Source organism: Lagopus muta, chromosome 2, assembly GCF_023343835.1.
Source record: "Lagopus muta isolate bLagMut1 chromosome 2, bLagMut1 primary, whole genome shotgun sequence".
Classification (NCBI taxonomy): Eukaryota; Metazoa; Chordata; class Aves; order Galliformes; family Phasianidae; genus Lagopus; species Lagopus muta.
The window spans coordinates 17,363,623-17,507,801 of record NC_064434.1 but is presented as its reverse complement, the minus strand read 5'-3'; the positions used below and the strand labels follow the sequence as shown (position 1 = coordinate 17,507,801).

The window sequence follows — 144,179 nt, the reverse complement described above, 5'->3', positions numbered from 1 at the left end:
CCTTTTAGGAGGGATGTGGTAGATCAACAGATGACAACATTAAAAGAAACAGACATCAGGTTTATTCATTAAAAGAGAAAAACACTCCAGAGATTAGGAGAGCTAAAATATGTTTTCCTCTGTATTATTCTTGCGTTTGATTATTAAAGGGCTTTTCTCCTAGTAACACAGTAACAGTCGCTGCCTCTTCCTCCTCCACAACTTCATGTGACACTTTTCTTACTGGAGCTCTTAGCAAGCTACTCTCAATGCCTTGCTGCTCTGAGAAAGTATTTTTAGACAAGTTGAGTGCTGTATACCTAAAAATTAGACTTGGAGAGGGGGAAAAAAATCCCTTTAATTCAACAGGTTGCATGAAACACCTCTATGCCAGAAGACACCAAAGCGATGGCTGGATTTCTGGGGAAAGGAGGGTGTTCATATACTGCATTTTTAAAGGTATAATATGTGCTAGACAGTGTACTCGTGGGGAGACAACTGATTTAAAAAACGCCACTCAGTTGCCACCTCCATCAGATCAGGTCAAGAATCCAGGAGATTTTATCTCAATAAGAGAGGAAAGAGGTCACTCCATGGGGGGAAGCAAGCCCTGGAGAAAGACTGTTACACAAGTGCTGCTGCTGCTGCTAGCAGTCAGGGCCATTAGCCAGGATGTGCCTGCATCTGTAAGGCTGAAAAACAAGGAGATAAAATTCCATCACTGACACAGCACCCTGATTTTACTTTCATGAGTTGCTCAATTTAAAAACAGCAAGTGTTTGGATTCTTACATCCTAAAATTAAAATTACATCAATTCAACTTTGAGGACTCAGAGCTGTCGCAGCCAAAGAAGAGAAAGGAGCCCCCAGGAGGACTCCCAATGGTTACTTGTTCATTCCAAATGCGAATGCTAAATCATATTGATCTTCTGATCACTACAAATTATTGGTAAGCTCTGCATTAAAACAGACTGCTGTAAATTGGAGTTGACAGTATTATCACTGAAAGAAATGCATGAGCTCTGTGTTTGCCAAAGTGTGACCTGCTGGTCTAATGGTGCAGCACAGTGGTACTGCAAGGATTGCTATTTCTCATCCAACTGCTCTTCTCAAGCAAATTATTTCATTCACATAGAATTAACTTTTCTTAAAAGTGTTTCTTCAAAGAAATACCACACATTACCACTTAATAAGAAAAAAGAACAAAACAAATGATATCAGAACACCACTCCCATTTTGCTTGCTTCCCATCTCCAGGTGCAATCACACAAGACTACTGCATCAGGACATTAACGCCTTTCCAGACAGCCTCATTGAGTTAAACCAATCTTAACATACATGTTGACTACTAGTCGACTACTAGTGCATGTGCAAGCAGGTTCCAGGAATCAAACTTAGGTGGTAGGACACTGGAAGAACCCTACCATGCTAACTTTGTTGACTGGAACAAAGGCCTTTTGTTGTTTTTCTCCTATTTATTTCCATGGAAACTATAACACATATAACACTTTGATTCAGCAAATTCTCAGCTACTAAACATTATTTTTCAACATAGTAACCACCATAAACTATGCATTTTTGACAGCCAGCCTGCCTGCCATAGTTGTAAAAATATGCTCCAGAGGAGGTGACCTACTGTTGACACTACTGAAATGCACTACTCACTGCCTCACAGTGCTCACATTCACTGTTTGGTCTCCACTAACATTCAGCAAACACTGATGAATGTCAACGGGTGCAACTTTTTCCACATGGAGGAATTCAATTCCACACCTTTGCTTAAGATGCATTTCCATGTCAGATATCATTGTCAGACAGCCCCTTTGCTGCCATCTGTCACACAGCAATGAAACATAACAGAATATTGACGGGAAGGTTCAGTCCCTACTGCAATACCACCAACATCCACCTCTGACACTGTGGGCCAACACCATAAAATAGGAGGCATTACTTTTGGAGATGCCAAGAAGTATATTAAAACAGCTTGCTTAAGGGAATTTCCTCTTGCTTTTCAAATTTAACAAACAACCTGAACAGAGATGTAGGGCTGAACTGGAAAATGTTTCCATTGGATTGCAATTAAGGGATAGATCTTCAGAGTCTAACAATCGGCAGTGCAACTCCTAGTTACTTTAGGTACCTGTGCTACAAAATGGAGATGATCTTGATCTGGGCACACTTCTCTTCTTCCTGAAGGACAACAAAAGCACAGCCTGTGGACAGATGTTGCAAAAGGCACTCAGTGGCAGCTCTACCACCAGGTATAAAAACTGCTTAACTCTATGGCTACAAACAGAGTGCAGAGCAAATGGAGCACAACTCTCAGATACAAAGCAAGAGCCTGTTGCTTTGGTTTAGATTAAAAGCACATCTGGTTTAATAATCTATTTCTTGTTAGGCCCAATAGGCTACAATTAAAGGAAAAGATGAGAAATGGGACAAGAATAAAAATTGCCTCTCCTGGATGTACACTGTTGGTTGCCCAAGTTAGGAGGAAAAGGGCTTTCTGATGGTTGTGAGTCCATTATTTTTGGGTCTCAGATCATTTTATGGCATCAAGTTCCACAATTTCATCAGTACATGGCAATATATATATATTTTCATTTGGTTGCCTCTCAGCTCTTCCGTGGTGAGTAGTGGTGAATAACCATTTTCTTCCAAGTTTTCATAGGACCCACTCAAGTACAGCAGCAGCTCCTTAACTTCTGATCACCTTTATTACTCTGCTCTCCTTTGAGTAACATCTTGTTTTGAAGCAGGGAGACAGAAACTGCATACAGCATTCCAGATACAATGTGCCACAGGTTTATACACTGGATTAATAAGGTTTTCATTTCTTAATACTTCATTTATCTTTTTAACCCATCCTGAGCAGCTATCTGAAGTTTTCAGAGGAAAAAAAAAGTAGATATAAAGCCTGAAATTCCCTTTTGTTTTACTGTTTTCTTTTCTACAGACACCTTTATTTCCAGAAAGCAGTGCTTAAAAAAACAAAACAAAACAAAAAAAAAACAATTATTCTCTTCATCCTGAAGTTCAGAAATTCATTATTTAAATAATTAGCCCCGTATGTTGGAATAATTATCAACAAACAAATACCAAATCATTCTGTTAATTTCATCAATGTAAGGAACAATTTATGGTGAAAAGACAACACATATTGATACAGCACTATTCAATAGTAAAGCAAGAATGCAACACTCAACTTCCTGAGGAAAAAACAAGGGGCAAGTAGCCCAGCCTGCCGTTCATGACAGAGAAAGACTCAGAGGCCAGCCACAGGTTATGCCTGGTTTCCAACGACACCAGACCAAAAAAACTTCAGGAGATATCACTTTGGATTCTTCCAAATAATTAAAAAAAAAGTCCTCCTTTTCAATTAAATCCAACACATCAACCTTGGGCTTTATTTGCAGAAAATTTGGCAGCTTTTCCAGTCTCTTTACAGCATTGCTGTGAAAAGGCAAGTCCTGGCGAGATTAGGCTGGCACCTGGAGCCACTTGGAGAATAACAACTTTATTGAGTCCGCACATTTGTGGACAATGCTACATATATATTCTCTCTTTACATGTCAGTAGATGGCACTCTATATTTACTATGTATATATTTGCCACATTTACCAGAAAAAAGTGCTTCTTTTTAGTAGTACATCCCATGTCCTTAAATAGCACCCCTTAGAGGGGAGCTATGTGTTTTGCCTACTGCTTAGTGCAGATTTGTTTCCCCTGGGCAAACAAGCTGACCAAATATGCTGTTCAGAGCAAATAAAACTATGGAAATATGAACCATACATACAGCCTGTACTTAATGCAATTGGTGGATAAACCATTCTCCTATTCACAGTATAAAATAAGCCTAACAATGTCCTTTTCTATAACGGGCTGTAAAGTTCTCAGCACTGACAAAATGTATGCATACCATATCAAAGAAAGTTCTACTCGCTTACCTGGTCAGTTCACTTACTATTCACTTACAATCATACCAGCTTAATTTAGTTGTCTGTCCTTTACCTTTCTATAGCCAACACAGTCATCAAAGGCAGAGTCAATTCCTTTTCTATAAATAAAATTCTCATTATATTTATCCACCCCTATCAAGTGTGTGAGAAGTGCTTGAAATACTTGTGGAAATATTGCAGTGAGACAGGTGTTTATTTTCTTATGGCTTAAGTTTGCCAACACTTGAATGTTTTCACCATATAGAGCCCTCTAACCTTATGCTTTGTGTGTATCTCATACACAAAGTTCCTTTATTATTAAAGTTTATTTGCAAGAAGAACAATAACTAACTTGAGGTAAAAACAAACAGCTCCACATGGCACACTGCTGTAAAATAGTTTAGAATATAAAATACATCTAGGGCTGTTTGCTGGGGAAGGCAGATGAACTGAAACTCTTAAGAATTCTTCCTAGACCACCATCCTGCTGCAAGGTGTGTTATTCCGATTACAAGTTTCACAGCTTTCAAAGAGTCTCACACAGGGGGACTTGGTAGCTGTCAGACCTTGTTTTATAAAGCAAGCTAAGAGTTACGCATGCCGAACAAGTCTGAATCCTTGTTTATCCTCGCAGATCAGATGAGATCGGAAATGGAAATGAGAAGGAAATAAATGTTTCTTCTTTATCCTATTCTAACTGCCACCCTGGTCAGCCCAATAGTATCATCACCTACCACTAGTATTATCCGTTACAGCTTCCTTTCTGAATACCTTTCTAAACTATAAAAATATATTTAATTTGATAAATACAATTACTACAAACATTTAATTGATTCTTGATTACAACCAATTATGTTTCTGAAACAATCAAGCATACCATAATTAAAAACAATTGATTCATTAGCATACCCCTACTAGACAATTACAAAAATGCATTATTTATGTAATTACACACATTTACAGTTCATTATTCCAATTTTTATTCTATTGTTGCAAAGCTGCAAAAGTACAGCCTTACTTTCTAATCTTCCTTTGCCTTCTATTGACATAAAGATCATATTTATTTTATTTTTCAAAATTAAAATTAGAAACCAAAGCCTGAAAAGAGACTCAATTCCTACAAAAACAGTAATTAAAGCTCTTTTATTTGTCGTATGGCTGAAAAGTAAGGGTGAGAGAAAATATTTTCCACAAGAAATCTGCTTATTGCCTTAAAAGAAAGCATGTGAAAGCAACAGATTTTTGGATGTTTCAAAAGCATAAATTAAAATATCCACATGTCAGGCTCTAGCTTAAACTGGAAATTAAAGAAGAGCATGAAAGAGAAGCCAGCTAAAAGTTACTGTGATCAGAACTACTTCCAAGGCCAAAAGTAACTAAAGCCGTGTATTTGTCATCCCATTGTGGCATCAGAAACAGCTTAGAAATCTTGACACAACTCTGACTCTTTAATAACGATCTGATATTTAAATTTCTTCCACATGTATTCCCTACCTCGCTTAGAGCTCTGACTGTTCAAATCTGCTACAAAAAACTAAAAACAATTCTGTTATCTAACTACTGAGTTGCAGTGCCCTATGTTAACCTAACTCTATTCTTAATACAACTGAGAAAGAATATTTTGAATTCCTGTTTAAGGATGCTCCTCAGCATTAGATCAGTAAGTTTCTTGTTGATGAATTTTCCATTAATACTTTCATCAGTTCCAGATGACATTGCAATAGCTTATAAATGACCGGGGCTAACAAGGATGTCTTGCGCTGCTCTGAATGATGCATCCCACCAGACAACTGAGAATATCTGGTGGTGAGCCTCTTGTCTTGCTGCTGCTACGCTACATGCGCTACTTACTCGCAGTCCAAACACCCACTTTTTTCTTTGCTCTGTTTCTCGTCCACTTCCTTCCATACTATTCAAAAGTGCTTTTTTATTATTTAAGAATAGCCAAATCAAGGACAGATGTGTAAGAATTGGAAGTGGCACCCCTGAGCTGAGATAGAGAATAGTAGACAGAGGCATGCTAAAAGATCACAGAACAAGGTATTAAAACTGCCTGCTAATTGATGAGTGCTGCAATTTAAGAGAGAAACAGATAAAAAGAAATGCAAAGGCATTTTTCCATTATCAAGCTCCCTTGTGATTTCTCAGATGTTATCATAAATGCTTCTTTCCAATCCTCAAAATGCTCTGCTGATGATGAATCTTCTCACTAAATCACTCCTGTAAACCTTGCCTGTACGTTAGGCATCCTTTGCATTTCTCATTTTCTGACATGAGCCAGTCAGCCACAGTCAGAAGCAGACACTCAATGAAGAAAGCAGCCAGAACACCAGGTGGGAAAGACTAAACTGTGATAATAATTGCTCTCATGGCTTCTCCAGCAGCCTTGATGCTGAAAGGATATGCCCCTATTCAATTTGACAACTGGAAATGAAAAGCATCACGCCAAAGAGAACCCCACCAGCTGCATTTTGCACAACAACACAAGATGTTCCCTCAGATCCTGAAAAATAAACATGTATCACAGCTATTTGAAAAGTATAAGGTACATACAGCTGAATCTGTCTGCATGTTAAATTCAGGCACTGCGATTCTAAAGTAGTAGAGTCTGGGTAGGTAATCAAGAAAATCATCAGGCAAAACAGAGGATTTCTTGGAGGTTCAACTAACTACATTATAAGTCAATCACTGACAAACAAAACAAAAAACAAATTAGAAATACCTAAAATGAAAATGCATTCAGCCCTCAGTTTTCTGGATTGAACTCAACAGAAACGGATAGAAGTTCTATTGGGTTCATGCTTTTGTGTTTCTAGCTTTTTGGATTGATTTCTTTCCTCAGTTTTCCCAAGTTGAAAGCTTCTCTACTTTTTTAGGCCTACGCTTATTAAAAGACCATAAAGCAAAGAATATCTAGCTGACTGTTCTTTAAATCTGCTTTATTTCTCACATTTAAACTGAATGGGAATTGTCAAGGTCAACTGAGGTTCAGACTTGCATAGTTCTGAAGAAAGTAAAATGCACTGGTCTATCATACAGCTCAGTGTTATTCCCCATTGCGTTTGTGAATCATTTAGAAAACACTTTTAACAATCTGCAAAAAGGCAAGGGTGCCTTCAAAGTAATTGCCTCTCAAAAATCAGAGAAAAGTTCTTCTAAGTGTGGATTCTTAATCCAAAATATTAGCACACTGACAGCTGTTGAGCTGCTTCATTTAGCTGTCACAACAGACCATAAAGCAACACAGTCAAATGGACACTTCTGTGTATGACATCTGTCACTCTTCTATTAACTGCTGCTCCACAGCAAACATTTTACTAAATAATTAATTTGGCTAGGTGTATGCAACAGAGTGCATATTTAATGCTTTAAAACATCTGGCTTTTTGCACTGCAAGGTCCTGCCTAGCATAATGAAGTCCAAATAGAAGATTTAAAACTACCATTTTTTTGGCTATGACATGAGAAGGATTCCCACAGAGAGATAACAGTATCATCTACTCAGAAAAGCATACTTTCTGTAACATAAGATGAAAAGTCTCACTAAAAATATTAACATTTAGTTTTAATAAAAACTCTTACAAAAGCTTCATCTCTACTCCTGAATCCAAACTATCTGCATCTCAGTGGGAACACTAGTTATATGAAAGAAATTTATAACGCACAGCAGTGCAGGCAGAATATGGTACTTTGAAATCAAGGAATAAAAAATCAGAGCAGACAACTTTGTAAATTTGATCCTGTGAAATGCAGAGCAAGACCCTCAGACAAGTCTATAAGAATGCATATGAAGAAGCAGTTCTCAAATACAGGTTGAATCCTCCTGAAAAAACAAAAACAAAAAAAGACAAAAAACCCCAAAATGTTGGGTTTGTCATTTGAGCTTTATTTGGTTCCAAAGTCTACATGAAGTGAATCAAATCGCTGAAATTACAAGCTAAATCATAAAACACCAACGCTGATGGTACTACCTGTGAACCTTAAGACTGCATTTGACCCACAAAGTCAGAGATGGATTTTGGTGGTACGGCAGTAGAAGCTGAACCTACCCACAATATTCCATCACATCCTGTTGCTGTGTGACAGATGACAGCAGTGGGGCACGCTGGCAAAATCGTGTTCGACATGGAACTGCCAGTGAAACAAATATGTGCCACTGAATCCCTGCAATGCATAAGAAAATTGCATCCATGGACATTCACTGACACTTGCTGAACGCTTATGGAAACCAGAGAGTGGATGTGAGCACAGTGAGGTGGTGGGTGGTGCATTTCAGCAGTGGCAACAGTGAGATACCCGTGCATTTGGATTGCTGACTTCAGTATAGCACACAGCAACTTTTCTGGGTTATTATGGCGTATTTGGAACTAACCTGGATCTAAGCAATTTCATATAACTTTGAAATCTCTTGTGCTCTGGGCAGGAGATCAGGCTGGATGATCTCTGACCTCCCTTCTGGAGAGCATATCAAAACATGTACCAAGTGTGGAGGTCTCCAAATAGGAGTTATTCTACCTACAATAAAAACTAAAAACTAATTGAAGAGCTGATTTAAATCTGGAACTGCACATCCTTTTGAATAAAGATAGAAGAAATATGTATAGAAATATCTCAATCAGTGCACTCCTGTACATTAACAGGCATGAGTAATTTCTGGATTCCTAACAGCTTCTCATTATAAGATTTTTTTCGTTCATTTTTACTAAAAAATTCTATTTCCAATAGATAGTTACATAAGTTTCCTATAGAATCACTGGAGAGAGAGACAAGCACTTTCACCAGACAATTAACATTCTGAGATAGATGTGATGGCATTTTCCAGCTGTTCCCGGCAATCTGATGTACAATTGGAAATTTATTAGAAATCTGGTTTTAAACAGACTAAATCTGATGACAAAAATTTCACTTATTGACCAGGAAGGAACCAATAGCTTCTCGCTGGAATTCGATTCTTTACCTAACCCATCTGTACAGCTCTGAAGCAGTGAAACATAAAACCCACCCAGGGCCACACATAGCTTCATTGTTGCTCAGAGTTAGAAGGAAGAATCACAGCTGTGGTAACTCCTAAAGCATTTAGAATGTGTACATTATAAGGTCAATTTTTTCGTAATTATAATATGTACATCTTCTTTGAATGCCCTGAAAATATTTTTCAGGGTTAAATTCAACAATGACACAAGTAGCAGCAACCCCAAGTACATGCTTAAAACCTCGTAAGACTACAAGTCTTCATTCTTCATTAAGTTTTCCTCAGTGGAACTGGAGCAGGGATATGTTTGGTGTGTTACGCTTATGAACTGCATAACTACTAAAATTTATTTTAATGATTTAATGGAAAACTGAATTACAGTGACTTAGAATGGACTTTGAAAATGCTCCTACAGCAATTTACAGGCTGAAGTTCCAATAAAAAAACACACCACTTTTTACTGCAACCTGTTCCTTAATATACTTTGGTGCTTTTGAAAAATGACAAAAGCAGTTTGGGCGTTGCACAAACATCTGCATCTTCCATTAGAAGTGAAAGAGCTGCTTATTTTGTTGTAGCTATAACCTCTGCTTAACTTCTGTTTTGCTGTACTAGTTACTGTCACTCAGGAACAGATACAGTCCCAACCTACAGGGAGCATGCCAGGCAGCCTGATGCTAATTGGACAGCTTAGCCTTCTTACTCATCCCCTATCCCATAAATCCACATCTGTTTTGATGAACAAAAACACTGCTTCATTCGCACTGATGAAAACTGTTCAACAATCACCACTGAAGTAATTCTAGATTTATATTGGCACACATTAGAGCAAAATCTGTTCTCCTATTTTTCAAAGAAGATCGACAGAGTGGAAGCTCTGCATTCATGCATTTTCAAGGCTCTTGCTTGAGTGGGAGTTTTCAGCAGCTGCACAGAACTGTAACTTGGTATAAACTCCTGCTACGCTGCCACAGGCTAAATTCAAAATCCTAGTTTAACATTGATGGCAAGCTACAATTAGTACAATTCCTACACTAAAGAAAATAATCCATGAAATCCATCATTTTCATAACCATGTGAAAATTTAATATGAAAATGTTCAGCTCTTTGGACTCATGCTCACTCCCGCTAATTTCTTTCTTCAGATTTTATATGAACAGCTATCTTTCATAAACGGCGAAAAAAAAGTCAGAAAACCAAAATTTGTGCAAAATTCTAGGCTGAGACAAAACATGTAATTTTCAATTCCTCGGTGCATTTGTGGAAATACCAAACATACATCAAATTATGCAAACTGCAATCCCAATGTCAACCAAGGTTCATCTAAGCATTCTGTCTTGAAGATCAGTTGGTATCAGATATTTTGAGAAGAAACCTACAGATGTACAGACACTTTGTCTTAAATTCAGTCAACTGTTGTGTCCTGATACAAGGAGTGCACGCAGTGTGAACACTCCCATTATTCCCAGTGTGATGCCCTCCTGATCTCTGCTTCTATGCCTTCCTGCAATGAGCTTCATCAGTATAATACACTATAAATATATTCCTTCAGAAGCAGTAGATATTCTATCTTATTTTTCAAAAGTTGCCTATTCAAATCCTTGGTAATGTATCAAACAGTCATGCACTTCATCACGCAGTGAACCAAACTGCTTTTAACACAAAAAGTTTGCATAGTAAAGAACTTTTGGTTGTTGAGTGTCTTGAAACAGATAGTTGAGCTAAAGTTCCAAATTAGATTATCAAATTCTGGATCTGAATATGTTCTTCTGTGCTTGGCAGCTCTCTTTCAAAATTATAGGTAGAGATTAAGAATTTAATTACAGATTTTACATAGGAGTCTTCTCTTCTACATCCTTTACCAATAAAGTTGGTCTTATCTACTAATCCAGATTCTTCCTTCTTGAGAATACAAACAGGTAGGAGCTGGTATGAAATAAAAACATGGTCAGACTAGTCAGAGGGAGAACATGGGAAATTCAAGAGCTTGCAATGCTGACATTACTAGTTTCCATATCCAGGTTCATTCGAGCAACAAATAAAAGAAAATCCCAAGCGGAAGAACAGTCAGTAAAGGTTACAATAACAGAAAACCAATGAAGACATTCAGTACAACCATAACCATCTGTTCTATGTCTTCCTGCAGCTGTGAGTCATGTCCAGTTTGGAATCTTAATACCTTGACCATAGCAATGAACTGTACTTGAAGAAGAAAGAGCTACATTTGTCTCCCAAGAGATGTCTGATTCAATAATGCCTGCTGGAATAGTCTTTTAGGAAGCCAGAAGGAGAGCTAAAGGATAAGATCAGAGATATATCTGTGATCATGGAGATTACCAAGGATACAAAGGCCACTATAACAAACAAACTGGTGAGCTACACAGACCAGCAGTAAAGAATCACCTGGCAATTGCACAGGATGGAAGCTGGTTTCTAGTATCATCTGAAGGGTAGATAAAATTACAACCAGAAGTCATGAGACCAAGAGCAAGGGCCACTGGAAGAAATCTGGACTGAACCCTATGGAAGGATCTAGCACTAATGCTGTTCCCAATGTACGAACAACGACAAGATAACATAGCAGGGAAGCAAGACTGAGGACAAACCCTACTGGTCTCAGTGTAAAAGGACAGAAATGTTCTGACAGGCTATCCTTGCTAAATAATGGAGTACTCATTTACCTCAAACACAGGACAGAAGCCTACCAACTAGGTCAGATCACTAAAGAACAGCATAAATGAATGGCACAAGCAGAAAGCAAAAAGAAACACAAAACAAGACCACAAAAAACAAAGGAATTCTACAACCACTGCTGAGCAAGAGATGAGGCCAGGCACATTTCTGAAGCAAAACTGCCCACAGCTTGCCTTTAAAACAAACACTTGAGAACACCAAGGTGTCTGTAATCTCTTAACATGAAATAAAGCTGTGTGACTTTTAAGCAGCAAAGTCTCAGGTTGGTCAAAAAAGAAAGAAGTAAAAAGCTTTTGAAATAAAGCTCCTTTCTTCCTACCATGTCAGTACAGAGTAGGTATTCCCTCTTCAGTCTTGTTCTAATCCAGCAGCCATTACAGCCTTTCTAGTGCATGAATAATGCAGCCACCTCCTGGCACTGGTACAATGTGAGGCCTTGCTGTCTTGTCTGTTCCCTTCCTGTCTTGTAACTCTCTCACAATCTCCTCGTTAGCTCTATTCTAAACCTTGCTGCCAACATCTACCTTCCAGAAATGTCTTGCTTACTATGCTCTTAGGAAAGGAGATGTGGTGAGTACCCACCCTATCCCCAGAGTCATTCACATCAGGCTGGACCAGGCTCGGAGCACCACATCTGGCTGTAGATGTTTCTGTTCATCCCAAGGGATTTGGTCTAGATGATCTTTAAAGGTCCTTTGCAATTCAAACAATACTATGATACGAAGAAGTGGCTACATTTCCATGCATGTGGATGCAAGATTTGATTGCACTGAAAACATGCTTGACTTACCTGAAACTTGCAGTTTCACTCCTCGCTGAGCAGATTTAGTAGCTTGTGGTACTAACAGGAATGGGAGGGTGGTTGGACTAGATGATCTTGCAGGTTGTTTCCAACCTCGCGATTCTATGATTCTGTGATTTGGCTCATATTTCTGAATAACGAAGAATTAACCTGTCTTATTTTCCAAAAACATCATGACACTTTTCTCAAAAGAAACTGGAGAGTGTTTTCAGTTTGCTAATCAGGCACAGAATGATTAGCTTGCTATTTTTACGTGTTCATGGACATCTAAGTGCATTTTCTAGATGTTAGTTATTTACACATTCATCATCCTCCTGAAACAGTCACTCCTTATCTGCATGATTGGTGAAACAAGCCAAGTAGTTTAAACCAACACCATATCAGAAGAACGCTGATACTCCTGTCTAAAATCTCACATTTAGAAATGTGATTAGATCTGACACTATGTTTATATTTATTATATTTATATATGTTATATTCATTTATTATAGTTATTATTTTTTTTAGAACTTAGATAAACTTTTTTCCCTTTGTAAGTTTAACATATTTGAATGAACTTACAAATATACTCTGCTGCTCAGTAGTCCTCGTTTTATTAGCTTAGAAAAAGATCAATCTCACTGATGCCTCAAAGTGAGTATAAGAGAGACCTAACTATAAAAATGTCCACCTTTACCATTTTGTTCATTTTCTGCTGGACAAAATTGGTCATATTCCAGTAAAGATCTGCTTGAGACGTTGAGAAATCTTTGACACATTTTTGCACTTTGCACAGTATCTTACGAATCTCTAAGAGGAGAAGCATCACTTACATGAAGATAAGTAGTAACTTAAATAGAAGTTAATTCTGAGCATAAGAACCTAAACTTTCCCGTTCTATAAAGAGGAATCTACTAAATTCTTTTTTGATAGCCAAAAGCATTTCCAGAGGCTGATATAACATTTCAGTTCCATTAAGCAGAAAACATAATTTGAGACATTTAACACTGCTACCCACCTTCAAAGTACACTCTTTTCATGTTGTTTCTTGAGCATGTTACAGATTTCTGTAAGGCATCAGCATTCATAGGATTGTCTTACAGCTAGAGTCAGGCAACCGAATTTGACCTGTGATTAATGCTATTGACCATTAGCTCAAAATGCTGAGCACAAAACTCTATTTTAACCCATCTCTCCTAGTTAGGAATTTAAGAAATAAAAACTTCTCTATTTAATGTTTTCCGATGAACACAGCAGGTATGCACTTTCCTATTAAAAACTGTAATATGTAACAGATATTAATCTAGATACATTAACAAAGAATTGCTTATACTAATCAGTACTCTCCCCATCTAAAACTGGTGGCTTTAATTCACTTCAGTATAAAGGCAGATCTTATGGTGATTTAAGAAATACTCTGATAACTACAAGACAATTGGCTGAGACACAACAAGCAGCTTTCACACACAACGGCTGCACTGCAAGTAATGCCTCATATTTTATTATGTTGATCCATAATGTCAGAGGCAGATATTGGTGGTAAGGGTTGAACCTTCCTGCCATCACATTCCATTACATCTTGTTGCCTATGACAGATGGCAGCAGAAGTGCACTGACACAGAAGTGCATATGAAGGTAAGGTATGAAACTGAATTCCTTCATGTAGGGAGAATTGCGTCCATTAATGCTTATTGAACATTTATGGAGACCAAATAGTTGATGTGAGCACAGTGAGGTGGTGGATGGTGCATTTCAGTAGTGGTGATAGCAGTGTGAAAGACAAGCCATGTTCTGGAATGTTGTGCAGCTTCCTATGTGTGACATGCAAACTCTTTTCACTGCTGGCAGAAATGCATAGCTAATTGCAGTAACTATACTGAAAAAGTGTTTTGTACCTGAGAATCTGCTGTATCAAACTAAGTTATTGTGCTCTTTGTATCTGCTGTAGCTACCATGCAAATAAACAGGAGGCATTACTTTTGGAGCAATCTAATACCACAGCAAGGTAGAAAAGCATTACACTATGGTGCTGTACAAATACACTATAAAGCAGAATCAAACGTATCAAACATACAATTGCTTTCACTGTAACTTCTGGGGGCCAAGGGAGTAGAGGTTAGAAAAAAAGGGGAAAAGTCTCAAAGAAAGAAATGTTTCCTCTGACTCACTTTGTCAAGTGCTGTACATCAATATACTATACTATACATTCATTAAAAAAATAAATGAAGCCAGAGTGATTGCTTAGATCACTCTAAATTCCTACACTTACAAATTTGGTGTCCATCTATTTACTGCAATGACACACAGTAAACATGTAAAGAACCAGAACTAAAGAGTGAATGATGCCTAACAGGCAGGGAGCTCTGTATCTCAGCACAGTATGCCCCAACTTTCAGTCTCAGGAAGTAGCTGCACTTCTATCACTGCAGGAACCACAGAGACAATACCACTCTGCAAATTTCTAAGAAAGCAGCAGCTCCCACTTCACACCTCCATATCACACAAACACATATATGGGAGTGGTGCAGGGCATCTAGGAGTTACCAAATACCTTGCTTTTATGTCAGAGAGAGCACCACCTATGTGACACATTTTTTCCTTTTCCACATTTCAGGTACTAGCTTTTACATTATAATGGCTTTTGCAGAAGCAAAACCAAGATACTGAACAGAATAGTTAAGTTCTTATTCTGATTTCAGTGAATTTTTGTTACAAACTATCTCACAAACTCCTATACCTCTGGAGCAGTAGCTATTCTCCAGATTCTTCTCAGAACTCCTTCTCTACTCCTTGCCATCTCCTCTCACAACTGGATTGTTCACAATCCAGTCAAGATCTTTGAAAGGTTCACACTGTGTGAAAGCAGATCAAAAACATGGCTCCAGATTCACAAAGGAAGCTGTAATAAAGGCATCTGTGTAACACCTAAGATTATTTGTCAACGATGAGAGAAGCTGAATGAAATACGATGCAAATCTTAAGTACTGACAGTTACCACCTTTACAGATGATTCCATACCTCAGTATACCATTAAAAATAGAAGCTCTTGCACTTAAGATGTAATAACAGCAGGAAAAACATTCATCTTGATGGAATCTAAAATATTCCTAAGAGATCTTACTTGTCCGCAATTGTATGTTAAATACTTTTTAGAACACGATGGTGTCACTTACTGGTGATAACAATTTAACTGGAGTTTAACTTCTAATATATGGCCAACTAAATCTAAATTCTAAAAGACAGTTTCAGCTGGTTTGTAGGTGTTAGAACCAAAGTTTACTGACATCACTGAAATTTCAGGCATGCTTTTTTTTTCTTTTTTCTTTTTTTCTTTTTTTCTTTTTTTTTTTCTTCCAAAATGGTGAGACGCCTGCTTGTTTCACGTTACCATGCCTAACTCAATGACCTTTACAGTCAGGTAGGGAAATGGTGTTCCGAGCTGTAGGTTGGCTCTGCATCTCACAGCAACATCCTCAGGGCTAGAGGAGGTTGGGCTAGGGTGCTATAGTTGTCCAATAAGTATAAGATTCTGACTGGGTAACAGTGAGACCAAGCTGATACTGCATATGCATATGCAGGGCAATAAGTACATGGTCAGAGTAAATTTGTCAAGCTCAGCAGAATAGAAAGAAGTGCATTTTATCCCCCAAGTCTAAGGTACTGGTTATCGACTATTGCTGCTCTGAAGAGGGAAGGGAAAAAAAAAGAGCTAATTAAAAAGAGGATGGAAAGCCCTAAAGAGCCGATCTTGTTACACTGGACGTGGGAAGGAAGAGAGGGGAGCAGGCAACCACCCCAGCTCTGGTACCATTTTCCTCTGTCCTCTTAGTGAAAATGGCCATGTCTCAACTCAGCTTTTCCTACCAAGGGGAGAAGTAGGAAGCCTGGCTGCCACGGTCCGGGGCTACACAACACTGCCAGCAGCCCCAGATTTCAGTAATCACAGGCTCTAATAGCAAATGAAACGTTTGCATCTGAGTACAGCCTACTACAGCCTCCACTAACTTTTAAGCCTGGAAGAGGGCATCCAATACAAACCTGTGCAAATCCTTCATCTCAGGGTATAATTATATCATTCATTTTGACAATGTGACACAGAGGGGGCAATAAAATATCCATTTCTCAGTGAGACTAGTATGACACGGCTACTATGGATGGTTAGACTACTTAATTAATGTTTCAGAACTCATTTGAATTCATTAAGCACTTCCTACTACATTCAGCCTTGCTATAGGTAGCTACCTACAAAGGTTATAAGAAATAAACACTTTAGGCATGGACAATTTAGTTTTGCCTTCAACTTGCCTACCTTTCGTGAAACTGTGTGCTCTACAGCAATGAATACAAAAACTAATTTCTAGAAAGCACGAAAGCTGAAGGCTTCAAACTGCTGTGGTATGGTAAAGTGTTGCAAATACTCTAGTAGAAAAATGAAAACAAACAAACAAACAGCAAATGTTTAAGACACTGAAGGTGTTCTTAACAGTGAAGATTAATGTTGTAAGCTGTTTATGGATTTTTGAAGAATGCTTTCAAGAAAGCCACTTACCACACACAGCGATTTTTGCATTTGAAAAATAATTAGTTCTGGGGTGGGATTTTTGAAAAAAGACAAGACAAGCATTACCTTCCTTCTTGGTAAGAATTCAGGAAAATACATAAAGACTTGTGGAATTAAATTGAATCCCTCACCTCTCAGTGCACTGTTTGCTGTCCTTTAAAAACAGGCTAACCCAGTGTGCAGTTCATTAGTATTCTAATTGTCAAGTAGTGCTCAGTGGTTGTCTCAGGCTGTCTGATTAAAAATTGAACAAAATTAAATTTTTTTCCATAGCCAGATGCACTGAAGTCTTTTTTTTTTTTTTTTAATTAAACTCCCTTCCTAACACTTAAGATCACATGTCATCACAGCAGAGCAGTAACTGACCATACACTGCAGGAATAGAGCATGTAAGACTATCAAATTCCAAACCACAGTGCAGAAGTTTTATTCTCATAATTCACAGTTCTTCCGTTCATTTCACCTGCTCTTTTAGTCCCTAAAGGTGAAAGAAAACCTGATGGGACTGTGACTAGAGCATGGAGGTCATCACCGCAACCTACAACAAGGTATGGAACACGAGCTAGTTTCAGTGCTTGCTTCCACTTCTGCTTTTTCCTGCACTGATCTCCATTACCTTGAACTGTGTGCACTGGGTGGGATCTTCTTGTGAATGTGACTTTGGTTGCCAAACTGCCTCAAGCACTTAAAAGCAACATCAAGGCATCAACCATTTAATTATCTTCTTCCAGTTACAAACATATCTAACATAGAACTACGTCAACAGGTGCCTCCTTGAATCAGGATGCTACTATTAAGTATCAATGGAATGTAACGCCTCTGTAAAGCTAAAAAAAGATGACCTAGCAACTGAGTTTCTGGACAGAATCCTCAGACACCAAGGGTAAATTTTCAGGCACATCACATCTAACATCTGATTTACCTGAGTAAATGATTTAAGCTACCTTGTTATTACAATTGGGATATTCATTTTTCTTTGTTATAGTTGGATACTACACAAATAAAATTAATCATATTATATGTACAGACACTGCAGCTTTAGAGGACAAAACAAATTCTATATGCAGAACACAAAGATTAGCAGGCCCCAGGGCATTCCCAAGTCAGAAGGAAAACAAAAACAAAAACAACCAGGTGTCATTTTAAGCTTCAGCCAACCACAATAACATGTCAATCACTTTGATCAAGGACAAGAGAAGAATCATGTTAGACTCAGGGTATGCTGAAGATCAGACCGTGCTCCCCTGTTCCATTCATGTTCAGTATGCACTCAGAGATGCTAACTATGGCATTTGTGAAATCTGTCTAAAAGAAAGCAGCAAAAGTAATGGATATGTTACAAAGCTATAGGGAACATGCTAGGATTATAATTTAAATGGGAAAAAAAAGAAAAAAACCTTCAGAAGAAATACTGAAGAATGCATGCCAGTCTCTACCAGTAACAGTTTTACGTAAAAAACTAAGTTCAGATTCTTTCTTCACCATCAGCTCCTCAAGTCAAAGGAACTGAATACTTGCAAAGATCATCCTTCAGTGCATAGGATGTTTAAAAATAATTTTATAAAGTTTGATAAGACAATGTTAGGAATTTTGTTATGGAACACAGAGAAGTCTCTTCTCCTTATTTTATTTGGTTAGGTATTCTTTTTCATTTAAACTGCTAATCAGAACAAGTACTCTCTAAAGATTAAACACAAGCCTATAGCTAATGTTTCATCACCCTCTGTGAGCTCTGAATCAAGCTCACCTTGATCGAGTTTTACTTGCATAGTGCTGGTAGCTTTCATGCATGCTCCAGATACAGCTATGGAGTTTGATGAACCACACACACACCTATTAAGTTGCTCAGAAACCGCTCAAAATGTTGAGAAGGGCATAGCTTTAAGTAAGGAGATGGCTATTCATGGAGGTCAGACTGCAATCTTAGGGAAGACAGAATCGCCCTAATAAATCATATTAAAAGTGTATCTAATCTGTACTTTAACTCCAAGATAGATCAGTAGAAATGCTTTAAGAGTATGCAAGACCACAAGCAGTTTAGTGGTGTGTGATTGTTCACTCACTTGCTGAATTCCCAGCAATCCAAACTAAAGACTTCCTGAGGCAAAAACACTCTCAGACATGTCTGATTTTTGGGTGGTGCTTTGTGGGGCCGGGAGTTGGACTCGATGACCCCTATGGGTCTTCTCTAACTCAGGATATTCTTTGATTCTATGATTTAATTTCCTTATTCCTTTAGTTTTCATTCCACCATGTGATGAGTTCTACCACAAAAATTATGTACTATAAGAAAAAGTATTTTTTGTTTGTTTTAAACTTGCTAACCTGTAGATTTTGTACTGTGAGAAATGGGGAAGGAATTCTTGCTGTTCATTCTATTCCTCAGTATTTATTTCTCTTAAAGTAATTCAGTTTTATGAGCTGAATCTTATAGTTGCAGAGGTAGGTAATATGCATCTAGGGATATTGCTAAGGTTGAGAACCAGTTTTCTATATGTGCGTAGAGAGAATTAAAGTTTGTTTTAGCTGTTCTTCAATTTATTCGACATTCTCCTAAACTTTTCAAATCAAATTCTTTGAAAACATTAAAGTACTTTGGAAGCAGGAATTTAAAAAGAAAACGAAACTGCAACAATTTTCAGCAATTAGAAAAATCTTGAGTGCTTTGCCTTGTGTTGAAATGTGGATGCCATAGGTGAAGACACTCCACACAGTAATAAAAGAGCAGCTTGTAGACTGTGGAGATGATTCAGTGACCATGGGCATTTGCGGATCAGATAATTATGAAGCCTCTATCTATCACTGTTGAAGACTGGCACTCGAGATCTTTTAGTAGTTACAGAGGCTGAGTTATATCAGGCTCACACTCAGTTCAGTACTGAAAGATAACAAAGATTTGATAATAGAACTATTAACAACAATTAACATGTGGCATTTTGTTATACTTTTTTTTTTTTTTTACTTGTACAAAAACTCCTTGGTTACGTATAGCTGTGCATGTGTCCTAGCAGTTCGCGTTAAACATTGGTTCTATGAGCTTTCCAGTCTAAATCTAAGCATCTTCAATGACCACAATATTGTAGATTTTAAAGGAAAAGCATTCTTTTTCTGCAATTAAATAGTATCACTGCCTTAAAAACTTACGCAATGTAACCTACTATATTTAAATACAGTGTAACCAACAACTGAGTAATGCAAAATACAGAATCCAAGCATGCTGAAACTTAAGCATCGTTCAACTATGACTTCATCTACCAGGCTGTGACTTTGCAAATCCTTTTTCTTAAGCTGAACTAAAGCAAGCAGCAGTGCTGGATTTGTAGTAAAGGGCACCTCTCCAGCATTACCATTTTTCACCAGAAACACCTACAGCTTCCCATTCCACTTCTAAAGGAAACTGCCTACAGTGCGGAGGAAGAACCAAGAAATATTGGCCTGCCCTGATGTTAAATCATTATGGCTATGACAGGCATTCCTACACATGATGCATGTGTAGCTGCGAATAAGGTCACTGCATCGTTCTCCTTGGCAGTTAACATTATGTGCTGAACTCCTCAGCTTCCATTTTAAATTTACACTGGCTTCACTCCCTCAAAAATCAGATGAAAAATCTGTTAAGTAATTATATTTCTATGTCTAATTAGCAAATATTTAATTCATTACTGGTATATTTCACCTTTCTGAGAGCTACTTCAGACATGAATTTAATGTATCCAGAGCTCCCCATACCACTGAGCTCCAAGCCAATTTACTATTTTGCATATTATTATGTGTTGCGGCAGTAAATAATACAATTATAATAGCTAAATTGAGAGGTATGTTAGATACAGGCTTCCCTTATATCACTTTTGGATAAAAATGAGTGCTGGTGGACTAACATCACAGTTATAATATATGCACAAACCAGGTCAGCACTCTGTATGCAGTCCATCCCACGTTTCTAGCAGCACACCACTTGCATCAGCAGCCTGGAACAGGTAACACCCTAGTGCTTCCCAGCCATTATAATTACTGTGAAAGCACAAAACACCTGGCATTATATACACACATTTCTGTCATCAGTTACAGTAAATTAGTATGGCAATAATAAAAGTAAACTGCAATGATTTTATTTAGAAGAACAGCAACCTGGTCTTAGAGAACCTACATTTGCTAATAACAAAAATTCATCTGAACAATGCAGCACTGCACTTCAAAAAATGCTGCTAGTACTAGCTTAGTATTAGCTTGCCGAAATTTGGAAAATTAGGACTCACTTACTGCAGTATTAGGAGAAAAAAAAGACAGGATTCAACAAAGAACTACTGTTGAAGACAGTTTAGTGACAATGTGCTTGGAAACAAAAAAAGATTTCTTAAAAATCTCATTACAACACAGCATCTCTCATCATGGATGCTGGCCAAGTGCTTCCAGTATTTTGTGAGTTAGCACAGCCAGAGGCAAAAACAAACCTAGTAGTCACCAAGAGGGTTTGTGGGGTTTCCCCTGGTAGCTTCCCATCGAAGTACTATGCATACTTTGCGAGATCTGATACTACATGTGGCAGAGCTGCTGCTAAGAGGATCACCACGGGATTATTTTAATGTTCACCGAAATTGAAGCAATTTATTACGTATCGCGGTAGCTGCACTTTCATTCAAATTATAAGAGGTTGCAAGTAGCCTTTTAAATCTGCTCTGCCTTTCCCTCTGGTATCAGCTTACCTTCAAGCTCTTGGAAAGATGATGCTGTGTGAAACAGGCGTCAGAGGTTAGACTAAGAACAGAGCATTCAGTAAGCACCCTGTTGACCTCCCAAAGCATGCATGGTTAGTAACATCCATCTGCATGCTTAAATTGGGTTTTCCCAATGGCCTAAGAATGGGATGCATCTGTGAAACAAGTTTTGCACTTACTTGAATATTATCATAAAACATTTACATGATTTAATTAGATTATGTAAATGCTTTACTCCAATTTGAAGCTTTGAAAATCATAATGTCATGCTCTAAATTATGCAAGTATTGAAAATGCTTTTCACAGCAGTAGAGCAAAAACACCAGTGAGACAGTCCTGCCACATTCCCTTCTGCTGTTCTCTGCACAAACAGAAAAGACCACACAGAATGCATTAATTTCGACTTTTTCTATTGAAATTTTCTGCATATAGCACAGTTATTTTGTGCTGTAATTTCATGCTAAGTCCCAAACCCAAATTTGATTTGGTTTATATCCATATCCCAACTAAGTAGCAAATTTTTCACTATGCCTTCCCCACCATTCTGAGGCAGTGTGTACTTCATGGTGAGTAGACCTCAGTAAGGAGATTCAAAAAAAGTTATTTATGGAAAAATCTTCCTACTTGCAGAGCAATTAAAAAGGGACATGATGTCTTAAAATATCTATTTTGAAGTTAGTACTCATATTTGAACTTATGTGGTACTACATTGTTGTGCTGCCATAATACTGAACACATCACTAAGAGGTCTTATGCTCCATAGTACAAAAAAGGGTTTTGTACAATATACAGTAATATGCTACAGCAAGTAGGGACCATAACAGTGCTTATTTTGTCTCTAAATAAGTGATGAAATGAACTGTTATGAGTTAATTCAAGGAATTAACACTGTACTTAAGGAAAAGTTACAGAAGGTGAGTAGATGAATTTTAGTTTTTTAACCTATGCAAACTTAGCGCACCAGCTTCTTCTTCAATATAGCTGCTCAATGTCTCCAAAAACCATACATTTTGATCTTCCTTACCATACAGATTGTCATAATGGGCTCTGAAAAACATGGTACCAGTTTACACTTGGTTCTCAAATCTTTACATGTAGTCAAACTACTTCATCCCCAAATCCTACCAGTTCCTTCAATTCTGAAGCCTCCACCCTCCTTCTATAAAACTGAATGAGTAGATGAAATTAAAATAAACATTAAGTATTGAAAAATGATCTAAAATATTGAATTTCAAGGCAAGCACACTGAGAGAATAAGAGCTTGGAGAAATACTTATTCCTCTTCAAGCACATGGCAATTCTTCACCACACGGTAAAAGGAGCTACCCCAAGCTCTCGAGCCATGGGTGACCAGATAATAAGGTCATATGCAGGCCAGGTTATGTTTCATGAGCATGAGTATATTCATACTTACATAAACCACCTAGGGAAAGGCATATCTCTAGCATCAGCCTACATCCCTGACTCATTACAGAATAAATTCATCCTTTTTTTTTTTTTTTTTTTTTTTTTTTTTTTTTTTTTCAAGTCTGGAACTCCTGAGAAATCTGCTCTCACTCTGCCACCCTGACATTTATGGCATGCTACACAGCTTTTGTTCTGAATTCCAAAAAAGGTGATGAGTTGAGGCAAAAGGATGTATGAAAGTCTGTAGAAAAGCCACGAAGATTAACAGAAGATTACAGACGGAAGGCTGTTGTGGTGGGAAACAGTTGTTCAAGCATTCAGTAGGAAAAAAAAAAAAAAAAAAGCAAAGATATATGAGGTATAAAACCCAAAAGGGAAAAACAGAGCTAGAATGTGGCAACTCTGACAGAGAATCAGGTAACAAAGTATAAGCCTTCCCCAATCTGCTGACACATTCCTAGCCAGTAAAATTCACTCCAAGAATCTTAGTGAAAATGGGGAATAAAATAGCGTTAGACCTGGTAGCTTATTAAACATGAGCCAACATCCTGCTTGCCAAATTTCTCTCCACATTCAAGATACCCAAAAAGAAGCCACTGCCTTCCCCCATAAACCTCCCCTGATAGCAGCTCTCTTTGATGACAATAAAAATACTGTTTATGATAAGAGGAAGATGTTTATCTGCAACACTTGCTTGGCTTTTCATTCCCTATTGACTTCCACTCAATCATCACACAAAGCTTTCTCCTGTTCTCTTTTACATTTGGTAGTAAATGCAAATGCATTTTATGTTCAGTACTTTTTCTAGAACAATCCACCCAGAATTTAATTTTTTGGGGGGTATGTGGGAAGACAAATGATAAACTCAGAGACACATTTATCAAAACTCTAATATCCTCAGGGATACAATGGAGCTCCCTTCACTGTAGAGAGAATTGTTACTGATCACTACTCCAGAAAAATTCACAAAATCCAAAAGTGAAATATTAATAAAACTTCTCACTAGGAAGTAATTTACAACAGACAGACAGAAACAATCTCCCTTGCCCCCAGTGAACAGTAAAATGGTTAGCAAACTCTAGGTAGTAAAACTCATTAGCTTTTCCAGCAGACACTATTCCACAATGCACAAATCAGAACTGCCTCAGACTCAGTCATGGACAATACTGGAAGAGCCCAGAATACTTACTCTCCAGTTCTGATGGGTCTTAAATCAGCTCATAAGGCTGCCAAACAGGCCTGATGGCAAAATTAAGTCGCTCTTTTCTAGGTTCCACAAGTCTTTCCTGTAATAGGAATCCTTGAGATGAAGCTCCCAATGCAGAACTGCACCCTCCTGCGGTTACTGAAGAAAATAAATTGAGCACAGATGACTGAAATTATTCTGATCCAATTATTTCACAAACACTTCAACTAACCATATTTATCAGCCTCCTAAACTCATAAATCACAGCAATCTCTGTTGGGAAATTCAAAATTGATGTGGCCCCACCTGAATCAGAGAAGGCAGTAGGCATCTGACAGCCTTGAGGAGCAGCCTTGTGTGAGCTGATTGGAATTTCTAGCAGTATTAATCTTAATAACCTCAGGTAGCTTCCTCCCTGCAGCCTATGTATTTTGCACAAGCAGTGAAGGAGGGAACAATCTAACAATTACTCCACTCATTCCTTCCTGCTGACTGTTTTCTGATGAATATGAACATGTCAGTCACACTCAAGCTTCATCCATAGTTCTTAGTTTTCAGCAATGACCAGTACAAAACCAGTAGAATTTAAATTGTAGCTTAAGCCCTGAGGTGCAGACAAGAGAAAGGAAACCTGAATACCTCCTGATAGAGCAGCATGAATGCTTAAAAATAAAAGCAGCTTTTCCCTCTATTTAAAAAAAAAAAAAAAAAGTCTGTGAATTGCAGCAGAAAATTGTACAGGATTTCTGCAAGTTACTCCAACAATAGACTGAAAATATTCAAGCAGTATTAACAGTGAAAACAGATGATTAAAACATAGATCAGAAATACGCATCCATCTAGGAAGCTGAATCCAAGCAACTGTCACTCACAACTGACAGGGTGGTCAGAACAGTTGTTGAAGCTCTCTGATATTTGCTTTGCAAAGGATTAAACTGATCCCATTGTGATGAAGCTCTCATTTGTGCTTTTGCTAACAGATTTTCCTATAATAATATATCTACCAGATTTTTCCTGTTTTACCCAGATAAAATGAGATACAAAACAAAACAAAAAAAAAGCAATGGCATCAAAGTATCTATGGCTCCATCTACCTACCAGTTCCTATCAGCAGCCACATATGCACCCAACATTCTTCGGTATTTCAAACTGATGTGTTATATAGCCAACCTCCTAATGATAAAGAGGCATTTTTAATTTTAAGAAGATAGTGTCCTGTTTATGCTGTTATGTCCTTATTCTGAGGAGCATAATCCTTTTTCAGAAGCAGTTTCAGAGAGGAAACTTCTGCTCAATATAATTCAGGTGTATACCTGAACACAGCTGAATTTACTCAAGTGAGTATTTTATCCCACCAACTGCATATTGGAAAACAGACCTCCTTGTTCACAATCTCTGCAAAGCCAAATTCCAGGTATTCTTTACTCATACTCCTTCCTGTGCAAAAAAATCAAGGGATGGGGTTTTTTTGTTTGTTTTAAAGCCAAAGCTCTTTTCCATGGTCAGTAATTAAGAAAATCAGGCTTTGTGTTGTCGGGTTTTTTTTTGTTTGTTTTCCTCTTTACATGTGTTCTAAGACAAGTTCATGTACCATCATATACTAAATTTAACCCATTCTGTTTAGAAAAGAAAGCGATCAGGAAAACTATACAAATACTCATGTCTGCATTGTGACACAACTAACAGCTAATCTATAACTTTCCTACATAGATGCAGTAACTTCATTTCTGATTATTTGTTACTATTTTCAAGTAGTGCTTATTAGAAAAGCTGAAATGAAAACAAATCAAACTCTCACATTTTTGCTAAGAATTTCTTCATTCAAACTTATTTTCCTCTTCCAACTCTCTGCACTACTAATCCAAACACTAATACCATTTCTGTAGTTTTTCAAGTCTCTCCCTTGCCTCAGTTGTCTGCAAATTTTTAGAAACTGGAAGAGGTTCAGAGAAAATGACTGCCAAGTCTATTATCATCCCAGGGTTCAGCTCATATAGACTTGCTTATGTGAATATTAGTATGCAGCATCTCTGAATTTTCCAATGTTTCCCATGTTCTCCTAAATCCATTCTCTGCTTAAAAGCTTTTCCGCAGCTCCTCTTGCCAAAATCCTGAACTCTATGTAGAATCAAAATAAATGGACAATTTGCCGAAAAGGTACATCAGAGGTCCTCCCTGCTCAGCCCAGCTGCTTGGCAGCTGTTGCTGTGGCTCCAGGGCAACAGCAACTCACATATTTGCCATGCATCTCCACATGGGGAACTCGGCTCCTGGATTCAGGAAGACTCATTCGTCTCTTTCTCCCCAAAGTTATCTTCTGTGCTGGAGCACTAAAACCCTTTATGAAGTTGTGGCTGCTGTAGCACTAAAACAGAAGGGCTCAGTATTTTCTCTAAAGCAGCTCAAAGCTCTTCTGCAGCAAGGTCAGTAAGGAAAGGAGGATATGCCTTGGATATTTTATTAATCACATCTAATTATCTTGAGTTGCTCTCACTAGGACTCTCCCTGTAAGTCGTAAACAAGATACATTTTGCAGATATAGCTAGTGTGACTCAAGAGACAGCCTGCTTGAAATCCTTGTTGGTGACTGATGACAGGGTGTGTGGAAATGGCACAAAATTGCATTGGGGTGGTTCAGATTAAAGAATATGTGTGTGTATATATTATATTTTACCTTGAGAGTGGCCAAACGCTTCCCAGAGGTTCCCCAGACTTCCCGTGGTTGATGACCCATGCCTGTCAGCACTCAAGAGTCATTTGGATAATGCCCTCAATAATATCCTTTAACTTTACATTAGCCATGACATGGTCAGACAGTTGCACCAGATATCTTTGTGCATCCCCCATTCCAACTAACCTAATCTATTCCAGCCTCTTAAGACTGCTGTTTTCCCAGGCTGATTACCCCCATCTGATAACTGAATTGTAATGAAACACAACTGTTCACACACACACAGTTACATCCTGAAAAGAATCAGCTGAAAAATCCTACCCCTTTAAAACCAAACAATAAGGATTAATCACTTATGGGTCACTTTGTTTCTTTATATTCAAACCTGTCAGCAACTACCCTCTATGAACCATCTCCAATGACAGAGCTAAAAAACCTTAAATATAAGCCAGCAGTTCTCTAGCACTTAAATCATTTAAGGCAAAAAGACTAATACAGAAGATTTTAAGGAGCTTTTATAACATATCTAGAACAAACAAACAAAAGTTCTTCACCCTTTCTCCCATAACTTTCCCTTTGTTTATTGCCAATTTCATCTGTCCTTTCTATTTCTGTTTGCCAAAATGATCTTTCATTGAACTTGTCCTTTTTCAATTCACTTTTCATCCTGTATTTGTCAGTCTTCCTCTTACCTTTTCTTCTCCTTTGTTTATTTTCCTCCAAATCACTTCATGTCATTTTCTTTTCACTTCACTAGTTCCTCACTGACCAAAGTGGCAAGTGGAAACGTGCAGGAGCAACGCACAAGTACTTCTGGAGAGTATGCACAGCTTCACACTCAGCAGTTTTCTTTATAGGAAGGCTAGGCCTCCCTAAAGTGGATTTGCACTCTTCCTTGCTATTCCAGAAAGCAAGGACTTCAGAACAGCTTTCATATCACAGGTTTCACTGTAGTATTAAGTGCCTTCTTTGTATCTTCCCCACAAAAAACAAACAAACAAACAAACAAACAACCTTCAACATATTCTGTGAAAGCAAATAGCCACACTGCAGCATTAGAAACTTGTATCCAATACTGACATTTACAATTATCATTACTCTCTTTTTACTGCATCATTAATATCCCAGACACAACTACCACAGTCAGACTATGGCCTTTAATAGCATAGCCCTGCCTACCTTAAACTGCAAGAATTTCAGTCTCAAATACTGCAAGAGGTTCCAGACTGTAAGATTTGGAATTTCCAAAAAGAGACAGATACAGAGTCAATACTTTCTGCTGTCAGATGGAAAATGCAAGGGCCAGCCAGCTTAATTCTTTCCAACTGTTCTCAGCTAATTTTAGTGTTGAGCATAATACAGGGGATACTTTCACTCACCTTTGAGGAATGAAAAGGTAAGAGGTAAGAAGAATTGGCCTAGAACAAATGTCAAGTCTATCCATGCCATTCAATACATATTTTTCATTAATTTTAAAATTGACAAGCAGCTCATTAATTTCCTGGGCTTCAGTACAGGTCAGGGTAATTTTAGCACTGACACCACAAGCAAAGATCCAGGTCAGCACTGAAGGGTATTGCTTTGCATTTATTTATTTATTTTTTTTCCCCAATTTGAAATTAGTATCTTTTTTAGCTAAAGAGAACCAGATTGTTATTTCAAGATTTTTATTAAACGGTCAAGATTTCTATTGACTCCATTTAGATCATGCTCAAAATCCCCATAAGAATACTACTAATTCTTTCTCCTTTAAGAATTCACATTAAAAACAACTTCAAAAACATTTTTGTAATTCTATACCAGACTCACATACTGAACTGCTGATGAAGAAAAGATTCTCAGCACCAAATCTGAAATAAAACAAATTTTTAGGTTGCAACATTGACAATCTGACATTTTTAAGGAATACCACAGTACAGTTTTTCAAAAATAAAACATACATATTCTGCAAAACAAAACAAGTCATTTAAGAGGTGACTGAAAACGTAACCATGTGCTTACCATTCTCTCTTGAACACTGAAACAAGCCAGCGCTGGGAGGTCAGTCAGACCACAATTCGCATCTCAGAAGAAACAATGGACAACCCTGTACAGAAATCAGTTTGCCTCCACAGTCTCCTTGCGAAGGAGCATTTCACAACATAGACATTTTTCAGAATACTGATTCACTTGAGATGTGAAGGTTTCCTAATACTTCCCAAAACAGAGCTTGCATCCAAAGTAAAGCATTTTGAGAGAATCATGGAGTTCTATCAAAACCAGAGACAGAACCTTATAGAATATATTACTATTTTCTTTAAACTTTTTTTTTTCCCTTTACTAGCAAATAGCACACCTAGGAAAGCAAATAAGGACCAGGCAAGCACAAAGGGATTATTTGCGAGTATTCTTAGTGGTGTCCAGCAATTCATGGTTCAAAAGGATTTTCTGAGCCTTTACTTTTATAACAAACTTTAATGGATTCACCTTTCAAGTACTGGTCCGCTTACTTCCAAGCAATGTAAACTTTAGGGAGATTTGGTTGTCTGTTTGGAGGTTGTTTTATTTTTTGCAGAGGAGTGAGGATGGGGTGCAGCGGTAATGGAATGCTGGAGCTCAACTGCATGCCCTCTGAAGACCAACCTCATTTTGCGTACTTGCAGCCACTCCATTTAGTAATCTCTAGTTCTGCCATCAGGAAAAAAAAATCACAAAAAAATCACAGTACAATCACTCCCCACTCATCCTCTCCTTCCATGACTTCTGACTTCAAGGAATTTTATCGCTCCCTCTTAACCACCTGCCTCTCAGACCTTTTAGTTATCCTCATACATGCCACTCATCATTCCTGTCACCCTTCTCTAAAAACTTTTCCAGTTCCACTGTATCAATTCTAAGACAGAAGATAACACAATTAGATGTATTAAGACGCATATACTCTATGGATTTATAAATATACATAATGTACACAGTACTTTATTTTCTTCTTTGCTTGCTTTCTAACAATTCCCCTTTAGTTACTATTTTAATCTACTTTAAGCTGATGGTTTTAAAGATCTTCTATAACCCTAAAATCTTACTTCCATAACAGTAACTTGAGACCACCAGTGCATATCAATAAAATCAAAGTTTCCTTCACATTTTCTGCATAGAATTCCATCTATCATTTCATCATCCAGTCTCTCCATGATACTAAGATCCCCCATAGTTCTCCAGTCAGTCCTCTTTACTACTCTGAATATCATTTAATGCAACTCCCATGCAATGTACATGGACATCGACAGCAAGATCTAGTTGCTCAGAGCCTGGTACAGATGAAATGAAAATGAAAACGATTAGAACTTGATCCTTACTGCTCTCCTGATTCTATTGTAACTCATTTCATTCAAATTTTACCTGCTTTTACTTCCCTTCACAGTGTTTCCTGTCCCTCTTACTCCCTATTGTGTGATATTATGCACATTTGACAGAACTAAAACAAGAGAAATTATTTTTTGTTATTAATTGTTTGCAGGTAGAGCTGTCACATATAAGCTCTCGATATTAAAGAAAATGCAACTACATCAAAATTAGTCTGAAATCTGTCCCAGATTTTATTACACATTATAATCAAACCAAATCCCACATATGGCTACATGACTTCCTGTCACCTCCCCACTACAAGCCATATACATTAGCAGACAATAAAATTTCATTAGACCTTTATTCCTAATGTTGATGAGATTTTGAAGAGCTGTGCTGTACACTAAAGAAAAACTACAGGGCTTCTTATGTGGAAGAAAAAAGCTACAGGGTTTTGTGTCTGAAGACCAAAAGCTCCACAAAAGCTGCAGCTCCTCCAAGGATTTTGATATTCAAACAACTGAAGCTCTACTGAGTTGGAAAAGTAATTTTTCTTATAACATACAAACGCATAGCTCATGCCTTATTACAGATTGAGACAATTTCAAACAGCACAAATTTAAAACCTTAGCACAGAAATGTAGACCATCAGAATTTCCAATGAAGCATTCACTCTGGAGCAGACAGACATCGCAGTAACATATAAACAAACAATAATACAGATATAATTAAATTAACTCCCTCATGAATTCTTCCTAACAAGTTTTTCAAAAAGCTAGAAACAGAATTCAACTTTGGACACTTTGGTTTGTAGCAGCCAGCAATACTCTCAGAGTGTGTTCCCACAGCAGCAGCTGAGTGCACACGATTGGCAACGTTTCAATCCAGGCAGTGGGTAAGGAACAAGCAGAGATTAGGAGCAGCCCCCCCCCTCAACCATCTCCAGCAGTTACTACAGCAACTCTGTTAGGAAGCACTGGCAGAGGCTGGAATTGGCCTGTCCATTGGCCTATGCCAGTGGCCTTGGCATTTCTTCTTCAGAGTAGCCTTAAAGAATGCCACCACAACCAACACCACCACACACACCCAAGTTCTGAAGACAATAGGAAGGAACAGTGATGTAAAGACAACAAGGGATAACTGCTGCTATGTTCAGTCTAAGTATACAAAGAATAGGCAGAAGAATTTTCATCAAGTTGAGGGGGTGGGGATGTATCAGTATGTGCAGGAATATGTTACCACTCTTCCATCTACATTTCAAGTTCTCTGCGCATCCTCCTGCAGGGCAACATCTGTTCTCAGCATTTGCAGCAAGGTAGTCACTGATACCTAGGTCATACATTGCAAAAAATATGATATAGCAAAGGACGTTCTGTGCTTAGTTGAAAGTCTGCTACTTCATACTGCAGAATGGCACAGAGTCAAAAGGATAAGAATGAGATTACTTACAAACATCAAAAGGTTTTTCATGTTAACGATATAGCTCCAGGATCCCTCAACATATACTACAAAACAACTAAGTTCTGCAAACATTGTATATTACATTACATGAGAACATGAGAGTTTTTGGTAAAGATAGATGTTTCTAACAATACACAGCACAAAAGTGCATTTAATCTGCAAATTACAGGGTGAGATTTCGATACTATTGTAAAGCTTAAATGAAAACTCAGCTTTGATGGTTTCATCCTCACGATTAACACTCCTTCTTAAGACAGACAAAATGAGAAAAACTATTTACAATACTGGACTGAGTTACGACAACCTTTCAGAACATGCCCAACTGCATTTACAGTAGTTGAAGAGTGAACCAGAACATGACCCTATCTAAGAACAGAAGGCTGCTTATATAAGGAAGACAGATAAAATATTATTCTTGTAAATGACTAGATGACTTCCTCCACATGCACCTTGTTCCAGTTTTATCTCAGTGTTAACTCCTCTCTAATCCACTGTATCTGCATAACACTGAAGTAATAAATCAGTAGTATGGAAAGCACCCAGCACCTCCAGAAATTTTGTAATTCCTACACTCAGTGGCTACAAAAAAAAAAAAAAAAAAAGAAAAACAACAACTAGTATGGCCTTTTCTAAAATAGGCATTGTACTTTCCAAGGTAAATACAAAAGACAAATTGAAAGCATCCATATAAGTACAAATTTTCTTAACAAAAATGTATTTATGTTTAATAAAACTGAAAGTAGATCCTGAAAAAAACCGTTAAACAATACCTACCAATTGTGTACATCAAGACAACAATTCCATCATAATCCAAACAAATTATAATAGTATGTGATATTTAAGAGCTCTCGGAACCCTGTTAATAACAAGTCTCCCATCATAGCTTAAAGAGGCAAATAGCCATGGGTCTGCTGAGGACCATTCAACTGCATATACACTATCTTCATGTTCTTCATAGGTAGCTATTACACTGTCCTGAAGGGGCTCTTTAATCCTAAAATTAAAAAAGAAAAAGAAAAGAAAAAAGAAGAAAGTAAGCATCCATCAACACTCTTGATTTAAAATGCAATGTTAAGTGTCACTAACATCTAGAGCACAAGTTTCTATTTAACAGTGCAGTAGTGTGAGTTCAAGGAAGGGATTCACCTTCTACACCTAATATCTGCACATACATACATTTCAGATAACACAGTCACGTGAAGCATAAAGAACTCATTTGTAGGGAAAACACACGCCATTCTCAACTTCAGTGCAGGTCTCAGTACCCACTTGAAGCATTTCATTCTCTTCCACCCTTCCTGTCATACTTCAGGCATTAAAAGACAAGTGTTATTTTTTCCCTTAATCAACAGCTTTTCTCTCATCACGGTCCACCTTCCTTGTTGCCAACTGAATTATTCAAAGCATATCATCTATTACATGAGAGCAGGTAGATAAGAAGTTTTGGTCCTTGACATTGTGCTCTCTCTTATGCTGCAATCCTGGACCAACTCAGAGTAACACAAAGGATATAAAGGCACCCTTCCAAATGTGATAATTTTTTTCTTCCTGTTCCTAGAGTTGTAACACCAGATGCACTAAAAATGCAAATTCTCACTTATTACCATATACTTCACCTCTCACTATCCAAGTTCCTAGTCATCTACATCATCATGAGAGAAAGACTTACTGTCTTTTGCAGTGAAAATATTTGAAAACTGATTCAGGCTAGTCTTCAAATTTCAAACCAGTCAAGAGTGAATGGCTATGCCCTGCTAGTTGAAAGCAGTCCTTCTCTTCCCCAGACACAAAGCCACTCTATTCTTTAAGGGCACCACAGTACATTTGTTTTGTAGCTGCAGGGCAGGTGAGTTTGCAGGAAGACCTTACAGCTCCCTTCCCCCATAGAGAATCACTCCTGCCTGGCGGCCATCAGCATCCACCTGCCTCCCTGAAACAGAGTCGTATTACAACCACAGTCCTCCCAACAGAAAGAAAAGGCAGAGGGCCTTGCAAACAGCAATCATTTAAACAGATAGTGCTGCTGCAGAAATGAAGTGCTGATCACTCTCTGCCCTTTATCACTTCCCTCTGAAAATATGCATCCTTACAATCACAAAGCACACACAGCATTATGTTTGAATTGCTTGCAGGATATCACTGGTCCACCTAGCCAGCTGTGAATCTAACATCGCAATTAAAATTCAATTGAATTTAAATGAACAAACCAAATACAGTCTGATACTACAGAATAGCTTCAGATATTTAGTTCCAAGGTCCATTATCATTTACTTATGCTATGTTTAAGGTCAACTAACAAAAAGGGTGCTGGCACAAACAACATACAGCCTCTGGCTAATTAAAAAGAGAAGATCTGTTCTGCAGTTCTCCTGAATGTATACTTTACTACAAACCATCTAACAGCAGAGAGCTAATAAACACACATACGCAGACACTTCATCTCCCACAGTGCTTTTTCTAACTTCCTGTTAACTGACATGCCTGGTTAACTGAAAGTTGGTCACGTCCCTAGACAGCAATGTGCCTCATGCAGTGCTCACCCACTTATCCAGAACTCCATTATTCTGAAGGTTTCAAATGTCCCTCTGGAAAAGCAAGGGAGTAATGCATGCTGAATACTGCTGTCAGGGGACACGACCAACTTTCAGTTAACCAGGAGTCTCAGTTAACCAAAGGTTGGGTAAACAAAGGACAAATATGCACTAATTTCTGTATGTTCCCCAGTTGTTAATAGCGTTTTATTTAAACAATACAGTTCACCTAATTTAATTCACAGAATTCATAGTGGAATGAGTGTTTAAGAAAGAAACATACAGTTTGGTATTGCCATTTATAACTACAAAGATTAACTGATCTTTACTACTGTCTATAACATTTACTTTCATACTCAAGAAGACCATTTCTTGTCTTCCCTTAAAAGAAAGTACACTATCACATGTGGTTCCTTCAGGTCATATGTGATCATTTTTCTTTTATTGATGTTTAAGCAGGTAAGACCTATTTTTTTTTTTTAGTCTTCTTATGCATATGACTGGCAGCTTTTCAAGTTGTCAAGAATCTGAGAAAATCCTTATGAAAGTGACCAGTTGATGTGAAGGAGCTAGATACTATTGAAGATAATCAGATGGAAGAAAATATCTTAATAACACATATCTCAGGAACAATGCAGAAGATCTGAAAGAACCTGTCCGGAGGCATTCCTTACAAACACTATGAGAGAAAACAGACATGTCATTCAATTTTGCAATGGGCAATACACCCAAAAGGCTTCTGCAAAGGGGAAAAAAGAACAGAATTTATTTTGGGCCCCTGAAAGATTGCTCAAAATAATTAAAAAAAAAAAAAAAAAAAAAAAAAAAACAGAAAGGAAGAGGTAGTTTATGTTTGGTTTTCTTTTTCTCATCTCCTCAAGATGGATCACATTATCCCGTGCTGAGTCTTTCAAGAAAACACCTCAGATTCATTTGCATTTTAGCAATGCAAGCACATTTCTGGTAATCCAAGACTAGGCTGAGGATACAGATTTTGATTCTACATAAATCTAGGATACTTAAAAGTTATTCTGTTTCCAAGTCCCAGGGCTAAAACTATTTACTCTTGATGAATTTTTGTACAGCTTTTGCATATTTTTTAAATCTGTTAACGAATGAACTCAGACTCCTAATCCCTCAGATACTAAACAATTTGGTTAATGCAAGAAGGTATGCACTCAACAGCTACGACACTGACATTTATTTAACCAAGGAAACAAATACTTAAAAAGAAGAACAAAAGTGTACGCATAAAAAGATTGTACAGAAAAAGATGCTGGTGACAGCAAATACGAGGGGAACACAAAAAATAGCTTAGATTTTATTGTTGCACACCATTTTCCTACATAGATAATTCAATTATTTATGTGGGCTTTGTAAGAGTTACCTAGTTCAACTCCTCCACAACAAATAGGGAGACCTATAGCTAGATCAGGCTGCTTGGAGCCCTGTCAAGCCTGACCTTGAATGTCTCCAAGGATGGGGCATCCAACACCTCCCTGGGCAACCTGTTCCACTGTTTATCATAAAAAACTTCCTTATATCTACCTAATCTAGATCTCCCCTCTTTCAGTTTGAAACCATTTCCCCTTGTCCTGTCAAAACACACCTTGCAACAGAGTCCGTCTCCTCATTTCTCATAGCTCCCTCTAGATACTGACAGGCTGCTCAGGTCTCTCCAGAGCCTTCTCTTCCTCCAGATTAAACATCCCCAGCTCTCTCAGCCTGTCCTCTCAGGAGAAACACTCCATCCCCTGGATCACTCCCATGGCCCTCCTCCGGACATGCTCCAACAGGTCTGTGTCCCTCCTGCACTGAGGACTCCAGGTGAAGCCTCACCAGCATAGAGCAGAGAGACAAGATCACCTCCCTTGCTCCTGTCCTGCTGGCCACGCTTCTTGTGGCACAGCCCAGGATACAGCTGGATTTTTGGGCTACAAAGGCACTCTACAGACTCATGCCCACCAGAATCCCAGGTCCGTTTGGCAAAGCTGTGCTCAATGCTTTCATCCCCCAGCTTGTATTAATAATGGGAGCCTCCAAGAGCCAAGCGCAACACCTTGCACTTGCATTTGTTAAACCTCATGAGGTTTTCCTGGGCCCACAGCTGGAGCCTCTTTAACATTCAGCACTTACAGAGACTAACATCACAGATCTAATGAATATACTCTATACATAACATAATTAAAAATATTATTATTACACAGTTTTATCTGAGAAACCATCCATTCCATAAATAAAAGCTCTCAATGAGGTAAAGGTACAGATTGCTCTGACTACTGATTCCTAGATAGAGAAGTCTGACAAATTTTATTTGATGAGCACCCTTACTAATCACTTGTTAAGCCTGGCAAGCTTGATGAACTATTTTCTTCCTTACTTTAAAATCTTTCCAGCCCTTGAAAAGCTCCATAAGTTTTTGTACTATTTCAAAGATTTAAGTACCTTTTTCTCTTCTTGTATTTGTTCTTGCCTGCATCAACTGACAAGGCATCAAGCTTTTATGTCATCAAGCACTTATATTAAGCAATGTGTAATCTATACCTACATCCTGCATAAATTTATGACCTGTGCCAGGCAGCACTGAAACCAGACTGATTTCTCTTTATAGCCTTATTCACATAACACCACCCCTACCATCCTCATCTACAAAAGGAGAAGAGTTTTCATTTTAGTATATAACACAGAGGTTAATTGCACTACTGACTTGAGAGAGAAGCCTGTTAAGCCTTGGATAATTGTTTTCATGTAGAGAGCTGTTATTTCCAATTACTGCTCATGCTAACAACCACTTACGTTTGCAGAGGTAGAGATTCTGTTTTGTCATCATAATGTTTAATAAAGTGTTTTTCAGAGTCACCAAAAACTGTTAATTCCTTATCACAGTCAAAGTTAAATCCTCCTTAACACAAAAGTTACTTGAAACAGATGCGACGCAACAGAGCAGCAAACAGTAGTGTCCAAAACGCATCCAGAAGAGTAAATGCATTGGACTCTGAAACAAGCCCAGTAGATGCCCTTTCCCTTTAGCTGGAGGGCACAACTTTACAGCTGTAAGAGTTTGCTCCAGATAAGCTCAGAGGGCACACTATTTCCTTTTTTACTCTGTTCACTAATTCAGAATTCAGAGATTTTTCTACTAGAACACAATTTCTATGTATATTAGCTTGCCATTCATTTTATTATAAATATTGTTTTCTTACATGAAAAACAGCCTTCTGAACTGCTTCTACACAAAAATTTCATCTTTAAAAGAAGGAAATGCTTTTTTTTTTTTTTTTTTAAATATCAAATTTCATATTTGTCCTACAACACAAAATGAATTTATCAGCAGATATACTCTAGTTAAAGAAATAACAGGGGAAAACTATACCTGGAAATTGCACTGCACCAGATTTGGCCCAGCTTCTTTACACATCCTACGAAGTGGAGTGTCTTAACACCTGGTATTCCCCAGTACATATCAGAGTACCTATTTTTGACAGAATGCTGAAGGTTTTCCTTATTCAGCACAAAGACACAACATACTTGGCATACTCATCCTAGATGCATTTCACAAAGGCAGCGTATGCACTGCATGTTTTGGAACAATCAAAAGCACAGCCAGTGAGAAAAATCAGAAGACTCCAAAGATGATTCAGAAAGCGGAAACAGTCCCTTAAGCTGCTAACATTCCAGGACTGAAAGCATACCCAGGGGAAATATCATGTTTTCCTGTTTTTATAACATTTCCTCTTGGCCACTATGATACAGGCTAGTGAGACCTTTGATACGATGCAGGAAGGCTGTTCTCCCATTTGTATGATTGATGAGAGTAACACCAGTAGCAGTGAAAAAAGCAATAAAGGGACAGCAAACCAGTCTCTCTGATCTGTATCAGCAGTCATGAAGGTCACTTAGTTGTGACAAGAGAAAAAAAATCCTCATGTAAGGTCCTAGTTACACTGCTTGTGAAAGTGTGTTCTGGTCTCCAAGATGAGACACAAGATGGACATATAAACTCTCAAGGTGTTTGCATGTATGTGGACAAGTACACAGAAGAGAAATTTCAAAGAGAAATTTCTTATTAGGAATAGAAGACAGCAACTTTTGTGTGCTGTCTATTCATTACTGAACAAACATTTTCTTAAAAAGCAGGTATTTACTGCAGGAAAGCTATCAAGAATAAATGAGTAGACTCGTAATTCTAGGCCATTGCACAATGCAAGGTTAAAATAACATGTTACTCACTTTTGCCTTCAGAAGAGAAATACATTAAAACATAAAAGTTTACGCAAAATACTTTAATATATTAAAAATAACTTGAGTCTTAAGAATCCCAAACATCTCAGTTGTTTAGAATATTATTATGAGTCAGTAGTTTTAAATATATAGACTTTTGCTAGGTAAAGAAAAAACCCTTTTAAGTCTGAAGTGGTATATACTCTTCATTTTTATATTTAACCCAAGGAGTTAAATATTTTCTTACACAAATTATTACAAGTTGTTTCAGTCATAAATAAAAAAAAATATATAGATATCTTATAAGGAAATAGCTTTCTTCTCCTTTCTCTTGAAAGAAGATTGAAATATCAAGTACAGATTAGGTTGCTCAGTCTGAAGGTGACTGTCTGGAAATACCAGCTTTACAGATACTTCCTCTTCCTAGTATATTTCAAGATACACTTAAAAAGTGAATTTGTTTTTCAAGATTTCTGTGCTACTTAATGAACCACATGTCCTCTTAACAAGGTAAAACAAACCCTGTAGGGATACAGCAACTTCCTGAAAATCTAGAAAGTATCCAACCCAAAAGAAGACTCATTCTAAAGACATTTTGTATGTTTAAAATTAACCACTCCTATACATGAGATAGCTTCCTTATTTAATCAAAAGAGGAAGAAAATAAAAGCAAAAAGAGTTCCAAAACCTTCATGTGACACCAAAGTGTCGAAGCTAGTTGGAGCAAAACTACATCGTATTAAGAAATGGGCCAGAGCAATCTTGGAAGTGCAACTACAAAAGTAATCTGAAGATTATTTAAAAGTTTAAGTGAAAAACCTAAAGAACATGAGTAAAAGAGTGATCTTCTCATTTCCTTATTTTTCAACTAATCTCACCGTTCTTTATGAAAAAATAAAAAACTTCATGAGGTAATGCACCAATACCACTGCAGACAGTTCTACATATTAAAATAAATTAATCAGAACGATTGCTCAATGCATTCATGAAATACATACATTTTCACAGTTGCAAAGAATAGAAAAATATAAACTAGCCTGTTGGCTTCAAAATATTTTACATGAGTTTCCGTATTATTATCCTAATTTTGCAAAGAAATAATCTGCTGAAGATCACCATGTAAACTAGTTGCAAAATCTGAAAAACCTTTAGCCATGCTAGCTCTACAGAGCTATGTATATTCATACAGAAGAGGAAAAAAATATCATATTTCACAAATGAAATAAGCATTTGTTGCATTGCTTCCTACAACATTCTCTCCAGAACAAATGTGTACAATACACAACACACATACAACTGCATGCCTTATTCTCTACCAAGATAACTGAAAGCAAACTTCTGTTTTGCTTGGAACAGTTCTCTCTCACACTCTCATACTCTCTCTTCCAAAACAAACAAGCAAACAACAACAAAACACCCTCTTTTAACCCAGATTATTGTGTGTGCATGACTTGATCCAGAGCTCCGTTAAAGTGATCTTTTCACTCATACAGCTGATTTTAGGACTGGTCCTCAGCATCACCATCCCCTTTTTATACCAGTGCAAATACAGTGATAGTGCTGATATGATAAAAAGAATAGATTCCACCCATGACTGTGAGTAAAGAAGTATTAATTAGAACTACTTACCTGAAAGGTCTGTATACAAAAATCCTAGTTAGCAAAAAATAGAACATTAACCACTTTAACAAAAAGACAAACTATAAGCATATGCATAAAACCTAGGAAACTTCATACTTCTCTTCTTGATGTTGTTCCTCTTGGTCACTCAGTTCATCATCATCTACCATATGTCCAAATGGTTCAGAAGAAATTGATACCATATTAGAAAGAATAACTCTGCTATCACTGCTTCCTGTAAGGATCAGCTGATCATGAGAATGATTGTATCTGACATTCCAGACCCTAAGAAGATAAATCAGAAAGAACAAGAGGCCACGTTTGGCAGGTTGTGAGTGCATCAATGTTGTTTAAAAAGATTTCCATTTTTAAAATAGGATTAAAAATTCATCTTTGATTTGAACGTGCTAAGTACACATAAGTGAAATGTCTTATTCCACTAGTTTTTTCTTTTTTCATTTTTTCATTTCTATATAATTTGTTCTCTTTGGAGTATCTTCAAAATTCAAAAATCCCAAAAAACAAAAAAATACCATTCAGTGAGTTCCCTGAGGATATATGCAAGGCTACTGTTTAATACACCAGAAAAATATTTAGGTTCTAAAAATATAAAATCAAGCAAAATACAGATTAGAAATTACCCATTAGACAAAAAGCTCAAACATTTTCACAATAAATTTTGAAATAGACTTTAAAATAAAATAAGGATTATATTCATCTTCAATTTTGATACTTCATATAATAAATTAATACTAAATGTTTTTATAGTTTTTGTTTCATTATTTTCCTTTCAATTTTCCAGGAAAAAAATAGCACATATAAGAATTCCTCCTGTTAATTCTCATCTTCATTCCCCTCAAAGTAGCTTCAGAGTTCAGATCTATTTGGCAAGTTACTATAACTCATATTTCATAGATACAAACTGTTCATCTACTCTTACGAGTCTGCAAGTTTCAGACAAGATTCTCTCTTGACTCCAATCACAGGCCAAAGGGTACACAGAATATATATAATATACATAATATGTAATTTGAGAAAAAAATGACTGACTTGCTCTGGCTTACAGGATGCCAAGAGTGTGAAAAAAGTGAGGCTGACATATCTACTACTCCACACTGGAAGGACAGATGGCAGCTGCTGCAACCAAAACAGCTCAGGTGCTTTTCCACATGTCAGGTGCAGCAGATCATGCTGAGCTTGGGCAGGTACAGCTGCATCTCATCTGGATCCTACAAGCCAACCTCTGTGCTGTGCTTCTCAAAAAGCCTACCCAATCTCCCCAGCATTAACAACAGCTTCTTCCCAATTAAACAGTAAGATTGCCTAAACTTCTTATTTACAATCACACAAGTAACATTTATGAGTTAAAACCTTTCCTCCGTGCAGAAAAATGTTATCCACAGTAGCAAAAACATAGCTTGCATTGTTCCTAAACAGTAAAATAAATAGCTGAATAAATTATCCAAGCTATCCACCCACAACACAGCATGTAGATAATTTGTTCTACCAGTGGGAATGCTCCTCTAGTGTCTTCACTGGTTCAGTGACATTTCTTGTGTCCCAGAATTTCACCTTGCAGTCATCTCCACAGCTAGCCAGGTAGTACTGTTTATTGGGATTAAAGTCAAGGTCTCGTACCAGCTGTCCATGTGCATTTTCTATGGAATATATTTGCCTGTAAAACACATAAAAAAAATTAAATGGTCTATAAAAAGCTAGCTGCATTCCACTGACAAGAATCTGTTTCCCTGGAAACTTGCATAATGCCCTTAACACCCGCAAACCTCAAGTTCTCACTGCTAGTGCACAGTCTGGGGAAACCCCAGCTGTTAACTGCAGAGACTTGTGTAGATTTCTCAGCATGCTTTGAATTTTCCCTTTTTACTTATCTATACTGAGATCTTCTGGAGCTAAAGATAAATATTAGATCCAGATGATTCTAGCACAGCACTGTAGCAACGATAAGAAATATCTGTTACTAACCCACAGTATGTTCATATTACACCTTCTCCATCCCTAAGTTGTTTTACCATTTCTATATTTATTATGTCTAGCTCTTAGAATCACACAATCATCTAGGCTAGAAAAGACCTTCAAGATCATCAAGTCCTATCACTAAACCAACTTCCCCTAGTGCCACATCCATGTGCCTTTTAAATACCTCCAGGGGTGGGGACTCAGCCACTTCCCCAGGCAGCTCACTGCAATGCTTCACCACTCTTTCTGCAAAGAAATTCTTCCTAATATCCAATACAAACTTCAGCTGCTGTAAGAGATGGTTTTCTCAAATCTCATCGCTTATTCCTTGAGAAAAGAGATAATACCCTTTCCACTGCAGTGTCCTCTAAAGCAGTTGCAGAGAGTGATGAGATCTCCCATCAGCCTCCACTTCTCCAAGACAAAACCACCTCAACTCCCTAAGTCACTCCTCATAGGTCTTGTTTTCTAGTCCCTTCACCAGCTTTGGTGCTCTCTTCTGCATGTGCTTTGAGCAACTCAATATCCTTCTTGTGATGACGAGCCCAAAACTGAACACACTACTTGAAACGTAGTCTCATCAGTGCTGCATATAAGGGGCAGTCCGTTCCTGATTTCTGATGCAGGCCAGGATGCCATTGGCCTTTTTGGCCACCTGGGTACATCGCTGGCTCACGTTCAGCCAGCTGTCAACGAGTATCCCCAGGTCATTTTCTGCTGGGCAGCTTTCTGTTTCTCTTCCACGAGTCTGTACCACTGCATGGAGTTGCTATGAATCAAATGAACTTGGCATCCAGTTGAATGTCATGAAACTGGACTTGGCCCATCAATCCAGCTATCTAGATCCTTCTGCAAAGCTTTCCCACCCTCAAGAAGATCCATAAGAAGCAACTCAAAGTAAATCACACATAGTAATCCTTCTCCCATTAGCTATTGCAGTCACCTGGGATAAATGATATCATTCAGATAGCCAACTTCAAAACTCTGCCCAAATTTTGAGAGATCAGTGATATTGCTCAGGTATGCCTTTCTACCAGCTACTCTGGCATTAGAATTTTACACTTCCTCTTCATTTCCTAAAACATCTTTATGAGTTTGTTTTTTTTTGGTTTTTTGTTTTGTTTTTGTTTTTCAAATATAAAACACTTTCCCCTTCATTATTAACTTTTTTTTTTTATTTTGTTCTTGACTGCACTGCTCATGGCAATGTGTGAAGTTTTAAAAAGAAATTCCATTCTCTGCCTACCCTGCATTCAGTTGTGCTTACCATGAAGGCCTATACGCTAACTGAACTGTTAGTTTGACCACTTGATCAGTCTCTTTCCTTTCCAAATCCAAGTATTCTTTTTCACTCTATCATCTTACCTACAGCAATACAGCACACATTCAATTTCCTAGTTGCACTACAGATTAGTAGGATTACACCAGGCCACACAAACCTTTTCTCCAACTAGTTATACTCTCTTCTCATATTCTAACATTTTTATTTTTTTTTTGAATTTATTTATGGACTCTGAATTTCCCTGATATAATTCTCTCTACAAATTCGTTCAGCCTAGTTGTTATTCCCCTCTGCTTCGTGACATTTTGCCTGGTTAAGTTTCCCAATGATCTACTGCTTTGTAGTCTAGTCCAACAGTCTTCTTGCCAACCTTTTTGCTTTTTCCTTTCCTTCTTTGCTACCTTCAATACTATCTACTCTCTCTTGCAGTTATCTTAACTGTACTCTCACAGAAGTAGCTATTCAAGATGCTTTAGAAGCTCCTTTCCCATCTTTGCTGGTATAGCAGTTTTCTGACCTTGATTTTTTTTGTGTGTGTTTTATACTGCCATGGTTTATATATCTCTGGCTTTAAACTCCAACTTCTAGCCAAGCTAGTCTTCATCAAATATTCACATAATTCTAGTCATATTACAGTGTGATTGGAGATGAGACAATCCTGCACGCTTCTTTCAAGTACATTGCAAATAGCTTTTTGACATAGCCTAGTTCTCTTGAATTTGTTCAAGAGCAGTGAAATATGACCTTCAGATAAAGCAACTAGAATTCCAGGGTCTGCTTTTGTTAACCAAATACCCTTTCTTTGCAGATCTTGGTAATATCTGGACTATCTTTGTTACAAAGTCACTCAGAGAAGTTATTTAAAACAAGATAGAGATGTTATTCTCTAATAAGACAGAACATGAAGCAGACTTCACAACATCTAACACTATCTAATTAGAAACACAGGGTTTAATCTTAGGGTCCTGCATGCTCTATGTTACAAACAAATGAACAACCTCACATTTCTCCTTAGACCTTACTTCTTCATAAAAGAGAACACACACATACGTATCAAGTTATACCTTTATATATCTTTTTACAGGATAAAGAACAGAACTTTCAAATACAAAAACAGGCATTCAAAAATTTAATCATTATATTTGTATTTTTAACTTTTGTTAATTAAATTAAACAAATCTATAAAGCAGAAACATACAAAGCTGGCAAGTATAGGGATTTATTGCAACACCCCTGAGCTGGCAGGAACCACAGAACTAAATTTGAAGACATCCCACTCTAAAGCAACAAAAGTTATTAGAAGACATCAGTCTTCTCAGTTTAATGATTAATTACTACATGTTAAGGGACAAAGCGTATCCTAAAAAAAACCTTGCAGAGGCTTTAGTTGTCATGACAACAGATGTGCACAAAATCACTCCTTTAGTTATCAAAACCACAACCAAATAGGAAAGAAAACACCTTATCAGGTAGATTCAAAGCATTAATTGATAGTGATATGATTTTGATGGATTCTGTAGTTTCATGTGACTGGTGTGCTTCAATACAGAATACATTTCTTCAATACAGTATAGTATATTGTTAAAATCAGAAAAATGAAGAGTGAAATCACTCTCAACTACCTTCAGAGATTAAAGTTAGCTTTACATAGTACGTTATGAAGACAACTCATAGCATACTCAGGACTGATGCTGCATCCTGGTTTTCAGGTTGATACATAGAACATCTTCATTCAGGTAATGCCTATGCACTGAACAATCTCCAGACTAGTACACAGTTGAGTAAAATGCAATATCCAAGTCAGAATTGGAGCTGAGGGAAATAACTGAAAACCCCTTACTGAACTGTGAATACACAGCTGTGCAATCCCAAACATTCCATCTACAATTGACAGCTTTTTAAAAAAAAGTTAGGAGCAACAAAAAATCCACCTCCTGATGAAAATTTTTTGTCCTATTGCTCTTTACCTCATGCTCCGTGTATCCCATCCCCGAACAGTGGTATCATTGGCTGTTGCAATCTGTGTACAATTGTGGTGTGGACTCCACCGTCCTGAAGTAAATCTTAATTGTCCTTTCCCTTCTAAGGCTGCAGAACTAGAGAGCTAACACAAAAAAAGAAATTAGCATGTGTCTAAATGTAAAAAAAAAAAGTGAAATTAGTTCCACTAAGGACAGAACACTGCACAACAGCCTAACATTTCAGGCATAATAGAATTTCAAAATCCTAGTATAAAACTGGAGAAAACTAGGAATATAGAATTGATTTTGTATCCTAAAGTAATTTTTACAAAGGCTTACACAGTACAATGTTTAAGAAGTACTATACTTCTTAATAACCTAAACTAAGCAGTTTTAAATCCGTACATGTTGAAACTTCGTACAGACAATATGGACATACTGCAGTCATTTGTAGCTGTCTTAAACTGGCAAATAAGTATATGCCTTCAATTTCATAATCAGCTATAAAAGACTCATGAAATACATGTTTTTCCATGTCAAGATGCCACATTTTATCTGCAGGAAAAGAATTAGCATCAAAAGCTCTTGAATAAATGCAGCAGCATTAAAACAATAATCAAGGCGCATGTGCTCATGTCATCACATAAATGCCTATTAAAATAATAGAAGCCACTAGATACAAATCTATAATCTATAAGAGTTAAAAGGTTTCAGCTGCAAAACAAGGCTCGCATACCATGAACAGATATCTGTACATCTCCATACAGTTAATAAAAGAAGGTATAAAATAATCAACTTTGTCTTGAAGTTGTAAAGAATATTGTCATCCTTCTAACTTTGTGCGAACATGGGGAAAAACCCAATATGCAGTCACTGCAAATTAACTGCATTTCTAGTAATGTATAGAAGCTGAGGGGAGGGTAAGAAAAGCAAAGTAACTACATTTTAACCTGATTTAAACTTACACATTTAAAGTGCCTGAGCACTTTATTATATGACACATTTGGTCATATTGCATGTAATATTCATATTTATAAGCATTTCACTGAGAGGCATTCCATACAGGCAGATTAAAGCACTGGATTCTTGTTCGATCTCCACCCGGATACTAACATATATATATTTTTTTTTATGTGAGGGCAACAAAAAACATGGAGAGCTAAGGACAGTGAAGAAATGAAAGAACTTTCATACATAAATGATCTTTGTGTAACAGAAGGAAGCCAGCAAGAATCCTTCTGTAAAATTCCCAAGTGAGCATGAACACAATCCATCCCACTTCTTTAAAAGCAGAAAAGTTGACTATGTGACTATCCAAAGTAAAGGAAAACATGACAAAGGCATATTTTAGGTACCACCAATCTCAAATGATTTATTCTGCCTAGTATGAGACAGCATAACAATTCATTGCAGTATTTTGAAAACACAGAAAAGTGATTTATGGTAGGTAATGAGAAAGTGAATAAGACTGCTGTCCATTTTCAAACAGAATTAGCTCTTTCAATATATAAAACTTTGGAAAAAATTATGGAGCAAAAAAATGTAGAAGAATGTAAAATAGTCATCAGTATATAGTTGGATTTAACAACGTTCTTAAGTGCTTAAGTGGATCAGTGAGTAAAGGCACTAATGGCTGTAAAAGGGAAGTATGATAAAATATTAGCATTACAGAAGAACAATGACTTGAAATAAAAAAAATAGGTTCTAAAAAAAAAAAACAAAAAAAAAACCAAACAACAGTTAAGCAATGCCATATGATCAGAACAGAACTGCATATTTTTACCCTCAGTGAATGAAATATTTTTTACAAAAGAAATAAATCTGAAAAAAGCCTTGAAGAAATGATTTCAGTGAACTATAATGAAACCACCAGTTACAGTACTTCATTGAAACATCAGTAAGGACTAAGACACCATCTTCTACTTTGAATTTGGATCTCGTAAGGACTGATCTGGACACAGAAAAGAATATTTTGTTTAAAAATAAAAATCATTAACCTCTAGTCAACCAGTATAGAAATTATCCAAAAAAAATAATTAAGAGCATGGGTGCAAGAAACTAACTGCTCATTCACTCTTCCAGAACAAGAGGCATCAAATGAGACAAATCCATACCAACCTTACTACTTAAATAGCTGAATATTAGACAAAACAGTTTTTTTGTTTTTTTGTTTTTTTTTTTAATTTTTTTTAAAAAAATGAGTGAATCAATTTGAATAACGTTGTTGTTTAGCACCAAGAACTCAAAGCAGTGCAAAGTAAGCGTGGGAATTTAAGTGACATCTACATCCAAGGGTTTTAAGTTAAACATGAAATACAGGACTGTGAGATATTAACTAACATTGGTTAATCTATTATCATGTGAATTAGAAAACCCTTGAATTTATTATCATCAGTATTCCCTGACACATGTTTATCAGATCAGCACTGCTTTACTTCAGAAGCAGTACGAAAAGGCAATTCTAGTAAAAAGAAAATAATTAACCATTAGCAACAGATAAAAATACTCAGTTACCTCTCTTAAAAACTGCCAAGTCAATTGACACTTGATTCATTTCCCCCAGCACCCACTAAAGACAAGATACTTTTGAAGTCATCAGGGAACAAGTAGTTAAAGATGAGAAAATTTGGGGTTGGCGAGTACTGTTCATGCTACATTCAAGTATATTATCGTTTCTTAAAAAATAAAATTCTTACCACAGCTTTGGCTGAAGTTTCCTGCAAGTCCCACAGTAATATGTTGTTATCAGCCAGAGAAATGATCTTTTTACCATCTCCCATTGGTTCCCACATAACACTGTAAAACAAAATAATAATAAAGTAATACAATTAAAAACAAACAAAAAATGAACCATTAGAACCAATTAGAATCTGAACTGGAAAGACATCTTAATTTTGTGGATCCGATCAGTTTCAACACCTAAATGACTTTAACAAGTGTTTTCCTTCAGCTGAAAATGGCTCATATTTTAACTGCAAAACCTGCAACTTCTACACATCATAGATTGCAGTGCCATTTATTTAAACTGCATGATACAAAGTAAGGCTCGATTATGGAATTTTTGTCAGCTCTAGTATATGCATCCTTCCCTTTTTCTCTTAAGAGATCTTTGATCAAAATTTGTCTGGAAAAGGAATGTCATCCAGCTTCCTTGGATGCTAGCCTACCTGTTCCAAAAATCCATATTTCATTTGCTATCTGTCCCATATACTGATTTATGAAAAATGATTTTGTCATTGTAACACAAATCACTTTGCATATACACAGAGAACAAAGAGTTTGACATGCACTTAATACAAATAATTTAGCTCAAAACCATGAAGTGCATCAAAGATCCTAAACTGTAGAGCTCTGATGCAAACCTCTTCCACTTTGAGGCTGTCATCACAGTTCTAACACACACTTTACCTGTGATTCTCCATCTTCGTGCTATACATGAAGGAACGGAAGAAATCATTAGTCCTCTATTTCAAGCTATGAGAAGCAGCACACTTTACCAGTGGGTACAGGAAGTACAGTTAAGCACATACACAAACACTCTAACATTTTGGTGGAGATAACAGAAAGGTTAAAAGGATAATACTTGTCATTTGATGAGAACAGGCTTCTGTACTCGATAATTGTAAAAATTGAGCAAGAGATAGAGATCGCAACTGATATCAGTAGGGAATATCATGCAGACAGGACAAGGGGAAACGGCTGGAAACTGCAGCATAGGAAGTTCCGCACAAATGTGCGCAAGAACTTCTTTACAGTGAGGTGACGGAGCACTGGAACAGGCTGCCCAGGGAGGTGGTGGAGTCTCCTTCTCTGGAGATGTTCAAGACCTGCCTGGATGCCTACCTGTGCGACCTGCTGTAGGGAACCTGCTTTGGCAGGGGGGTTGGACTCGATGATCTCTGGAGGTCCCTTCCAACACCTACAATTCTGTGATTCTGTGAGAAACTTCCTCCAATCTCTGAATAGCTTTGGTCTAACTTTGTTTGACATGCTGTTCTCATCTTCAGGGCACACATGAAGAAAAACTCCTGATAAGTTTCAAGAGATGACTAGAATATCACTAGACATAAATTTTCTTGTCTAACTTCTTCCATGAATCAGGTCAGTCTTTGGATTGAAAAGATGGAACAGGGTTGCATGAATAGATGCACCCCTGGATAAGCAAGCCTGAGATGAGGCAGCCACTGGATAGATTCCTACCTTGGCACTTAATACAGGAGCCTTCATAGTATAATCTCCAAATCTGTATCACTTCTACCTTCCTAAGACCTGGAAGGCCCCAGATCCAACCCACGGGACTCCATCCAAGCTTAAAATACAAAATAATAGCAAAGAAAATAGCAAGGAACAAGAAACAGAAAGAAGTGATACACAACCTCAGTCACAACCCTGGCTATGATTTTCCACTCGAAATACTCTCTGTTTCTTCCACAAACAGTTTCATTACTTCTAATGCAGTATTTTTAGTGATACAAGTATTTGGATTTACAGACAGATGAATGAAACAATAAAGAGAAGCCAGACTGAGGAGACAGAACCATGGAAAAAAAAAAAAAAAAAAAAAGACACTTTTGGGATTATCAATTTTAAAAGACGTCAGAATCATCATCTTGAATGAACAGCTAAGAAATCTTCAAGATTCTAATAATTATTATTTTTAGTTACACCTTCCCCCCTACTCCCCCCCATTTCTCTTGTATATTGCTGGAAGTATTACACTAGTTTTTGGTGTCATTATATGTAGATATTCTTTCAATTAAACACAATAAGACTAGATTTCACCAATTAACTCTTCAAGAGTTCTTCTAGCCAGAGATCAATATTCTTGATGCCTGTTGACATATTTGCTTCTTTCCTACACTGACCACTCAGTCTTCAGTTAAAAAAGCTATAGTGAAAGCAGTTTCTTTGAAGTTTTCAAAGGTGGGAAGAAATTTCACATCTCCGAGTGTCAATGATCTTCAAGGTAAAGAATTTTTATAGTTGAATAGTGTGCTAATTAGAGCCAATTATAATCCAGCTGACATTCCTTAGAATGAAAAGGTCTCTGGCACAAACACTGTCCTTGTGAGATCCCCATTCCACTCCTATTTAATTTATCAGTTATGAAAGTTCATTGTTTTAAGACTGTGGTTGCAATGATCATCCACATTCTATAATTTAAGTGATTATTCAAATGACTCTTCATAACATGTTCAGATGTACAGTATTAATGACTGCATGTTAAACACACAAAACAAGGAAGAGGGGAAAAAATAATACCGTGAGTGAAGAAGCCAACTTACTTTCAAAACAACATATACATTCTAGATTTTTTTGTTAATTATTTTTGACAAAGCAGAAGTGGTGATAATCTTTAAAAAAGGAGAGAGAAACTGGGCAATACCATTTTCCTGAATGTGATAACAGCTGCTGATGCTTAGTTTTCAGAAATGGACAAGATACTTGTAAAAATCATAGCTGCCACTCAGAAATTGAGTGCCAACTTCACCACTACTCTTTACAGACTCTATAAGCAGCAGACAAGGAATTGTGTGTGTTTTCTTTAACCTTGTTTCGTTATCATCTAACACCTGATGATTCAGATTAGCTTTTAGCTAGTAGCTTTTGGCTTAAATAAATTTAAAAATTAAAATTAAATCCTGTGGAGAACACTTTCCTAATGAAGAAGAGAATTTATAAGATTCACTCAAATGTACAAGTAAAACAGACAATACAGTCCTCTTATGCTAAAAAGACAGAGAACATCATCTTTTATTAACTCAGTGAACTTTTACAAATGAAGAACTCAAAGTTATTCACTATAGCCTAATGAAAAATAAAGCAACGTACACTTTTGTCAGTGTGAGCTGAAGTCAGCCATAATATCTTGGACAAAGAAAGCTTTAACTATTACTTAAATGTAGTTACAGAAATGATGGCTATTTGTTTTTCTAAGTAGAAAAATTTTGTTCAACTGAAAATTCTCATGCACTGCAAAGCAGAATATATAAGCAAACATCCTACTATACAGCAGAATATCCTGCAGCCTCCATGTAGTCCATCAGAAAAATTAATCTATTACGCATCCAAATATCCTTCCTTTTTCACAATACAATAATTCAAATTTAAAGATGGTATCTGATGACTAGGATATTTTTCTAAGAATAAGGGTCAGAGAGCACAGCCTGGGGTCCACTACTCTTATGCCTTTCTCAAGTGCTCTACAGAATGGCCACATTTTAAAAATTAAAATAGTTCTGGCCGTTTTTTGGTCCTGTTGACATCCATGCTGTTAGAAGGAATCGTTCAGTACATAAAAGCTATGCTTTGTCTCAAAATTCTCGTCCAGCAATGTATATGTTGGTGTTCAAGTGCTCAGAACAAAGTAAAATAAAAAACACCACTACCCAAAAAAAACCTGAAAGTTAAGATGGAGGAATTTAGGTACCTTTTCTGGTTAAGACACTGCTAAGAGGAATGAAAAAGTTAAAGGTTCATTTGGATTAGACCTTGAGACACCTACCTTGTACTTCACTCTGGTTCCAAACATTACTTTTACATTTGGAAAAACGTAATTGTTGCACAAATGAACGCAAGTGTTCTAATGACACAGGAAAAGTACATACTCTAAACTGTTAGCTTTCCCCTTAAGTCATCGAAATGTTGGTGACCCTGGAAGACTTTTTAAAAAGGAAAAGCAGAGTGACACCAAGCTGAGTGGTTGACACGGTGGCAGGAAAGGATGCTCAGAGGGTTCAGAGGGACCTCAACAGGCTTGAAAGATGGGCCTGGGTGAACCTGATGAGGTTCAAGACAACAAAGTGCAGAGTTTTGCACTTTGGCCGGAGGAATCCCAGGCATCCATGCAGACTGGAAGGAGCGGTCCTCGAGTGCAGCCCTGTGGAGAAGGACCTGGGGGTCTTGATAGATGAAAAGCTTAACATGAGCCAGCAGTGTGCTTTTGCAGCTTGGAGAGCAAATGGTATCCTGGGCTCCATCACAAGAGGGGTGGCCAGCAGGAACAGGGAGGTGATTGTCCCCCTCTACTCTGCTCTTGCGAGACTCCATCTGGAATACTGTGTCCAGGTCTGGAGCTCCTAGTATAAGAAAGACAGGGAGCGGACAGGGAGAGGATCCAGAGGAGAGCCACAAAGATGATCAGGGGACTGGAGCACCTCCCCTATGAAGACAGGCTGAGGGAGCTGGGCTTGTTCAGCCTGGAGAAAAGAAGGCTGCAGGGTGACCTCATTGCAGTCTTTCAGTACCTGAAGGGAGCCTACAAACAGGAGGGGAGTCAACTTTTTGAAAGGATTGATAACTGCAGGACAAGGGGAAATGGTTTTAAGTTGAGGGAGGGAAGATTTAGGTTGGATGTCAGGGGAGAATTCTTTACAGAGAGTGGTGAGATGCTGGAACAGGCTGCCCAGAGAGGTTGTGTATGGCCCACCCCTGGAGGTGTTTAAGGCCAGGTTGGATGGGGCCCTAGGCAACCTGGTCTAGTATTGAATGTGGAGGTTGGTGGCCCTGCATGTGGCAGGGGGGTTGGAGATTCATGATCCTTGAGGTCCCTCCCAACCCTGGCCGTTTTGTGATTCTGAGAGTGCAAAATAATAAAGAGTTGGCCTCAGTGTCCGCCTTTATCTCACTGCATGTCCATTTACTGCAGCTGGGCAATTAGACAAGTTTATATCAAGAAAAAGAACCAACTGGCCTCTCCTCTGTAAGAGTCACACTTTCAGTACTGGGTAAATATTTATGAAAATAAATAAAGACAATCTGAACTCCAGAAGTTCACAATCTAACAGGAAGCATGGTAGTAAATTTGTTGCATGAAATCAATATACAGGAACCGTTTTCACCTACTTTGTAAAAAAATAAAATAAAATAAAATAAAAATTAAAAAATTAACATTAAAATAAATTTCTACTGAACTATTTGCAATTGGAAGTGATGATCAAAAATGAACACCACCATAGCTGATTTACAAGTTTCCATCTGGACAATGCGTGCATTACATGACAAATTAGTACATTTTAATGTTATTAAAGCTTAAAAAACAATGAAAAATTGAGTAAACTGATTATAGAGATTGTACATATGAACTAAACTGATCAAAGCTGTCATGAACAATTGGCTTTTTTTTTTTTTCCTCCAAAAGAAAATAAATAAAAACACTTCTGAATCTCACTTCTTGATCATACCCATTTGTCTTCAGGGCATCAAATACAAATATGCCTATCTTGCATCAGGTGATGGTGCTCATTAATGGAATGACAAAATTGGAGCTGTAATACGTTCTGCATGCGGTGTCTTTAACTCGCACTCAAGCAGAAAAGACTGCTATAGCAAATTTGGACCTTTACAATAAACCAGTGTTAATGAGGCTGCTCTGTACTGTGCAATCACACATTTAAAGAAAAGATGGCATTTGTCAATACTTTACTTGTAGACTTAAAAAAAAATTATAAGAATGTTCACTTGTAGCTTTCTCTTCTATGAATTCAAAAATTTAGTTTAATGTTTCTATGACAGACATCTCCAAGTTCATAAACAGAGACTTCACAGAAGAAAATAATTTCTATCTTTCAGATTTCATAATATTTGCAAGAAGAAAAAACAGAAGAAAAAACCAAAGGAGACAAAACTGCTCATGAACTTATTACCAACTGATTACAGATTTCTTGTCTTTAAAGAAATCCACACCCTGATATAAAGCATTATGTGCCCCTCCATCCTTCTGATGGAGCAGAAAGAGAGAAATAGATTTTAGAAAATTCAAAAGACAAAACAAATTTTAAAGTGCAAAACATGAAGATAAAAAAAAAAAAAACCACAACAAAAAACTCTCAGTGCTCTCAGTGTTCCCAACTATACTGGAAACTAATTATCAGAATCTTTCAACAATAAAGAATGGAATTGCTTATCAAAATGTTAGAAAGAAAATTATTCATATTAAAATGAGCAGGGCACTGAAGTTGCTATCATGAAAGAAATTTAAGATTAGCTAAATTGAGATTTTAGCATAAAGTAGCCTTAAAAACAACGTACACTTGAATACACTGTGACCAATCTTTTCTAAAGAAGAACCTAAAAAATATTACCATCTATTTACCTCTTTTTTTGATGTTGAAATTTTAGTTCCAATCTATAAACAAAGTTGTAGAACTCAGAGCAAAATGTACATCATGATTAAAAATCAACTGATTTAGCTATCATTTCTAAATTCTACATCTTTTTTTCTTACTGGCTAGTTAATGAAATTTTCACATAACCAGATTTTGAAAAGGAACTGAGACTGATTTTAACTATCCTTCCCTTTTGATCCAATTTAAAATTACTCTTACATGTATGTGTCTAAGTATAATAAGATTATATGATGATTATATAAGACAGATATATCTCACACATCAGGTGTCGGAATTCAAACACAAGAAGCACCTTCCACTCCTTTAAGACACAGCACTGTTGAATGGTGCTGCTTTATCCTTGCCTAATTTCAGATCAAAAGTGTAATTAAAATGCAACAAGAATCTACTATCTTATTCCAGTCTGCTTAAAGTTCTCTTAAAATTGTGAAAGGGACTGTGCAACTCACACAAACTTCTACTGTACTCTATCAACAGATGGACAGGAATTCCTGAGACCACTACAGACCATGTTCTTGTAATTTTAACTTTTCTTGCCAGTGGAAGATGGCTCTGTAGTCCAACAAACATGTAAAAAAAATACTGCAGTTGGTAAAATATGAACCAAATGTGTTAGTGTGTTTGTTCAGGAAGCAGCTGGAACACGTCACATACCTACACAGCAAAGGACTTGCTAATATCCAATGTATGTTTCAAAGAACAGAAAGGGAAACAAACCTCTGTAATTCTCTCTCCAATACTGCAGCTCTCCTTGTCTTTCCTTAGGCCACAGAAAAAAGTAGCTAAACAAGACTCAAATAATACAACAAATTCTTATCCCTATTAACTGACTTACAGTTATGCCAAATCAGTCTTTGTTTTACAGTACTTACTCAACTGACACAATCTCAAATTTATATTCCACAAAGACAACGAAGTGCTAAGCATTATACCTCTGCACTTCGTTTTAGATGAGGACAAGTGGGAAGAAGCACATTAAAACTGTACAGTATGATACCCATATATGATTGCAGGACTACAATGAATGTTTTTTTTCTGTCTATAGGACAAAAATCCAATTTATACTTATTCTTTAAAGACTATGATTTTAAAACGTATAGCATAGCTTCTACAAAATACATCTGCACAAAACTAACAGCACAGGTCTTTCCTGTAGGCTTTTTCTAGGACTATAAAATATGCAGAATCCTACCAGGCCATATTGCCATGGGCTGTGTTGTCAAGGTGACAGAGTAGCTCCAGGGTTTGAGTGTTGCTTGATGAATCATCAGGGGATTCATGACTGCCTGATTCCAATTCCTTCGGCATCCTCCAAACAGCAGCACATGTCACGACTTTACTGTCTGAAGCTAAGCAATAGAGAATAATGTCAACAGATCATCGTAATGGAGACATACTTTATATACGGTGTATTGACATTTACACAAATCTATAAGCAATGCACACCTGCTGTTCAAAAAATTTAAAAAGATTCTAAGTTGAATGGAAAGTACACAAAATATGGGTACAGTCAGACCTCAAGCTAGTAGTCAAGTTACTGCAAAACTCATAATTAGCATTCATGCAATCCAGCTTTCCCTGTTTGAAAGGTAAAAGTCAGTGCTCATGAAAAAAAAAATGTTTTCAAAGGCAATTTTTCCAAGTTTCAATCCCCATAATGATTTTAATGAAAAAGACCCACAATTTATGTTACTTGAGCCCTTAACAATAACAATTGAGACAGTTTTACTATTTTCCTTTCAAGGGCAATCCACAGTTTAACCTATTGCATTATGTCATACCCTTTGCTGCTAATAAGTTTACTACAAAACTTCAGTATCCCACCCAAGCACTCTCCTCTAACTCTAGTGAACAAAAGCAGCTTCCAGAAGTTAAACATAACTCAGATGCGTATAGCAAAATATCACAACATATGAGAAAAAAGCTAACTGTAATCAAGGGGAACAAATACCATATGGTCTATGCACATACAGTACTGCCCACCACCCAAAAATAATCAGAATTTGCGTCACTGCAATGTGAGGAGACCAGAGCAGCACTGAACATGTCCACATCATAACAGCTTCTGGTCCAGGGTTCAAAGCATAAGAATGTGTCTGCTGCAGCAGGAACAAAGAAACCAGCTACAGTGATACTGGGGTGTGAAAGCTTTGGGTGTCACTGCCTACTGGAAGATGTGTTCAAAACAAAGTCCCGAGGATGAGAAGTAATCAGGTAATATCACAAGCCCCTCTCTTAATGTTCTATCTTAAAGTGCTGATTTTAGTATAGAGTATCTGATTAAGGACCCATGAACAGATGTGACCAACTTAGAGGCATGTTTCCATTTCGGAACAACTGTAATGAGAGCGTTTTCAAGACGAAGGGTGGTAAATCAGAGAAAGGTTTTCTCAGGCTCAGTGTCATTCCAACAGAAATGTCTCTACTACCAAGGTGACCAGTTTTTGGATATTATATACACAAAATAGCCACTCTCACAACAAACAACAGAATGAAAAACAATGTCCATTTCTGATAGAGAAAAACAAGAGTAAGAAAAGAACTTAAAGGCACAGAATTCAGAATGCACGAGCACTGGGTATTTGACAAAAAGCACTAAACATAAAATACAATTGCGTAACTGTTTTACTATAATTGGAAGTTGCATACAAATTGAATATAGTATCAAGAGGCCATACCGTTATCTAAAGATAAACAAGGAATAATCCCTTATTTATTAGCACACCATTGAGCTTTTAATAATTGTAGTGCATGCTAAACAGCTATTTCCAAACCATTTGAGGGAAATCCTTCACTTTAAATCAATGTGCCACTGAAAGATGAGGAACCAACAGCAGATGGCTACCTTTCCTAGCAAAGGGCAAGTCAATGCACAGCATGCCTTCCACTCCATACAAATAATAAATAACCTGAACAGAATGCACAAAGTAGTTTGAGAAATTAAGATTTATTGAATGCTTTGCCTAGATAAGTCAATATATGACAGAATGTTAAAGAACACAGTAAAGAAGTTTCTGGTGGATTAGAATTACCGAAAGGTCTGTATCATGGATATAAAGCTTTAGGTTTTCTGCTATCACCATGACCGACACAAAGAACAACAACACCAATCACGAAAAGTTAACAGAACATTTCAGAAGCCATCTTTCCTCTCAGATAGCGTTAATGAGTCTAAGGAAGCCTTGAAATGTCATTTTGACTTTCCAAAACATAAACATTTTGGCATTGTGGTGGTACATTCTGATGAGAAAGGATAACAATAGTACTATTATTAATAATAATAAAGGTGTAGATTGTCATGCACAATCAGATTCCCATGTTAGAAACCTAAAAACAAGTAAACAAGCAGCATTTTGAAGACTGGTTGAAGCTTAAGAAAATATAGTGAAGTCTCCCCGAATTCTGATGTAACTTGGCCTCTTTTAACACTGATGCTTTGAAAATTTGTTAAGATCCACCAGCGAAATGGATCTGCTTGAATTTTTCGCGTATGTAGTAATTATATAATTTTTAAAAAATTTTTTTATTTTTTTCCCCAAATGGCACACACCTACAGATGCTTTTAAGAAGCAAATGGAAGTGTACTTTGATATTTTAGGCAGAAGATATTTCCTTGAGCAGTAGAAAAAAGTTATCAGGCTTCCATATCTTACAAGACATACCATTCCTTGGTTTTCAGGAAATACTGTGCTTTCTGGAAAGCTGCTCTGATGCTATCATGTACATGAGATGCCATTTGCCCTTCCAAAATGGAAGAAAATACTCTACCTTTGAAATACAATTTAATCATGCTAGATTTATTAATGGTCACGACTTTGTAAGACTTACAGAAAATAAAAAAAAAATCCTTAAGAAAGGAGACTGAGAGGGGACCTGATCCAGGTCTATAAATATCTAAGGTGTGGGGGGCAGAATGGCGAGGCTGGACTCTTTTCAGTGGTGAGTGGAGACAGGACAAGGGGAAACGGCTGGAAACTGCAGCATAGGAAGTTCCGCACAAATGTGTGCAAGAACTTCTTTACAGTGAGGTGACGGAGCACTGGAACAGGCTGCCCAGGGAGGTGGTGGAGTCTCCTTCTCTGGAGACGTTCAAGGCCTGCCTGGATGCCGACCTGTGCGACCTGCTGTAGGGAACCTGCTTTGGCAGGGGGGTTGGACTCGATGATCTCTGGAGGTCCCTTCCAACCCCTACAATTCTGTGATTCTGTGATTAGCACACATCTTTTAAATACAGTTTTACGTATTAGACTTCCATCGGGTCTCAACAGCATAGCTGTCATTTATTCTTCCTCACAATTGTTATCTTTTTCTGTCCATATTTAGAGAAGTAGAAATAAAAAAAACATATTTTTAAATTATTATCAAGAAAGATCAGTGCTGTAATCATCAATTATTTTCTCTAAGGACAGAAAGAAAATTAACATCAGAAACCCCAAATTTTTCCCTACGTTATATCGCCCTATTAAAACTTAGTTCTTATCTATAACCTCTCATGCTATTTCCCTAAAAATAGTAAGAGACCCATATGAATGAATGGAATATTTAAATGACAGTGATAGTTACCTGTCAAAAAATAAAAATAAAAAGATATTTTGTCTTTTGATCAAGTCATACATATGTACCTTAAAGCTATTCATACAGTTGGAAACTACTTTTCCAATGTTACCTCATGCTTAAACCAGAATTTTTATTACACAGTACCAATGCAGAAAAGAATTGACAAGCTAGTGTATTAAGCAAGTTGTTAGTGGGTTTAACTAAGCATTAAGCAGCCATTATGGTACACCTTCATAAAGCATAAGTTAAAGTTTTGCAGGAGAGAGTCCTGTAGTACTCCTAAAAAGCTGTTCAAAACAGTAATCCAAGATTAAGACAACGAATTCTTAGACTGCAGTCACTTTCATTCCTTATAATTCAAGAGAAGTCCCTTACCTAATTCACTGTGCATCTTCAGTATACCTCTCAGTAGTTATGGCTGGAGTTCGACACACTTTTCCCAACAGCAACAACTCCCTGTTAAGCATTGCTTCCTCACACTCATTAACACGACCTCCTGGGCTGAGGCCGCCATACTCACAGATCTTCCACAGTGACTATATGCAGTTCCTTCTACCTAGTTCTGTTGAAATGATCCAAGCTTAAAAAGAAAGCAAGCAAGAAGTCAGGAATAAGCAGATAGTCCCATATTTTGACAGAACTGAGATAGAAAGAAACTGTGCACGTAGTTGATCTGGCAGCTCTGAGGGTGCTGGAACAAACTGCAGGAAATAAACTTCAGCAAGTTTGTCCAAAGCCTGAGAGTCACAGAGCTCACAGCCTTCTTCAGATGCCTACTTTGCAAGTTAAGCAAGTGAGAAAACCCTCTGCATACAAAGTGTGCAATTTGAAAAGGTCACAACTTGGTCAAATCAATACCAATTTTCACTACAGCACTTGAAAGAGCTTCACAATGAGGGCTACTTCCATGACAATTTTCAGATTTCCACTACTAGCAGTTTCAACACTGAAAAAGAGACGTTGTAGACAGGTAAAACATCCTGCTTATCTACCTATCTCCAAACAGTGCTCCCCTTAGAGAGCTGTTCCTGCTTAATCACCTCTGAGAGAGCAAATAAGCCCCTCAAAAAAAAAAAAAAAAAAAAAAAATCTGACAGGTAAAGTTATCAGGAAGCTACTAATGGCAGTACAAAAAGAAGCACACATTTAATCTAAACTACAAGTACTTGCTACTCCCTTATAGAATTATGTCACATACAGCAGATCAGTTCACTGAATCACAGCTAGCTGGAATGCAGTAACCATCTGACATTCCTCAGCAACTATGCAATCATTTCAAGACCAGAAGATAAAAGAACACAAATGTAAGAACACAGACTGCTGACTCCAGATGTTAAGCATTTGCTTATGACACTAGAAGTCAGTCCCACCCTTGCAAAAATTTCAACTTCTGCATATATTCAGATTTTTAAGCCAGAAGGAATTGTCTGAGCTCTTTAAACAACCCTTGACTTTGATTCAGCAATTTCTAGAGACTGCCATAATCAAAGAAGTGAGCCATATCAGGTCTCCAGATTCAAAAGTCATTCCAAATTTTTTTACAAATATTTATTCAGGAAATTCAATAGCCTGGGAAAGCACAAAAACTCAACTGAACATCAGGTGCAATCACAAAACTCCATTTACAGAGACTTCTCCAAAATTTTAATTTATTCTATTTAATAAATAGCCACTTCAGAAAAGACAATTTGCAACCCCAGTAAAAGCGCTAAGAAATCATTTGATATCCAGATTACTGACACAGTAAATAAGAATAAATGCAGAAGGAAGAGATGCAGTCTCTATAACCACCATAGACAGTAAACAGTCTCAATTAGATATCTATTTGTTTTTGTATGACTGAGTACAAAAAGCCATACTTTTACACAGAATCACTGGGAGGTGGAAGGGACCTTTAAAGGCCATCTAGTCAAACTCCCCTGCAATAAAGAGGGACACCTACAGCTAGATCAGGTTGCTCAGAGCCCTTTCCAGGCAGACTCTGAATGTCTCCACAGACAGAGCATCCATCACACCTCCAGGGAGCCCGCTTCAATGTTTACTGTAAAAACGTATTTCCTAGTATCTAATCTAAATCTCCCATTTCCTTGTCTTATCAAAACAGACTGATACAGAGTTTGTCTCCTCCTCTCTTACAGCCCTTCTTTAGATACTGAAAGGCTGCACTCAGGTCTCCCCAGAGTCTTCTCCAGGTTGAACAGCCCCAGCCTTCTCAGCCTATCCTCACGGAGGAAGCGCTCCACCCCTTGAATCATTTTTGTGGTCCTTCTCTGGATGCACTCCAACAGGTCTGTGTCTCTCTTGTACTGAGGACACCTCATCTGATGCAGTACCCCCAGGTGAGGCCTCACCAGAACAGAGTAGAATGAAATGTAGATGAGAGATACCAGGGATGTAAATGATTTTGCAGTCAGAAGCAATCCAACAACATTACTGTTTTCTCAAACTTTATTCCTTCACTCAAACTCTCCGTCACCATGTTGATTTCTGATAGGGACAAAAAAAATTCCACTTAGGAGTTTTTAAATGGTCTAAGGTTTAACAGGAGAAAAAAAAAAACAACCCTAACAATCCACATGAAACTACTATGTCTATGGAAACACTTTCATTAGTCAAATATTACTAAAACAAAGACAAAGCAGAAGAACAAAAAGAACACAAGCAATGCATAAAGACGATTTGTCTTTTTTTATAAGTATGGATGCTAATCAATACTCAGCAGTTTCAGCAGAAAAAAGGTTTGAGCACTTGTAGAGATCCACCAATCCTGCTTTTCCTTACTCAATCAGTGTGAATTGAAGACACCCCAAGCTCAATAAAAGTCAACCTATACTATCATTTGTCCATGTTCTGCCTGCCTCCAGTTCACCCACCGCAATTACCTTTCCAGAATTGAAGTTATTATCCTTCAGAGGCAATAGAGATATTGAAAAATATAAAGAAACATATTTCAAGGAGAGCGATAAAACAAAATTTCAATCTTCACCATTTTATAACATTCCTGTTCAATACAGGATTTTAAGATGTGAAACTTCCTAAAACTCTTAAGCAAAGTGATGCATACAGGCAATGGTATAACAGAAAGGCCAAAGGGTAAGACAGTTAAATGGACATTAAGGAAGCATCGTCACCCACAACCCATCCTGTAAGGGGATTCTGATCCCAATTATACAGGAACACGCCAGCCAATATTACAACACACAGATGTTCAATCATTCACCTTTCATTCTTCTGGCACCACCTGCAGAATAACCGCCCCCATGTCACTTAAGTATGCTCTGACATATGTAACAACCACAGTCTCACTTGTCACGGGCTTGCAGCAGTCACCTAAAGCGAAAGTCCAACTCTGCACAGCCCTCCCTAATTATATCATTTTACTAAGCACCCCAATCTTTATGTTCAACCATTCTTTACCATTTTCCTTACATATGTGCCAAATCACTCCGATTAATGTATCCTCTTGGAAGAAGGAAAATAAAGACAGTCATTGCTAGCCTCCTGCTTTCTTTTAAAATCATTCTGAAACACATTTTGTATGTACATTAGTAATGAAGTATTTTTACATTGATTTTTTAGAATCAATAACTACATACATGAGATGGTAGCACCTACAGGAACAATGTTTACATTTTATTCTGCTGTCATTCTGCTTCATTCCCCTGTGTTTAACCTTGAAATCCAAATGACAATGCTCCCTACATCATTGCCTGCAGACATTTCCGCTGAAGCTGGAGGAGCTGAAGTATCAGTGCCTGACAGGGTTTGCTCTTTGATCAGCTCAGGTGGTGCAGAGCCAGCTGGCTGCAGTTATTCTGTTGCCCAGGGAACAACAACTCAAGTGTATACTTCCTAAATCCGCACAGGCGGCCCTTCTGCATCTCTGCCACAGCAGCTCTTGCTGTGCAAGGCTGAAGTGGTGAAGCTGCTATAGCTGCAGCCCAGCTGGTGCCCATTAGTGCTCTCAGTATGACAGGAACAAGCAGCGAGTGTGCAGAAGCCTCCTTCTCACCGCTGACAAACAGAGTTATCACTCTTCCTTATTAATGAATGTAAACATCCTTCTCCTAATAAAAAGAAAAAAAAACCAAAACCAACATGATTTAAGTACACCGTTTCCTAAAGAATAACCTTTCTAAAGAATAACCTTTTCAGTTGATTAATAAAAAGATAAACCATATTCTCTTTAATCAACTTGTCTTTTACAGGCAAAAGAAGATGAGGAAGAAAAAAAAAGAAACCAAAAACACAGAATGTGTCTGGGTTAACAATTCCAATCGTAGTGCTCCAAGCCCACGTAGCCTTTCATTTTACATGAGCTGAGGTAATTGTAGGCTGCTTAATTTTTCTTTTAATCATTGAAATGCATTTTTAAGCCATCAACATACAGCTTCTCATTTTGTAAATGCGTACACAGAAACAAAGCAGAAATGTAGCAGCTCGCTATTTATCCTAATAGAAGTATGTTCCCAAGAGGAGCTGAAGAAAGAATTAATTAACAGAAACACGCTCCAGTCAGGTCCAGCCCAGACATATATTCACACAGAGGACATTTTCCACGGCTACCTGATGTCTCATGATTCTAACATGTGGAAAGCGCTGCACAAAGCTCCACTGTTAGCATGCAGACCACAGGTGACCATGAAATCACACCTACTGCACAACAATACAACACCGATATGACTTAGGCGCTAGACACCAGGCTCTCATGTTTGCACTGTATTTACAAACATACAAGGAAACTTTAAAACCCTTGCATCCTGGAGAGAACACAGAGAACAATCTAAATGTGTGCAAAGCAGTGGGTACGCTTTGAAGAAATGGGTAAACCAATAATAATAATATGGGTCTGTGAGACAGAACCTGCAGAAAGCACACAGTCAGCAGGTTGAAAAACTGGAAAAGGCATAAACCGAATTCTCTCATAGTCTGCTGTTTCTCATGCTATCCAGAAGTGATTTGAGACAATATTTCAGCACATACTTTTTGTCTCTGGGATGTGTAGGTGTTTATATATGTCTTTGAAGGAGCTCAAAATTTACTGACTGCACCTCTGGAATTCTGCCATTGGTGGACAGCCTAAGAGACAAACTGTAACCCTCACTATATTCATGAGCCAAACTTCACTCTTCAGCCAAAATTAGGCTACAGCACTGTAAAAGCTGCTTAGCAGCACTAACAGGCATGCTTGCTTTCTGAAACTTCAGAGAACCAGATCTCGTAAGTCACAACCGTGGCTTATGGCATCTTTGATCATTGAGTTTCCTCTCTAGGAAGCAGAAAACAAAGACACTGGCTCTAACAACTTGCTTTTGTTTGTTTGTGATGATCTTCCTTGTATTGTTACCACCAGCACACCGTAACTGCAGCATCAGGAGACATACATGAAGCAAGGTATCAGCTGGCCATACAAAAAGCACTGTTTGAGTTTACCCTGGGCTGAGGAGATCTGCACAACACACCAATAAAAGCCAATGAAGCATACACACTGGCTTCCATCATCACTAAGGCTAGTGAAGCAGAACACTATTATCAACATTGCTCTTTCTCGCATGCAGAAGTACCAAAGAGAAAGCTGCAATCTCAGAGGCACTCACTTGCATCACCACCAAAGCCACAGCAGCTGTCAGTTAAGTAGGACTAGATGATAGCAATGCATTAGCGTTCCCACTCGATGTTTTGTGAGATATTAAAACTCTACACTCCTTAACAATTTAATGGCAACTGAGAACCACTTATCCCCTCCACTGAATCAGGCCATCACCAGACAGTTGCACATTCAGTGCTCTATTTAAGTAGTCTTTAGCCTATAGTTTTACTGCATGCAAGCTCCAAAGACAAATGAAGATGACTTGACAGTTCATGGACATCTAATTCAAATGGGACAGATGTCACTACATCCAAAATCAGTTGTTTATGTAGCTACCTCAGATTTGCAGGTTCTAACTAATTTGCAAGTTCTAACTAATACCTTGATTTGAAAAGATTGGTTTACTACATCTTACATAAGACTTCTGCAGTTTCCACTTTGTACTTAATCTCAGTAGAGATCTAGTAGCCACTCTATCAACACATACAAACTTTCTTCCAGCAATGGCTTGTGATTGAAATTATAGACCTTGGAGTCATAATTTGCTAAGTCTTCACATTACCTGGCTGATTGGGCAGATAACTTCCAGATGCGCTCCCACACCAAGCAAAACTAGTCAATGGAAGAAAAAAATTATAATAAGCTGATTACAAAATATAACCACATAGTTGTTATTGAGAAGCTAGTAGGTCACTGTGCTTCAACTCTGGTAGCAGCCAGGCATCACACAGGCACTCACGTGCTGCCCCCACAGAGAGATAAGGGAGAGAATCATAAACACACAAAAACTCGTGGGTCAAGATAAACACAGTTTACTAGGCAAAGCAAAAGCTGAGCACGCAAGTAAAGCAGCCTAAGGAATTAATTCACTACTTCCCATCAGCATTCAGTCACTCCTAGGAATGCAAGGCTCATCACACAATGGTTTCTTGGGAACATAAATGCCACTACTTGTCCCATTTTCTCCTTCTTTCCCCCAGCTTTTATGTTCAGCATGATATCACCCTGGTATGAAACATTCATTTGGCCACTTTGAATCAGCTGTTTCTGTCCTCTCCCGCTCCTTACGCACCCCCAGCTCCTCACTGGCAGGGCAGCACAAGAAGCTGAAATGTCCTCGGCTCCTGTGTAACACTGCTCAGAAACAACTAAAACATCTGTGTGCTATCATCTCTGTTTTCATCAAAAATCTGAAATGCAGCACCATATCAGCTACTACAAAGAACATTAACCCTATCCAAGCCAAAACTAGGATACGGCAAGATGCAATATCACATCATTTTCTGACATGAAGTACGAATACAAGGTTAAGAAAATTGATTTTGCTAATACAAGAAACATAAATTACTAAAGCTTTTATTATTTGAATTCCATTTACCTATGCCTCAAGATATTAACAGTTAGTGCATCCAGGAAGTCCAGAAAGGTCAAAGAATAAATCTTGTCCCACACTAGTTAGCCTCTTTTAATGGAGCAGGCTACTCAGTTCTCATTTGTTTACGACTCAGAAGTGCTCATAAGAGAGAAATCCCAACAGAACTTTTTAATAAAAACGGAGTGGAGAGTTACACAACTCTTCCTTAAGTAGCTTAAAATCTAAAAGAAAAGTCATCAAAATATAACAAATTAAAAACAAACCTGTAAAAGCCATTCCATGGTCAAATCTTCAGTGTAGAGATAAGGTAATGTCTTTGCTGTTACTGACCAAATACACTTTATGTTTATGGCATCTCTACAGTCTCACTGGGATTGCAAACTCACAAACACAGGCTCTGCAGGAAGTACAGATCAGAAAGGCTTAAATGGAAAACTGTCCTTTATGAAGAACAGCAGATAGAATGGAGATCTATCCATGGATGGATCAGAGCCAGCTGAGTGTTCACAGTTTAGGAATAGAGTAAACCAAAGTAGCAACATTGTGGCAGGCGTCACCTTTCCTGAAGAAAAGACAATCTTCAGATAACAAGAAGGAGCTTCCTATTTATGTGGAACTTCAACCACCTCCGTGCCTGCTGGTAGGAAAACAGCAGGATACAAGCAATTCAGGACGATAGTATCTAATGTTGATATGATCAGTGAGATAACATGGGGGAGGTGTTCTGTTGGACCTCACAATGACATAGCCACAAAAACATCATGTTCAGAGACATGAAGGTTTCACAGAACCATCATAGACCTGAAGAGACTGGAAGAGACATCTGAAGACCATCAGACCCAACACCACTGCTAGTGGACAAGTTACTTAGAACAGCTTGCACAGGAAAGCGCCCAAGGAGACTTTGAGTATATCCAAAGAAAGTAGTCTCCATAACCTGTGTGGGCAGCTTGTTCCAGTGCTCTGTAAACCTCAAATTAAGGAAGCTTTTTCTCATGTTCATATGCGGTACTCAAATATTCTCCAAATAGCTTTAAAATTTCTCTAGCTGATAATGCCAGCCCTTGAGGACTCTTATACTATGCTTTGCACAAACCATCTCATGTACAAGGCAGACAACAGCTAATGTATAGTGGTATAACAAAGGAAAAAATGACAGCTGTTTTTCATCATAATAACAGATGGCAATTTCAGTGCAACATTATGCTTATGTTCAATTTTGGCAGGTATAGCAGCAAAGGAGGGAGTCAAACAGAAGGAATTTGAAGAATAAAATACCTTTGAGGTGAATCCTATCATATGCAGTACAAACATGAGGGGGGTAGAGTAGTTCTTTTTTACCCTAAGAATGTGAAGTAACATGGATTAGATATTATGAATAAATGGTAGGAGAGGGTTAAGCAGTTCTAAAAGTTTAATCAAGTACATGGATGTACTTGATGCAGGCTGACTTAGTCAAAGTCAGAGACTAGGAAAACCTCCTCCATGATACTTCTCTGAACAAACATGGTTATAACAAGACTGAATTGCTTAAGATTGAAGAAAAAAAGATGCATGGGATTGCAACAGGCAGACATACACTTTATAATCTGTAAGGAATTAAACTGCAAAACATTAGCATAGACCCAGGTACCCACAAGAACCATAAAGCTCACTTTGTGACACTGACAGTCAGAAAGATGAAGACACACTCAGTGATCAGGACAAGAAACAAGGGCAAGTCTGAGGAAACAAACCTAGTAAAATTGAAGTAAAACACACATGACCTCAAGAGACAGACAGATCAACTAAACCAAGATAGAAAACATTCCATTCATTGACAATGGACATTAGCACTTAAAGAAAAAATCTTTTAGACTTTTATTTGATTAGAACTCAATAAGAGAAAACAGAAGGACTAGTCTAGAATCAGGGAGTCCAGGCCAACAAGGAGCAAGCTGAAACAAGACAAGTCCTGACTGGATACAAGCAAACAATTTTTCCCCCATCATTAAGACAGCCAAGCAGTGGAGTTGCAGTTAATCAGTGAGCTTGTGCAAATTCCATTCCTGAAGATTTCCCAGAACCAGCCATGTAGGAACCTGAAAAACCTGGTCTGATCTCACTGTGAACTCTGCTTCATGAAGGATGTTGAACTAGAAGCCTTCTGGCATCCTTAATAAATCACTGTGCAATTCTTAAACTATGGAAAAGTGCTTTTTGTCTACTAGATGGACATGCACATACACAGTAGACATCATAAACTATGCTGAGCTGCAAGAGTCTTCACAATGCCAGAGAAGGCAGACAGATGTTAACCTCAAGTTCTGTTATCCCCTGTAGCTGTCTGCTATTTCAGTAGCAGAAATATCTGTAATGGTTCTTCACTTTCATGTCAATTAGCCAGAAACACTTGAAGTTGTAAGATACAACCTAAGAACTAGGAAAAAAAAAAAAAAAAAAAAAAAAAGCAAAACAGAATTACAGTCACTTTCTAAGTATTTTAACTAGTTTTCAAGTGCCATAGGGAATAGAAGATTCTATAGAAACAATTTTCATTTTAAAATATAAACTGAAACTTATGTATCAGTATAATTTAATGTGATTAGGTGGTTAAATCTGAAACTAGATTTGTTACGAGATGCTCAGGACATGAATTGTGACATTTGTTAGGTCAGCAGGAGAAGGAAAAGAAAAAAAGTACGTTGTGTTCTTTTAAGAGTTCACCAAGCAAGAGAATCTCTACAGCAAAAGCAGGCTATATTTTCATTGTAGAAAAAGGACCACAGAATGAAATGCGAAAAAAAATGAAGTTATAAAATCTCTTAACATTTAATTGATGGAACTTGCACAGAATACTTGGTTTCACCTGCATAATTCAGGAATAACTCTGAAGTCCAATACACACCAAAGGAAAATCCAGCTTCTAGATTTCACTTACTGACAAGATAGAGGGACAAGACTTCTTAAATGCGTGTTATACACCAAATGTTACTCACCGCAGCAATGTACTGACTAGATATGCAGAAAGAACATACCTTTTTTTCAGTTACTACACTGAATCAGTTCAATATTTGAAAACTGAGCTAAAAAAATACTTGGAGATTAGATCCAGAGAACAGTTTCTCTTGGTCTGCTTTCAAAATAAAAAAGAAAATGAATACAATAACAACTTCTAATGCCAAAGGATAACTCAGATTATCTCTCAGTGCAAGTTCTAGCTCAGCAGCAGTTTACTCACCTTCTATATTTTAGAAACATTCTTTTCAATATTGTGACCATCCTGTAATACTCTAGTATTTCCATACTGGTTTTCCATCATGTGCATCACATAGTCAACTATTTCACTTAACACTTCAAAGGAAGTACTTAGATGTGAATGCTGCAAGTGTCATATAACTAGAATTCCTAGAAAAATAATAGGTACAACCTAAAAAGAGCACAGAGAGTGACAATAACAACAAAAACAAAAACCACAAGCAGATCCATTACTTCCCCAAAACTACAAGCAGCTTTTTTCTATACCATTCTCCAGTAGTGCTATGGAGAGCACCAGGTAATATTTTGAGAGATCCATTCAATTTCACTAGATCCCAGCCCACCTCTGCATTGCAACTCTAACTTCATCACAGTGCTGTTCAAAAATTTCCCTACATGGAATATTTTCATTACAGAAGAGGGCAGTGAAACCGGAGAGATCCATGTCAGCTGCTTTCTTCACTATTAAGCAGTTGAGAACATCACTAAGAGCATGTTTCCAACCACCCCTACTAGTGAGGTTTCTCTGCTGGAAATCTAACACAGTTTTACGGTGTGAGAAGTGTGATGTGTTAACTCAAAACAGATTTTATGTTTGAAAATAATGGATTTTAAGTTTTATTTTCCTTTTTAAAATCAAAATTAAACAGCAGTTTTGTATGCATGTAGGCTGTGAACCTACAAAAACACACTATTTATACAGGATCTCCATAATTGCTGCACAGTGGCATCTATCTTGTTTGCAGAACAAAAACAATAAAGAGAATGTTTGCTCATGTGCATGCCCGCATGTGCAAAAACTCAGGTAACAGCCTTCTCCATATGCTCTTTCTTTTGCCCTCTGGTGGCTTTGTGTGTTCCTACATGTGATCGAGTTTATACGAGTCAAAGAACACATTTGCACTGGGAAAACAGATTTCCAAATATGTATCAATACATTTGATTAAGAAACTGAATTCTTAAGGCTAACAGAAGCGAGCATAAACATGATGATACAAAATCACTTTTCAAGTATTTAATTTCAAAATGATCGGAAAGTTTTAGCCAACTTTATGAGTATTGCTTTCTTTTGTCATTCATGTTACACAAAGAATACTTCTCTGGCAGTGGTAACAAACCAATTTAAAAAACAAAAATCTCTGAATTGTTATATTGAGAAAGATTTTGTTGTTTCTTGTTTTAATTCATGAAACTTTATCCCAATGGGTTTATAACAAAGTTCTCAAAAGCTAAAGCCAGAAACAAAACAGGCATTTCATTATAAGCTTCCTTAAGAGAATTACTACCATGGAAATGTAAACATGTAGTCTACCATCAATATCATTTCAGGCTGTTCCCTGACATGCAAAAGGAAGAATTCCTGAAAACCTGGTGGTCAATAAAGTGACAGATGAACTTCACCGTTAATGGTTTTCTTCACAAGTACTGACATCAAAATAATTATGATTGAAGAGAAATATCTTAAGTCATCCTGACACGATGTTATACTCAGACTGGTAGACACAATTCTGAACAATGTTTTCAGTGTCTACTGACAATTCACTGAAGGTAATGTGCAACAGGAACCACATAAGCCAGTTAAACATCGACCAACTTAATAAAAGGCAGAAAGAATAAAACAAAGAATTATTTTACAACTCCATGAAGTTTTGGTATGTCAAGTAGAGAATGCAATTCTGATGTTTTTATCTAAAGTAGGGTGCAGCAGAACTAGTAGGGGCAAGATAAATAAAGAGGATGGAAATGCTCAACAGGGTGAAACTACTTCATCGGGAAGGAAAATGTCCGGGAAATAAGTAAGTTTACAGAAAATAGTGGCAAAGTTTATTTAATAATCCATTACAGTTCAAGTACTGCAACATTTTGCTTAAGTGCCACTCACCAAAATAGCACAAAACAGGATAAGCCACAAACGGGAGGGATCTCGGGCCATGAGAAGTAGACTGAAGTTAATTGATGAAGATGGTCTAATCCCTTCACAAAGGGATTAGACAGCTGTTCATGCTCTTCCTATACAGGATCTGCTCTTGCTGCTGTAGAAGTCACACTATTTGTACAGATGAACCAATCTTTGGTTCGATTGACAGGCTGAGACTACTCAATTTGGAAGGAAAAAAACAAACAAAACAAAACATCTAACATCCTTAAAGTTAACTTCCACAGAACAGCAGATCGAAGGTAAAACAGTAGTGTACCTCATCAATCCACAAACAGCTTTCACTAACAGACAAAAGATGATAGCGTTATTGCTTTTTTCCCACCCTGTAGGTTTCCTGCCAGAACTAACAGTTATGCTCAAACACATTCAAGCACGTTTAATTCTACACATGCAAAGATAATCTTGATAACCAATTCTGAAGTCTACCTTCTTAAAACCACATTAGGTTCCCATTTCTCCTGATCTATTAGGGAGGTAAGTAGGAATCATTTCTAAGCAGCTCTTTGTCTGTTCCCCCTGGCTCCCAAAGCAGAAATGGATACGAAGTACCATGATGCTTTGTGATAAAGTCTTTAAACAATCTACATTTCAAAACATAAGGAGAACACAGAGAACTGAACACGTACACTGATTAATTTACATTCTTACTTTTCTTGAAGTTCACAATCTTCCTACAACATTCAAGGGAACTGCAAATATGGAGGAGCATAAAATTGAGAGTATAGCTTGTGCATAGTGAACTATGGATATTTTCATCCTATGGAAAAAAGTGCAGCATTCAAAAAAAAAAAAAAATCAGAAGACAACTCCAAACTTTTTTAGTCATTATGGCTAAATAGGTGTTCAAGCAAAATGAAAAGTCAGAATGATCGACAGCACGCATCCTGGTTTGCTAGTTTCCTTGGTTATCCAGTCATCAAGACAAGAAGATTAAATTTGTTTAAAAACATAACAAAAAAAATCAAGCAAAAGTAAACTAAGATTTGGTTTGTTTGCCATTAGGGAGATAATGGAAGGAGAAGGGAAAAAAAATAGTTTTCCTTTCAGTGAAAATAGTTTTTGCAGAATGAATTTCAAGTTTCCTGCATTTAAAAGGCACAAAGGAGATCTTCAGCAATAGCTGTTTTAAACAGCTCCTCAACTGATACGCAGCAGTCACGTTTCCCCTCCTTTGAAAGAGGTTCTGACTGCTACTCATGGTTGAAACTAGAGATCTCTTTCAAAGGATCTCTAGTTTCATCCATGGGTAGCAGTCAGAACACACACAATGGCATACACCAACATCAACAGCATAATAGATGTTTATTCACGTTCACATCTGCCTGAGAATCTACAAGAGAGTATAATAAATTTTCATTTCTGTAAGCATGCATGTACACCTCTCGAAGTACAAATTGATTGAAAGAACAATCATATGACTTGCCTATCTGATAAGTGCTAATTTGAAAGAACGCTTCTCTGCAGTCTTGAATTTTTCAAAAAACCCAGGTCCATAAGCTTCAGGATTTATGCCTTCTTGAAGAACCATTCTCTTGGTTTTAAGCAATTTTATTCACATTTTATTTTATTACTGTAGTGCATGTTCTATTAACTTGGCAGTGCACTGAGGTTGCCCTGTTATGATCCAGTTGAAACACCACAGCCCTGTACAAGTAACTGGAATACACACAAAACCTTAAAGTCTTAGCCTGATGTCCTGAAAGTATTCCTTTTATACTATAAGTTACAAATTCCAGCAAAAATGACTGTTGTCAGAAATACTTATGTAACCAGAAAAAACAAGAACTGCCTGTCTGTCAAAAACCGTTTATTCCATGTTAAGATTGTTATGGCCAGCAGTTTTTTGCTCCTCAGAAACTAGCAGCTAACCACTGTTTTGTTCTTAAATAGTTTTCAGTGTTGACACACACTCCGTAGTGACAGTATCAGAACCTGACAGAACGGCACGGAGCTGCATCGGGGGAGGGTCAAGCTGAGCGTTAGGAAAAGGTTCTTCATCAGAGAGCAGTGGGTATGGAACTGGCTCCCCAAAGCAGTGGTCACAGTCCCAAGCAGACAGAGCTCAAGGAGCATTTGGACAACACTCTGACATCAGGTTTGAATTTGGGGTGATCCTGTGCAGAGCCAGGAGCTGGACAATGGTCCTTGTGGGACTGGCAACCTGGGATATACTATGATAGCTCCCTCTTCACCACCGAATTGCTAAATATCTCACACATCCCACGACAGTGTATTATGAACTGTACTGATAAAGAGCGCATCATTCAGCCTCATCTTAACGCAGAGATCCCACTTTCCTCATCCACCTCTAGTTGAGGCTATCACTATCCGCTTACATACAAAAAATAGATTAGATGCACAGTAGCTTCCCCTGCCTCAGAACACTACTGCAAGTCACCTGGATGCATTCTTGTGTCACCTAATCTAGGTGGCCCTGCTTAGGCAGGGAAATTGGACTGGATGATCTTATGAGGTCCCTTCCAATTCCTGACACTCTGCATGATTCTATAAGCCCACTTAAATGCTTTCCTGCCTCCCTTCGTGTTTTCTTTATCTCCAGCAATAAAGGGAGTGTAAATTGAATTTCAACTGGATGTAGGCTTTGTCTGCTTTTCATCGTTCAGATTTCCAAGCTAGTCTCCTCTACCTATAACCTTTCTGTAATTTTAGCTCATCACAGTGAAAAAGTTACCCTATATAATGCTCTTTCAAATACTGAAAAACTTCTAACTTCACGTAATATTTTACATACAAAATTATTTTCCCTTAAAAGATGAATAGAGCTCTCAGATAGCTATCAATCTCTTGCAAATCTGAAGATTAATTTATCTTCATTTTTATCTTCATTTTATATTGTGTATCACTATAATTATTGGTTTATACCATTATTTGGAGAGTACAATCCTGACCCTCATCCCACCCAGCTATTATTCTTTTCTAATATTTAAAAGTCTACTTCTGTCTCTTTAATTACTTTGTACCTTTCTCATCCATGCTTTTAAAAGTGCCATTACTGCAGTACTTTAGAATTCTAGAATCTAGAAAACAATTCTAGAATTGTTCTGACAGATTTTTTTGTTAAATTCTACAATTCTCCTTTTTATTACTGGGCCACAGCAAACAAAGCAATGCAACTCTTACATTACGAGTAAGGTAACTTTAAGAAACAAACTTTACATACAAATAAGCACATGTAAATTTTCTAAGCAGCATTAGCCAGTCAAAATGCAAATGCAACATGCCAGCTTTTTGCCACCTTTATCTCAAAACCCTACGCACGCTGTATCTTGCTCAGACAACAAACCATCTTTTAAGAAAACTTAATTTGTATCACATTGAAATTCAACAAACTTTTAAAGTTAGAAGACTACTAAAATCATTTCTCCCCTTAATGTTCACCTACTTTAAAGCTGTCAATAGAAATCTAAATCCTGTTCAAGAAAAGAGCCCATTACTTGTTTTTTTATTTTTAATTCAGTTGACTTGCCACAATAGAGTGAAGAGATGATGCATCAACACGTCACAAAACTGATTAGCAGTGCGTATCTTATCTAGATGAGTATTAATATGTAAGCATTAATTTTACAGTGTCTTCTCCCCCCATCCTCAAAATATTCAGCCACGTCCTACCACAGCTTTCCCTCCTAAACCTAGCTTCTTTCACATACTCACACACCTTTATTCATCCAGTTTGGCAATCTGGGATAAAATACAGCTTCCATAGTTCATAGTGCTCACAGACCCAAACAGCCACCAAACTCATTTTCAATAAAAACAAACACCAAAACGTAACATCACATGTGCCTATCACATAAATTAATTTTCTGAGTTTCAACAGGAGTCAAGATTTGTGTGATGTACGGCGCTCAGACAAGAGGTGGTCACAATATCTCTGACTGGATGTCATTTGCCGGTACTTCAGTAAGGAAAAACAGCATCTCTTTAAAACAGCAGAACAAGTGCAGTACATAAAAACAAATACACAGAAGAGTTTTAAACGTTTTGAATGCCTAATTTGGTTGCATTACTACTTGAATTAAGTTGCCTGCTAAACCCAGTGTTCATTATTAGAACCCCTATGCTGCGTGCTTTCTGTTATGTATTTTGCTATTTAGATTCATCAATAATCATTTGAGAATCAGATCTTGTTTTCTACAGAATGCTAATGGATGATGGTTCTAAATGAAGATGCACGAAGTACAAATGATAAAGCTTAATGTTTCTTAATGAGATAAAGAAAACCAAATCTAGAACACAAAGAATCTAGAATAGAAAGCACACATATGAATTAATAGGTCCAATAATAGAGATTAGAAATATCACAGAAATGTGAAGTGTTGTGCTTCGCAGACATATTTGCTCACTAAGCTCTCTTTCAAAGAGGTTTTAGCAATTAAAATGCATACTGCTGTAAGAAACGTCCCTTGTAGCATGTTGGAGTAACGAGTCTTAAATATATTCCTTTCTTTAAAAGCAATATGAAGTTATATATGGTCATCATACCAGCTAAAATAATATTTGACTTCAAAAATAGATACAAATTGAATAAGTTAAAAGTAGTTAATATTACTGGGGGAACTTTGTGGGTCTCTTTCAACTCAGAATATTCCATTAAAAGGACATTACATAAATGAAGTACTAGACTTGATAATCTCTCATCAATTTGTTGCTCAGTTATACAGGGGGAAAAGAGAGGTGCAGAAACTCTGTCAGGTGTTTCACAATATTCTATAAAGCACAGTATTCTTAGGAAACAAAAGAAAACAAACCACACTCCTTCCTCATCTCCCCTATCCCATCACACCACCAACGAAACAGTTCAGGAAGGCTAGAGAAACAATGTATAAACTTCATTTGGTTTTCTGAGAAGGAAACTTCGGGATATTCTTTGCCATGGCAGTGATCAATAAAGAAGTACGTCCAGGAAGTCAGCAAGTTAAAACAAATGGATACATATATACAATAAAAAACAAAAGTTTGTTTTAAATTAAAACAAAACACACACCATGTCAGTGCCATTTCAGTGACCCCTCAGCCAGAATGCCCACTAAAGCCCTCCATTACTTTTATAATCGTTTTTAAAGATTCACAACTGACTCACAAAAGAAATTCATGCCATAGGACTTCTACTTCATCTGGACTGAAATAAAAGAACCAAGTAGCCCCGGAACAACTTTTTTTTTTTAACCAAAAGGTTGAATAGTAGGAATTTACAGCTCTACAGCTGACAGATGCATTAAGTCTGAAACACACTGTTTACTCTTGTACACTTAGGCTGTATTTTCATGAAAGAATACACTAGAACACACAAGATTAAATAATATTTATTCAAATTGACAGCACAGATTTCTTACTTGTCAGAGAGAAAAACGACCCCCCTCCTCAAATGATGCAAGATTTTCCAAGCTTTAGAACAGAAAATCTTCACATCTGCCTTACCTAGGAAAGGCATAAAGATTCTTAATCTAAACAGCTGTGCACTTAGTGTTAAGGGTACACAAGGAGCACTCCTACTGGTTTTGATGAGATATTTAGACAATTTATAGTTCTCTGTGGGCATATCTGCATTAAACATATGACAAATAACACTATATGCAGAACTTAATCTGCAATTTTAAAGGATTGCAAAGCTTGATGCTGGCAAAAAATTTTGAAAGACACTTGTTCTCACTTTAAAAATCAAACATAAAAAACAATAAAAAGAATTAAGCCTAAAATAACAGGAATAATTTATTTGACCTGCTTGGCATTAATCAGGTAAGCAACACTTTGGTTTTGCTGGTTTCTTTGATGTGAATGCAAACAGACTTCTAATCAAGATGATCTGAGGATAGAAGGATGAGGTATAATTAATGGTACAACAGACCTTTGAAAAAATACCTGTGTTGATAACTCCTATTTTTAAGCTCTTACACATAAGCCAGATGTTCAATCCTTGTGTTTTCAGAAATATCAAAGCACTTAAACTTTAAAATTGTTGTAAAGGACTTACTTTTATTGTAGCAAGTTGCTAGTACACCTTTATCTGCAGGACTGGCACTAATGTGCCAGATCTCACCCACTTGATGAAGAAGCACATTTTTGTTTATGATGTTATTTTCATCATCAAAATCTATGATGTGAATCTGCAAATACAATAAAAGAGAACATTAGGTTTTCAAATGTTTTCCTGTGGGTCTTAATTATACACAATGACTGCACAGAACAATTTAATGAGAATTTTATAACTGATATCTACTTTAATTAATTGTTATACTAACAATTTACTATATCATTGATTTCATCAAGATAGACTTTTCTAGAAAAATAAGCCATCTCTCTGTTTTGATGAAATACAGTATTTATTCTTCTCAGTTCTGCAGCTTAAAGCTTGAAGGTGATTTTTCATATTATAGTTAACAGTAATAAGCCACTAGTACTTCATTTGAACACTTCTTCCAGCAATAAACAGAAATAATAACATCACAATTTTCAGTCAAGATGTCTGCATTAACTCTGTACACAAGCCATCAAATTTAAATATCTTTTGAAGAAAGAATGGGAGAGAAAGGACTTTGTTTTGAAACAAATAACTGAAACTTCTAGAGTTCTCCTCAAGTAAGCAATCCTATATATGTATCCATACATAAAACTATCTATTACTAAAACACTTAGAAATATAACACATTTTAAACTACAAGCATACATAAAATACTGAACTGAAAGGTTCTTTCAAGAAATACTAATCATATTTTAATAAATCTATATCTTACTCCTGTTCTTCTTCTAGGAAATCTCATTTAAGATTCATTAGCAAAATTGTGTCAACAATGAAGAGAGAAACAAAGTAATCCACTAAACCATTGCAGAAGTCTTACATACAAGATATTATAGAAATGTTTCATAAAATAGAGAAACAACTAGATAGGTATCAACTCAGGCTATATCGGCAATACTGTACCTTACTTTACGAAATGGCTGATGTGTTTCCTTTTCTTTTTTTTTTTTTTTTTTTTTTTTTTTTACCTCTCCTTCCAACACTCAATTGCTGAGTGCAGTCATCAGCAACTTCTTCAAATATAATGCAGGACCTCATCACCTGTAGTGTTCTTAACTCAGTCATCCAGGGCACATAAGCAGTCCTGCAGTTGATGAGCATGCTGTCCTTTCAAACTTGACTTCATTTGTTGCCCTGAACTTACAAATCTACCCAGGCATCAGGACAACATCCATCTCCTGCAGCAATTGCATAGCCATCTTCCTGTCCAACTTAAGGAAGTCACCTTCCTGCCTTTCATAACTCTCCAGAGTCACACCCCTTGGACTTATCTACAGCTGCCCTTTATTTTGGTGCTCTGTATATCCCCTCCTGACCTACTCCCTGTGTCCTAAATCAAGCACTCTGAAGAGAACTTGTCCTTATTCAGTGGTTTAAATCATTGACTGACTTTATCAGACACCATATACTCAGCCCCCTGCACTGCTCTCCTCAGACATATTTTGATGTTCTCAATCAACTTGCAACTGAAATTGTTCATAAAAACAACAGCTTGGTGATAAACTGCAACATATTTACAACCCTAAAGTAAAACTTTCCAACAGGCTCAAGAACAATAATTCCTACTACTATTTTTACACATCAAAATAATGATAATTAGCTTTTGGATCTGCAACAAAAAGCAGATCCCTCAAAATTATGGAATTAGAGGTTTAACAGATAAACAGATAAATAATGTGAAAATATTTAAAAATAAGAGCTTATTTTCTCTGTGAAAGGCACAAACAGATCTGCTTTATTTGCTTGTTCTCAGCAAAAAGTTCTCAGAAGACAAAAAAAAAAAAAAGAAAAAAAGGAGAAGGAAGGAAACCTTCCACTGGAGTCACTGAAGTCTCATTTGGCAGCTTCACTGAAGTCTCTAGAGATGAATCACAAATAAAAACACTATTTATCCCAATTCCACATATGCTGTGCCTGCGCTGGCCAGGTTAAGAGGGTCATTCAAAACAAATGGTTGGAAAGCTCTCTACCCCATCTGAAGCCTTTTGAAAGCACAGATGACCAATTCCTCCTCTACTGTCATGTTTTTGTTCAGCTGACATCATAGATACCTGGAAACCTCTGCTGTAACTATGCTAAACACCAAAGACAAAACAACTCTCACAGAAAATAAAGAAGTACCAAATACAATGCCAGCATGATGCCATGAAGAGAAATACTAGCAGAAAAGCATTCAGCTACAACAACTGTCCTAATGCAAGCCCCAGCTACAAAGTTTGCTATTTTCATCTGCTCAATTACTATCTTTCTAACTTTTTCAAGTGGAGTAGGGAAATGAGTTTCAACTTGGATAAATAAGTGCAGTATATAGATGCTACAGAAGAGGATGACAGCAATAGTAAGCATAGGCTTACTCAGAGAAACTTCTCAACATGAATGCACTGTCCATAGTAATGCTATGTGTTACCACAGTCCATGTGGAACACAGTCTTTGTGGAAAATAATTCTTATCAGTAGCAACGCTAAGGAGTTACCTAGCTGCTGTAATTATGCTGAAGACTCCCTGAAGATTGAACACATACAAGTCCAAACAGAGAGGGAAAAAAACGTAGAGATCTGAAGGCAAACAATTATTTGACTTTACTAAAAAAAAATCTGGAGAAATCACTAATTGCTATGGAAGTGACTAAGGCAGGGAGACAACTAAACACATTCAGAACAAAATTACTCTTTTTTCTCCATTACACAAACTCTATAATTTGCTTCCTTACATCAGAGACCAACAGGGTACAGAGTGGGAGATGTGGGAAGTGTTTTACTTTGAGTGGCCACTGCCATGCTCTGTGCGTACGTAACACCATCCATGAAAAACTATGTTGGATTCTAATACAAGACTGAAGATAACTCAGTTCTCAGAGAGATCAAAAAAGATTAGGTGAAGTACGCTTATTGTGCATGCTTTCAAAAACACGCAGTAAATGCATTAAACTAACAGCAGCAGAAACACAAAAGCTTCCAAAAGGCCAAGTTTTTAAGGACCGTGTAAAATACTGTCAGAGAACAAGTATGCAACTGCATGAACAATTTGTCAGAAGTCACATTGAACATAGTTTAAAAAACCAAAAACTACATTCAAAGATATGAAACATTTGCTTTGGTTTAGAGAATTCCTTTAGAAAAGAAAGCACCCAAACCCCCAGCTCAGCAGCAGCAGATGCTTACATCAGGTGATGGATACCTGGACAGCAGGTATAGATTTTCAGAGATCATCACCTTGGAAGCACTAAACAATAAGATTAAAAGACAGACCAGCAGCCTAGACTGTTCTCTTTAATTATCACCTTCTCTCAAGTGGTATTTCACTGGAAAGTTTTCTTTGTCTCTCTTCCATTTGGCAACACACTTCTCGTTGCCAGTTTTACTCTCCACTTCCACAACACTACATCAAGAACACGCTGTTCTCCTTCCTTCTTTCTCCTATACTTTTATTTTTATACAAGATCTCCAAACCTCATAAAAGAGAGTAAACCACCACATTTGTTTTCTTCATTAGCTGCATGTATTCAGGTTTCCTAATTTCATTCACATCCCAAAAGTATGTTGCAAAGTTGTTCTATAGGAGCAGATGACAGACTTCCAGTCAAAAAGGAACTACTTTCATGAAGTTACGCAGAGCAAAAACCAAGTACTTGACACTGTTAATATCTCAAGTACTGTCAGAACACAACATTTAAAAATACTTCCCCTGGCCTCATAAAGAAAGCATTAACAGCAAAATATTTTCACCAGATCTCCTATGAATTACTTGTATTGAAATAAATCTCACTAAAGAAGAAATTACCTCGCCAGCTGCATGACTGCTGTTCTCTTACCTACAACACACCTGGCTTGGGACTGGAAGGTAAGAAACATTCTGTACATAATGGAGCTGCATGCACAATCTCACCACACAGCACTCGGTCAAGCATTAAAGGCTGCAAGCCAGTTCGTAACTTAGGTCAGGTAACCAAAAAAGTTTTTAAGCAAATCTAGAGAACATAGTGCTGAATTAAACAATAATGACTTGAGGCCTAAGGCATTTCTTAGGGATTAGCAACTAGCTGATGGAGCTGATGGCCTGAGGCACAGCTAAAGGCCAATAACCCCCAAAGATTCGTTAATACCCTAGGAAGTGGCGTGCACATCTATTATTAATGCTATTCACTGGAAAAAAAAGATTACGTTCAATGAGGCTGAAACACGTATATGGAGATATGTCCAAAATAGGTAGTCTATGCCAAAAAGTTTACCTCAATCAGAACGTTTAAATTATTGAAGATCTGCTGGACACCAGTCAGCGAGCAAGAATCACTCTCTAACTTGGAGCTCAATTTTGGACTTGAATTTAATCAGTTAAACCAAGAAGTAAAAGATAGATTCAACTTTTAACCTGATAAAGCTATTTATTCAGTAGAAAAGCTTAAACCTTAAAACCAAATGACTGTAGAGCATCCAGGACAAATGTACACATTGATTTATTTTTTTTTTTAAATGATCTTATTTTTAACTAAGTTTGTTATGCCAAATCTTTTGTCACTGGTCTCACAAGTATTACCCGAAAAGTAAAGAAACTGAATACTCCATACTCCTCGTACCTTTGACTGCTTTTTTCTCCTTGAGTCCTAACCAGCATCAACATTTGGTACCAAACTCGTGTACAATTACAATGTTCACTGGAAGGAGATTGTATTTTTACTGGCAGTAAATAAATTTAGTGACTAATTTGGATTGTGAGAAATCAGAAAGACAAACCTTAAAATCTGTCTCTCCCCATTCTCTGAATTAACTCCTTCAATCTGGAGGCTTTACGCGGCACATGAGGGCATGGGGCACTGGGGTTACACTCAGTACATAGGGTCTTCTTTGCCACTCTCTAACTCTCTTTTTTTTTTTCCTGCTACAGCAAGTGCTCTCCATGGACCATAGTTCCTTCACAAATATCCATGTGCAGGAACAGGTTCTCCACAGGGAGCTAGGATATCTGCTCTACCACAGAACACTGCCTGTTCCTCCTTTGACCTTGCCATTCCCCCTGTGGAATATTCTGTTTCTTTCTCTCTTTTGTTCCTTTCTCTCTCCCATGCAGTATTTGCTTCCATTCCAAAAGTTTTCACAGGGTTTCCATCATTCTGTTAGTCTCAACTGTGCCCTCCTTGCATAGGCAGATGCAAACTGCACAGAGCAGTACTGGCATCTTCCAACAGAGAACCTTTGCAGCACTTCTGCTACACCCTCCTGAAGCCTACACCCAATGCAGCTTTCTAATTGTTCTGCCCTCAAGATCTTCTTTCACTGTGAACATACATACAGAAGTTTAATCATAAAATCACTGTAAAATTATAAGAGCTGTACTCTTAACCACACAGGAAACAGTCCAACAGAAATTAAGCTGATACTCCCTGACATTTTTAACTTGTTACATTTGTGATCAGTGAAGACGTAAATGATTACCAACAATTACAGGTGAAAAAAATCCATTTCATGTAGCTTCAGATAGACAGCTAGGCATAAGTCAGGAGTCATACTAATGACAATCAAGGACTAAAGAATTTTGTTTTATTTCATAAATCTTCCAAGGTTTAAAGACAGCTCCAGAAAATCTAGAGATTTAAATTAATGAAAAAATGGCAACTGCTTCACTAAGCCAAACTGGTTTAGTAACACAGTTCAGAACAGTTTAATTTTCCAGAAATACACACTCACTTATGTTGATAAGAAATATATCTGCAAACAATTAGTGTAAATCTACAACTTAACTATCTCTTAAACTTCAAACAGGGGGGCAAGAAGAAGAAAGATATGTGAACAGTGTTAAAACAAACAAAAAACAAACAAAAAGCCCCAAAAAACTGACATTTGACCAAATAAGTTACCTGATTATCATATCTAAGAGACTGTGTTCCAACCAAAAATCTTATAGCATCTGTTTCTGCTGTCTGAGGTGTTAACGCTCGTGCCTAGGGAAAGAGAAAGCCATTAGAAGAGTCCAATTATTACAACCCATTAATTTCAGCAAAAATCTTTAAGCTCACGAATCAATCATTTTTAAGCATCATACTTTACAACTGTAATAATTTTTTTGTCATTTATGTCTATTTTGCTTAATACATTCTTCTACTATTTCTCACATTTGTAAAATACATGGAAGACATAAGTCTTAAACACTTAACTGGTCATTGCAAGAGCAATTACCCCAAATTAATTCTCCTTCATGAATTGCAGAAAGACAAAAACAGAAAAAACAAACAGTGGAACAATGAACTTGATTGTTAAGTATATTGAATATAATACAAAAAAAAAAAAAAAAAAAGCTGTTCATGTTGGAAGTCTCCCACCCATCACCACTCTCTTCAAACAATTCAGACTGAAGATGCTTGCATAAAAATGAAGGAATTCTTTTCCTCACCATCAAACATCAAGCTTAACAAAATTAGAAAGCAAAAATCTTTTCTATTTCAACTCCAGATCACAATGTATAAATTTAAAATACCAATACAGTGCTAGAATAGCAACTCAAAGATTTTCCTTACATAAGGCAAAACAGTCTAAACCCTTGTCTAACAGCAACAATAAGAGCAAAATCATTTTTCATAAAAGTACTCCTGACTCCATAAACAGCATATACAGTTCATATGCGAGACATAAAAACAAAAAAAGAGTTAGACAACATTTTGCTCCAGATTGAGCAGAAGAAGTTAAAAAAAACATAATGAGCTTAAAAAGTGTAAGCTAGTAGACCAACATTTACATGAGTGGAAAAAAGCACCAGGGAACACAATTCAGTGTTCAGTCTGTGTTCAAAATATACTCAAATGTAGATCTGAGATCAGTATGAACCTCTACTGATTTGTTTGTGCTCTCCTACGTACGTGGCATTCACCTCCAACAAGCGCAGACAGTGTTTCCAATTGACAGAAACAAGAAGAGTTCAACAAAAAGATTGCAGAAAAGCTTTTGCCTTAAACAGAATTTACATTTGCAGATCCCTAGCAAAGAGCTGCTTTTCATTTCAGACCTCCTTTCAATTATTTTGAATATAACACTAGAAGTAAGTCAACGGCTACGTATCTCTTTCAAGCAAACAAGTTTACTTTTGTTTCAGCAAGTTGAGCAGGAGGCCTCCAAATAACTTGAATAAAAATAAATAAAAAAACCAAAGAAGCTTCACACCCCTTTTAAAGCTGTTCAAGTAGATCTAATCTTTTTGCTACCAGGAATGAATCAGGTTGGATACAAATTGCCCAAAATAAGATTTCAGACTATTGTTTATTGTCTGTCATAAAGAACTACAGCTACCACAGAATACAGAGTTCAAGCTCATCAGTTGTTGACAAGTAAGGAAAACCTGAATCTTGAAAAAATTGCATTATGATGGACTGTCACGTACTTCCCGGACAAATATATGTATAAGTTTGTCTACTCTGAGTTACATTTAGAAAAACAAAATGTTTTTTCAACAGTGGAAATCTTGTGATGAATAAAGTCTTTGCATTTGGACTGCTGAGCAGAGTCTAGAAGAGCACCTAATATCTTACACAAAAGCATCCTTCCTCATGATTGCAGCTATTAGAAAATAAAAAGCAGAATAGAATGAGTATCCATTAATCTAAACCAATAAAAACCTTTTATAGAAAGCTAGTTATCCACAGAACACTAAGTTGCATATAGATCTGAAAGTAGTCTACTACTGAAAATACTAAAATTTTATTTACCAAGGAAATTGACATGCTGCATGGCGTTACATGAAGTAATTAGCTTCATTTTTGAAGAACATCTAAGACTAGGGGAAAAAAAAAAAAAAAAAAAAAAAAAAAAAAAATCAAGAAAAGAGTAAAATATTGTGATCTATGGAGAGCCTTCTGGTTACAAATTCAAACTTCACATTCTTGTAAATTTCACTCTCTGAAATCTCTGTGAAGAAACCTGCATGGCTTAGACCAAGTAGAGTTTTAAAAATTTGGAGCAATACTGCAGCAACCCAACTGTGATGAACTTTCCCAAATACTTTAACAGCCTAAAGGAAGTTCATAAACATACAGCCAAAAATCCCACCCACCTAACACAAAAGCAGATACTGCCTTTGAAAAGTAAACACCAAAGACTTCTCAATACTATCTGCCAAGGAAACTGAAGAAACCAGTGGCCTCCACACCTATGCATAGCTTCTCAAAGTGATTTGTTCCACAAAGTTAGGAGTTACACATACACAACTACAAAATAGAAAACCTAAGCAGTCTAACAATTATCAATTCCACCTGTGTTCTCTGAAAACAGAAGTATCTTCAGATGACAAGAGATGTGAGCAACAGTTGTGGTGATACAGGACACAGCACCACTGCACTCCAGAGGGGTTCCCAAACAGTGTCCTTTACATCCTACGTCTAGAAGTGGCTATTCTGCCTACACAGAGTCTCTCAAGGCAACAAAAACATTCTGAAGAAAAAAGGAGGTTGAGGTAGAGAATATGTGAGAGGCAGAGGGGTTTGGAGGAGGAACAAAGGAAAACAACCTTAAGATTCCAGTCTAAGGAATACTGTACAAGAATGCCATAACATGTTATTTTGTGCATAAATTAGAAACATCTTTTCCATGGCATATTTAAAAAAAAAAAAAAAAAAGAGCACCTGTTATAGTACAGTCAAAACTCAATTTTTTTTTTTTCCCCAAAGTAAGGAGTGAACTCAGATAGACAACTGAATAGACTATAGCTATGGTCACACTGAAGTTCACTATGGGTCACAGAAAAAAACTAGTCAAATATAATAAACTGGCATTTTCATTTATCACATCTTGAAGTGCTTCATAGCCAAAAATTACACACGTGGAGAGAGAAAACTACATAAATGTATACAAAAGTAAAAATTATAAAATGCATTCATAATGCATCATTTGTCCCCAAGACAGTAAAGCTATTATGCTTTTAGCAGCAGAAGTGCAAGCTGTGAATGAACTTTGAACAAAAATTATACCTTTACAGAAGCAGAAAGGAAAAACAAACAAAAACAAACAGCAAGAAAGACCAGCACCTCGCACAGAGACAAAAAGAAAGGATGGGGTAGAAACGAGTTACTTAAAGGTAGGCATAAGTAAGTTTTTTCTAGAAAACAGAAGCTTAGATTACTAATTTCACACCTTATCTAAAATCCAGTTCTAGCATTACTCAATGGATATGCTAGATTATTCAACACAGTCATCATTATTAGATATGCATTTTCACCAGCAATAAACAACAGCCTGCATGCTGTGCTCATCAAAACCCGCAGCAGCGGAGGTGACCTACTGTTGCTGTCACCACTGCTGAAACATCATCCACCACCTCACTGTGCTCACACCCATTGTTTGGTCTCCACAAACATTCAGCAAGCACAGATGAATGTTAGTGGATGCCATTTTTTCTGCATGGAGGTATTCAATTGCACGCGCCACATTTCCATGTCAGACACCATTTTGTCAGACTGCTCCTCTGCTACCATCTGTCACACAGTAACAAAATGTAATGGAATACAGGTGAGATGGTTCAACCTCTACTGCCATACCACCACCATCTGCCTCTGATGTCATGGGCCAGCATAATAAAATAGGCAGCATTACTTTCAGAGTAGCCCTCATATACGTTACTACGTAATATAGTTAATAAGTATCAAAACTGATTCTAATTTAATATTTTCATTAAAGCAGTAAAAAAAGAGCAATAAAAACATAAAACTAGTGGGATATTTGACCTTGGTTTTATGAAACTAATACATATATCAGGCTGCTCTGATGGAAGCGTTCGCAACTCTCACGGTGCTCAGAGACTTAAGAAACTTCTCCTGTGCTTCATCCTTGACAACAGTTGCTCAAAAATTTCTTTATTGACAAAAATCAATGACATAAATAAGGTATGACTGTGGATCGAGGGATATTTTTCTCTTACAAAAGTCTGGTACTGAGACATAGTCAGATTTTGGAGTTGAACATCTGATTGCAACCCTATAAATACATTTTAAAATAGAATGCATGTCAAATGAAAATGTAGTTGCAAATATACCAAAAATTGGTGTTTTTTGTTTGTTCATTTTGCAATCTTGAAACCTATCTGCAAATTCCTCTACAAGAAGGGAAGGCTGCATATTTTTCACTGTTCACAGAACTGTGCTTAGCCAATGTATCAATATGCATAAAATTATTTGCCACAACTAGAGCTGGCACTGCCCTGGTTGGAGCTCAGACAGCATTAATAGTGCACTGATGGTTTTGTTGTTGCTGAGCAATGGGTGCATGCCCAAAGCTAGGCCACCACCATGATGGTATGGAATGGCCACAGCACGGACTGTGCCAGGCTGCAGGTTGGATATGCATGGTCTGAAACATAAAGAAGGCTATTTTGGAACCATAATGCACCCAATCTGCACTTCGTACATAACTTCTCTCAAAACTTTCTTAGTTTATCTTTCTCCGTTAACCAAATCCACAAAGTCACTTCCTGAATTAGACTGTTACTATTTAGTGTGTTAATGTGCCAAGAAAAGAGTGGCTTGAGGAATCTCAATACTACTCCAGCACATACTTCTAGTTGATGTGCTGCACTGGTCTGATAGCAGCAAACAAAAAATACAGCCCTGAATATTTGAATATCTGCATTAAATGAGCTACAAAAATTCTCTTGGTTGTATCACAGGTGCCATTTGAAAATATAGTCAGTCTATTGAGCAGTGAAATTACAACAGAAGATGTACATCACATTTGGCTTGCAGTCCCCAAATTTCAAGGCAGCCATTTGACCACCTGCTTATGCTCAAAACCAAGAAATATATAGCTCCTTGCAAGGGCAGGAGAGAAAAAGGTTGGCTTTGCTGATGTCCCAGTCTGGAAGAAAAAAATCAAGAGGTTTTTTTCCTTCCTCCTCAAGAAAGCCCCAGGATAATAACAGCATAAATATTATGCCTGCCTTCTGGCCTATTCTCCATTTTCAAGTAGGTACACTTTGATCTTTACCTAGATAGGACAGCCTTGTTCCTCCCTTCCCAGCAGGAGACTCTCCAACCATCAGCTGCAAAAAGCTGCATCAAATCCATCAGTGAAGAGGTTGGCAGCACACGTGCCCAGGTGACCCTCAGTGCTCTGACAGCTGCCTTCTCAAACTCGTTCATAGCATAACAATTCCCACCACAAACACATTTAGTGCACTGACCCTATTGCACAGGCTGACAGGTTCTGCAAACCTTCCCAGCTACAAAAATAACCCTTGCACAAAACCTTGCATCACACAATCATCCTTAGAAATCCCACTTTCACACTGTCACTGTATACTTGTAACAAAGCTTAAAAGTAAATATCTTTAAGAGCTCTTCAAACTCACATAACTATAGCTTCATAGCGTCATTAGGCTGTACCATACCTAATAATACTTCGATCCTGCTAATTGCTTAAGGGTCTTAAAAGAAGTAGTATCCATTTAGTCCAATTCAAGTATTAAGATCTTTAGAAGATTACTTAAGAGAGCTTTGTCATATACTTTTTTTTTTTCTTCTTCTTCCTCTCAATTGAATCTTTGAATCCAATACTATATTTGGCTTTGTATACGATGTCCTCTCAGGTGAAATGCTGCCATCAAGAAGAGACATGAAAGGGGAGGCAGATACAAAAACTCGTGAGAGAACATCCTTCCAGCCTGGACTACAATATACAGGACTGGCACTCATAAGGCAAATAACATAGGGAAAGAAAAAAGATTGAGGAAAACAGTAGGAATTTTACTAAGCCATAACCATTCAGTTTCTTGAATCAATATAATTTTCAAACTAAATTCTGTAAAGATATCACTAATGCTATACTCAGATTATTATCTTAGTTCTGTTTAGGCAACTTTCTTCTATCCCACAAGGGATTGAAAAGGCTCTCCCAAGAAGAAAACCTCGCTGCAAACGCAAGCCATAACCTCTGCACTTCCCATAATGGCAGCATCACTGAACCTGAGAGGATGCAGAGGTTCCCTGGATGCTGCACAAGTGGCATGCAACACCCTGAAAAGCCCCTTCCCTTCCTTCTTCTTTTTCTATGAATCTATACCTGCTTTCTACTAAATCATTACAGCTATTCTCAGTACATACTAATTTTAAACACACACACACACGCACACACACACAGTGCAAGACCTGTGGCCAACTCCATGCCAGTTAGTATCTTGTACTGCTTTAAGATCTATTGTAAAGTCTCACTTCACTTCATGGAAATTAAGAGCCACCTTACTCCATCAAACAGGCAAAAGCCCTAAACCAATGGTCTGTGTACTCTAGGTTAGAAAGCAAACATAAGTCAACTCCAGCCTGGAAATATATGAAGCAGATTACTTCAGTAACAAAAAAATAACAAGGTCACAAAACAGCTGAGGTGGGAAGGGAGCCTTGAAGCTCACCTGGTCCAGTCCTGCTCCAGCAGGGACATTCAGAGCACAGAGGCCAGCATTACGTTTAGGTGGCTTTTGAACATCTCCAAGGAAATACTGCAACATCTCTGGGCAACTTGTGCCAGTGATCTGTCACTGGAACAGCACAGAAGCATTTCCTGGTGGGACCCATTTACCACACTATCATAATTTAGGTTATTAGTGAAGCTTGGTAAGATTCAGTACAGAAGGGTTGTGCTTCTAAAACGAAACGTTCTGCATCTACTGTTGTTGCCTCATATTTATCATAAAGATCCACAGTCACACCACTAAGTCCTCAATTCATGTGGCTTCTCACCCATTATCTATTTCTTTGAATTTATTTTCATTTTGACTACAATTGGAGCATAGAACAACTAGGGTGAGTCTTTGTCAGATTAAAAAAAAATCATGAAAGAATTACACATCCTAAAATTGATGTATACTTTTCATGTTTATGCAATGTTCACATAGCTACAGCAAAGATACAGCAAAGAAAAAACAGACTACATTTTGAGGGCAATATGAACAGAATAAATAGCACAAGAAAAATCTGCAGCCATCTGATAAAAGAAGGGAAATTAAATAGGTTGAAAATTAAACTAATCCTGCACAAAACAGAATTCAACAATTTACTTGATCAAGTTCTTCAAAGTAGTTTCAAACAGCAAGTGCTTATATGCTAGTACGAAGGCTCAGGATTTGTATATTTCATTTACATTTTCATGTGTCTGAAATGTGAGTGATATAGCTCTGCCAACTAAGATATTCTTATTCCATTAGGTCATATTTTCATGAAAACCAAATAAAAAAAGACAGTATTTGCATGTTATTCTAATCTACCTTTCTTATACTGATACCTAAACATACACACACACAAAAAAAACCTTCAAAACTGACCAGAAATTATGCAGAAATATTTTTATTGCAAGTGAGTTAGCATATCTGCTAACTCTGATGGATAGAAGGAATTAGCTTCACATTCATAAACTTAAAAACCATGCTATACTGAAGATCAAACACATACTTACAACAACCACATTTCCTCAGGCAGTAGCCCAAATCAGATTGTTATTGACTCCTGGAGCCAAACACAGGTTGGACTAATCTCTAGTGCAGCTTCTAGATGCCCTGGGTTTGTGACATATAATTATTTACAATTGAAGTAGAAAGATTCTTTCCTCTCTATAAACGCTTTACCATTTCATATCTCAGCTTTGAGTAAGCTTGTCATAGAGTTGAAGGAAATATTATTGGTAACTGAAAGTAAAAAGAATAAAAAGCCAGACTTAAGCAACAAAAGAAAAATTCTTTAAACATGCTTTAACAGAAAAGTTATTCTGAAGTCACAGTGTTTCTGACACGTACACTGGAAAGAAGCAGTCATAAACCATCTTTCTTATTCCCCATCCCCTCTCTAAATGCTCTGAATTAAGTGTAATTCTTTTTGATTACCACCACCTTAGTGCTTTTTCTTCCCAATCCCATCAGAGCTGTTACACAGATTGCAGAAGGGAAGAGGTCCACAAGAGATGTGTGATTTGAAAGGCTGAATAGTGCAAGCCCATAAGCAGGCAGCAGACAGGCTAGATTTCCTATATTTCTGAGAAATTTGTCATTATAAGACCCCCAGAAAGAAGCTATGAACTTTACTAAATAGAGGACATATTCCATTCTACAAGAAAGATTTAAGTTTTGTTAATCTTTAAGTACAATCTACACACAAAACAGTGGCGTATTACCAGACTTCAGTAGATTTAACTTGTGGTGTAGGTCAGTGCTACACATCAGCTCTTATATGAGAGGAAAACCACACAGATTTTCTTCTAAGACAGACCTATGTGTGTAGTCAGCATTACAGAGCATGCACTTCAGTAGATAGAGCACCAAACTTCATAAACAGAACCTTCATACGCTTCCAGAACACTTACCATAAGCATTCAAGTAATGAAAAAAATGCATGTAATCATATATTTATGATTGCTTTATATTACTGAATAGATGTAGAATGAAGACTTTGCTCTGTAAGTTGCAGAAGAAATACAGGCTCTCCTATTAGTGCTGTAACAGCAATAGGAGTAGGGCAGTTGTTGCTAGAGAGAGCAGCTGAGTAAAACCTTATTGTGGGAAGGAATAATGGGACAGCATTGCTCTCATCAACCTGGCTACCTTACTGGGTGTTTCCCTTACAACTTGTAGGAACTGCACTATGAGACTGTATTATTTCATTACAATCAATAGGTTCATAAGGTAGAGTAGGGCAGTCCAGGAAGAGGCTCCATCCTTATAGACAAAATCACACAACAGCAGTAGTTAGAAGGGTCCTCTAGAGACCACCTAGCCCAACCCCCTGCTGAAAGCTGGTTCCTACAGCAGATCACGCAAGGAGACATCCAGGCAGGTCCTGAATATCTCCAGAGAAAGAAACTCCACCACCTTTCTGTGTTGCCTGTTCCAGCACTCTGCCACCATCGCTCTTCCTCATGACAGTATGGAACTTCCTCTGTTGCAGTTTTTGCCTTGTCGTGTGGCTTCCCACCCTTGGAATCAGCCCTAAGGATATGGGTTAATCTGTCATGGAGGACAGGCAAAGAGAGAGGGAAACAGCAAGAGACACCTACATACACCATATTGCTTTGTAGTTAGATATAACCGCATACAATTCACAACTTCTTATGAACTTCTATGCTCTACCCTCAGAAGGCCATTTGGAAAGAAAAAAAAAAAAAAAAAAGAAAAATAAATTCTGAAATGGGAAAAACAGCTAGAACCTACAGGAGACTGCTGGCAACTTATCGGCCCAGCACAAAAAAAAAAAAAAAAGGCTGCTAGAGAAGCAGACAAGAAGCTGACAAGGAAGCAAGGAAGCAGGAGACCCGGCAGCCCGGTTGAGCACGTCTGCCCAGGGCATGCCGGGGACACCGCCACGCAGCGCGGCGGAGGCGCAGCCTCCAGCCCGCCAGCGGCCTAGGGAGCGGCACGGCGGCTCCCGCAGCTGCCGACAGCGAACCGACCCTCCGCCGCCCGCACCCACCTGAAACTCCAGCCCGTAGATCACCGGCGCGTCGTCCTCCATGTCGGCACGCAACGCCCGCCTCTCCCCGCCGCTTCTTTCTGGCCCTCGGCGCTGCCCGTCGGCCGCTTCCTGGAGCGGACCCGGCGCAGCCGCACTGCCGCCCGGCGCAGGCGCAGTGGGGAAAGGCAGCGGAGGCGGCGGCGGGCTAAGGGAGCCGGGCTGGACGGTGAGACGGCCGTGGGGCGCGGGCCTGCAGGAGGACGCAGACGCCGAGGAGGAGGGTATGTGCCGGTACGTGCGGGTACGTGTCCGCAGCGCTGCGTTGCGCCGATGAAGGCAGCGGGGTGGCCGCGCCCACTTTGCAGCGCCGGGGGGACCCCGCGGAGGCCCCGTAACCGGCAGGGGAGGAAGCAGCGCTCCGCGGTAGCGGTGGTGATGGCCGGGCTGAGCCGCGAGCTCCCCGCCTGCGCCGGATTAGTCCTTGCGGCTGTCCTGCTGCGTGTGCTTAGGTGGAGGCATCTGCCAGCGAATCCCAGCGGTTGGGGCTTGCTCAGAACGCCGCGGGCTGAAGAGAGACTTTTTGTGATTTTTGTTCCGTGGGCAGATCTTGAAGGAAGAATGTCAGATGGTGAAATGACTGTGCTTTTAAAGCGAGAATTACAGTGTTCGTTTGATACGTAGTTATTTGGAGTGACGAAACTAATTCCTGCATGTGGTTTCTCCCTTCAGCTGCCATGGAGAATAGTGTGAGCAATGCTAAGGATGCTCGGAGCGCCTTGGATGAAGAGGACAGAGGAAATACAACTCAGCAGAAAACTCAGGAAGAAATCCTCTTTCACGAGGAAACCATTGATCTTGGTGGTGATGAGTCTGAAGGGAATGAAACGGTATCAGAAGATTCAAATAACTTTATAGATAAGCTTAATGAACAAATGATGGAGAGTGTCATTATTTCAGACTCTCCAAACAACAGTGAAGATGACACCGGTGAACTTGGTTGTCTGCAGGAGATTGTAGAGCAAATGGAAGCGAAGGATAACCAAAATACTCAAGCAGAAGTGGGTAAAGAAGAGCTTTTAAGTAATGAGAGTGAAACTGAACATGAAGAGACGCCCAAAGATATCTCTGAGATTGGAACTGATGATCAGGCATCTTTAAAGGAAGAGTCAATTCAGGAAACAGAGAAAGATGAACCAAAGTTGGGAAACAACATTCCCGTTGAAGCAAAGCCAAATGGTATTGATGAAAGCAAACCAGATGACCAGATATCATCACCCAGTACTAGCAGCAGACCATCTGCTGAGGCTGAGCCTATCCCTGTGTGTACTATTTTCAGCCAAGCAAACAATGCTAACGCTCAGCCACAGTTGTTCCTGCCTGATGGCTTCGAGCCTCAGATGGTGAAATCTCCTAGTTTCAGTAGTATCATTGAGACTCCAGTGAAGTCTAATACACAGGTGGTTCAGCCCAGTCCTAGTCTAAGCAAGTTCTTTGGTGATACTGTTAACACTAATACTTTAGCTTCAGATTTTTTTGACTCATTTACTACATCCAATTTTATTTCTGTCAGTAATCCCAATGCGAGCTCTTCAGTTCCAGAACAGATGTCCTCTCTGTCAAATGGTGGAGAAAGTTCCTGTGCTCAGACCAACCCTACTTTCTCTGTAGGAAATGGGAGACCTGAAGGAAGTGGTCCTCAAGCATCCCTAGAAACAACGCAGTCCCCCAAACCATTCTCACAAATCCAGGCTGTATTTGCTGGGAGTGATGACCCATTTGCCACAGCCTTAAATATGAGTGAACTAGACAGAAGAAATGATGCATGGCTTCCCAGTGAGGAAACCAGAAATGTTCTCATCTCAGTTGCCACACAACAATACAGTACTGTATTCATAGACAAAGAGAATCTCACCATGCCTGGATTAAAATTTGATAATATCCAGGTAAGAGTCTGTGGTTGTACTTTGGTTGTTCATTGTATTTTAGAAATACTGAATAAGAGCTCTCCAAGAATGCGTTTAGTGTAGTGCTTTGTTGCCAGCTGCCCTCTTGTACTACTCCCATCCTCACTAGAAAATTTAATTTACTGCCTACTAGTGCCTGTAAGGGCTAAAACGTAAGCTGAGTTAAATTTATTTGAGATATTGGAAACCAGTATTGACAGCATACATAAAATCCAAAGCTGGATCCAGGTATAAATCTACGTGTACAAAAGCATGTAAGTGGAAAGAAGACATTACAGTATGTCAGTGTAACACATTTCTATGGTAAGACCTGATGCAAAATCAGCAAGGGGATCAGAGGGGCTCCCTTCTGCTTTTTTTTGTTATTATTTATAAGCAAACATGTCAGCGTAGTCCACCTGTGAGGTTCTCTATGACTACATGAATTGCATCACATCCAGTTACTGGTTTTCAGTGGCCTAACTGTTCTCTTTCACAGGCCAGACATCCCTTGGTTTGCTGTCGTTGTTCTGTATTATTGTCGGGCTTTGAATTAATTGCATATTTAATTGAAACTATAATTATGAAGTACTCAAGATGCCAGCTAAAGCATTTTGGAGGCATGTTTTTAATGTTAAATCAGTTTCCAATAACATGCATTAAAGTTTTGGTATGAGTATGCATTTGTAAACAGGAGGGATTCCAAATTTTAAAAGGGGCAGAAAGAGACAGGACAAAGGGGAATGGTTTTAAACTAATAGAGAGATTTAAATTAGATGTTAGGAGGAAATGTTTCATTCCATGGGTGGTCAGGCACTGGTACAGCTGCCCAGAGAGGCTCTGGGTGCCCCAACCCTGGAGGCCTTCAAGGACAGGTTGGATGGGGCCCTGTGCATCCTGAGTTGGTGGGTGGCAACCCTGCCCATGGCAGGGGGTTTTTAACTGGGTGGTCTTTAAGTTCCCTTCTAACCCATGCCATTCTATGATTTAAGCATATTTGAGTTTCATGATTAGCTTCTGAAATCTCCAAAAGTAGTACACAGAACTGCAGTGGTCTTGGGCTGCAGTTAGGGAGATGCTGAGAAATAGATAGCTGAGCAGAACTAGAATGTGAAATTGAGGCACAAGAGTACCACATACAGAATTACTCAGTTTATTGCGAGCAAAGCTGGAAGTAGACCATGTATTTGGACTTGTCTTCCTCCTAGCTGCTCCATTGTGCAAAATGTAGAGTTAATGTTTCTGACTCGGAAATCTGTATGTTAAATGTCTGTCTCAGCTAGTCTCATTTCTTCAAATTACTGATCTGCTTCAATAGCCTAAATTCTCTAATTCCAACGGTTATATATTGTTATTGTCTGGTTCTTTTGGAATTAAAAATACTTGTTTAATTGGTTCTATGATATTTTTTTTTCTTCTACTTTTTTTTTTTTTTTTTCCTGGTGGATATTTAAAGTCAGTTGTTTGTGTGCCACTTTATCTGTTATAAATATCAGGTAAAATTTTGCTTTGTAATATTTCTGAAAGGCATTTTGTAAGTTATGTGAAAGGTATACTGTGCATGTGTATATATAGAGAGAGTTATGCACCAACCCTTTGTTGCCAGCTCTGAAGGGCATGTGTATATGTATAGTTAATGTAGTGATTTGAAGGATCTGAAGGAAACAAATAAGCTTGGGTATTTTCGTACTAATTGGAACCTAAACATTAGAAAAAAGAATCTAACCAAGAACGCATAGTAAGTCTAGGAATTTTCATTCAAGTACTGCAAATATCTATACATTTGTGTTCATTTCACGCAGAAAGTACTGGAAGGTGAGTGTTTCTCAAGTGACAAAGATATGTTGCTTGCCTTCGTTTCGATATTTTGTTTTACCAAAATAATGTTTAAAAGCATCTCATTGTGTTTCTTCTTTTTTTCTGCCATGAACACAAAGGGAGATGCAGTAAAAGACTTAATGCTCCGCTTCCTAGGGGAGCAAGCTGCAGTGAAGAGACAAGTTCTAAATGCCAACTCTGTTGAACAGTCATTTGTAGGCTTGAAACAGCTAATTGTAAGTACAAATGTTCATAATTTAATATATATTAAATGTCATGCTTCCCTCAACATTACTGATAGCTAATGAGTGTGAGAAGGAAATTAAAAAGTGTATATTAATCTGTTTGTGGTCCTGCAGAAGTACTAACCAAAGTACAGTAATTTTCTTAATGGGAATGAAACTGGTATTTAAATACTGGTATTAATGGATGTAGTAATTTTTTTTTGTATGCGAAAGTTAGAAACAAGGCAATTTTAAGATACTGTGAGTTTTGTCAGCTGTTAATGTTTACACAGTGTAAACGGTTTCAAAATAGATTTTAATAGCTTTTTTGTTCATTTCCATATGCATTCTTGATGTTTTTGCAGTAGTGTTTTGCAGAAGGTTAAGATGTACCATTAACGTGGTAAGCAAAGCTGAATTGGTAGTTTCAACTGCTTTTATTTTTTATTTCAAAGCAGGAAAACTACACTAAAATGCTTCCAAATGAAGGTTTATTTTTCTGTAGAGAAAGGTTCTTTCAGACCTTTCAGTAGCTGCGTCCAGCAGCCTCGTGAGCTTTGCCTTGTTCTTTCAACTACTGGGTTCCATGTGAAACTCATCACTATTAAATGGCTGAGCTGAACTTAATCTCTTGAGATGTCAAAATGTTTCAGGCTTATTTTATTTCTGAAAAAAATGAATGAAAAATTACTGAGGAAAAGCACTTAAGAATTGTGTTATAACAATTTGTATTTAGCATTTAACATTTCATAGTTTAGTTGCATTACATTACATGTAAAAGCTTTAAAGAAGACTTTGTCACGTTTAGAAGATTCTAGGTAGTATCTTCAAATGAATTCAGATTTAATTCTTGAAACTAAACCTGGAAAAACATACTGTGGTCTCCATCATAGAGATGATTTTTCTGTCTCTCTCCATGTTCTGCTTAACTGGAGAGTTTAGAGGGAAAAAAAAATGTCATTAAGAAATCTTGTCTCCATCTGTGCCAGAGAAGGAAAGGGCTTTTTTCCCCACATTTGCTCTTTTGTTAGAGTCAGTTTGATATACAGGGAGAAACAAATCTTTCTCTATTTGGCCCAGTAGCTTTGTCCACGCAAATTGTTTTGTGCTGCAAGCTATCTTATACCTTAAGTACAGTGCTGCCGTGGGTATCATTTTAGCTTTGAGTGTGCACTTAAGCTTCATAAGAGCATTATTATGACTTTGCAATTAAAGCAGAGTGTACAGGAAGCATTGTGCTGCTGTCACATCTTTTACTACCTGCAGCAGATCTCTTTTAAAATTTATCTCATTTGACAGCGTTTTCTTTTTGTTTTGTAAAATTGAAACCAGCCATTCTGCCAGAAGTCAGTGTTCTTCAGTTTTCTGGGCTTCCAACTGTTAGCTGATGGCTGAGTGTGGAATACAATGAATTCTCAGTTTTGTTTGTAGAACTTTGTTTTTTATTATAAGAATTAATTTGGTTTATTTGTTCCTTGCTAATATGACTGTGTTGTTGTTTTCTTTTTTTGTTTTTGTTTTCTGAAATTCTTAATGTAGAAAACTTATTTTCGTTTGGCAGCAGTCTGAACAGTAATAAGTATTTTTGAACTTTCTTAGAACCATTAAATTTCTGTAATAGATTATATTACCTAGAAAGCTGAATGCCAGGCCAAAATAAGTATAAGAAGTGCTTCTTTAGCAACCACCAATTTTATTGTCTTTGAGCGAATTCCTGACAAAACATATTCAGGGAACGTTATGTTTTCATATAAAGGGCCACTTACAGGGAATATTCTAATTAACATCTGGATAAAATCTGGAGCTTGAGTTCAGTCTGTTGCAATTTGGAATACTGCTACGCAGTTCCCACAAAAACAGGATTCTTCCTTACCTGTTTAGTATCCATATGAATTACACATCAACGTAGAAATTAATGAGATCACTTCTGTCGTATAATTTAATTCCTTTCTGCAATGGACAACCACGCAGTAAGGTCTGTTTCAGAGGGGTCCACACACAGAAAGGAGAAAAACAGACTTATGTGTGAGTATGGAGCTAAATTCTATCCTATTATTTAAATGTGTACATGTGAGTTAGTGTCTCAACTCTGAAGTCAAAAGAGATCAAATCAATACAGTTACTGGAAACACCTAAACTTAGATGTGTAAATGTGGAGTCCCATGTAACACGCCCAAGAACTGTAGGAAGATGCTGTAAAAAGACACCAGTAGCCACTGGAACTAAAAGTAAATGCTGAGTCCTTTTAGGTTTGCTAGGTTAAAATGCCCCAGTGACTGCATTCACTCAGAGTTGTAATGATTGTGACTTCTGTTTCATGTTGCTTTTTAAATTATTTTGTTGATGTTTCCTTCCTCTCTACTGTTACTTTGTATGGAGAGACAGCAGTGACATTTCTATTTCTCAGATTTTTTTGTATCTTATTTTTAAAGGCAAAATTTTCTGATTTCTGCTAGTTATCCCATAATAGGTACACTGGCTCAACCATCCTACAGCTCTTCTTGGTATCTCTTTCTACTGAATCTAGCACTGTCTCACTGTGACTGTCTAGAACTCAGAGCAGTATACTGTACATGTTCACATACATGTTTTTTACATGTTAATAACTATGTTTTACCTCTTCTATTATTCTGATACCATAAACTATGTGATCCTTGAGTAGTGATATCCTTCTTTATATTGACAATACTTTCTGTATTATATCTGCAAATAGAGATACCAGCTCCATTCAGCAGGATCACAAGAGAGTACCTCAGATTGATTCCAGTGTACATCGTGTAATGTATACATAATTTCTTAACCTTCCATATGAAAGTTCTAATAAAAAATTTCTACAAGTTAAAAGACAAATTTGTGGAAACAATGAAATTAGTGTTTGCAGCAAAGAATGTTGATGACTGAGATTGTTTTGGGTGGATCATAATATAAAGTGCGAAAGTTGCTTTAAGGACAGCTAGTTGTCAGATGATGAATGCAACCTAGAAGATAGTTGGCTGAATTGCCAAAGGTGCACCAACAACAGCAGTGTTGTTCCTGAGGCAGATAGCTGTTCACCACCAACTGAGCTCCATTTGTAAAATCGGACTAGCAAAAGTGTTTGTTTGGTATGAATCTGGTTTCTGGTTGTTTGGGTGAGATTTGTACCCACTGCTGTATAGCTGCTCTGTTGAACAATTGCACTTTGACAATTTAACAGATAACTGAAAACGTGCTCCTAGTAGAGTTATGGTAGAGATGATGTGCACTTGAAGCAGTTTTGCAACTCTGAGGCTTTAAAGGGCTGCAGGAGAAAAAAGAAAATATGAGTTTTTAATTCCTGAAATGTTTTATTAATTTGGTATAGGAAAAGGCATTTACCTCTGACAGAAGTACATGTAGTAGCCTGTCTTCACAGCCTTGCTTTCTTTTGCACCAGCAAATAAAAATTATGCATACGAAAGCAAGTTGTGATTATGCCAGTTCTTATTCCATATTTTACAATAAGTTTTTTACCCTCGTTTGAACAAATAGCATGGTGTTTCTTACTAGAGACCTTTCTGATATTTTGAGCTGTAAGGTGTTTGCACTAAACAAACCTAAAATAAAACCTGTGCATTTTGCTGCAATAAATATGCAATGATTGCTCTAAGTATGCAATAATTTCTTCAAGTTGCTAGACCAGGAAAGGGTTACTAGCTACATTTTCTTAACTGATGTGAAAGTGTTCTACCAATGTAATTTACAGGGGAGAAGAATGTCATAGCTAGTGGAGGAGGACATTTTAATCACTTTAATGGTGTTACATGTAGAGTTAATGACTCCCTTTGAGTCTATTTTCAAAGGAAAAAAAACATATAGAGTTACTTTTGCATGTGATTAATGTTGTGTTCTTGCATATATTTTCAATTATAACAAACTTAGATGCAGTAGTATGGCATACATATTTAATAAGTTAGAAATTCTCCTTAAAAATAAAGGGCTTTTGTATTCCTCTACTTCTAAATCAGTCAGTAATTTACAGCGTTTTTGTAGCTGATTGAAGAAAAGATCAGAGTCTCCACAAACAGTGCAAACAGTAGTTGGGGGCTTGAGAGGATTAAGGAGGGAAGTCGAATATCTACCACTAAAAAATATCTATTTGTTGGATAAAATTTCAGTAGCTTACCTCTGACTCGCAGTTGTTTTCCTTATAGTCTGGATAATGTTATAAATTCTCTTTCTGTGTCAGGTGAGTTCACTTGTAATTGAACACATGTTCTGCAAATAACCTGTTCATATCTTCTTTCATAGTTTTACCATTTGTTCTCTTTTACGTGACTTTCTTTGATTGACAGTAGAATTCCACATGGGTATTAGTCCTTGTTGTTGCATCACCTCAGCTTCACTGCTTTCATTCAGGAAAACACTGTACAGTATTGTATACAAAGGATAAATTAGAGTACTTCTGCAGTCATGTGCTTTCTTTGTTCAACTGGAGTTCAAAACATCAAGCAAAATTGGCCTGGAGGAGAAGGTTTCTAGGGAGCAGTTACCTGTGAGAGGGTGGTAGCTATTTGGCAGGTTTGGGATTGGTTTTTTTTTCATTTTTTTTTTAATATGAATATATAAATATATTCACAGGAGAATGAAAACACAGTCTTTCACGTATAGTGAAAATTCTGATAATTAAAGTTCTTTGGACATTTAACTGAAGAGGAAAATGATAAAAAATATTTTCCTTTTTTGGCTTGGATTGGGTCATTTTACTCAACTGGAAGGTTTGTTTTCTTTTTTTTTTTTTTTTTCCATTTCTCATTCTAAAAAACATAATGCCTAAGTATTATTCTCGTATTTGAACTATTGTAGCATTCTAGGTAAGCTTCCATGGGAGAGCTGCACTTTGTGACCAGCAGACAACTCTAATTTTGGAATCATAAGGAATTCTGTTTCATTTTGTACCAAAGACTTCTTTTACAGTGGTCATCTGACTTTTCCTGGCTGTCTCCTACTATACAGAAAAACTGGTTTTTGTTTGTGTCCAGAATAGGATTTTTAAAATTGTAGTGTTTTAATTTCTCAGCAGTGTTCCACTATTACTTCTAGATACTAACTCTCATTTGGGAAGAAAAGTTAAGCAGTTTGAGAGTCTGTCTGCTTCTGCTCTGAGGACAATAAGAAAATGATTTGTCTCTGCAAAAGAGAAGTAGGTGATGAACATTTCTGTTTAAGACTGTTAGAAACGTGCATTGATTTTTGCTTTTGTGTAGACATTTTAGAAGCTGCTGTGCTGCTTCATGATCATGTTGTCAACCAACTTCTGCATTTCCAGTGGAACTCCATTTTTTGTCTAGGATATGACAGTGCAGGGAAAAGATGGTATTCAGTGCACTGTGATAGCTCAGCTGCACTTTGAATGAATGTGGCTGTGAAACAGGTCAGAGTATGAAACCTCCTCATAACTTTTACTTGGTGTTTTTCCATCCAGCTGGTTGCTCTGTTGGCACATTCTCCAAACCCATGAAGCCTTAGTCTTTTTTAAACATATTTTCATTGTATTAGATACTTACACAGCTGCATTTGCACATACTAGGCAGAAGCCGTAGTAGGATGACAGTGTGACAGTGCAGTGAGACTTGTATAGCTGGGCAGGATTTTGTTTAATGAAAGAAAAAATATACTTAAGAATGTCTTCTTCTGGTTTAGTCATCTGATAATACTACTTTCTCTCATACTTTGCTTCACTTTTTCCCTAATTACACCTGGAGCTGTGACAAATGACATTGTGCTTCTTAACACCAGCTCTCCTGACCATATCTTTTTCCTGATGGGAAAATGTAGTTCCTTCAGACAAAATAAACAGTAGTGCATTTTAGGGGGTTTTGCTTATGTGTTCTTGCTACTTACTCTTTTCTTCTTCCCAGAGCAGTAAAAATTGGAGGGCAGCAGTTGATTTATGTGGACGTCTGTTAACTGCTCATGGTCAAGGCTATAAAAAAAGTGGACTACCTACAAACCATACAACAGATTCCTTGCAGGTAAGCTCAAAGATACTCAGCATAAGGCGAAACATACTCAGCATAAGGAGATTAATGTAATTTATTGTCTGTTGATAACAGACGAGAGCAGTGAGTACTAAAAGCAAACTAAAACCACCTTCCTTCCGTCCACCTGCTTCTACTTCCCTGAGTGGCCCAGGGGAATGAGAAATGAGGGCTGCAGTCAGTCTATAATGCTTTATCTCTGCCTCTTCTCTGTGGTCACTCTCTGCCCCAGCTCCACATGAAGTCCATCCTACAGAATGCTGTCCTTCCCCAGCTGATCACATATGGGTTTCACAGAGGCTGCTTGTCTCCCAGCACTGCAGCTCCATACCATAGAGCCCATCCTACAGGAACAATTCCAGCACTGTCCCAACAAACTGTCCTCTCAGCCCTCCTGCCCTGCCATGGGCCACTCTCCTCGGGCTGCAGCTCTGCCCACGCTGCTCCTGCGGGGATGTTCGTGGGCTGTGGATTCCTTCAGGCCACTTCCACTGCTGCACTGTGGGCACCTCCACGGCTGCACATGAAGATCTGCTCCACATAGTGCCTGGGGGCTGAAGGAGGACAGCCTGCTCCTCCGTGGGCCTCTCCTGGGCTGCAGGAAACTTTTGCTTCATGCCTGGAGCATCTGCAGGATGTGACCACTTGACAGGTCAGATCCTGACCCTAGGAACTATCAAATTAATGGAGTTTTACCAAAATCATATTAGATCTTAAAATTAACACAAATTTGGAAAAATAGAAGTTGGAATGATGTAAGTTATATGCTAAATCAATTAAAGGGAGGTGTTTTAATTTTGAAACAGCCTACTTATTAAAATCATCTTCAATATTTCAGTACCCTAAGTAAGTAAAGCATCAGTCTCTGGGTTTTGTTTTGATGTTCTGAGGAAACTATTCCATGAAAAATCATGTAAATCCCAATTCTTATCCGCAAGTAACACAGAAACTCTTAACTTTATCAGAAAAACTTGAAAGTTGAAGTTTTATTTGGATGTGGCTTGTGACTGAAGCTAATAACAAACTTTATCTTTTACTTTTTATGTATACTCATTTGTAGCTGTGGTTTGTGAGACTAGCACTGCTCGTAAAACTGAATCTCTTCCAAAATGCAGAAATGGAATTTGAACCATTTGGAAACTTAGACCAGCCTGATCTTTATTATGAGTATTACCCTCATGTGTACCCTGGACGAAAAGGTAAAATACTCAATTTATGAAATATCTATTGTAACCATGAGTTCTTGCTCTATTTTTATTATTATCATTATGATTCTGGTTTTTTTGCTTTCAAAATCTAAAACACTGTTTAACTGTAGATTGTTGCTTTTTCTTTTTTTTTTTTTTTCTCCCCAAGGAGAGTGTTATTAACTACAAAGTTAAATGATAATTTGTGTTACAGAGTTACTGGTAAGAGGTAAAAAGTTAAGTTGCTCCATCACAATATGGTCACAATGTGGTCAGTGTGTTTTGTGCTGCTGTTACAACATTGATTTGAGAGAGGAATATTTTTAACAAGTAAATGTAATAGTGTTGTAGTTCAAACTTATTAATCTTCTTGAATTTTAATAGTTAATTCTAGCCAGAAACTGCTGTTAAAGATGAGAGTTTATATGCATAGAATCTATAGGCTTTTCTCCTGTATGCATTTTCTGTATGATATTTCATGAAGATTTGAACTGTTTATAAATTTCCTGATAGTGAAAAAGGGAAAGAAAGCAGAATCTTTCTCTTCCATCCAGCAGCTGTTTGATGCTTTTTTTTTTTTTTTTTTTTTTTTTTTTTTTTTTTTTTTTTACCAGCCACAAAACTGTAGATTACTAGTATTTCTTGAACCTTGGGTATCATTGGTCCATAGATTCCGAAGTTATGAATAGACAGTGGGCACTCACATGGCAGTGTACATCAATAATCCAGGTCTTATTTTCTTAGGTTCCTGATTTCAAGGCTAAAAAGAACTTGAAGAATGATATTGAATGTGATAATTTTTTTTTGATAAAATTAAAACTTAAATGTAAAAATTGCAAAATAATTTAAACGAAACACAAGAATGAGATTTTATTATGTAGCTTTTTGATGAATAGACACAAATGTACCACCAGCCTCAGTAGTTTTTTATCTTGAATTACAAATGACCAAATAGTCAGCATCTTTCAAACAAATGCAGGCAAAAATTTCTTGGTTTCCGTGGCTATTTGAATAGCAACACCAGTCTTTGCTTTCTTCCACAAGTAGACTGAGGGATCTCTGACACACTGTTCCTTCTATTCCACGTGTTGCCTTGGAGTGAATTTTTTATCCTTTCCTCTATACTTTAATTTTTTTCCCAACTATTTAATATTTTCACACTTTAAAAGATCATAAGAAAGCAGAAGAGTTTGTATCTTTTTCAGAATTAAAAATAAGAATAAATTAAGATCTATACCTGAGTAAATAAGGACTGAAAGGTTGATTACACTGAAATATGAAACTACAGTGGACCACAATAATGTCAGAAAGGTAGTGCAGACTTGTAAAATATGCTAAACCAATAGTTGAGTGGTGTCTAGTCACACTACATTCCAAGGGAATAAATAAGTATAAAAATAAATCTTTCACTATTCTATCTGTCATAGAGTCATAGAATTGTTTGAGTTGGAAGGGACCTTTAAAGGTCATCTATCCCAACTGCCCTGCAGTGAACAGGGACATCTATATCTAGATTAGATTGATTACCTGACCTTGAATGTCATCAGGAATGGGGCTTCCACCACCTCTCTGGGCAACCTGTTTCAGTGCCTCACCAACCTTATAGTAAAAAACCTTCTTCCTTATGTCCAATCTAAATCTCCCCTCCTTTAGTTTGTAAACATTTCCCCTTGACCTATCACAACAGACCCTGCTAAAGCATCTTTTTTATAGCCTCCCTTTAGATATTGAAAGGCCACTATCAAGTCACCCTGCAGGCTTCTTTATTCCAGGTTGAACATACCCAGCTCTCTCAGGTTGTCCCTGTAGTGGAGGTATTCTGTTCCTTGGATCATTTTTGTGGCCTTTCTTTGGCCATACTTTAACAGGTCCATGTCTCTCCGGTTCTGAAGACTTCACATCTGGACCCCTCAGGGACACCACTGAGCCATTGATCACTGCTCTCTGTTTCTTGCATGCAGTTTCTCATCCATCGAGCAATCCACCCATACAAACTATATCTTCCAAATTTGGAGAGAAGGATGTTAGGGGGAACCATGTCAAAGGCCTTACTGAAGTCCAGGTAGATGACATCAGTGGCTTTTCCCTTGCCCATTGATGCAGTTATGCCATTATAAAAAGTGACACAGTTGGTTAAGCAGAACCTGCCTTTGGTGAAACCATGCTTGTTATCCTGTATCACCTCCCTCTCTTTGATGTCCTTGTTATGGCTTCCAGGAGGATCTGCTCCATGATCTTCTCTGGCACTGAGGTGAGGCTAAAAGTTCAGTAGATCATTGGGTCATCCTTTCCACTCTTCTTAAAAATGGATGTGATATTACCTTCTTTCCAGTCACCTGGGAATTCACTTGACTGCTATGACTTAAAAGGGTCACTGAGAGTGGCTTGGTGACTGTGTCAGTGAATTCCATCAAGATTCTGGGATGCATCTCTGGGTTGATAATTCTGGGATGTCAGCCTGTTGCAGCACACACTGGTGAATCCCCATGGTCATGTATTAAAAAAAAATTGTACTAGGATCACTAACACAGGAAGATAGAAAGTAAGAAGGCAGTATTTAGAGCCCATACAAGTAAATGTTGAACAATACATTAGTAGTTCAGGCATTTTCCACCAGAAAACAGAAGACTGATTGTATGTTAGTAGAGTAAATATGATACTGTATCATCACAATCAGAAAGAAAATGGGAAAGGAGGAAAAAGAAGAAAAAAAAAAACGATAAACCTTATACATACGGAGTTCTGATAAGGGGGATAAAAGCCATGTCTTTACTTGTACACATTTTTATTTTTTTTTCCAGTTCTTAGGTTATTCTCAACTATTGTAGCTTATAGAACACTCATTTTGGTAGCATTAACTTTCCTGTAACTCACTGGTCTATTAACCAGAAACAAGACCAAATTATCTCATAAAAAATGAAATGTCATTTTAATGTTTCCTTTTAATCCTTGGCTCTTTCAGAGACACACAGCATTATCAGTGGAATGGGCATGTTAGATTAGCTGGTAGGGCATAAGAGAGAGTTTATAAAGCATCATAAGGAGCGCAGAAGCAAAAGATGAATAAAAGGTCACATTTTAAAAGAAGTAAAATCAGAATTTTTTTTCTTCTCTCTGCAAAAAAATTCTGGAAATAAGGATGCGTGAACATTACAAACTGAATTTAAGCTTGCTGCACAAAAAAACACTACAACAGTGACTCCCATCCCCCGCCCCTCCCCAGATGCTTACTGTTGAGAAAATGGCTACTGTGCTGACTCCAGACAGGTATTTTTGATATTTTCATCTGATACAAAATACTATCATCAATAATTCTTGCATCAGGTACAGGATTGGGTAATCACATGGGCCAAACTGCAGTGTCCTTTTTTCCTGTTTGGAATTCCTACCTAGAAAAACTTGTAAATGCAAGACTTGCTAGCAAGAATTCTCCGTTAAAACTAGGGCTGATCCTTCCTTACAGATGTTGATGGGTGATGGCTGCCTTTACTATAAAATGTACACTCTCATTCAAGCAGAAAAAGTTAAATATAGGGAACAGAGAAAATGGAATTTGAATGATTGAAATCCATAATGAAGCAATTGTAGATTTCAGTAGGAAATAAGACTGGTTTAATCTCTAGATCAAGCAAGAAAGATTGAGGAGTGAATTAACTGAGTTTGCTGGCTAATACCAGCATCACAGTAGGTTCTTCCCCTGCCCTCCTGGAATGTTGTGCACCTACAGGTGACAGAGATGACAAAAGGAAGAGATTGTAGAAATCAGGAAAGGAAGATTTTTTTGAAAAAATATTTGATGTTAGAATCATGATAAAGAAAACAGAAGTGGAATTTCTGCACGGTATGACTGCAAATGCCATATAAAATGTCAGGACAATAAGAGAGGCTGGCAGCATTGCCAAAAGGAAAAGAAAGGAGTCCTGGGAGAGCTTCAGAGGAAAATTAAACCAACCCTGCTCACCATTTTAAGTTGAATTGATACGAGAACATTTTCCACACCTCCTGCTCTTACTTGGAATTTAAATTCTTTGAGGTATGCTCCTCTGTGATGAACGAATAAGGGACTATCTTCACTGCTATAAGAAGCACAGTTACACACAGAAAACACAGGGAAAAAAAAAGATTTATTACATCCCATACTATGGATATTTTGAATATAAAGAAATTATGCACAATAGTATGTGTATTACAATTAATGTGTACATTGTTTCTATCTATAGTCTCATTTCTGAAATTGTTTCTTTAGTGCTCGTTCCATTTATATACCGTGATTCAAAATTAAAATGCTGAATCTCTTCCTTTTATGCTTGTTACACCACAAAATGAGACGTAGTCTTACCAAACATCAGTGGATTCTGTGTTCATACGAATAAGTTCCAACCAAAATATACGACTGATTTATGTCTATTTTATTATTTAAATTAGCTAGTTAACGATTCTTTTATAGTAATTTTTTTTTCTTTTTCCAACCTTGGTGATTTTGTGATCTGTAATCCAGTACTGCATAGTTTACTGCTAGCCAGAACAGAATTGCTTTCTCTCTCTTACATCCTTGGGAGCAACAACACCCTCTCCCCCCTCAAAGCTGTATGAGGAAGATTTGATAGCTGTTCCACATCTTAAAGACACTGTGTTTATCTAAGATACGTACAACCAGCAGGCTGATTCCAAGCAACTTTGACCTTATTTTCCTCACAGGTGATCAGATAATTTTCCAGGTTGGTATGTTCATCTTAAATATGAACTGAGATAGAGGTTGTATTTTTTTCCAGCTTAATGGTTTAGTATTTGTGGTATGTAATGATGATGCAGAATAGTTTCCTTGTACATCTCCTCAGTTTCTTTCAAAGCAATCTGTTCTGTTGTTCCAGAGTTACCTTCCAGCTATGAAATCGACTAATACAGATTAAATAAACACCACTCAAGTGTTGTGGTTCCAGATGGGTATTCAGAGTAGTCAAACTTGCAAATACAATTTTTTTCTAAGACAATATAGATAGTTTAGAACTAAGAAATATATGTATAATCTTAAGAGCATAGAGTACTGCTAAAATATTTAATTGTGCTTCCCTTCTTAAGGCTACATAGTCTCATTATAGGCAGTACCAGCTTTATGGAATTATTCCTTAAAAGAGACAAAGTATCTCCTTTCACAATTCTGCCTGAATACAGTTTTGAATGCGTAAGGGGGCAGGGCAACCCTTTGTCATAAGGCAACTATTTCAGTTTTTGATTCACTTTGGTTTTTAGCTTTTTTTTTTTTTTTAAATATTGTTTCTCTTAAGTATTCCTTGCTTCAAAGTAAATAACAACTCCAGATTGCTGAAGAAGTATTTTTGAAGACTTTCAAGACCAAATTTTAATTCAGAATTTCTTTTTATTTTTAGATCATATGCACTTAAACTTTGAATTATATGGAAATAAGCAATTTCAGAAAAAATTTTAAAAATGCTTTCTCCCAGTGTCTAAAAACATTCAGGTTCTCATATCTTCTTCAGTCTTTCTAGACTCAAAGTAATAAAAAAATAGAAACCAAATATTCTGTTGAATCTGGATTTCTAAGCTTACTTTTCATTAATGGTCAGTGCATCAGACAGTGCTGTTGTAGAAGTATCTAAAAGCACATGCATATGTATGCACATGCATACACCTCTGTAAGTATACATCTGCATAAAGCAGAATGTCTTTTAAGATTCTCTGTGTTTCTCTTTTATCCATTAAAGGGAAAGGTTTGGGGTTGGTTTGTTGATTTGTTTGTTTTTTAAGATCATAGAATCATAGAATGGCCTGGATTGAAATGGTCCAACAATGATCATGTAGTTTCAACCCCTGCTTATGTGCAGGGTCACCAACCAGCAGACCAGGCTGCCCAGAGCCACATCCAGCCTGGCCTTGAATGCCTTCAGGGATGGGGCATCCACAGCCTCCTTGGGCAACCTGTTCTCTATACACTTAAATAATAAATAAACATTAACCTTGTTGCTACTTCCTTGATATTTAACATTTGTTGAGTAAGTTCTAGAAGATCTTAAATTAAATTACCAGAAATAATTTCTGGTAAAACTGCTAGCTGTTGGAATCCGCAGTTTAGTCATATAAAACAGATGCAGTTGAGTGTTTTAGTTTAAATTTGATTTGCATGAGGTGGTCTTTATAGTAGGACAGTTATGAAAATATGCAGATATTTTTAAAAAAATAGAAATTGAAATCTGTGGTCTTAGAAAATTCTATCCAATCTTGGTATTTTCTCCATCAGTTCCTACACTGTTGGAGTAACCATTTTCTTTTTTTGGATACTTTTTTTTTTTTTCTTTTTACTTTCAGTTTTACGTTTTGAATGCTCATAATCATAGAATCATAGAATTGCAAGGTTGGAAACGACCTGCAAGGTCATCTAGTCCCAACCATCATCCCACTACCCTTCCTACCACAAGCACTAAACCATCTCTCGCAGCTCCTCATCCGGACTTCTCTTGAACACTGCCAGGGACGGCGACTCCACCACCTCCCTGGGCAGCCATTCCAGTGCCTGACCACTCTCTGAGATGTCTAACCTAGACCTCACCTGGTACGACTTGTGGGCATTTCCTCAGGTCCTGTTTGTTGCCTGGGAGAAGAGGTCAAACCCCTCCTCACCACAGCCTCCCTTCAGGAAGTTGTGGAGTGCAGGAAGATCTCCTTTGAGCCTCCTCTTCTCCAGACTAAACGATCCCAGCTCCCTCAGCCTCTCCTCATAAGACTTGTGTTCCAGGATAATATATACTCTCGTATGTATGAATGAGAGTAATTCATACCAAAGTGACAATCAGATGTCATATTCTTTGGGGGAAAAAAAATGACTCACTGTAGTTGGAATGGATAGCTAAAAAAAAGAATTGTCTTAAAATGACACTATTTTTCCATTATTAATTATAATGGATAAAATTACCATGAATTCCTAAGCGTGGTCAACAGAGGTCAAATGTAAAACATCAAGATAAAAATGCATTAAACTTTAAAGGTGAAATTTCAGTACACAATAGTAATTAGAGAGCAGTGCCTTTGTTGAAATCGTCTAAACTCAGTCAATGTGGTTTTGCTATATAAGAAAGCATTACTTCTTTGAGAGATCTGAGGCATAAAAAAGAGCAAAAATCCATTCTCCAGTAGTTGCAAGTAAACATTTTAATTGTAGGATATTCTGCTTGTTTAAAATATTTCCTTGAGGTAGTATACATAAAAGCTATATTGCCTTGTTTAATTTAGTATTGAGTAAAGTGGAGTAGAAGTTCCAATTTAAAATAGCTTTGCAAATGTCATCCCATGCTAAAATCCTCTTAACCCCAGTGGGCTATTACATGTATTACATGTGCACTTACACGGGAACCTTTTGGAAAGAAATTTGTGTTACACTGTGCCATAATTATGTAGCCTACCAGAAACCAAGCAGGTGAAAAACTTTCAGATGGTATAATATTTTTTTCCCCTCAAATTACTTACTCTGGTAAGCACATTTATTTCTGTAATAGCTTGGTGTTAATGTACTCAATCTTTCTTTCTTGTTTTGTTTGTTCCCAGTGTGACTGTGTCTACTGAAGCAAGTATAGTTTTGTTTTCTTTTTTCCCTGATGTTACTCTGCTTTTTAATTAAATTTTGTACTGAATTATGCAACATTCCCTTTTGACCTTCATAACACTATTGTTATTGATCTACTAGGGTCATCAACAAATGGCACACCTTTTCCCAACTGTTCTCTTGTTAACTAGATGATGTAAAGTGAAAATTACGGTGTTCTGTAGACTCTCAGACATGGTTTACGGTCTGCTCCTTCCATCTGGAATGCATCCATTCCCATCAGAAGCAGTTTCTTTGATATGCATATTATTGTTTCATCTGTTAACTTTTTCTTCCTTTTCTGTCTTAGTTGCAGTGAAAGATTTATGTTCTACTTGAGCAATTAGAGAGGAGCTGGTATTTGGGCCCTTGAATTTCTCCTCATCACTAAGTAAGCTGAGCAAATTCTCTTTCTCAGGATCAGAAAAGGAGGTGGGAGAAAAAAGAAATACTGCTATCTTCTTGCAGTCTTAAAAGTATGTCCTTAGTTCTTCATTATTTTGTAGAAAGCTTTGTCTCTTATGTTTTTATACTTCATGGTACAATCTTAAAACAGTCTTGATAGTAACATGGAGCGATAGTACGTCTTTTTTTTTTTTTTTTTTTAGCCAAATATCAACACAAATTTGCTTCCAGGGTACTTTGATTATTAATTATAATGAGATTTCAGTTATAGCAATGAAGGGGTCAGGAAACAGTTTCTATTCTAAACTTTTTTCAACTACTCACTTTTTTACAATTTTGTTCTAAAATTTTTGGTGTTTTTCCTGTTTACTATTTCATTAATGTGTTTTGAAACTTTTTAGGTTTAGGCAAATAAATTATTGGGCTCATCACGCATATAGCTAGCTGAAGTATTTAAATGTTTGTAACACAGTAGTAAAAAGATTAGATGGAATAAAATGCTTTTAATCCAGTGCTTCAACTAAACGAATCCCTCAGCTTAAATGGCTAGAATTGTTGGATCAGGTCTTGAAGAGGATTGTGTTGCACATGAACGTGTGCATGCTTCTCCCTTGGTAATTTGCTGATTTCCTAGTGTAAGTATTCAGATTTCTAGTGGCAGTACCATAGCAACATAAATTGCTATCTGAAAGACAATGAGTTAATGCTCGTAGTTTTGTCAGCACTGTCTTCCAGCCTTAAAGGTGGCATTGTCTGATAGGTTCTGGCAGAGATCATACGTGATGTAGTCAGTATGAAATTCCTTCGGATTTCGGTATACAAGATGAGACTTAAAAGCTCTTATCTTGACAACATTTGCCACTAGGTTGGTCAAATAGGAATGAGTGAAGCCGTGCTCATTATCCTGTATCACCTCACTGTCTGACATGTGCTTTAGCATAGCTTCCAGGAGGATTTGCTCTATAATCTTTCCCAGCACAGAGGTGAGACTGACAGGTCAGTAGTTCACAGGGTCATCCTTTTTACCCTTCTTAAAAATGAGTGTGATGTTGCCTTTTATTCCAGTCACCAGAGACTTCACCTGATTGCCATGACTTTTCAAATATCACTTAGAGTGGCTTGGAGACTACACCAGCCAGTTCCCTCAGGACTCTGGAATGCATCTCGTTGGGATCCATAGACCTGTGGATGATCAGGTTCCTCAAGTGGTCATGAACCTGATCTTCAATCACAGCTTTCTTAATCATTGCTTTCTTAACCACCTCCTTCTGAACTTTTTGTTTGCAGGCTGTGCGATGAGCAGTTACTAGGGAAGACCAAGGCAAAAAAAGTTGTTGAGTACCTCAGCCTTCTCTTTATTGTTACCAGCTTGCCCCTGTCACTCACTAGGATTGGACTTTTGTTTTCTGGTTGAGGTAACTGTAGAAGCCCTTCTTGTTCTTCTTGGTACCCCTTGCCAAGTTTAGTTCAAGATGGGCCCTAGCTTTCTTGACCCCATCCCTACACAGCCTAGCAGCTTCCTCATATTCTTCCCACAATACCTGTCTCTGTTTCCACAGCCTGCACATTTTCTTCTTGCTTTCCAAGAGCAAGATATCTGTCCAAAATATCAAATGCTTTTCAACAGGCTTCAGATTTTACCATTCTAGATGTCATTCAGCAAAATATGTTTGCTGTGTGTCTAGGTTTTTTTAGCAGTGTCTCCATGTAGCACTTAACATTTTGTCATTGTTATATGAAAAACATGCAGGAAGAATAATGTGTTAGAAAACTACGTACCTATGTACTGAACAAATGAAATTATTGTTTGGTCACCTTTAAAAACATATGCATGTTTCACTTAAATTGTATTTTTCTTTTGTTTGACTTAAATGGTGAGTGTTTTTCTTTTGTAATTCAGTTTCTTACATTCTGTCTTGAATATGTATAGTTGTGCTTTTTTAAGCAGAATTTGTGACAGTTACCTTTATAAGTTTCAACTCTGTTTCATCTGTCACCTTACTCAGTTGAGAAATACTGGAAATACTGTGGGGTTTTTTAAATCAGAAGAGTTGACTTCTGTGTCTTGCAAGACAGAGTGCAAGCTGTGTTTTGGTAGATTTGGGTGCTGTTTCTTTTTTCTCTCTCCTTACTATATGTTTTTAACAAGAGGAGTGGGCTTCTTCAGTTGTCTCTTAAGCAGAAAAGAGGCCAAAAGGTGTGCCTTTGACATGGCAGCTTGCCACATGGCATAATGGCATTATAGACAACAAATTGAAGTGTTGTTAATTCTTATGAGATCTGTTAAATTCTTAAATGGAAGTGTTGAAGTCAGCACTCTTCTTTGATTGCTCTGTCCATTTTATCGCTGAACTGAAGAGGCACTGGTGAAGATTCACAAGAGGCCTATTACGGTTTACCTTTGCCTTTTTCATTTCCCATTCACCCCATGAAACTGCTGAGCTTTTTTTTCAAACCCGTTGTGCTCTGTCTTCTCTTCCACCATGGTGCACACACAGGTCACCTTGCTGAGTCTTTTGATAGCAGAGGTTCATAATCATCCACCTTCTGAAAAGGCTTTTGGTAGCTGGCTGATCCTTCTCTGAATACAGTAATAGAGTACAATAACAGATATAAGCAATGTAGTGATAGAACACATGAGTACACAGTATTTTCTGTGGGGTTTTTTTTCCTAGTTTTTACAAAGCTGTAACCAGAAGTAACAGAGCTATTTTGATGAATGAATCTCTTCACATTTGTTTTGTATTAATGCTGTATAGTTTTTCCCAAGAGGTCTCTGAAGTGTTATTGACACTTTAAATAAGTACTACTTATTCAAAGCTTTGTCAAATCTAAAGTAAATTTAGGATCATTCTTTTTAACTAGTGATTTGCCCTACTAATGTAGAAACTAAATGAGGTGTATAATCCATACCTTAATAATTTTGCTAAAACAGAGCTTACTTGGAGATGGGAACAGTGGTAAATGGTAGTTTTATTTATTTTTTCTTTTTTCTTTTCTTCCATTACCACACTTTTGTGAGAATGTGCAGAACAGTTTTGTGTGTTCTCTGATAAAATATTCTGCTATTCAGAAGGATTATAAGGAAACTAGGGAAGAGGATAGAAATGGAGTTAAATATAATTTCAGCAGCCTCTCTAATCAGGCAGTAAGCAACAGAAATTGAGTGGTTGGATGTGGTGGATGCTTACGCACTAAATGACTTGCAGGGTACTAGTTATGTCACGGGTATCAAAAAGAACCAGAAGAAACGGATTCTACAGCTTTAATTCCTTCTGCATGAAACAGTCATAAATTCCAGTTTGAGAAATCATTACACTGCCTACCCTTTACAGCATGGGTCAGCTTCTTTGTGGTTTTGTTTGGTGAGACCTCTCATCACACTCAATGTACATACTAAGGGGCGCACTGGAATACTTTTAAGCCCATACTTTAAAGGGAAATATTCAGTGGTTCAGAAATAAACGATGATACAGTTCTGAATTCTTACCACGGCTGAGGTCTTAGTTGCAATAGGGAATAAATCAGATTCCTGTGATGTCTGGTTGGTCTGGAGTTCCATTTATTATTCTCATATCCTCTGGCACCAATTTGGGTGACGCAGGTTGATAATGGGTTATTCCTTCCCATTGCCTGGGTCATAATCACGTGGCTTCATTCAGCAATATATAAGATCAGTACTTCACAAAATATGCAATCCCAAAAAGTGCTTTACAAAAAAAATGTGCAAGTTTTATTAAAATGGATAAAGTGAGACATTTCATCTGCACTCCATTAAATATTCATCTATCTGTATGTTGAGCTGTTCTGTTACCAATTCACATTTTCTGTATGAGTGTTTATTGAGTTGACCTTTTGCCACATTTTACAAGAGAATGGAACATTACAGCCTTTTTCAGAGTTGAGAGTGCTGGAACACAGTCATTAATAAAAAATGTTGCTGAGACTTAAGATTCTTTACATTCTGTACATCACATTGTCCAAAGCTTTACTACTTGAACAAAACTTTTTTTTTTTAATCTTTTACTTAGAAATCCTGCAAAGCATAGCAATATATGCATATTCACGTGTTACTGGTAAATTAAATCTACTTTTCTCCAGAAGAACAGTACCAAAATAGCTGGATCTGGGCACTTGTTTATTAGCAGGATTATTGTTTGGTGGTGGAATTAGAACTTGGTCAACAATAAGTGTGGCAATGAAGGTAACGAGCCTGGGGTCAAGTTTGCTTTCGTAGATTTACCATGCTGATTCACAGCTTATGTCTGCCAAGCAATTTTGCCAAGGTTTTCTGGCTCAGAATTTAATCTTACTTTTACCATACTTTCCTTTGTTTCCCCACAACAAACATACACACACCCACTGACTGTCCCTTCACTTGTGTCATGCTAAGTCTAAGTTGAGATAGATATGCAAAACAGTTCACATTCTTTGCTACTTCTTCAATAACCTTTTTAATGTCTCTAGAAAGAAAGGCAGTTTTGTTTTCTTAATCTCTGTTCCACATATGATGATGCATGCAACTTGTGTGTACTTCCTTAAGGGAACACAGCAGGCATGGAAGCCACTGGGAATAGTTAGCTGTGGAAAAAGAGAATTTATGTAGATGTAATTGGCGTACTCTGAAGGTCATAATTAGTGAAAGAGGTTTGTGATGAAAATTTTGTCAACCTTTCAAAAAATGTCTAGAGGCAGTTACTCACTGTACATAGCATTTAGCTCTTTGACATATAAGCCCGTTAAGAACAGGTGCAAAAATCTTTGTAAAAAGCTCCTGAGTCCTATTTGTGAGAAAAGATGAGGCAAGAGGTGAGTTGAGAAGGAAATCCCTTTAGAATATGTCTAAAGTAAGCAAATGTATTACATTAAAATATTACAGTGGTAACATGCAGTTTTGCAAGGCTTCTTTCCCCAATTATACTTGCTCCTATTTTGTTGTTACTGTTGTTAATTTTTTTTGTTGTTGTTAGTAGCAGTTTATGATCATGTTCAGTGTTATTCTCTGTGTAAAGGAGTTATGCAGTTATCTGAAAAACAAGGTGCTGGGGTTCTCTTAAGTTCCTAAAACTGAAGTTAGCCAGGATGCTTGTAACCTCCAAGATGTTTGTCTTTGGTAAAAACAATAATTAATATTAAAGCAAGCTAATATTAAAATAAAGACATATCTATTACGACAAGTGTATGAGGCTTTTACATGCCTGCATATTGTGACTTTTTAGCCTCTTTTAAGACCAATGACTCCACCTTCATTCTTTTGCATTAACTGTAAGATATGCATAATAATTGATGTTCACAGCAATAGTAGTTGTAGTTTCAGTTGTAGCTGAAACTTAAGTTCCATTTTTTCAGCCCTTTATTTTACTTGATTTATTAAATTATTTAATAAACATTTTACTTCCATGTATATCTTGTTCTTGAAAATTCGAATGAGGTACACTCTTTTCTTGCCTTCTTATTATGGTTATATATGTATTTACACTCTTAAAACATGTATCCTTTTAAATGTATTTAAATAAAAATGAATATGTAACTATATACATTTATATAATATTTAAACATAACATTGCATGTTAAAGCTAGGAAAAAGGTTGTTATTTTCTCTTCTTTCGTCAGGAACAGAAAATAATATGAAGGTAAAATAGACTTTGTGTCATGTATGCTTGTGAGAAATACCTTTGTGATGTAGGCAAATTGTGCACTGCTCATTATAGCAAACACATTTAGTGAAGTTAATTATGATTCTAGGTTCCATGGTTCCTTTCTCGATGCGGATTTTACATGCTGAACTTCCTCAGTACCTCGGTAATCCTCAGGAATCACTTGATAGACTGCACAGTATGAAGATAATCTGCACCAAGGTAACAGATTCTCTATGCCCTTGCCTTTCTTGATATTTAGAAAGTATATTTTCTTGTCCTTGCAAAGAACATTGTTTCAACTCTGACATTTTTGATTCCATCTTGATACAAATAAGGAACTCATTAATAGAAGTAATTAAGTCTCTTCTATTTTATGAAACAGCATCTTTCTCTCCTTTGTTTGATAGAACAATGGAAAGTGGAGTTCTCTTGCTTTCTTTCTTTTGCCAGACAAGACACAGAGGACAGCATGCAGACATGTTCAAGGACAAGTAGGAGAGTTTATTCCCTCACTTAGCAGCATCTAGCTAGCTCAAAACAGTTGTTAATCATAAAATCATGAGATGTTTTGGGTTGGAAAGGACTTAAAGATCATCTAGTTCCAGACCCCTGCTGTGGGAAAGGTTGGCAACCACCAGATCAGGCTGCCTAGGACCCCATCCAACCTGGCCTTCATGGATGGGGCATCCACAGCTTCTCTGGGCAACTAGTTCCAGTGCCTCACCACACTTCACAGTAAAGAATTTTTTCCTTATGTCTAAGGCTACTTTTTTTTGGTTTAAAAGTGTTACTCCTTGTCCTGTTTACTACACTCTTGTGTGTCACTGCACATAAAGAGTCCTCCTAGTTGTCGTGTAGACATCTGTATGGCCGCTATAAGATCTCCTTGGAGCCTTCTCCTCTCCAGACTGAACAAGCCCATCTTCCTAAGCCTTTCTTCGTAGGAGAAGTGCACGAGCACTCTGATGATATTTACAGCCCTCCTCTGGATCTGCTCCAGCAGCTCCATGTCTTTTTTGTTCTAGGCATCCTAGACAGTACTCCAGGTAGGGGCTCACAGGAATGAAGTGCAGGAATGATCAAAATCTCAGCTCCATCCTTCAGAAATAAACTGGATAGCTGGTTTTGGAGATGGCAGTCATTTGGGAGCATAAATCAAACTGCTGAGCTTGGTTTTGGGATTTTGTTGTGTTTTTTTTTGTTTTAAAAGACTACTATAGAAATAAGAGTGTGAAAAAGGACAGTTTGTAAATAAAAATATATTTTTATAAGATAACTGGTGATAATTTAACCATTTCAAATCATGTAGGGTTATCTGGAAAACCCACTGTTTAAATATATGCTTTGTTTTGGTTTTTTATAAAATGCTATTTGTCTAATAAACGAGATCTCACCAGGAATGTTCAAGAATAAAGCACAAGAATAAAGCTTATGAAAAACCATGACATAACCAAGAAAATAATATAAAGAATGTACACATTAATTTAATATTTAAATATGATGCTTGGGGAACCATTTGGGTTGTAACAGAATTAATTGGGGAGCTTTCAACCAAAAACCTCTAGTGTTTTACTTCCCTACTTTAAAAAGTGGAAAAATAATCTTCGGTCATCCTTATTTACAGAAGGGCATAGGAATAGTCATTATGTAAATGAGATGATCTTGGAGTCATAAAAATTGAGAGAGAGAAAAGACCTATTAGCTCACCTAGTCTGTCTCTGTGCAATGCAAGGTTGTTTTCCAGTTTTTAATGAGCCAGCCTGTGGAGCTGAGGCCACTTCCCCTGGGAGGCTATTCCAGGCTAATGCTAATGCATTCTTATCGTAAGAAAATTTGTCTTCCTATTTTGTTTCTCTTCCTTAACGTGATTATGTTATTCCTACATGATACCTCTTTTTAACCTCCTAAATTCCCTCCTGCTTTTTGTTGTACACGTGCTGCAGATGCAAGATTAGCTATTCAACTTCAAGATCTAACCATATTTCCTTTGTCACTGTTTTGGTAACTCAGTCTCTTCAGCCCCCATCCTACTTATATATTTCTGAACCAAACTGGAGGCTGAAATGAAAAACATAATTTTTGTTTTCCCTGTAAAGGCAATAATATTTTTATTTTTTCCAGTATCCCTGCAAGTCTGTGATCATGATCTGATCTGATCTTCTACATCTCTTGCTTATAGGTTCAACATTTAAGAGTGAAAAAATCTGTAATGCAGAAGGCCTAATGCATTTTAGGGGAGGAATTAAGTGAAATAGTTTTTTCCTGTGTTGTTGCTGGTCCCCCTGATGTGGATTGCCACAGTGAGTTGTTGACCTTACAAGTATGCCTTGAAGTAAATGGACTCCAAACAGTCCAGACAGTAAGAGTAACAATAGTAATTCAGGTCACAGAAAATTTTGTTATTTTCCAGTGTTTTAAAACATAGATAAAATTATTTAAATGCTAATTCTGCTAAGGACATTCTAATAAATGCTTACCCAGAGACCAAAATGTGAAAAGAACAACAGTCATGCTTGAACTAAACTCTTCTCTTGTTTATGCCTGTCTTCCTAGCTGTATGAGGGAGAGCTCCATAAATTACATGCATCCCACAGGGTGACATATTTTGATTTTAACCCTAATCCTTGAAGTGACAGGGCTGTACTGTGCTCTCTACCAACTGGGTGGAGTAGTGGCAGGTGGGTTAACAGTCTTGCTTCCTGAAAAAGCCTCTGCAACTGTTATCCTTGCAAAACTTTCCACAATCCAAAATGCCACTCAGCCATCTGCCACTCCCTCTGCAGTTCCACTACTCTTCTTCATGAGGAGTTGTGTCCCTCCCTGCACATACTCCACATATCTCCCACCCTTTGTTTTAATATAGGTTGATGAATTTTCAGTTTTTAAGCACAGATTGCTTTTCCTCTTTATTTTCAGCTTCCAGTTCTGGTTCAGTTACTTTGAACACATAAGTATTCTGTGTCTCACATATAATTTCAGTCTGGGGAGTGTTTCTCAATCCCTTGTTTGATGAGTTTGTAGAAATAATGAGGCTGAATACCCAAAACACAATTCCAGAAGCACCCTAAAAAAGATTATTTTGAGTAAGAAGCAAATGCTGATGAAAAGTTGTGGAAGAAGGAAGAAATTATTGAAAGGAGATACGTAGGACAGGAAGGTAGGAATGCAGTGTGTGTAGATTTGTGGTTGCAGCATACAGTCTATTGACAGGGGATGGAACAGAAGTCTTGGTGAAACAGTCCTGGCCAGTGAAACTAATGAGTTTGTGTTTATAAATATTTTGAACATAAAACCATAGGTCATGTATACATCTTGTTTAAAGTTAATAGTAGAACTGTTCAAAGCTATGTCTTTACATTTGAAACAAGGATGTTTGGAGACAGACTGTATAATACAGCTAGAGTAAACAGCTCTCCATCTGTGGAAAAGCAGGATGAGGCTATCCGTTAAAATTAAAGATTTCATGTCATCTAACCCGGACAACTTACAGTAAGAAACTACCAGAATCATTAATGTTGTTATTAAACAACTCATGGAAAATTGAGGAAATGCCCTAACACTGAAAGACTGCAGATGATTTCCTACACGTAAGGAAAGGCAAAAGGAGAAAGACCTAGGGAATAAGCCAATTAGCCTCAAATCAGCCCCGAGTTCTGTTTTAATTACGTTGAGCTTGAGGTGACAGCCAGATATCCCCAGGTAATATCACTGAATGTTTAATGTGGTATTCTAATTGTATGTTAATATCTAATTATTTCTTTTCTGATGATATTAGTTGGGGCATTTTCAGATAAAGGCTTTCTCAAACAAACCTATTGTCTTTTTAAACAAGAAAATACGTTTCATTGTTGGAGGCACCGTGTTATATTAAGACCATCTCAAGAGTAAGAACACTGAGTCTGGTTGAGAAGGAGACCCGATCACTAGGTGTTTTCCAGGGGAAGAGGCAGAGGATGTTTTTGGGGGGAAAATGGACAGTAGGATGTTTGTGGCCTGTAGAAGACAAGGTTGTCTTCTTTACACACTTGGTGTTTCAATTTTAAGTGTTGTCTGGGATTCAGTCTTAGAGGTATGCTATTATGATCTCATAATTTGCCACCTATCAACTGCACAGTGATGTCTGTGCAATTGTTTGCTTGTAGGCTCTCAAAATTTGTATCTGATTTTGTAGCACCTAACTAGGCTTTCACTGTGGTCTCTGAAAGGAGGTTGCTATCAGAGCAATTCCTTTCCACCTTAAGATGGCATCCAACTCACTTCCTGCAGGTCCAGATTGCTCTCCATTCACTACAGAAAGTACCAACACACTGTCTGAGGCCAGATTAATTCTGCCTCTTTTTGCTTTTGAGTGTTTCCTATGGTTTTTTTAAGTGTTTGTTTACAAACCACTGAGTATAACTGGAGTGTTTTGCTGGTGAGGAAAACAACAATTTTTCTTATCCTGATGGAAGCTCTGTTTTTGAAAGTGTGCTGGGCCCCAGACAAGGATATGTCTTGTATTTCACTAATTGCCTATCCACAGTGGCTGATTAAACAGCAATGGCTTTAATGGGTTTTTGAAGGAAATCTCAAGCAGAGTTGTACAACCAAAGTTATAAATCTCTAGAAGGACAAATGGAGTGGTTTGTGGGAAGTGAGAGAACAGATTTGGAGAAACTGCAATGGAATTACAAAATGGAAAGTTGACCTGCATTTCAAATGGAACTTTATATATGGGTTTTTTAAGTGTGTAAGACACAGTCTTCATTAAGTGCACACTCTATTTCTCCCAGTAATGTAACAAATGTTTCATTCACTCAACAATTTGGATGATTTAAAATCTGTAGTAAATAAAGGGAAGCAATAAAACTCAAATTTTGAGAAGAGAATTAGAAAACTTCATTAAGGACGAAAGGAACAAGCTGTTTCTGAGACCATAGCCCACAGTTAGGGTGGGAGAGTTAAGAGAAGATGGCTTTGTTAGAAAAATCAACTTGATGTTCTTTCTGGTCTTTAACATTCATACTCTGGTGAAACATATTTTGTGTTTTGTTTAACAAAATGTGTTTGTTCCTTGAGCGTGCTGACATTTAATGTTCTGCGAGTATCATAAACCTGAACTCTAACATCCTTCTACCATACAATGGCTTTCCTTGTGCAATTTATCTAGCTATGGTAATAATCAGTAATTTTGAACTGCATCTAGGTGAAACATTTCTGCTTGAATTGGTTTTCACGTCGACTATCATTTGTAGATAATTTGCATTTAATACATAGCACTGCTAAAACTCACGTTAGTTACTTTAAAAAATTTACTGCAGATATTAGAAAATTTGGAACAAGGCTTAGCTGAAGATGGAAGTATGACTAACATTACACAGGAGAACAGACAAGGTATGTATTCTTTAAACATTTTTTCACAGGCAGTATGGTTTTATCACTTGCTTAAGCGTGCCGAAAGTTTTCACAAGACTGCCCCAGAGTTGTTAAAACAGTATTTTTGTTACCTCATGGTGTACTCAGCATCTAAAATGATACACTTCTACTTTTATTTGCTGGAATTAATTTCACACTTTTACCCATGATCAGACTGATGCACTAAATCAGTTTCTTTTTTCCCACTTAGGAGAAACAAAGAAGATGGCTGCCATTCTTTAGTAATGCTTATAGAAGTGTATTACTGTCACAGTTAGATCAGTGTTTCATATTCATTGTTGCCTCATTGGCTCCTCTCAATCCTCATATCTAAAAGTTAGGAATTTCTCTATGTTTCCTGCTATCATGCATTAGCTATGCTTGCCTGGGATGTTGCTGTAGAGGTGTCTAATCTCAGTGCAACTGTGTGGTGCTTGGTGAGTCAAGTCTGTCACTTATTAAAATGAATTTCAGATCTACGTTATTTTCAGATCTATATCTACAGTTTCAGGTCTACATTTATATTATTTTCATCATTTTTTTATGAAATAATGTGTTTGGTTTTTTTTCCTATTCCTTCTATCTGAGCTGTTTAACTTCAATAGTGGAGGATACATTACTGCATAAAGGTCATCTGGATAAATTGGTTGTCCAAGCATCTTTTTTTCTTTTTTTAATGGAATTTATACTAATGAGGTAATTTGTGTGTGCTTAAGAATTGAAGGCAAGATGACATTTTAGGCATAGTTAATGGATTAGATGAACTGCTCACGGTGCTTAGCAATATGGACATCAAAAATATCATACCGTTCAGCTTCTGCTAACAGTCTGAAGAAATCTTACCAACTTCTTTCTGTGATAACATGAAACATGGAAATAACACGAAGAATACGAGAAGTTAAGCTTTGCCTCTGAGGTGGGAAGTGGCCAGATATAGCTGTTAGCAGAGTAATCATTTATTATGAACAAATCCCTAAAACTGTGTCTATGTGGAGTGGTGCAGTCCTGTCTTCAAGTTCTGGCCTTCAAGTGTGGCTGGACATAAAGCCCTTTCAGTGTGTCATTGTACTCCACTAAAACACCATCTAGTTATGCGCTAAGAAAGTTACTGCACGTGTGAGCAGTGTATGTCACAAAGGCTTTTGCTCTTCTCAAAAATAGTTAGGAAAAAGCAGAGAGAATCTGATATTTAAATGTTAATGCGCAGTATCAGTCTATTTTTCTCTCCCTGCTAATCTTGCCTCTGTGTACTTACCTCATTTTCCTATTACCTTTCTAGTCCACTTTTGTCCCTTATATCCTCGCATTTTTTTCTTTTTATTTTTTCCTCTGTGCCTTTAAAATCAAGAGTCAGATCCCCTTTTAGGGCACAGGGACTTTTTTCTTAGCTGTGTCATAATCCTGTGTCCTGCAGGCATGTGAGTTTCTGGCTCCTCAGTGCTGCTGCTTCAAAGCTGAGAAGAGCTCAAAAGGAGGGATGGGGTGCAAGGCAGCAGCTGGTGGCCAGGGGACAAGGCTGCTGAAGCTGTCCTGTTTGTGGGGACTGCTGACTGCTGTTGTCAATGAAAGCCATATCTGCTCCCTGTCTGCTCCCTGTCTGCTCCTTTACTGCATTTGAAGCTACAGGAGGCTGATAACATTTTGGGGTTTTTTTTTTTGTTACTTTTTTTCCATGCAAGGCCAAGCTGAAGCAAAACTTAGGAAATTTGTTTGAAGGCAGCCATACTTCTTTATGGGGATTATGCTTAGTGACTAGTTTCCTTACTGCTGGTGTAGGAAGGTGCCACACCAGTCAGTTCATCATATACATCTCCTCTGGTCTGAAACAAAGCACCTCATCTGGCAGTTTTACAACAGAAGGAGAGATAGAGCATTGCATCGCCTGCCTGATAATGCATTATATAAGATGCCAGTTTTACAAGTTAGCACACAGAAATCCTGTTGAAATGGATGGCAGTATGAAGTACAGAGCCCTCCATAAATAACAAAAATAAACGTTTGGACTGTAAGTGTGCCTGAAAGGACCTGCAGAGCAGTTTTCAGGCATTTTTCAGGCATTGCACAATGAACTGGTGTTGGGTTTTCAATTTTGTTTACTGCTTGACAGGTTTTCCTTAGCCCCCTTCTGCCTGCCAGTCATAAAGGAGTTTTTAGGATTGGAAGCAAAGAGGAGTGGACATGCCACCAGATTCTCTTCTTATTTGTAATGGCACTTATGTGTGTTAAAAAAATTTATCTGTGCAAGCTGGCTAGGCTACAGTATGGATGCAGACGAGTGGTCTCCGTTATCCCACTCTCATAGAAAATGCCCTTTCGCCCTTTCCCTCCTCAAATCATTACAGTGACCTTGACAGCTGATTGACTGAGACCCATTTATTTTTCAAATGCACTGAACGATTACTCCTGATGTTTATTTGGAGGATTAGAGGAATATTTCTAGCATTGATCTAGTGAAATAGATCAAGAAAAATAGGGATCTTTATGAACTGCTCTCTTAAAACATCAGGAGTCTGCCTGCAAAGCAAGAGAGAAGAACCTGCTGCTGCAGCTTTTAATGCCTGCAAGCTCCAGGAGCGTGGGGAAAGCAGACAGGCTTGGCAGATTTCTTCCTGCATAGCTCTAAGCCAGAGGCAAGCACAAATAGTCCCAGACCCAGACAGTTCTCACCCTGCAAGCTTTGGCTCTAAAATGCCATTAGCTTTGTTTGATTTTTGAGTTTATCACATTTAGTCCTGTAGATGATGTGTTTTTAAATTGATGCTCATTATCAATTTAATCTTTTTATGCACCTTTTGTTCTTGAATTAGAAAATACGTGGCTTCTTGCAGTGCTTAATGCTTGGCTTGAGCTCAAGGCTGAGCGGCTGTCTGTTGCTCTGCATTGTGCCATCATGTACGGTCCCCAGCACCGTGTGAGTAATTCCCTCAGAGAGATGCAGCATTTCTGTCTGATGATGCAGCATAGCTGAGAATTATAAATTCTAGGCTAAAACCCAGTGATGTTAACAAGGGGGATCTTTCAGAATCGTAATTCATAGGACCGATAATTGATTGCAGAGAAGAACCTCTAATTTATTTGTGCAAATTCACAAGCTGCTCTTATTTTGCAGCCTCTGTTCAGCTGTGGAGGTCACGTCTGGGCCGGGTGATGTACTCCATGGCAAACTGTCTGCTAATGATGAAGGTACGTGGGTGGCAGCAGCTGCAGAGGTACCGTATATTCCAGAATAGAACGCTGCAGAAAGTGCTGGAGAATTACTGGTGTGTAGATAAGGGAAGACTACCTGACTGTACTTGGAGGCTTTGCATAGTGAAGAATTAATTAGACTTAATAATGCCTTATTTAATAGATAGCTATTTGCAGTAATGCTCTTTGGGAACATATCTACTTATTTCTCCCAAAATCATCCTGGAGAGTGTGCAATAACAGTAGAAAATTTGCATTTTTAAATTGAATTTTTCAAACACTTAGCTAAATGCTGTAATTAAAAGCAATTATGTGCTCTTTTTCAAAGTGTGCACTAATAACATTGCTGTGTTTGTGTGCATTATTAATACTATAGACATTGTATATGATGAGATCCAGAACATCTAAATACATCTTTCCTATCTCAGCTGTAAGATATCTTCTTTCAAGTTTAAATTCTTACTAATAGGTGGAAGGAAAAAAAAGGGAATAAAAGAAAAAGTAACTGGCTAGCAGTGCTTTGTTTTGTTTCTCTCTTGACTCCCCCTTACTCTTTAAGATCCTTCTGGTGCATTTGGTGGAGCACAAGCTTCTCGTGTTCAGCAAGCAGAAGAAATAAAACCATTTCTGCCATTCACCTCATGCTCAGGGAAATAGGTTTATCACCATCCTAGGCTTGCAACAAACTGCTGTTATGCAGAGCTTAACTGTGCTTCACAAATTAATTAACAGCACAGACTCAGAGCAGTACTGTCAGCACTATAATCTTCACAGACCACAGTTTGCACTCCTTGCCTCCTGTTGTTTGATTGCCCAAGGTCATGCCAAATCTGACGTTCACTAAGCTGCTTTCCAAACTAGGCTTCCTTGATGCTCCATTCATAATATGAATGTAGTAACTTGGAAAGCACACATTTTTCAGGTAAGATACAGTTGCCAAATACTCCCTTACATGAATTGCAATACGCTTTTTATGTGAATTAGAAAAAAGGAAATTTCTATTTGTAGTTACATTGTAATCAAATGATTTCTGTCTTGAATAGATGCAATTTGTCCATTAAACCTTGAAGTATTTTAACAAATCAATAAGCATTTGTTTTGAAGGAGGCACTTGACATAGGTTCAGTTCTTAAGGAACATGCTTTTTCACTAGGCAAGTGGAGAAAAGCACAAGTTGCCATCTCAAACAAAGCAGAGTGCAGAAATAAGAAAATGTTGGTAGTAAGTTGTTTCAATTTCACTTTACTTTTGGCTGTAATTTCTTTCTAACGTTTTCACTGCTATTCTTCTCATGTACACACCAATCCAAGTGCATGCACTGTTCTCATCTTCCTTCTGATTTGATCCTTTTAGTGCTGTTTTCTGCTAGCAATATAAATACATCTGTGAATACCAGTTATCACCTTTTTGGAAATGGTATTTCAGAAATACTGCAGCTCAGATACTTCCCGAGGTCGGTTTTATTTAGGGCCTCACAGATGTCAATTTAGAAAATGACATTTCAGCTGTAACCTCCAGATTACCTACAACTGCATGTTTAGGTGTAAGTACTCCCCTCTGAAATTTGCATCTCAGCGTTGGCTGTGGAGCAATTGTGAGTATCACAGTTTTTAGACGTATCCGTGTATGGGCAGGTAGAGAGTCTTACAGATCTTTGTACACAGCCATGTTGCATTTAAAATCACAGCAGGTCATCAACTTAATTTATTCTGCCTGTGTGACAGATCTTCAGTGAAATAATTGTATTGCCTAATTATGAACTTACTAATTTTAAGACCATTCTAACAACCAGCAATACTGCAATCATCTTCTCCACCTTCCGGAGTGTTCAGTGTTCGCTTTAAAACAGTTTCTTCAAATAATCTTTTAACACAATTCTTTTAATTCTCCCATGAACAATTATATTAATTGAAGGGCATTCCACCTCACCATTTATTTTTGCAGTTGTGTAAGACACTTTAAAAACTGAGCCTTTTATTCAAGCGTATGTAATAATTTGAAAAAAATGGTATTCGTTCTCCAAGTCAGTGCCATCTATTGCCATCTAGTGAACGTTTGTGAAACTGCAGTGTGGTCATAGTTTATCTCCAAGTACTGTTGGGTAGCTTGTGCTATTAGATTAATAAGAATCATTTTTTAAAGGTAAAACAATTAGAACAGCGGTATAGAAAGAATCTGATTATTTTTATTGACCTTTTTTCTTTGTCCAGCAAACTTCAGTAGTATTAAGTAGGGAACAGTCTTGTCAGAACTGACTTCAAAATTAAACAGAGCAAACAAATATAAGATCAGATGTTGGACCTATGGCTCTTTAAATCTGTCCCACTTCTCCTCAAAGCCAATTAGGTTTATTTCATGTCTTCTGTCTTTTGTGTTACTTATCTGAGTCAAGGAATTCTGTTTATGTAGCACAGTAATTTTTACCCATTAAAATATGTTATTTGCCCTCTTTAGCTTCATAGATAAACATCTCATTTAATTGTTGAGATGGTACGTTGTTTTGAAAGTTGTGTATGAGGTGCAAATCCAATTTAACCAGGCTTGCCCACAAACCAACAAATTACAAGTTTCCTTTCTAATCACAAGCCTCCTTTGCCCTGGGGCCATATCTCTAGGCACTGAATTCTACCTGCTTAGCCCTCTACCTGTGTGAAAGACACTGCTGTTTCAGTAGCAGTTTAAGGCAGTCTCACTGCATGCAAGACTATATGTCGATTTTCTGTTCACTCCCTTTCCTTTGAACATTTCTTAGACATATTCTAGCATCCTTCTGTACACAACTTAGTGTGGTGACTTAACTAAGTGACAAGTTACAGAAATGGTGGATGTCAGTCACAGCAACTAAATCAGCTTTTACATGCTCATGTACGGGGGAAAATTAAGAGGTGGAAATACAGCAGGAAGGCAAGGAGAGACAAGTTAACGTGCATCACTGTAGACTTTCATTTACAAGAACTGTGGGCTTAAGTCGCTATGGAACTGTTCCCTGAATATAGCAACGTGAGAGAACATTCATTTAAAATGCAGCTGATGATGTGCATTGCTTCATTTCAACAATGTAATTGCAAAATGTCTGTCATTTTAGTAAATCACCATGGAAGTGTTTTAAGAACTTTTTAAAGTTCTTTTCATCTGAGCTAAAATTGCTTTTGACATTATCTTATCAGACTTCTACCTCTCAGAGGAATAAATACTTAAGTACTTTCCATATATATTATAAATGCACTCTAATTAAAGGCATGTTTTGCATTTTGTAGGATTTTTTGTCAGTGTTGTCTTAGCTTTTGTAAAAAGCCTTGGAATCATTTTTAATTTGGGTCTAAATACAATTAAAACTGTACAAAGGAGGCTATAGCACCTTGTAGTGATGATGCAAAGGACTGATGCATGACGACTTTGTTCTCTTTATGATATAAAGTAAGAGGACTGCAGGAATTGTGTTTTTTGCCTGATTGCTGCAGTATGACTCTGGGTTCATAACGCTGTGAGTCTCTGCTTTCATAACTCTTCCCCAGGTGCACCAGGTAGAGAGGAAGGATAAGTTATCCCTGCCCTCTTTTCCCAAAATACACTTTACAAACTGCAGAGTTTGTATAACTAAAGCTGATTTTAGTCTATGATTTCTGAACCTAATTCCAGCGTACTGCACATCATGATCATTTATGCTTATTCTTAAATTATCTTACAATTAATAATTTAAGCGCTTGAAGTGAGGTTGGAAAAACACAAAAATGTAAGATGTGGCGACCATTGAAGGAAATGGAGTTACACTACAGTGCATCAGAGGAAAACCAGCCCCGCGTGCCGTTTTTGTGTCAGTGGATCCAGCGCCTTGATGGAACTTTCTCTGGATGAGTTTATTGAGTTATAAAGCAACAGGCCCACTCTCATTCATATCCTGAACTGCGTAACTTTTCTTCTTTTGAGATTTCCTATGAAAGGTGTGGAAAATCTGAAAGGTCGCTGTTTGTAGAGGGTAAAGGACAGGACAGTGATAATCAACTCCACCTTTATGTTTTAAGATCACAAACTGCATTGCTGGGTTTTTTAGTGCTGGTACTGAATACTACTACTGAATACTGAAACATGTATTAAGCAAGGCTCCATTTCCTGGGAGGGCCTCTCATTTATCATTCTCACGGGTAGCTGTTCTTGTACCATGTCTTATTAGCAAAGCTGGGGATTAAAACCTGGCCTCTAGTACATAGCACAACATCTCATCTGCTTTACAAATGCTCCTTCAGAAGGGATTGTCAGATGGGGTGTTTTTACAACATACCACAAGTAGGATAGTTCTGGCAGTATATGGGGTACTCTCTAGATCCTTCTGCTGCCTCCACAGTAGTGGGAGTATGGGGAAGTACAAGCATATAGAACTTACTGTAGGAGGTAAGTTTTGCATGCGTGTACTGAAGCAGCTACAAAATGAGATTGTAGTTGGGAGTGAGTCTGGATGCTGTGACTGTGCGTTGTTGCTGTTTCGTGCTAGGCCAGCCTTGCCTGTGCTCAGGAGTGGCTTTAAGCACACATGGCTTAACCTCTTGTCATCTTCTGGAAAAAATAGGTCCTGTTCTTTGACAGGTGCTGCAGGGCAGGGGGGTAAATAAGCACAGGTGCTATGTGCTGTGCCATCATATAGAAACAGGATGTGATTTGTTTCCTGATCCATAAATGCAGGGCGTAGACTCTTAATGCCTCACTTCTACTCTCAGTTTTTAGGAGGTGTGAATCTTATCTAGTTAAAATACATACAGAATGCAAATAAGACAATGTTTGATAGGGAATGAAAAAGGGGAAGGCGGTTTGTTTGGCCGACTAGGCCAAGGCCATGCAGCCCCTGAGGCAGGGGCCTCTAGGATGTTGTTTGCCTGCTTGTTCCTGCCTGGGCTGGTGCCCACCTGCGCTGTGGGTCTGGCTTTGAGCTGGGCAGGCAGGGCCCCCTGAGGCAGCTGCTGCAGCCAAGGCTTCCTTTAGGCTGGTCAGACTGAGCTGGCTGCAGCACCTCTCTGTCAGCTTAACTGTGCAGTCGCCAGGGAGTTGTTTCTACATCAGTTTGGGGGATGTAATGACAACACCCCTACGCCTCACAGCTGTGCTGCACATCACTGTTGTGGGGACTGACATAAAGCATGCACTGGGCAAGGGATGGGTTTAGACTGCGGGATGGGAGAGCCAAAGTCTAGAATTTGCTATAATAAAATTATTTCTTCATTAAGCACCTTTTTTTCTCAAAGAGGTAGAATTCAGAGTCACAGATAATCTTTCAGTTTGTATAAATCCCACTCCTGTGGGGATTAATAGCTAATGCAAGAATGGCTGGGGATGCTCTAAGGAATCAGTTTGGAAAATCAGAATGTTATGCAGAACCCAATACAGGGGCACTCTACAGTCAAGAAAGTCCTGTAGTGAAAGCTGATGTGGAGAAAAAATGAGCTTTTCTTAAGTTATAAACTTACGAGAAATATGGTAGTATAAATTCCATCATGCTTGAGTGCTTGAGTTGTGAATGCTGAATGAATCAGAATTTAAACATATATTTTTACATATGTGGCCTGTTTCCTTTGCTCTGAACTTTTATCATTGCTAATGAGAAGGTTGTGAGTGCCCTCTCCCAAGAAGCATCCAAGGCCAGGCTGGATGGGGCTGTGAGTAGCCTGGTCTGGTGGGAGGTATTGCTGCCTATAGCAGGGAGGGTTGGAACTAGGTGATCTTAAAGGTCCCTTCCAACCCAAACCATTCTGTGATTCAATGAATAAGCATGGTTTTGCACACTAGAATTGGAATAAACTCTAACTGTTAATTGTTGTATGTTCAAGTTTAATAGTTTAATACACGCAGTGTGTTCTGTTCACAGTTACCTGCAAAATAGAGGTCCTACAAAGTGCCTCCAGGGTGAAGTCCATCCCTGCTGTCGTGGGCTGAGCAATTTGTCTCATATGCAGAGGAGACTCCAAAAACTCTTTTTTGTGTGTGTGTGTGTGTGTGTGTGAAAGAAGTCATTATGTTCCAAATGATGACCCAGTGTATGGGTCAAATGGGGCTCGGTCAGTTAAAGTACGATCTTAGGAAAAAAATCCATTGTACCTGGGGCATATGGCCTGCTCAGACTGAGGAGGAGGTGAAGAATAAGTACCTCAAGCGGTAGCTGTGATCACATTAGGGAGAAGTTTAATGAGCACTGTAATTTGACCAAAAAACCGTATGGTACAGAGTATGCCAAGATGTCTGTGCAGTTTTGAAAGATTATTCTTTCAAAACTTCTGAATGCCCACCAGAAAATTCGTGTATGAAGTTGAAGGGCAGAACTGTTAGTAAGCACCAGGTTAGTACAGCACTGTCTTCTGTTTCTGCTCTTGCCTGGTTTTTATAAGCAAATACAGGCTCTGTGCCTCTGGTCTGAATTGATGAAAGGAACTAGAGCTGAGGCTGGTGCAGCCCTTACCCTGGGAATGTGCCTGCTGCATGTCTTCCCGTTTTCCCTTAGAGCACATGCCAAATTTCTCGTGCATATCTGCTAGAGGCCATATAGACAGGCTCTAATTTACTGCCCAGTAGATAGTTCATGGAATTTTACCATGAATAAGCTGGAACACAATAACTGATAACATGTGCATTTCTTTCGTGTGAGCAATGGAAACACAACTGTATCTAACCCCCGCCACTGGTGACGATGCAGAGGGTACAGGAGCAGTGACCTGCAGCAGGTCTCAGAGCCACTGCGTGCCAGCCTGCCTACATTCGTGCGTGTCTGTGCGAGAGAAAAACCAGCCCACCTCTCATTCTGTCTTAACCCAGAATAATTTCTGTTTGGCTTAAGTGCTCGTTTTTTTACATGGTTGGGGAGAAGGCAACAAGGGCTTGGGTGGAAGGATGGGAAATGTCTTGCTTGCCTGAGATCACCTGAAAACATGGAGGAAATTGCAGCTTCTGTCACATTATGGTGTGTTTTTCACAAGGCAAAAGCATGTGCACAAGTTCCCAAAGCTTCTCAGTAGAGTTTATTAAACTATAAAATTATACTTATATCTGAGCCCTGAGATACTTACATGTACTTCACAAGTATACTTTCCACACAAAGCTTTTGACTTTCATCCTAAATAATCTAAGCTAGAGAGTAAAGCTAGAGAGTAAATGTTCATCCTGGCATTTAACTACAGAATATGATCCAGTTCAAAAAAAAAAAACAAAAAAAAAAACAATCCAGCCAGCCTGCAGTGATAGGCAGGAATTTTGTCCCGTTCACAAGTTGCTGTTATTTTGCTCCTGTTTACCAGTATCTTTGAAAAGAAGGCTACATAAAGACTAAAGAATGCTGAGCTTAAATATTTGATTGTGTGCTTTTCACCCCTTAGGACTACGTGCTTGCTGTCGATGCTTATCACACTGTCATCAAATATTACCCACAGCAAGAGCCTCAGATGTTGAGTGGAATTGGAAGGATTTTCCTTCAGGTATGCACTTCGTTCTAAATCTGCTAGGTAATATTGCTGTTGACAGCTATGTAGTGAATAATTGTTGCATTTAAAACTGTAGCTAAAACTATCATATTGTAGAGGCAGTGGACAAAAACAGAAAAGATCGCTATGTGGCATTAGGTAATGCTAGGAAATACAAAGCACCTGTAGTTTTAAAATTACACGTGCATACATTGGCGAACAAAAAAGATGGTGTACAAAATTATGCTAATGATTTAATCAAAAAGCAACATTCCACACTTAAAACTGATGTTAAGAGGCCTTGATCTGATATACTGCCAGCCATGAGCAGATGCCTTCATATAAGTGGGAAAAGGGGTTAAGAGAAGTGGAGAATTCAGGAGAAGACAGAGGCTACCACACAGAAGTTGTAAGAAGCACCATAATTCTGTCAAGAGTTACCTGACCTGTTAAGCAGGAATTGACATGTAATGAAGAAACAGTGAGTGCATTTTAGTCTCCAGTATTTATTGTATGTTTTTAATAGACTGCTTGCTGGCTCACCTATCCAAAATTGCCATTTAAGTAAGGGCATTAAAGAATTTCAAAAGTGGAAAGCTGTCTGACCTTACCCTCTACAATGTTGCCACAAATACAGAGTTAAAAGCAGCAAATAAATCCTAGGAGTACTTCAGAAAAATAATCCTGGTTTCCAGACAGACTGTACACTTAAGCACACAGTGGTTGCAGGCTCCTGTTAAAAGAGTTGTGCTGTTCTCCCTGACCACTGTGAACAGAACAAAAGGTGGCATAAGAGTGCAGCAGGGCAGAGTGTGATTTCTAATACTAAGAGTATTTAAGAGTTCTGGAATGCCAACTTGCAGATCCTTCTTTCCTTCAGCCTGCATTAACCACTAGCCAGTATTTTTCAGTCTGCAGACAGACTGCCTCCCCTCAGTGACCCACTGCACTGGGTCTGTTTTCTGACATGTTTTGGTCTGATACACTAAAGTGGTCACAACCCAAAAGTGGTGTGTTGACTGAGCACAGGTCCTGTGCCAGCTACCAAGCTACTGCATTAAAATTTTAATGCTTATTAACAGCTTCTGGTTGTGAGCAGTGAGCATCTGCCATCATTTCCCATGGCCTAACATCAAGTCTCAATGGAAGCAATTCTGACCTCTGCTCAATGTCAGCTAATTTTACAAAAATGAGGAGGTGGGGCACCACTGCTCTATGGTACAGGAATGCTCCTCAAATACTGCTGAAAATCATTGCCTTGGTAAAACTGTATTTGGTTTGGATGTTCTTTCTCATGATCTTTGTTTTGGTTCTTCAAACATCTTGTTTGATAACAAACGTTAACCAGTCAGCGTGGTACCAAACAATCAGATAATGGCCTTTGACAGGATTTCATGTTCCTATCCTTTGTAAGACAAGTCATCAGTTTGGATCTCTTCTAATCTCTTCTCTTTATTCTTCAGATTGGAGACATAAAAACTGCAGAAAAGTATTTTCAGGATGTTGAGAAAGTGACTCACAAATTGGATGGACTACAGAGCCAAATTATGGTTTTAATGAACAGGTAGATAACTTAATGGCTAAACGAAGCTTGAAAATACAGTTTTGCAAAGTATACATTATGAGTATTAAGCTACCTTTGAGACAATTCTGTTCTCTTTTTTATGTAACTACATGTGTCTTAACTCAGAATTAATGGAATATAGACCCACAAGGTCTGTATCGCATGGTTCAGTAACAACACTTAGGAAAGGAGAAAGCTTATTCTAAAATCAGATCTGCTAGTAAAGCTATTGCTTGTTAGTTTCAAGGAGTGATGGAAGACAAAGCAGTAATTGAGCTGTACAATGGGCGGCTCCATTTGGAACACTTAGCATGTTGGCCTAATATATTTAGAAAATATAATTCAAAAGTGCCCTGAAAATGATATCGCGTAGCTAATTTCATAAAGAGGAATAATTCCAGGAAGAAAGTATCTTTGTTGGAATTAATGAAAACACTGTGAAGACTCTTGCTTTGGTAGGCAGAATATATAATAAGCAAATGATCCGAGTTGTCATTCCATTTGTCTGTAAATCAGTGTCTCCTTGCCGGTTTAAGATTACACCGTGAAGAACAAATGTCAGAAACTCTCACATCTATAATAGGAAAAATAAAAAATGATGTCCATTCTTTTTAAAATATATTATCACCTTGGGTTTTTCAGGAGAACTCATTCATGTGTCACTTACTTTCTAGAGCATTTCTCCACCTCGGTCAGAATAATTTTGCAGAAGCTCATCGATTTTTCACAGAAATTTTAAGGATCGACTCATCAAATGCTGTGGTAAATCTCCAAATTGCTACATTTATTATGAACACCTTTATTACTGGTGTAATACCTTCATACATGTATTTAATAAGTACCAGAGTACTTATTAAGAGTGTTCAGAGCTTGACAGAAAAATTAAGTGTAGCCTTTGTGCCAGAGTTTTTAGTGTACAAAAGGATAAGGTGCAGACAAGGATGGGAAATAAAGAACTGGTTTATACTTAGTCATGCATATAGGCATTCCAAAACATGATGTTTTATGGGATCTTTGCAAAAAATGCTGGTTTTATTTTTTTCTTTTTTTGCACTCACTGTTTTTAGCATAGACCTGCACGTTGGAAAAAGAAATGGCAGCTGCCAGTGTACGTAAGATTAACTTGATTTCATATAGCATTGAAGGGATATTGTCATTTTAAACCTGACGTTTTTAACATTTTGCACATCACAGCCTCGGGTTCCATCACAAAAGGAGATTAAAGAAGAGCAGGTTATTTACATTTTTTATTTACATGTGGCAACTTCTTGTGAGTGGTTCCTAAGAACCTAAGTTCCTAAGCCCCTCACTGCAAGAAAGATATTGAGGCCCTGGAACGTGTTCAAAGGAGGGCAACAAAGCTGGTGAGGCGTCTGGAACACAGGCCATATGAGGAGAGGCTGAAGGAGCTGGGAATGTTCAGCCTGGAGAAGAGGAGGCTCAGGGGAGACCTCATTGCTCTCTATAACTTCCTGAAGGGAGGTTGTAGTGAGCTGGGGGTTGGCCTCTTCTCTCGTGTCATTAGTGATAGGACCAGAGGGAATGGCTTCAAGCTACGGCAGGGGAGATTCAGGCTGGACATGAGGAAGTATTACTTTTCAGAAGGGGTGGTCAGGCACTGGAATGGACTGCCAAGGGAGGTGGTGGAGTCACCGAGCCTGGGGGTGTTCAAGGAAAGGCTGGATGTTGTGTTGAGGGACATGGTTTAGTGGGAGCTATTGGGAATAGGTGAACGGTTGGACTGGGTGATCTTTTAGGTCTTTTCCAACCTTGGTGCTTCTATGATTCTATGATAAGAACTCATACAGCTTACCCCTACAGCTACATCCAAGGCCACAAAAGGACCGAGAGGACTGAGTTTAAGCAGCTCATGAATTGTTTCATTTTGCAGGTGTAAAACAGTACGTATGATAAACTGTGAGAAATCTACTAGTAAGTGTTCCTGAGGAGAGTGAAAAAGAATATTTGAAAGGGTGTATTATTCCCTTATCTACAGCTGTGAAGTATGAACGTTTCTGCTGCTAAACAAATTATGTGACTGTGTGGTGGAATCTTTTGGTAACTCATAAAACCTGATGTTAGGAAAAGAAACTATGGAAGCTGATATTATCATTTAAGATATATTAGATTGCCTTGTTTGCTGAACTTACCAGAAGTCGGTTGTAGGTATCTTTGTGATGGGATCATTTCTTCCTGTTGCTTGTGTGGAACTTCTATACATAAGCCAGAGAGAAAACGTGTTGAAAGATACAGTGAAAATGTTAAAAAAGCTATGAAAATGGCAGTATGCAGGGGCCTGTGTAGTTTCTGAAATCTGATACAACTGATTCAACAAATTAACTATCTAATGTCCTGTATTACAAAGGCCGCTCCAAAAGAAATACCTCCTATTTAATATGTAGGCACAGAATGTCACAGTCTGATGTGGAAGTGAGAATGAAGCAAAGGTGTGGCTTTGAATTCCTCCATGTAGAAAAAATTTCACCCATTGACAGTCATTAGCACTTGCTGAACATTTACGGAGACCAAACGGTGGATGTGAGCACAGTGATGCAGAGGGTGCTGCATTTCAGCAGTGGGTCACCTCCCCTGGTGCACATGTTTATGAATGCAGCATGCAGGTTCTCGTTCATCTCTGGGGAAAAGGTACAGCTAATGGTGGTGACTGTTGAAAAAGGATTTTGTAGCTGAGAATTCACTCTGTAGAAGAGCATTATTGTGCTTTTTTTTTTTTTTTAACCTGTTGTAGTTTCCATGGAAAAAAAAAAGGGGGGCATTACTTTCAGAGCAACCTACGTAGTTATATTTTAGGCTGTTATATTTTGGAGTGTGAGCTCACAGAAGTCAGCATGTCCTACTGGCACAGGATAAACCTTGTGAAAAGACGAAAAGGGTACAATTGCATGAGTGACAATGTATTCACGTTGCTTGAGCACGCACAGAAAATAGTTCTTAGCAGATGGTAAATTTGTTGTTACTCTAGACTTCTTTTTTCCCTTCTCATTCATCATTTAGGAATACATACAAACATATATATCTATATATGTAGATATACAGATACTTATTTACAATTTGTTTTTCTTTAGGCTAATAACAATGCTGCTGTTTGTCTTCTTTATCTGGGAAAACTGAAGGATTCCCTTCGCCAGTTGGAAGGAATGGTTCAGCAGGACCCTAAACATTACCTACACGAGAGCGTTCTCTTCAACTTAACAACCATGTACGAGTTGGAGTCATCTCGCAGTATGCAGAAGAAGCAGGCTCTATTAGAGGCTGTGGCTGTTAAAGAGGGTGACAGCTTTAATACCCAGTGTCTCAAGTTAGGTTAGATCATTTCCAACTAAGTATTTCCCTGCAGGGCTGATTTTAAAAGTTGTATATACTCTTGCTACTGTGTAAATGTGAAATAAAATATATTCAGTTATAAATACGCAATGGCATTATTGTCTCTTAATAATCATGTCATTGTGAAGATTTTGTGCTGACCTACAGCTAGCTTCATCCCTACTTAGTTATTCCTTGTTACAGTGCATATATACATACACTCAATTACTCAGACTCTTATTTTTATATGAAAAAAAAAATGCATTTGACCTTATTTGTTTTGATGACTGTTTTTCAGCAATGAATGAGTAAATGATCTAAGCTAATTTCATCAGCTAAAAGTTACTGACAGTGTATATTATGGAAAAGGCAATTTTGAAAGCACATTTATTCAGTTGCTTTAATAGCATGTGTCATTTCCCTCAATCCAAATATTGACTACTGTACCTCTGTGTGCCTATTGCTCTCCAGTGAGGTTGTTAGATAACCACTGTACACAATCACAAAGTGGTTGTTGTTGGAAGGGACCTCTGGAGATGCCTGTCTGGCAACAGATTGTTCATTGTAAGTAATTTTACTGTTCTGTTATCTCCTGCATAGGTCAGTTTTTCATCTGGGGGGATTTCTTAGAGATAGGAAGAAATCCCAGTATGTAACAGCCTTCATTGTATCCAGAGACTCAAACTGAACAAGTCCAGTTAAACAGTTTTATAATGGCATTTAATTTAATAACATAGAGATCCCTATGCATTCTGCTTAAGGTCAGGTATCTTACTACTTTGTTTTGTGATCTTCTCACCTCTGCAACTCCTATGACACTTTGGTAAACTCGATTAGCCTTTTCCAGTTGTAAGTGAAAGTAGCCTCAGTCACTACCACCCAGCAGGCAGAAGTCACTTTGCTGCTTTACAACCAAGGGATAAAAACACTTCCTTTGAAACTGCATTCAGTAGTGCCTTAAGCTCACTGTGTGCGCAAATAACAGTCTGCGTTCAGATCGCAAAGAATAAAAATTTATGATCCCAGTCAGAGTCAAATTAAAAAAAAAAACAAAACCAACACCCTGAAAACATAATCCCCAAGTTTCTCTAAATTCTAATACATATGTATTACTACATAGGGCTCATTTTGGTATGTTTGCTGTGTTCTTATTAGTAGAGGCTTTTACACAGATAAAAGCATGGTAGAGGAGATTTGGACCAGGTGACCTCCAAGCTCAGCAGGCCATTAAACAAGTGACATCCTGGTAGACTTGCAGAATAATTAAAATTTAAATGCAAAAGCATATTACCACTGCTGGGTGTATGCAAATTGTTAACTGTTTGTAAAATGCAAGAAACTGTGTCGATGTGGCTGTATGGTTTGGGTGTAACATATGTAGAAGTGCTTGAATTTCCTATATTCAGGCAGTTATGTATCTAGATGCTGTATATGCATTTTCTAAAGACAAAATTTGTCTTCAAAACATTAATTACACCAGGCAATCCTGTTAAATTCAATGAATTCCACTGAATGTAATGAGGGTTCCTGGTGTAAATGAGGGCAGAGCTCGGTTCTAACACACAGCATGCAGGTGTCATCTGTCTAAGTGAGAAGAGCTAAGTGGGAAAAGCATAGCCTGAGTGAGCTGATTGTTGTATGCAAGCCTTAAAGCTTAATGTGCCTTACCAGAAGTTTTGCATTTAAATTTCTTCCTTTATTAAAAGAGCAAATAAGCTGTACTTCAGACATTCAGATAATTACATTATGCACAGAGACCTTGATCTTCCACAGCGCATAAGCAGCTCTCTGCCATTTCTAGTACCCAGCTGCAGCTCAGGTGATAGCAGCATCCTCCGACCAGCTGCTCACTGAGATGTTCCTCGTGCCTCAGCTTTCACACTGGACACACGATATGTTCCCAAAAGGAACATGCAGACATGCCTGTGCCCTCAGCCTGCAGTGGACTGCTGAACACCGGGCAGGGTGACCGCTCCTCTTCCTGCCCCATCCTTCATGTCAGTACAAACACTCACGCAGCTGCACGCAAGCTGAGCTCGTGACTCTGCAGAAACGCTGAGCTGGCAGCCAAAGCCTTCCTCAGTCTGATGTGCATCCGGAGGGTTACAGAACAAGGATGTACCAGGACTGACCACCCACCCGGGGGACTGGCAGGTTTTCTGCCGGATAGTGGTGTAAGACACACTATGCTTTTCTGAAGCCTTTGCTGCAGGTGTCTTCCACGTCAAAACAAGGGAATAAATGAAGTGTGCACAGTAAGTTACGTCCATCTCACCTGTGTGCCACCTAATGCACTTCATCAATCAAACGCATTGCAGCCACCCAGCAGAATTCTGCAAGATACTCAGTGCCCCATCTCCAGACATATTTACTGTAGTGAGAAACACACTTCCACTGCTTCAGCATGCAATCAGTCTAAAAGTAGCATGCTGAAAGCAGGACCAAATCATCACACTCAGATTTAAATACATTGCAGATAGGTAGAAGCACAGCAGCCAGAACCAATCTCTCAAGTTGCTCAATGGCACGAAGGCCAATGAAACTCTAAAGATGTTAGAACATGGTCTTTCTAAACATGAGCTCTTCCATACAAAATGACCTCCAAGGAAGGCGCCACTTTCCTCCTTTCTTTCTACCTGCTTGATAGAACATTGGAAAATATGTATTTTAACAGAGAGACACTTCACTCTGTAGGAGCTTGCATGGACTTTTTAGCACCCCAACAGTGGTTCTGTGGTACTGAATGCAAACCAGCACCAGCACTGGCTTGATGGCAATGATTGTGGAAAGCTGCTATTCTGCTAGTCAGCTTGGGAACTACAAATTTAGGTTCTCATCTACAATGAGTGCATAAAATGGTGGGCAGGGGGATGCAGCTATTGCCTTATCCTGGCTGTTCTGGATTGACACCATCTCATCCTATCCTAGCTTTGGGTACACTTGCAGACAATCCTCTGTTATATATACACAAGAGTGCTCGTCATTATAAAAAAAAGAAAAGAAAAAAAAAAAGAAAAAAAAAAAAAGGAAAAGCTGAAAGCCAGCAACAACAGCTCGCAATTTACCCACAAAGGGAGGGAGAGAATGGGCTGTTATTTAGGTTCAAGGTGCCAGGGCCATATAGCCACCATCAGACTCAGTCCAACATTCCACCAGTAGATGCGGCTCATTGATAGGCACAACTTACTTAGTGGTACCCTGACAAGCAGCATAGAAGGTAATTAAATGGCAGGGAACTTCTCAAAATTAGTGGGAGTATCCCACAGAGAGCAACAGCAGGAGAAGCCACCATTAAAAGATGTCCTCATCCCTTTAACTGCTGAATCTTTGCCTAAGCTTTTTAATTTTCCACGTTTTCTTTCTTTGTCTTGTCTGGGTATTAACACAGTTAACAAAATGAGAGCTTGCGACTTGCATAGAATCACAGGTTTTTCAAGTTGCAAGTATATCTGAGTACATTTTTGCAAATGCAAAATGTTTGGGGAATCAAATCGTAAAGTCACAGTGAGTGCAGCAGTTCAGATCAAATACGGATCTCCGAGCAAGGAATATTTAAATGGTAACACTGCCTCATTCCCCAATGTGTTGGTGTGCTTATTTGGCTTCAGGAAACAAGACAACTGACAGTGACCTTGTTTTGGGGAGAGAGAGGAGAATTTGAGAATTTCTATCATTTTCAGAGGACAAAATCCCAAACAGATGATGTAACTTCTGAACACAGAACAGAACAGGCTCCCAGTGTCTGTCTGACCTAAATATAAATCTGCTGTTTGGCAATAAGGGACATTCTCCAGTGTGGTGCTCAGCTGCCACCTCAGCCGTTAGGTGCATCTCTCTCTTCCAGCCAATATTAAATGATCACCTTTGTCGTGACACTGTCCCTTCCAATAGATTTTTATCTCAAGCTAAATCTGGAGTCAGAAACTAGGCAGAAGAGTGCCTGCTCTGCTGGCAGAGCTCAGTAATCTGAATACATGAAGATTTTTTCTCTTCAAGCTCAGCCATGCGCAAGCTCTGCAATCACAGAAAAGCAGTACAGCCCCTGCACCCTGCAGCGCAGGCTGGGACAGCCCTTCCATCAGCACTTCCTTCAGCTAGCTGGCTGAAGATCTCATCTGTATGTACCTACAGGCAGCACGCACAAGACCAAGTGGCTGGTGTGGATGCTGTTAGTGAACTGCAGACTGGCTGTGACATGTCCCAGCACTAAAGCTTCCAGCTATGCCAAGTGAATCACAGAATCGTTGGAGTTGGAAGGGACCTTTAAAGGCCATCCAGGCCAACTTCCCTGCAATGAACAGGGACACCTACAGTTAGATCAGGTTGCTCAGAGCCTCCTCGAGTATGACATGGGGCAGCCACCACCTCACTTGGCATTCCTTTCCAGTGCCTCACTACCCTTATCATAAGAAAAAACCTTTTCCTTATATCCAATCCATTCACTTTTCTCTTAGTTAAAAAACATTTCCCCTTGTTCTATCTCAATAGATTCTGATAAAAAGTGCCCCCTTTTTCCTTCCAGCTCCCCTGTTGGTACTGAAAGGCCACTCTCAGGTCTCCTCAGTACCTTCTCCAGAATGAACAGCCCCAGCTCTCAGCCTGTCCTTGCAGGAGAGGTGTTCCATCTCTTGGATCATTTTGGCGACCCTCCTGTGGACAAGCTCCAACAGGTCTGTGTCTCTCTTATCTCAGCCAAAGACACTTACCTGGGGATACATAACAGAGGAGGCCAAAGTCATGGATTCTGTGGCCACCTGTTTGCCCATCTAATTTAGTAAATGGCCCATTGATCAGCTTTCCTTGAGTTCATGGCAAAAACAAGGCTAAGCTCTCACAAGCTGGTCATGATAAAGTTATGGACATGCACTTACAAACAAGTCTGCATTAATGTGAAAAATAATACACGGATACCCTACAAGCTATCTTCCAACCCCTCAATGCAGTACCATTTATCCTGCCTTTTTTTTCTTTAATCCTGAAGCAGATGAAATATTCCCCTCATCTGTGTTACTGCTGCCAACATGACGTTGCTGGAAACACATAAATTTTAATACTACTTCAATGCACTGAGATTTTCCACTAGCTGCAGTAAACAGTCTCATGTTTTTGGACCAGAAAGTATTGATTCCACTTCTCACTTTTAGATATGTAGTATGTGGGGAAAAAAAAAAAAGCTATAAAAATAAACAGCATTTCTCATCTAAAGGAACTGCATGTTCTCCCTCCACTCCCTGGAGTGTTTTCTATTAATATTAACATTTTTCCCCCCAGTGTAATCTCCCATGCAAGCTCTTCACAGAATCCTTTTACTGGCCCCAAATTGCTTTCTTCCTGGCTGACAAAAATACTTCTGGATAGCAAAGCTTTCAGCCTTTCAAGAACACCTACAGCACTAAAGGGCATGTGTTTAAAAGCGCTCACAGTGAGACTCTCACAGTCACAGCCACCCCTCTGTGACAGAATGCATTGTGCTATGAAAATGATGAATGGTGTTTGGCGGTGTTATCGTGTGTTATCCCTGACAGCTCGGAGATGGGAGCTGTACTGGGTGTTTATATTCCTCCAGAGAGGCAACAAAACAAGGTGGTTCAGCCCTGTTTCCGAGGTCACATTCTATATCAGTGGGATGTTGAAAGCAATTGCAGTGGGCAGCTCCTTTCCTGTACCTATCCCTTCATCCCTACGCTGTAAGCCTCTCACAAGCAGAGGGCATTGCCTGGTCTCCTTCTGGTGGCTCCTGGTCTGCCATGGGGTAATGGTGCTGTATGTGGAGGAGGAACGAACAATCTCATGCCGACTTCTGTTTAAGGGGAAGAGAGAAGCTAGACTGAATACCACGGATTAAGAGCAGCATCGGGAGAAAGGAGTCATTTTTACACTGTATTCAGAAATATGACTTCCTGTGGCATATGAGACAAAGAAATC

General features: G+C 37.9%; 2 protein-coding genes across 6 annotated transcripts; one reads left to right on the top strand and one right to left on the bottom strand.

The window, feature by feature from the left end:
- Nucleotides 1-23,215: 23,215 nt before the first annotated feature.
- On the bottom strand, nucleotides 23,216-92,667 carry EIPR1 (EARP complex and GARP complex interacting protein 1). 4 transcript variants are annotated; one of them, XR_007375049.1, is made up of 11 exons: nucleotides 92,560-92,667; nucleotides 82,993-83,076; nucleotides 77,096-77,228; nucleotides 55,598-55,754; nucleotides 47,974-48,073; nucleotides 45,284-45,420; nucleotides 41,565-41,732; nucleotides 40,175-40,342; nucleotides 40,067-40,090; nucleotides 27,596-32,679; nucleotides 24,236-24,391 (listed from the first exon to the last, which is right to left on the bottom strand). XR_007375049.1 is itself a non-coding variant. In XM_048935933.1 (11 exons), the coding sequence occupies exons 1-10, from the start codon at nucleotides 92,599-92,601 to the stop codon at nucleotides 32,505-32,507; spliced, it is 1,188 nt and encodes a 395-aa protein (XP_048791890.1). In that variant the 5' UTR covers nucleotides 92,602-92,667; the 3' UTR covers nucleotides 24,236-31,553; nucleotides 32,460-32,504. The 4 variants fall into 4 exon arrangements, 3 of the variants coding, with proteins under 3 accessions (XP_048791889.1, XP_048791890.1, XP_048791891.1); XM_048935933.1 differs by having other exon boundaries at nucleotides 24,236-31,553; nucleotides 32,460-32,679; XM_048935932.1 differs by having other exon boundaries at nucleotides 23,216-32,679.
- TRAPPC12 (trafficking protein particle complex subunit 12) lies at nucleotides 92,600-138,488 on the top strand. 2 transcript variants are annotated; one of them, XM_048935922.1, is made up of 12 exons: nucleotides 92,600-92,822; nucleotides 93,271-94,484; nucleotides 96,422-96,538; nucleotides 102,406-102,519; nucleotides 103,586-103,724; nucleotides 117,457-117,569; nucleotides 122,651-122,723; nucleotides 125,854-125,927; nucleotides 133,283-133,381; nucleotides 134,830-134,930; nucleotides 135,605-135,692; nucleotides 138,017-138,488. In XM_048935922.1, the coding sequence occupies exons 1-12, from the start codon at nucleotides 92,600-92,602 to the stop codon at nucleotides 138,257-138,259; spliced, it is 2,598 nt and encodes an 865-aa protein (XP_048791879.1). In that variant the 3' UTR covers nucleotides 138,260-138,488. The 2 variants fall into 2 exon arrangements, with proteins under 2 accessions (XP_048791879.1, XP_048791880.1); XM_048935923.1 differs by having other exon boundaries at nucleotides 92,720-92,832; nucleotides 138,017-138,485.
- Nucleotides 138,489-144,179: the final 5,691 nt, after the last annotated feature.

Bases quoted from the DNA above. Each gene is read 5' to 3' on its own strand.
- TRAPPC12 (XM_048935922.1), top strand. From the start codon at position 92,600: ATGTCGGCACGCAACGCCCGCCTCTCCCCGCCGCTTCTTTCTGGCCCT. The intron at 103,725-117,456 runs GTAAAATACTCA...TTATGATTCTAG, and splicing joins TGTGTACCCTGGACGAAAAG to GTTCCATGGTTCCTTTCTCG. The intron at 117,570-122,650 runs GTAACAGATTCT...AATTTACTGCAG, and splicing joins TGAAGATAATCTGCACCAAG to ATATTAGAAAATTTGGAACA.
- EIPR1 (XM_048935932.1), bottom strand. From the start codon at position 92,601: ATGGAGGACGACGCGCCGGTGATCTACGGGCTGGAGTTTCAG. The intron at 83,077-92,559 runs GTGGGTGCGGGC...CTCTTTCCCTAG, and splicing joins TCTACGGGCTGGAGTTTCAG to GCACGAGCGTTAACACCTCA. The intron at 41,733-45,283 runs GTAAAGAGCAAT...TGTGTTTTACAG, and splicing joins TGGGATACACGGAGCATGAG to GCAAATATATTCCATAGAAA.